This window comes from Schistocerca cancellata, chromosome 9, assembly GCF_023864275.1.
Source record: "Schistocerca cancellata isolate TAMUIC-IGC-003103 chromosome 9, iqSchCanc2.1, whole genome shotgun sequence".
In the NCBI taxonomy this organism is placed as follows: Eukaryota; Metazoa; Arthropoda; class Insecta; order Orthoptera; family Acrididae; genus Schistocerca; species Schistocerca cancellata.
Window position 1 is genome coordinate 371,138,968 of NC_064634.1, and position 144,179 is coordinate 371,283,146.

Below are 144,179 nucleotides of genomic sequence, written 5' to 3' on the forward strand. Positions count from 1 at the left end.
AACTGTAAATTTCTAAATGGTACGACCTGCCATGCCTGCACAGGGTGGACAGGTTGCCGAGGACAGAACTTGCCTAAACAACTGCCAGAGCGAAATTTGTCATACACACGTGTCTGTGAGATCCATTACTGTTTATCTACACTATTGCAGATACGCCATGGGAAACGTTGACCGTCGTAAAATTTCTTGGATTATCAGGCCGAAGCAAACTAGAATAGGTGCACGGAATACGCAAAATGTGATTCATCTACAGATGAAGCTGTTTACATAACACGCGTGCGACATATTCTCGAGGTTTGCTCATTTACCTGGGACGCTTACTAGGTTGGAGATTTCTAGAAGTATTGAGAAAACTCAAGGAAGCACGAAACATTTCACTAGGGAATTAATTACAGCAACGTACAACTCACTAAGTTTAAAAAATTAAAAGAATAATAGACTGTCGTTAGTTCTTATGATACCGTGACCACGAGCCTGAATAAAAAAGAAATAGAAGAGATTCCAAGAACAACTCTACGATGTCTCTCGGGTCTGTTTAGACAAACGGAGAGCGTCATTGCAATGCTCAGTGAACAGCAAACAGACAATATAATAAATACGTTGGCAAACGTCGGAACTTTACTTTCAAAATTCCAAGAGCCCAGTCCAGAAAAAAAAGAAATACTCCCTTCGACATACACTTTGCAAGTGACCACGATGCTAAAATTAGACTCTCGTTCTCATGCAGATGAGTTCCAAAATTCTTCGTTCCCGTACGAATGGAATAGTAAGGAGGAAAAACTATACCGGTCTATGTACCAGCCAACATATACATTATCGTGGCTTACGGAGTACTGATATACATGAAAATTCTGGGAGGAACGATTCAGTTACTTGCCAGTGTTCAAAAGAGAAGCGCTGCTCAGCAAGAGTAATTGACACCTCTCACTGTTCTCGATTCTAGGAAGTGAGAAGATTAATTCATAATGCTAATATTAAATGAGAAGACTACGGTCTATTCTAGAGTATTCTACAGTGTCCTGGTTTCTGAAGGAGAGACAGCATTGGTCGTATTTTTTATTAACCGCAAAATCAAATTTCGGTCACTTAGTGACCATCCTCAGTGCTGTAATATATAATTTAAGTTGGTAGGCACTGGTGTCAACAAGCTTAGAGCGAGTTTATGTGATCGCTCTAAGCTTGTTGACACCAGTGCCTACCAATTTAAATTGTATATTACAGCACTGAGGATGGTCACTAAGTGACCGAAAATCGATTTTGCGGTTAATAAAACAAAACAATACGACCAATGCTGTCTCTCCTTCCAAGTATATCCATTATCTGGTCGTGGTGCACAGGACACTCCATGGAGTCGCCAATCAATAAGTATCCTGGTTTATTATCACCCACCCTGCAAGTGATGGGTACATCTCAGAGCGTTTACTGTACAATAAACATCTGCTTAAAACAAACTAATTAATTTTCCTAATGTCTTACACCTTCATCCCTGTAATATTACACTTGTCGCCATGACCTAGACCAATCGGACGTGACCGTTTGCAAAGCATTAGGCGATGATCTCAGGCAAGACAGCGTCTGCGAAAGACGACCTGTTCTGCTCATGCAAGTGACCGGTTTTTGTGGTTACCCAAGTCTTAATTTTCAACATATTCAAGTGCAGAAGACTAACCGCTACTTACTACGTATGACAAAGCACAGACAATAAACAAAAGCAAGAGAATTTTCGTGGAGCGACCTTTCACATTACCCTATTAGAACATCTCAGCAGGAATATGACAACTATTACAAGGTTATCCTGCGCAGCCCAATCCCTTAACACGCTGCGATTACAGTACTCAGAAACTCTTACAGCCAAACCATTGTCTACAACGTAATCTACATCAGTTCGCGAAGTGGCTGAACAGTGAAAGAAGTAGCTGTTTTATATCAATGAGCTGTGTGTCGCCATTGAGAGGGTCGTACCAAGGTCTACATCGATTTTCAAGTGCTTTATCTCAGCAGATAAAGAATCCGACTCAGAGGTTTTTTTCAAGTACAGGGATTACCCGAGACTGAGATAGAGCACTCGTCCTTGGGTCTCTTACAGTATATATAGGCCGGGGTCCGAGGGGGCTGCACCACCGCTTCCACCATGCAGCGCCTCGCCCTCTTGTTGGTGTGCCTCTTGGGTTCCGCCCTTGCCGCGCCCTCGCCGGCCAGGCTGTGGAGCCGGGGTAACGGCCGCATCATTGGAGGCTCCAACGCCAACATTGCCGACTACCCGTGGCAGCTGTCCTTCCAGTATGGCGGTTCCCACATATGCGGAGCGTCCATCATCAGCTCCAGCTGGGCGCTGACGGCCTCTCACTGCGTTGACGGTATGAGCCTCCTTCTGATGACTTTCCGAGCGGGGTCTTCAATTCGTGGGAGCGGTGGCACCGTCCTGAGGGCCTCCTCTGGCTACATGCACGCGTCGTACGACAGCAGCACTATAGACTACGATATCGCAGTCATACAGGTGAGTCCCAGTGGCTGAAAGTGTGGATCACCAAATCAGTTCACAGTTTTTAGTCTGTTCTCATCAAACATATGTCTCATTTACTTGTGGATGTTTCTAAAATGTATAAATGAACTGTCCGTGTCTTGAGCTGAATTCATAGCTGTGCAATACTGAATAACACAACAAACATGAATGTTCTATGTGGCCTCGAAATTAATGAAGCATTTTCCACAGTGTGTGCCTCTATTAAGCATTGACGTAGAAATTTTCGTCACTTAAGTTACTCCTGGACTTAGATTTATGCTTTACCAATGTGTCTGACCGGTTTTATGTAAGTCACATAGGGGATTACACTGAGAGCAGAGTACGAATTTCTGTAATGTTCTGCCAATTTTATTATTAATGATAAAAATCACAAAACAATAAATACCTCTGGCAAATGTACGTATAATCAGATTCGATGTCGATTAGGACAGTTTGTTTGTGCACGAGACATGAACAGTTATAGGTGCTTCTATGTTCTACTAGCTGTGGTATGTCAGGTATGACCAAATTTACGAGTTGAACATACATGGTACATACCAACCGGCCAAAGGGTCATACAAATTGTCTTGCTTTACTGAATATATGAACTTTTCCAGGTTCCTATATAAAAAATGAGTTTTATGCAATTTTTTCTCAATTGCCGAAGATACAAAAACGCCACATGCAATTGGAGAAAGAGGATGATCTTCGAGCTGTAAAGGAACAGGGGAGAAAGTATTGGCCCAACCCAAATATAAAGAACAGAGAGAGAGGAATAAATATTCCCTAAAGGACAATATGAAATGCTAATAATGTAATGCAATTAAAACACATTTCATAACCTAAGATGATACTCGAAATCTACTGGAAAAGATTTGGTTTTTTAGGACTTCTCCCACCGAGAGGCGCGATTAATTAATTTAAAGTGGGCTATTGAACCCCGACCAGTATCGCGATGTTAAAATCCAATCTTGTGTAGTACAAAATTATTTTATTTGATACATTGTCAAAATTTTAGGTGCTAAGACATATTTCAAGTATTTTTTTGAGAAAAGGAAATATTTAAGTAAAGGATTTATTCCGCATGAGAAACAGCGGTTTTGTAGAGACCTTCCCGCCTAGAGCTCGAATCGATAAATAAGCAGGCGGAGACGTGACAAGGGAATTTAACTCCGCGTACTGCGAAGTCAAAAACTTACACACGCCAATTTTAAGCACTTAAACTTTACCAACAAGATCAAAAATCATCCATTTTTGAATAAGCTGCGGTTTCTATTGGCAGCTAAACTGTTGTAGGTAGAATCGTATCAAAACTGACCAGAAAACTAGAAAAATCAAGGCAGTGTTCATATGGTTCAAATGTGTCTGAGCACTATGGGACTTAACATCTGAGGTCATCATTCCCCAAGAACTTAGAACTACTTAAATCTAACTAACCTAAGGACATCACACACATCCACGCCCGGGGCAGTATTCGAACCTGCGACCGTAGTGCTCCCGAGGTTCCATACTGAAGAGCCTGGCCGGCGGCAGTGTATGATGTTACCTTACAGACAACATGAATCAATTGAGACTTTAATTCGAAGACCCCCTGTAGCACATTTTTAGTTAATTTTTGGATAATTTGTATTTTAGTAACAATGAAACAGGACGTTTTTCTTCCCTGTAGTCGTCATAAAAATGAGGTTTCTGTAGGATGACGAAAACAACCATTTCTCCTACACCTGGTAAAAATGAAACTAATGCATTCAGGCACATCACAGTAATTACTAGTTTCATTTGGTCAGTACTCAGAGGGATTAAGAAATTGCCGTGGCCGTTGTTCCGCAGTTAAGCTGCGTTCAGACTAATTCATAAAACAGGGTAACGCAAACAACAATTTACAAATTAATGAAGTTTGATAATACTACTCCAATGATAAAACTGGAAAGTTATATATTCCGAGGATTTCCTAAAAATATTTTACATTGTTGAAGACATTCTTTGTAGAGAGGGCTGAGGCACCGTTAGTTTGGTTGGAATCCGCATCTCATGAACAGCCTTTTCTTCATGCTCTGAAATACAGTGGGGCCGTTAAAGTTCAGATCAAGAGATCAAGAGTAAAATAAAAGCAAATAATAATTTTCCGCAGCTGGTAAGAGACATTTCAGATGTAACATTGAACATTATTCTTTCCCAATTTTCGAGATCGATTACAAGATTTTGGCAGTTAAATTGTCCTTCTAAACTTTTGGTCCTAATTTTGCCTTGAGTATCCTTAAGACAGATATAAATGCGCGGAAACAGTATTGCTATTGTGGTATACGAATTTGTTAACCTGTTCATCGATTGCACAATCGACTTTCTCACACGCATTGATTAAACACAGTTCGCATACAATTCTTGCACGAAACCTTAATAGCTTAATACACAGCGTTTTAGGGGTAACAAGAAGCTTCACGTCAGCTAAGAATTTCTCTTTAGTATTATCTACTAATCACATCTCCTCTACACATTTACCTGAAGTAAACTTCGTAATTTTGTGACTTCCTCTCCCGTATAATTTCCTGAAACTGTTTAACCAGGTCAAAATAGCCTGGAAATCAATACTGCCATCTCACTTGCAATTCAGCGAGCTCAGTCTCATACATTACCCTCAGTAACGGAGTACTGACTCTTTCGGATTGTTCTAAGTCATCCGAATTGTATACCTTTCACACTTTCGCGATTTTCATCGTCGCATATTTCTACTTCGTCTAAATCTTTCTTCTGTTGATACAATTCACGTTCAGATTCTACGAAATGAATCGTACTCAGCACACTGCTTAAATTTAAGCGTATTCTCCATTCATTGTTTTCCAAAAAAAAAGTTACAGCTTTCGTTTTTCACTGAAAGGTAACATTCCGTAAATTTTCTTTGGCCTAGGAAGGTACTGTTTCTTGTTCTGGACTTTGATTAACACAGTAATCGTCGTTCGAACTGCAGTTCACGAAATCGTCGGAGTTATTTCCTATTTCTTCTAATGTTTCCAGAATTTGCAGAGAAATGTTGGCAACATTCGAATGAATGTCTAAGAAATTAACTGATAAATAACACGTACGTGGATTTTCAGGAGAATTAGATGACTTCGACTGCATACCACGTTCTTATTTCTCGTTTGAGTCCGCAACTGTTAAACCCTGAAACCTGTCAGCAGGCGTAGACAAACAAAACACAATGGAAATCAGTCGCTTTATCTCCCTTTTTAATACTCAGTGATAACACAAAAGCAACTCCCAAATATTATGGATATTAAATATGTTCAAAATTAAAGCGAACAGCAGCAATTGTGTCAGAGAAACTCTCGATGGAAACTGCAATCCGCTTAACAAATTACAATCGTGTTGCACCGTGTTATCTGTTTACTGAAGTGCCATCAACCAATGGCGTATGCCAGCCGTATTTCACATGCATAGTCTGCTGCACTTTCGCTAGAGGCGTACATTTCCCAAACTACCTGGAGAGCTACAATTTTTTGCAGTTTTCAGTTTTTTTTAAAGTACTGCCGGTTTTAGCAGCTAAACATTTTGAAACTGTGATTCGTTTGATGAATTCTTCCTGTATAAAATATTTCACAGCAAGTTTTGACGTGAGCAGTTGCCTTGTTAGGTGGAAACTCCGCCGCTGAGTGGCGCACGCTATGAAAGCCAACCACAAATGATGTGGAACCCTTTCACTGATTGGTCCGACCAAGTATTACACATGACCATTACTCTCTGGCAGGCCCTTAAATGTTATTTTCAGAGTATCCATGTAGATGTAGAAATCGACACACATTCGGAAATAGACAGCACAATACTTATTCCATTCTCAATTTTCTAATCAGACGGCAACATAAACAGCATCGAATATTGCACAAGATACTTGTATTACGTTCATAAAGAAGTGCCAGAATGGTTTAAAAACGCGAAGGTGAGAAGAAAAAACACATATTAGTTCACAGCAGAGTGCTAATGTCGAACCCACTTCCTTCAGGAACGTAATCTACGATGTTAACCATTACGCTACGTAAAAGTCACATGATTTCCGTCTTTTGTCTTGGCTTGATGGCTTGATGGCTTATTCGTTGACGCGTCGTTAACTGACATTTTACTACAAGGGTGAGTGCGTCGTTACCTTGAGACGACATACTACAACTTACACAGCAAAACAGTTAAATAAGCCAAAATAAATATGGTGTTGCAGCACCGAATCACTTCTGTTTGGAGTAGATGCATATTGCTAGTTTAACGTCTTCAGTGGCGTAGAGCTACAAACTTTGTTTCTAGTGGCTACCAACCTTTCCAATCGAACCAATAATTGTTGCAGTACTATTACTATAACCACTGAAAAATTAACGTTTGAACAGTCGGTATCTTTGTAGTGAATTGAATGAAAGCAACTCTAGATTCATCAAGTGTACTGTCTAGCTCTCTTTGAAGGGAAGATTCAACGCATAGGCTAGAAATGTCCTCGTGGAGGCTCAGAAGGAAGCACAAACCATTGGAAAAGCACCTGCACTGTGAAAGGGAGGCGGAGCTGCGAATGTTCCTCTACACCGCTCCTCTAGCTGCCGCAGGTGCGAGTTACAGCACGACTCCTCCGCTCTCCTCAGTTAATAAGCGACACACCAGAGTAGTTTTATGTCTCACACGTTGGAAACGTTTCCTCTATAATAGCACGATCGTCCTTCCTTTCGAAGCCCACACAATTCCACCGTAGTATATATATTAGAGGTGAGTTGGGAGTAACTGTTAGCAAAATTTTCTTTCGTATTTTGCAGGTGTCTGGATCCCTCCTCGGCACGAACGCTCAGGCCGTCAGCCTGCCCTCCGACGGCTACGACCCGCCAGGTGGTCTCGCAGTGACGGTGACTGGTTGGGGAACCACGTACACGGACGGGCCAGCAGCCAGCACCCTGCAGAAGGTCGACATCGGCATCGTGGACCGCAACACCTGCAAGAGCATCTTCGCCAACATCAACACTGTGACCGCCCGCATGGTGTGCGCCGGCCAGGCCGGCTTGAGCGTCTGCAACGGAGACTCCGGCGGTCCCCTGGTCAACGGAAACACCCAGGTGGGCATCGTCTCCTGGGGAAATTCACAGTGCGAGGCCGCCCCCGGTGTCTACGCAAACGTCGGCAACCTGCGCTCCTGGATCCGATCTGCAGCAGGTGTCTAAACTCTCCTGGCTTTCAGCTGTTCTCGGTTCAGTGAACGTTTCGACAATATCATTCCAGTTGTTCTAAGGACTGTATATTTTATAATAAAGAATTGTGCTGAAATTGCAGCATTCATACTTGTAGCATTTTCTTTCAATATTTACCTCGTTGTCAATGATAATGAATACCACTCATTTCCTTAAGGGAGGGGCGTATTTGAAGTTGTAATACTTTGAAAAAAAGCCTTACAAAGTCCAAATTATTCAAGGAAATATAACTACGTTTCGCAAATTTCTTGAGGAATGTTATAAGGATACACACTAACGTGTGTCATGCTTACTGGAGTTATAAGTTTCTAATTATAAACAACTGAATTATTTTCAACAACGTGAGTCCAAATCCTCCTTTTCCGAAAAATCAGTCAGAACGAAGCTAATATAGTTTCTTACAAAGTTTTATATACCATTACTACAAATTTGTGTAAACATACACTACTGGCCATTATAATTGCTACACCGAGAAGATGACGTGCTACAGACACGAAATTTAACCGATAGCAAGAAGATGATGTGATATGCAAATGATTAGCTTTTCAAAGCATTCACACAAGGTTGGCGCCGGTGGCGACACCTACAACGTGCTGACGTGAGGAAAGTTTCTAACCAATTTCTCATACACAAACAGCAGTTGACCGGCGTTGCCTGGTGGAACGTTGTTGTGATGCCTGGAGTGACGAGGAGAAATGCGTACCATGACAAAACATCAGTTTTTTGGGATGAATCCTGGTTCTGTTTACAGCATCATGATGGTCGCATCCGTGTTTGGCGACATCGCGGTGTACGCACATTGGAAGCGTGTATTCGTCATCGCCATACTGGCGTATCACCCGGCGTGAAGGTATGGGGTGGCATTGGTTACACGTCTCGGTCACCTCTTGTTCGCATTGACGGCACATTGAACAATGGACGTTACATTTCAGATGTGTTACGACCCGTGGCTCTACCCTTCATTCGAGACGTGGTTTTTCTGGGTACTGATTTCTCAGGATATATGCACCCACATTGCGTGAAAACGTAATCAAATGTCAGTTCTAGTATAATATATTTTACCAATGAATACCCGTTTATTATCTGTATTTCTTCTTGGTGTAGCAATTTTAATGGCCAGTAGTGTAATATTGATATCTCCTTGTGTAAGATTTTTACAGATCTTCAAATTTCTATGAGAAATCTACTAATTATTAGGGCTTTCCTCTTACATAAATGCCAGACTATTGTAGTAAAATAAATTTCCTTCCACAGAATGTTTCACTATAGTACTGAATAATGGCATTCCATATTTAAGTAATATTATGTCTGTGGTTTGTGAGAATAAGATACATACAGTAGCAAAAACGTAAGTTACAGGAAACCCAAACCAGAGATTTGACAGTCTGCATTAGTCCTTAACTTATCTGGGTGTACTAGAGCAAGACATACCCTTTCTCCTCTTCATTATGAAGCAATCTTTTCTTTGCTTGCCCTCTTAGGTTTACCTGAGTTTCAAAATGAGTAATAATAATATCAGCTGCATCAATTCTGCTGTTACCAAACTCTTTCAGTATCGACCATGTGAAAGTATCTTAATTAAATCCTGGCCTCTGTAGAGACCTTAGTCTGCCAGGGTTAGCACACTTACGGAGTAAAGAAGCATCATACGCCGCAACTTCGCCAGGAGTTGTGGAAACAAATGTAGCCTTCGGACATGGCTTTCCTGTCAGTGAGCTGTAACTTTCACAAGGATTTTGAATTTTTCCATACACACACATTAGTAGAAGTTCTGGTGCGCCTAAGCACCGAAATATTGCTCAAATTGTGACTGCATGAAGCTGGAAGACACACCACTGGAATAAATACTATGATGAAACACAGAGTAGCGAAGGGATCTGGCTTTGTGCCAGCCTTTGTTAATTATAATTTTTTGTCTTACCTCCGAGTTGAATTGGAACGTAATAAGCAGGAATTGAGATCCGCTCACCACATAGTAGATGGAAGTACAATAAAAAAAATTTTCACAATTTTGGTCGCTTTCGCGTGTTTCCTTTCAATATCTTCACCTCGTTATCAGAGCTTGCTTCGGTGTTGACGGGAACATAATATTGGAAATACCACCTTCAAAACAAGTAATCTGATACGCGAAAATAAAATTGCATCTGCACATCTGCTTTTTAAACTCAGATATCCACATACAAATTGCCATGACAGCGTACTGCGTAATACTCTCACTTCTCGACATTCCTTTTGGAGTCGCGAATAATTCGTGGAATGAACGATTAGCGGTATGCTTCCGTATGGCCTGATATCTCTGTAACTTTATCTTCTTGGTATTTTTGGGAGATGAACGAGTGAGTAAGATATGAGGAAGCAATACACACGGACGGAAAAAAAAAATCGCCAGACCTAGAAGGAGTTGTGCGACATAAACGAAAGTTGGTAGGTGGGTTTCTGCATCTGAAATATGATGCCTGTTCAGATTTCGCGCCAGCAGCATAAGAGTGGCGATAGTAGCGCCTCTATGAGGATACAAATCAGATTTGCTTTAAAATACACATCGTGAGTTGATGTTAGTCAAGAATGCCTTTAAATTGACACAGACGCCATTACCAACAACTCAGTGTGCTTGAACTAGGACGTGTGACAGGGCTGCTAGAAGCCGGACGCCCCTTCTGCGATATTACAAAAAGACTAGGAAGGTATGTAGCCATTGTACATGATTGTTGGCAGAGGTGTTCACGAGAATGTACTATCGCAAGAAGACCAGATTCCGACAGCCACGTGGCCCTACCGAGAGGGAAGACCATTGTGTTCGGCGTGTGACTCTGGCGCATTGTACGGCGTCTGAAGCACTATTTGAGAAACAGTTGGCACCACAGTAACACAACGAACTGTTACATATCGGTTACTTCAAGGACAGCTCCGTGCCAAACGCCCTGTAGCGTGCATTTCACCGTAAACAGCCGCCATTTGCGACTTCACTGATGTCAAGCGATAGCTCAGTGGAGAGCTCCGATGAGAGCTGGTTCTGCCTCGGTGCCGGTGATGGCTGTGTGTTGGTTACGAGGAGGGCAGTTGAGGGCCTGCAACCGACGTGTCTGCAATGCTAGACACTTTGAGTTATTGTCTGGGGTACGATTTCGTATGAGAGCAGGAGGACACTCGTGGTTATCCTTCACTGCAAATTTGTTCGTCAGTCTGGTGATTCGATCTATTGTGCTGCTATTCATTAACAGGGGAATTCTTGCCCATGTACCGCTTCTGTAACCCAACATGCCCTATTGAGTGCCAGCAAATTACCTTGGCCTACTCGCTCACCAGATCTGTCTCCAGTACAACACAAATGGGACACCTTGGACAACAACCAACATTAACTATCCCTATATTGACTGACCATGTGCGACAAGCTTGGAATTACGTCCCACATCTGGCATCTGTATCACACAATGCAAGCACATCTGCACGCTTGCATGCAACATTCTGGTGGTTACGGTGGTTTTTAATGTTCCACCATTTCACATTCGCAATGGCTTATTTCGGGCCGGCATTAATATGTAATTCTGCAACGTTAATTATTTATTACGCTAGCTAGACAAATGTATGCCAGATATATCACTGCTCTACATTAATAATTTTTGCAGTCTGGATGACTGACTGGCCCGGCCTTGTAACATCAATAGAAACGGCTCTGCTGGAACAATGAACGGCTGAAAGCAAGGAGAAACTTCAGCCGCAATTTTAATCGAGGGCATGCAGCTCTACTGTATGGTTAAACGACGATGGCATGCTATTAGATAAAATATTCCGGAGGTAGAATAGTCCCCAACTCGGGTCTCCAGGGGGGGGAGGGGTGAAGGGACTACTCAGGAGGACGTCGTTATCAGGAGAAAAATAATGGCGTTCTACGGATCGGAGCGTGGAATGTCAGATGCTTTAATCGAAGAAAATTTAAAAAGGGAACTGGATAGGTTGCAGTTAGATATAATGGGAATTAGTGAAGTTTGGTGACAAGAGGAACAAGAACTCTGGTCAGGTCAATACAGGTTTATAAATACTAAATCAAATAGGGATAATGCAGGAATAGGTTTACTAATGAATACAAAAATAGAAACACGGGTAGGCTACTATGAACAGCATAGTGAAATCATTGTTGTAGCCAAGGTAGGCAAGAAATCTACATCCATCACAGTAGTACACGTTTACATGCCAACTAACTACGCAGATGCGGAGGAGGTTGAGGAAATGTATGATAGAAACGTCCCCTTAGAAAAATTATACATGACTGTGCTTAAACTGGCACACAATATTTTTTTAGCGCAACGCAATCTGACTTTCTATAATCCCTACAAAAGAATGGCCCTGAATAACATTAAACTATACCTTTCACAAACCACTTACCTCACAAAAATCTTCGTTACTCGAACTACTGCAATACAGCGAGAGCCACTACTGCCTGCTAAATAAAAGATTCAAACTACGGAAGGCAGTAACTACTGATAGGCATAGTCAGCAAATGAAAGATTTTAATGGAGAACAAACAATGTATTTACCTTAATGTCATAATATATACAGCAGTTCATGACATCCATTCTTACAAATGTACTGTTTCTGATGGACACACCTCCAGATTATCCATTCTCAAAAATCCGCCATCTCACTTCCACACATCCGCCACTGCTGGCGGCTCACCTCCAACTGCGCAACGCTACGCGCTGTTAACATCCAGCTGCCCAACACTACAATAGCAGACAACAATGCAAACTAGCCACAGACTGCACACAGCACAACCAGTGATTTTCAAACAGAGCGCTACGTGGCGTTACCAATAAGAAAACCTAAACAGCCTACTTACATAGCCCCCATGCTCCCCAAAAAAAAATTTACAAATGTTTTTGGGCAGTGGCCAATACAGATTTGAAAAAATTTTTCATAATCATAATTGCAATAACAAAGACATCAAATATACATCCTTATTGATACAATGTTGGTTGAAAGCTAAAATTTTCTCACAGTCCATAAACACAGTCCTGATCATTCATCATAGTAAAATTGCAGTGTTTTTCTCAAAGTCTGAGCAGTAAAAGAAAATGCTCATGGAAGTAGTGAATTTCCATGCAGTCCTGAAGAAGTAGTGTTGTCCTTCCAACGGAAAGACAGTGCTGACTCTTGACACGCAGACAGCTAATGGGCCACAACAGAGCAAACCCACAGCAGAGTCAGTCGAAGTTTTGAAGAATATTGGTAGGTAGGTCGTCACAGAGCAGCCCCACTGTATTCCTGGTAGAGGTTACGGTATTGGTGGGCAACCAGAGGTGCAGACCCACTGTAGTCCTTGCAGAAATAATGGTATTGGTGAGTCATCAAAGGTGCAGACCCACTGAAGTCCTTGTAGAGACGGCCAGCAGCCATCTGTTGCGACTGTGCAGGTGCACAATCACCATCGAAGAGTCTTGCGGAGAATATAGCAAGTCCATCAACCACCATTTGTGCACACACAAAGTTTTAGGAATTGTCCTTAGAACCAGCATTGCTGTTAACCAGTCCGTTGCTGAATTATCAACACACGTGCAAACACTAACAGTCCCTACTTCTCACATATTGTCCATATACTATGACCAACAGAAACGTGTGAAGTGAAATGTAACGTACAAGTTACTTAATTTGATGAACTGGTGTCAATTAAAATTTTATAACATAAGAATATAATAACAAAGGTACAAAATACATCATTAAAGAACATAACAATACAAATATCATTTGTAGTAATACGGGCTTTACAAAAGAATCGAAATAAACATGCACATCAGTGTTACAAAAATTATGACATAAGTACATACATAAAGATCAGAATAACTTTTGAAACATCAACTTCACATATGAGCAACAAAACAGAACAGATAAATAATGTCTAAACATCCTTACAAAGTAAATAAGATTGTATTAGAAAAATTCTACAACATAACTCTCAGCAGCTAAACACATAAAGACAGGAAAAACGCAAATACACAAGCGTACACAAACACATAGCTGAATAACACAAGAGGAGAGGGCAGGGTTTGTTTTCAGTGTAGTATGTGGTACTGCAGTCCAGCCCAAAACTTCATTCTGTCGATCTTTTCTCTTATTTCAACATTTGTTTCTACCAAAAAAATCCTATCCAAGCATGCTTTCTGTATTCTGTTCACATCCTCTTTCAAAAATAGTTTTTCTCCAATGTACACTACTTTTTTGTCCAAACCATTTTCTTATAACTTCTCAACGCATTTCTTCCAATTCATCACAACTCGTTCTCTTATATAGCCTACCCCATCTTAAGCTAACTTAAATCTACTGAGCTCAGATGCTAAACTAAGGGACGGGGCAATGCAGCAGCACAAAACAGTTAACACAAACAGCAATGACAAAAAAATTCAAATTGGCAAAGCAATACAGGGTGAGTCACCTAACATTACCGCTGGATATATTTCGTAAACCACAACAAATACTGACGAATCGATTCCACGGACCGAACGTGAGGAGAGGGGCTAGTGTAATTGGTTAATACAAACCATAAAAAAAATGCACGGAAGTATGTTTTTTAACACAAACCTACGTTTTTTTAAATGGAACCCCGTTAGTTTTGTTAGCACATCTGAACATATAAACAAATACGTAATCAGTGCCATTTGTCGCATTGTAAAATGTTAATTACATCCGGAGATATTGTAACCTAAAGTTGACGCTTGAGCACCACTTCTCCGCTGTTCGATCGTGTGTATCGGAGAGCACCGAATTACGTAGGGATCCAAAGGGAACGGTGATGGACATTAGGTACAGACGAGACTGGAACAGCACATTACGTCCACATGCTAACACCTTTTTATTGGTCTTTTTCACTGACGCACATGTACATTACCATGAGGGGTGAGGTACACGTACACATGTGGTTTCCGTTTTCAATTACAGAATGGAATAGTGTGTGTCCCGACATGTCAGGTCAATAGATGTTCAATGTGGTGGCCATCATTTGCTGCACACAATTGCAATCTCTGGCGTAATGAATGTCGTACACGTCACAGTACATCTGGTGTAATGTCGCCGCAGGCTGCCACAATACGTTGTTTCATATCCTCTGGGGTTATAGGCACATCATGGTACACATTCTCCTTTAACGTACCCCACAGAAAGAAGTCCAGAGGTGTAAGATCAGGAGAACGGGCTGGCCAATTTATGCGTCCTCCACGTCCTATGAAACGCACGTCGAACATCCTGTCAAGGGTCAGCCTAGTGTTAATTGCGGAATGTGCAGGTGCACCATCATGCTGATACCACATACGTCGACGCGTTTCCAGTGGGACACAGTCTATTCCACTCTGTAATTGAAAACGGAAACCACGTGTGTACGTTTACCTCATCCCTCATGATAATGTACATGTGCGTCATTGAAAAAGACCAATAAAAAGGTGTTAGCATGTGGACGTAATGTGCTGTTCCAGTCTCTTCTGTACCTAAGGTGCATCACCGTTCCCTTTGGATCCCAACGTAATTCGGTGCTCTCCGATACACACGGCGAACAGCGGAGGAGTGGTAGTCAAGCGTCAACTTTAGGTTACAATATCTCCGGATGTAATTAACATTTTACAATGCAACAAACGGCACTGATTACGTATTTGTTTATATGTTCAGATCTGCTAACAAAACTAACGGAGTTCCATTTAAAAAAACGTAGGTTTGTGTTAAAAAACATACTTCAGTGCATTTTTTTATGGTTTGTATTAACCAATTACACTAGCCCCTCTTCTCATGTTCGGTCTGTGGAATCGATTCGTCAGTATTTAATGTGGTTTACGAAATATATCCAGCGGTAACGTTAGGTGACTCGCCATGTATATACATACAGGGTGTTACAAAAAGGTACGGCCAAACTTTCGGGAAACATTCCTCACACACAAAGAAAGAAAAAGTGTTATGTGGACGTGTGTCTGGAAACGCTTACTTTCCATGTTAGAGCTCATTTTATTACTTCTCTTCAAGTCACATTAATCATGGAATGAAAACACACAGCAACAGAACGTACCAGCGTGACTTCAAAAATGTCCTCTGTTAGCGAGGATACATGCATCCACCCTCCGTCGCATGGAATCCCTGATGCGCTGATGCAGCCCTGGAGAAAGGGGTATTGTATCACAGCCGTCCACAATATGAGCACGAAGAGTCTCTACATTTGGTACCGGGGTTGCGTAGACAAGAGCTTTCAGATGCCCCCATAAATGAAAGACAAGAGGGTTGAGGTCACGAGAGCGTGGAGGCCATGGAATTGGTGCGCCTCTACCAATCCATCGGTCACCGAATCTGTTGTTGTGAAGCGTACAAACACTTCGACTGAAATGTGCATGAGCTCCATCGTGCATGAACAACATGTTGTGTCGTACTTGTAAAGGCACATGTCCTAGCAGCACAGGTAGAGTATCCCGTATGGAATCATGATAACGTGCTCCATTGAGCGTAGGTGGAAGAGCATACTGACGAAACTAAAATCAGCTCTAACATGGAAATTAAGTGTTTCCGGACACATGTCCACATAACATCTTTTCTTTATTTGTGTGTGAGGAATGTTTCCTGAAAGGTTGGCTGTACCTTTTTGTAACACCCTGTGTGTGTATATATATATATATATATATATATATATATATATATATATATATATATATATTAGCAAAGCAAATGCAACATTATCACTAATATGAGCCAATCTACAGCAAAAAGGGAAATAAATCAGTAGTAAATCTGGCTTAACACAGTAATACAAACTGAAATTTAGTAGCACTATGCCCAGCAAACAGCACTAGCAAATGCAATAACTTATACCTGAACATGAAAAAGCTCAAGCAGAAAAAATATTACAGTAAAAATGGCCATGTTTAATACCTATGTCACATCTTAACACTAGAGTGATGCATCATGATGACTTACTCTACCAAAAAATTACCAATTACTTGAAAAGAAAATTATGTATGCAGTTACTGTTATTAACCCCTTCTTATTGTTCTTTCCATTCCAAGTGCTCCTTTTTCGAAGAATGTGGATCATAAAATTATTATTTAATAGATCTGTTGGCAGAAAGTGTTCACATTAGCAAATGCAACTAAAAAGCAAGAATGTACACACACAATAACACTGTGTCGTCTGTTCACTGTTACACTGCATTCGTAATTACTGTCTAAATATGTTACCTAGGTTCTAGACTGGATAGTTAATTTTAAAACATAGTTGGCATGTTAACAGTTTCTGAGTGTGACAACACATACTAGAAATGTGAAGTGAAAAGTTCTATGGAAAAGACAAAGTTAAAAAGCAGATTATCTTTCAATAAACGGTTTTACATGTGAAATGTATAATCCTTTACCTTTCCTCAGTACGCAGCAAATCAACTGGAACTCAATTGTCATGCTGTATATGTCGGTAAAGAATGCTAAAATTTTTCTCAAGGTTAGCGTCTATGTTATTTTTCTCTGAGCCAACCGGCGCACGCGGCTGCCTGCAGTGCAAGTCATTGTCTGTCTCTTTGTTGGCACGCATCGTTATTAGGATTAGGAGACCTAATTTCTACAAATTCACTTTGCTGAGAGGGCCCTGCCCTGTTTGAATCCCTCCAGTTCTGATGCAATTCAGGTCTGTCGTTATGATTATGTCGTCTATCGTCATGTCGGTAGTTCCTGTAGTTTCTTTCTTCTCTGTTAAGTGGTGGAGAATTTCTCCCTGAATTATCACTGCACAGTGGACCGTTGCGTCTGAAATTATTCTGTCTCCCGTGATAAGAATAGTTCTGGTTGCCATATTGTCTGTTTCTCTGATTGACTCTGTGATAGTCACTACTGTGGAGAGGTGACCTTTCCCTGTAATTATTACTACTCTGCCAACGGTTGTCATACGGGTGGTGTCTGTTTTGGTCATGATTTGTGTTGTGAGAATAGCCTTGCCGTGTCCAGTTATTATTTCTGTCGTCACGGAATTGTGTCTGATGTGACCTGTAATTGTTGTGCTCCTGTTTTCGCGTTCTGCGATTGTCAGTCTCAATTTCCAATTCTTGTAACAGTCCCTGAAAAGCTTCAATGTCGTCTTTGCAGAGTCCTGCCAAAATAATATGTTGTAAATTTTCAGGTGGTGTGATTAAGCAAATGCGGATGAGTTCGGAGGGGCTGTATGGGTTTGACAGGTACAGGTACTGATTCTTGTGCAACATGTCTTCAAAATATTTAACAAGACAGGAAAATTCAGATTGTTCGAAATGTTTCATCATTATGATGCTATGATTTACTCGGTCTTGTGTAGCTTGAGACCAATATGCTGAGAGGAAGGCGTTATAAAATTCTCCTTCACTGTGGCAATCGTGAATGACCGATCGCATTCTTACAGCTGGTTCATTCTCTAAATAGCCACACATAAATTCTAATCTGTGCTCTGATGACCAGTTAGGAGGAAAACAATGAGAGAATTGATGAAGCCACGCTTGTGGATGAATGTCTTTGCCAGGATTCTTAAATGTTTTGAATTTACGTGTAGTAATAAACAGCTTATAGTCAAAATCATCATGTCGGCGAGTCGCATATCGGTCATTGTTACTTCGCTTTGGCGGTTCCATTTCAAAATTCGGTGTACCTTGCCAATTTCTTGCATAATTTCCGAAGTACCCCATGTTATTATTTTGCGGCTGTTCCGTATTTCTATGTCCCTCTTCCCGTATTGGAGCGCGAGTGTCCTCTGAAATACGTAATTCTTGTATTACCTGTGTCAGCTGATCTTCTACTTCCCAGATTTCTCTTTGGTGTTGTGTATTAATTTGATTCTGATTTTGTTTGAATTTCCTAATTTGTTCGCACTCTTCTGTGTCATTAAAGACTACTGGTTTAGTGTCATTCAGATTATCATCTACCTTCGTAGATAAATTATTTAGCTTATCCGAAAGTTCAACTACTTTCTCTGATAATGAACTAATTTCCTCCATGTGTCTTTCTGAACCAATTTTCAGAGTATCTACTGTGTCCTTTAAGTTTTCCTGAGTTTTTGCAAGTTGCGTAACCAAATTGGTAGATGCGACTGAGTCAATTTTAGCTTGCTAGGTCTCATGATTTTCATGAACAACAGTTTGCAGTTCTTTTATGGCTGCTTCGCGATTCTGTAATGCATTTTTATGCCGCGAAAAAATAGGTTGAAAATGCTCACAAATTTGTGTTTTTATGTCATTACAGACTTTTTGACATTTCGATTCAATGTTATGTAACTCAGTAGTTATATCTTCACGTGTTTGTTCAAGCATGGTTTCTAACTTTTGAAGCTTTTGCTGTGTTTGTCTCTGATTTTGTTCCATTGTGTCTAACTTTTGAAGCTTTTGCTGTGTTTGTCTCTGATTTTGTTCCATTGCGTCTAACATTTGAAGCTTTTGCTGTGTTTGTCTCTGATTTAGTTCCATTTGTTGCATTAATTGCAATAATAATGTATTAGTGTCTGGAATCTGTTTTGCTATGCTTTTTGGCAGTGCATTTTCACCGGCAACATTCACATTTTGACAAGGAGAAAATGTGTCTTGACTCATTTGAGAAAAAGGTGAGGACCCAAAACCTGAGTCTACAGTATTTGCAATATTGTGTTCTGTCATTTCGGATTCCTGAGGCGAGCTGTTGCCGACCAATCGATCGATAATGCTTCCCTGTTCACTAATTGTTTCACTGTCTACACCATTATTTTCAGCCCGCTCCATTTCCCTATGCACAATTACCAAATTACTACTTCGAATGCCTGTTAATTCATTACACAGTGGTGCTGATAAGCTACGCTCGTCGTCACTATTATTTCTCAGTTTACTTTTGAGCCTAGTGTTACGTTTTTCACACGCCATTTTTGTCACAATATTTCACACGACAACACAGAACACTACAATTTGAACAGCAAAATAAGAAAACACATTAACATAGCATTGAAAATAATATCTCGTTAATTGCAAGCGCAACTGCGAAATACTTGGTGCAAATCTACATGCATGCCACAACTGTTTTACTGTACAACAATGAAAGACTGTAACTATAGAGGAGATTCTCTTTACAATTACGCGCTAGCAATAAACAAAAGCCACACTTATTACAAAAACTACAAGAAAAAATCAGAAGATTCCAGTGAGGTATCCTCGGCTAAGGGTCGACATATGAAACGTTCCCTTAGAAAAATTATACATAACACTGCTTAAACTGACAGACAATATTTTTTTTAGCGCAACGCAATCTGACTTTCAATAACCCCTACAAAAGAATAGCCCTGACTAACATTATACCTTTCACAAATGACTTACCTCACAAAAATCTACGTTACTCGAACTACTGCAATACAGCGAGAGCCACTACTGCCAGCTAAATAAAGGATTCAAACTACGGAAGGCACTAACTACTGATAGGCATAGTTAGCAAATGAAAGATTTTAATAGAGAACAAACAATGTATTTACCTTAATAGTCATAATATATATAGCAGTTCATGACATCCATTGTTACAAATGTACTGTTTCTGATGGACACACCTCCAGATTATCCGTTCACAAAAATCCGTCATCTCACTTCCCCACATCCACCACTGATGGCGGCTCACCTCCAACTGCCCAGCGCTACGCGCTGTTCACATCCAGCTGCCGTTGCCCAATACTACAATGGCAGACAACAACGCAAACTAGCCACAGACTGCACACAGCACAGCCAGTGATTTTCATAAAGAGCGATACGTGGCGTTACCAGTAAGAAAACCTAAACAGCCTACTTACATGATAAGATCAAAAAAGATAACGATAATTAAGGGAGGCAAAAATTATTAATCATGGAGGATTAGGATTCAATAGCAGCACAAGGAAGAGAGGGAAATGTAGTAGGTCAATATGGAATGTGGGAAAGAATTAAAAGAGGAAGCCGCCTAGTAGAATTTTCCACACAGCATAATTTAATCATAGCGAACACTTCGTTTAAGAATCACGAAAGAAGGTTTTATACTTGGATGAGACCTGGAGACACTAGAGATTTCGGATTGATTATACAACGGTGACACAGAGATTTCAGAATCAAGTTTATAATTGTAAGATATTTCCGGTGGCAGATGCGGATTCTGTCCCCAGTTCAATGGTTATGAATTGCAGATTAAAACCAAAAGGGAGGGAATTTAAGAATATGGGACCGGGATAAACTAAAAGAACCTGAGACTGTAGAGAGTTTCAAATGGGTTATTAGGGGATGATTGACAAGAACAGGGGAGAGGAACACAGTAGAAGAAGAAGGAGTAGCTTTGAGAGATGAAATAGTGAAGGCAGCAGTGGACCTAGTAGGTAAAGAGATGAGGGCTAGTAGAAATCCTTGGGTAACATAATCAATTTAATCAATGAAAGGTGAAAACATAAAAATCCAATAAATTAGGCAGATGAAAGGGAACACAAACTACTGAAAAGTGAGATCGACAGGAAGTGCAAAATCGCTAAGCAGGAATGCAGGAGGACAAATGTAAGGATGTAGAAGCATGTATCACTAGTGGTAAGGCAGATGCTGCATACGGAAAAGTTAAGGAGAACTCAGATGGAAAACCAGTCCTAAGCAAAGAAGGGAAAGCCGAAAGGTGGAAGGAGCATATAGAGGGTCTACACAAAGTAAATGCAATTTAGGGCTATATTATGGAAGAGGATGTAGATATAGATGAGAAAGGATGTATGATATTGCTTGAACAATTAGGCAAAGCAGTGAAAGCCGTAAGCCGAAATAAGACCCAGGGAGTAGACAACATTCCGTACGAGCTACTGATAGCCCTGGGAGAGCCAGCCCCGACAAAAATATTCCATCCAGTGAGCAAGATGTGTGAGACAGGTGAAATACCCATACATATCAAGAAGAATATAGTAATTCCAATTCCAAAGAGAATAGGCGCTGACAGAGGTGAAAACTGTCGAACTATTTATCTAATGTTACAGCTGCAAAATCCTAACACCAATCTTTTACAGAAGAATGGACGATGTCGTAGAAGCCGACCTCGGAAAGATCAGCTTGGATTCCGGAGAAATATAGGACCGACCCTATGACTACTCATAGCATTTGTAGACTTGGAGAAAGCTGCTAACAATGTTGACTGGAATACTCTCTTTCAAATTGTAAAGATGGCAGGAGTAAAATACAAGAAGCGAAAGGCTACTTACAATTTGTAGAGAAACACGATGGTTGTTATAAGATTCGAGAGGTACGAAGGGTTGGGAAGGGAGTGAGCCACGGCTGTGCCTATCCCCGATGTTATTTAATCTGTATATTGAGGAAGAGTAAAGGAAACAAAAGAAAAATTAGGAGCAGGAATTAAAGCCCGACGAGAAGAAATAAGAACTTTAAGGTTTTCCGACGACGTTTTAATTTTATAAGTGACAGCAAACGACTTGAAAGAGCAGTTTAACGGAAAGGAGATTATCTAGAATTGAGGATATAAGATGAACATCAAGAGAAGCAAAACGAGGATAATGGAATGGAATCGAATTAAATCAGGTGCAGCTAAATGAATTGGATCAAGATGTGAGACACATAAAGCAGCAGATGAGGTTTTCTGTTTGGGAAGCAAAATAACTGATGATAGTCGAAGCAGGAACGATATAAAACGGCAACGGCTAGAAAAGCGGTTCTGAAGAAGAGAAATTTGTTAACATCGAGTATAGATTTGAGAGCCAGGAACACCTTTCTGAAAGTATTTGTATGGAGTGTAGGCATGTACGGAAGTGAAACATGGACGATAAATAACTTAGGAAAGAAGAGAATACAAGCTTTTGAGCTGTGGTGCTACAGAAGAATGCTGAAGATTAGATGGGCATGTCACATAACCAATAAGGAGGTAACAAACATAATTGGGGAGAAGAGAAATTTCTGGTACAACATGGCTAGAAGTGATTTGTTGGTAGGAGACATTCTGAGGTATCAAGAGGTCACCAATTTTGTACTGCAGGGAAGCATGAGGCGCAAAAATTGAGCGACCAATAGATGAATACAGCAAGCAGATTCAGAGGGATGTAGGTGAAACGTCCCCTTAGAACAATTTATACAAGACTGTGCTTAACCTGACACACAATATTTTTAGCGCAACGCAATCTGACTATCAAAGATCCCTGCAAAAGAATGGCCCTGAGTAACATTAAACTATACCTTTCAGAAATCACTTACCTCACAAAAATCTTCGTTACTCGAACTACTGCAATACAGCGAGCGCCACTACTGCCAGCTAAATAAAAGATTCAAACTACTGAATGCTCTAACTACTGATAGGGATAGTTAGCAAATGAAAGATATTAATAGAGAGCAAACAATGTATTTACCTTAATAGTCATAATATATATAGCAGTTCATCACAAATTACAAAACTCCGCCATCTCTCTCCCCACATCCACCACTGCTGGCGGCTCACCTCCAACTGCCCAGCGCTACGCGCTGTTCACATCCAGCTGCCGTTGCCCAACACTACAATGGCAGACAACAACGCAAACTAGCCACAGACTGCACACAGCACAGCCAGTGATTTTCATAAAGAGCGATACGTGGCGTTACCAGTAAGAAAACCTAAACAGCCTACTTACATGATAAGATCAAAAAAGATAACGATAATTAAGGGAGGCAAAAATTATTAATCATGGAGGATTAGGATTCAATAGCAGCACAAGGAAGAGAGGGAAATGTAGTAGGTCAATATGGAATGTGGGAAAGAATTAAAAGAGGAAGCCGCCTAGTAGAATTTTCCACACAGCATAATTTAATCATAGCGAACACTTCGTTTAAGAATCACGAAAGAAGGTTTTATACTTGGATGAGACCTGGAGACACTAGAGATTTCGGATTGATTATACAACGGTGACACAGAGATATCAGAATCAAGTTTATAATTGTAAGATATTTCCGGTGGCAGATGCGGATTCTGTCCCCAGTTCAATGGTTATGAATTGCAGATTAAAACCAAAAGGGAGGGAATTTAAGAATATGGGACCGGGATAAACTAAAAGAACCTGAGACTGTAGAGAGTTTCAAATGGGTTATTAGGGGATGATTGACAAGAACAGGGGAGAGGAACACAGTAGAAGAAGAAGGAGTAGCTTTGAGAGATGAAATAGTGAAGGCAGCAGTGGACCAAGTAGGTAAAGAGATGAAGGCTAGTAGAAATCCTTGGGTAACATAATCAATTTAATCAATGAAAGGTGAAAACATAAAAATCCAATAAATTAGGCAGATGAAAGGGAACACAAACTACTGAAAAGTGAGATCGACAGGAAGTGCAAAATCGCTAAGCAGGAATGCAGGAGGACAAATGTAAGGATGTAGAAGCATGTATCACTAGTGGTAAGGCAGATGCTGCATACGGAAAAATTAAGGAGAACTCAGATGGAAAACCAGTCCTAAGCAAAGAAGGGAAAGCCGAAAGGTGGAAGGAGCATATAGAGGGTCTACACAAAGTAAATGCAATTTAGGGCTATATTATGGAAGAGGATGTAGATATAGATGAGAAAGGATGTATGATATTGCTTGAACAATTAGGCAAAGCAGTGAAAGCCGTAAGCCGAAATAAGACCCAGGGAGTAGACAACATTCCGTACGAGCTACTGATAGCCCTGGGAGAGCCAGCCCCGACAAAAATATTCCATCCAGTGAGCAAGATGTGTGAGACAGGTGAAATACCCATACATATCAAGAAGAATATAGTAATTCCAATTCCAAAGAGAATAGGCGCTGACAGAGGTGAAAACTGTCGAACTATTTATCTAATGTTACAGCTGCAAAATCCTAACACCAATCTTTTACAGAAGAATGGACGATGTCGTAGAAGCCGACCTCGGAAAGATCAGCTTGGATTCCGGAGAAATATAGGACCGACCCTATGACTACTCATAGCATTTGTAGACTTGGAGAAAGCTGCTAACAATGTTGACTGGAATACTCTCTTTCAAATTGTAAAGATGGCAGGAGTAAAATACAAGAAGCGAAAGGCTACTTACAATTTGTAGAGAAACACGATGGTTGTTATAAGATTCGAGAGGTACGGAGGGTTGGGAAGGGAGTGAGCCACGGCTGTGCCTATCCCCGATGTTATTTAATCTGTATATTGAGGAAGAGTAAAGGAAACAAAAGAAAAATTAGGAGCAGGAATTAAAGCCCGACGAGAAGAAATAAGAACTTTAAGGTTTTCCGACGACGTTTTAATTTTATAAGTGACAGCAAACGACTTGAAAGAGCAGTTTAACGGAAAGGAGATTATCTAGAATTGAGGATATAAGATGAACATCAAGAGAAGCAAAACGAGGATAATGGAATGGAATCGAATTAAATCAGGTGCAGCTAAATGAATTGGATCAAGATGTGAGACACATAAAGCAGCAGATGAGGTTTTCTGTTTGGGAAGCAAAATAACTGATGATAGTCGAAGCAGGAACGATATAAAACGGCAACGGCTAGAAAAGCGGTTCTGAAGAAGAGAAATTTGTTAACATCGAGTATAGATTTGAGAGCCAGGAACACCTTTCTGAAAGTATTTGTATGGAGTGTAGGCATGTACGGAAGTGAAACATGGACGATAAATAACTTAGGAAAGAAGAGAATACAAGCTTTTGAGCTGTGGTGCTACAGAAGAATGCTGAAGATTAGATGGGCATGTCACATAACCAATAAGGAGGTAACAAACATAATTGGGGAGAAGAGAAATTTCTGGTACAACATGGCTAGAAGTGATTTGTTGGTAGGAGACATTCTGAGGTATCAAGAGGTCACCAATTTTGTACTGCAGGGAAGCATGAGGCGCAAAAATTGAGCGACCAATAGATGAATACAGCAAGCAGATTCAGAGGGATGTAGGTGAAACGTCCCCTTAGAACAATTTATACAAGACTGTGCTTAACCTGACACACAATATTTTTAGCGCAACGCAATCTGACTATCAAAGATCCCTGCAAAAGAATGGCCCTGAGTAACATTAAACTATACCTTTCAGAAATCACTTACCTCACAAAAATCTTCGTTACTCGAACTACTGCAATACAGCGAGCGCCACTACTGCCAGCTAAATAAAAGATTCAAACTACTGAATGCTCTAACTACTGATAGGGATAGTTAGCAAATGAAAGATATTAATAGAGAGCAAACAATGTATTTACCTTAATAGTCATAATATATATAGCAGTTCATCACAAATTACAAAACTCCGCCATCTCTCTCCCCACATCCACCACTGCTGGCGGCTCACCTCCAACTGCCCAGCGCTACGCGCTGTTCACATCCAGCTGCCGTTGCCCAACACTACAATGGCAGACAACAACGCAAACTAGCCACAGACTGCACACAGCACAGCCAGTGATTTTCATAAAGAGCGATACGTGGCGTTACCAGTAAGAAAACCTAAACAGCCTACTTACATGATAAGATCAAAAAAGATAACGATAATTAAGGGAGGCAAAAATTATTAATCATGGAGGATTAGGATTCAATAGCAGCACAAGGAAGAGAGGGAAATGTAGTAGGTCAATATGGAATGTGGGAAAGAATTAAAAGAGGAAGCCGCCTAGTAGAATTTTCCACACAGCATAATTTAATCATAGCGAACACTTCGTTTAAGAATCACGAAAGAAGGTTTTATACTTGGATGAGACCTGGAGACACTAGAGATTTCGGATTGATTATACAACGGTGACACAGAGATTTCAGAATCAAGTTTATAATTGTAAGATATTTCCGGTGGCAGATGCGGATTCTGTCCCCAGTTCAATGGTTATGAATTGCAGATTAAAACCAAAAGGGAGGGAATTTAAGAATATGGGACCGGGATAAACTAAAAGAACCTGAGACTGTAGAGAGTTTCAAATGGGTTATTAGGGGATGATTGACAAGAACAGGGGAGAGGAACACAGTAGAAGAAGAAGGAGTAGCTTTGAGAGATGAAATAGTGAAGGCAGCAGTGGACCAAGTAGGTAAAGAGATGAGGGCTAGTAGAAATCCTTGGGTAACATAATCAATTTAATCAATGAAAGGTGAAAACATAAAAATCCAATAAATTAGGCAGATGAAAGGGAACACAAACTACTGAAAAGTGAGATCGACAGGAAGTGCAAAATCGCTAAGCAGGAATGCAGGAGGACAAATGTAAGGATGTAGAAGCATGTATCACTAGTGGTAAGGCAGATGCTGCATACGGAAAAATTAAGGAGAACTCAGATGGAAAACCAGTCCTAAGCAAAGAAGGGAAAGCCGAAAGGTGGAAGGAGCATATAGAGGGTCTACACAAAGTAAATGCAATTTAGGGCTATATTATGGAAGAGGATGTAGATATAGATGAGAAAGGATGTATGATATTGCTTGAACAATTAGGCAAAGCAGTGAAAGCCGTAAGCCGAAATAAGACCCAGGGAGTAGACAACATTCCGTACGAGCTACTGATAGCCCTGGGAGAGCCAGCCCCGACAAAAATATTCCATCCAGTGAGCAAGATGTGTGAGACAGGTGAAATACCCATACATATCAAGAAGAATATAGTAATTCCAATTCCAAAGAGAATAGGCGCTGACAGAGGTGAAAACTGTCGAACTATTTATCTAATGTTACAGCTGCAAAATCCTAACACCAATCTTTTACAGAAGAATGGACGATGTCGTAGAAGCCGACCTCGGAAAGATCAGCTTGGATTCCGGAGAAATATAGGACCGACCCTATGACTACTCATAGCATTTGTAGACTTGGAGAAAGCTGCTAACAATGTTGACTGGAATACTCTCTTTCAAATTGTAAAGATGGCAGGAGTAAAATACAAGAAGCGAAAGGCTACTTACAATTTGTAGAGAAACACGATGGTTGTTATAAGATTCGAGAGGTACGGAGGGTTGGGAAGGGAGTGAGCCACGGCTGTGCCTATCCCCGATGTTATTTAATCTGTATATTGAGGAAGAGTAAAGGAAACAAAAGAAAAATTAGGAGCAGGAATTAAAGCCCGACGAGAAGAAATAAGAACTTTAAGGTTTTCCGACGACGTTTTAATTTTATAAGTGACAGCAAACGACTTGAAAGAGCAGTTTAACGGAAAGGAGATTATCTAGAATTGAGGATATAAGATGAACATCAAGAGAAGCAAAACGAGGATAATGGAATGGAATCGAATTAAATCAGGTGCAGCTAAATGAATTGGATCAAGATGTGAGACACATAAAGCAGCAGATGAGGTTTTCTGTTTGGGAAGCAAAATAACTGATGATAGTCGAAGCAGGAACGATATAAAACGGCAACGGCTAGAAAAGCGGTTCTGAAGAAGAGAAATTTGTTAACATCGAGTATAGATTTGAGAGCCAGGACCACCTTTCTGAAAGTATTTGTATGGAGTGTAGGCATGTACGGAAGTGAAACATGGACGATAAATAACTTAGGAAAGAAGAGAATACAAGCTTTTGAGCTGTGGTGCTACAGAAGAATGCTGAAGATTAGATGGGCATGTCACATAACCAATAAGGAGGTAACAAACATAATTGGGGAGAACAGAAATTTCTGGTACAACATGGCTAGAAGTGATTTGTTGGTAGGAGACATTCTGAGGTATCAAGAGGTCACCAATTTTGTACTGCAGGGAAGCATGAGGCGCAAAAATTGAGCGACCAATAGATGAATACAGCAAGCAGATTCAGAGGGATGTAGGTGAAACGTCCCCTTAGAACAATTTATACAAGACTGTGCTTAACCTGACACACAATATTTTTAGCGCAACGCAATCTGACTATCAAAGATCCCTGCAAAAGAATGGCCCTGAGTAACATTAAACTATACCTTTCAGAAATCACTTACCTCACAAAAATCTTCGTTACTCGAACTACTGCAATACAGCGAGCGCCACTACTGCCAGCTAAATAAAAGATTCAAACTACTGAATGCTCTAACTACTGATAGGGATAGTTAGCAAATGAAAGATATTAATAGAGAGCAAACAATGTATTTACCTTAATAGTCATAATATATATAGCAGTTCATCACAAATTACAAAACTCCGCCATCTCTCTCCCCACATCCACCACTGCTGGCGGCTCACCTCCAACTGCCCAGCGCTACGCGCTGTTCACATCCAGCTGCCGTTGCCCAACACTACAATGGCAGACAACAACGCAAACTAGCCACAGACTGCACACAGCACAGCCAGTGATTTTCATAAAGAGCGATACGTGGCGTTACCAGTAAGAAAACCTAAACAGCCTACTTACATGATAAGATCAAAAAAGATAACGATAATTAAGGGAGGCAAAAATTATTAATCATGGAGGATTAGGATTCAATAGCAGCACAAGGAAGAGAGGGAAATGTAGTAGGTCAATATGGAATGTGGGAAAGAATTAAAAGAGGAAGCCGCCTAGTAGAATTTTCCACACAGCATAATTTAATCATAGCGAACACTTCGTTTAAGAATCACGAAAGAAGGTTTTATACTTGGATGAGACCTGGAGACACTAGAGATTTCGGATTGATTATACAACGGTGACACAGAGATATCAGAATCAAGTTTATAATTGTAAGATATTTCCGGTGGCAGATGCGGATTCTGTCCCCAGTTCAATGGTTATGAATTGCAGATTAAAACCAAAAGGGAGGGAATTTAAGAATATGGGACCGGGATAAACTAAAAGAACCTGAGACTGTAGAGAGTTTCAAATGGGTTATTAGGGGATGATTGACAAGAACAGGGGAGAGGAACACAGTAGAAGAAGAAGGAGTAGCTTTGAGAGATGAAATAGTGAAGGCAGCAGTGGACCAAGTAGGTAAAGAGATGAAGGCTAGTAGAAATCCTTGGGTAACATAATCAATTTAATCAATGAAAGGTGAAAACATAAAAATCCAATAAATTAGGCAGATGAAAGGGAACACAAACTACTGAAAAGTGAGATCGACAGGAAGTGCAAAATCGCTAAGCAGGAATGCAGGAGGACAAATGTAAGGATGTAGAAGCATGTATCACTAGTGGTAAGGCAGATGCTGCATACGGAAAAATTAAGGAGAACTCAGATGGAAAACCAGTCCTAAGCAAAGAAGGGAAAGCCGAAAGGTGGAAGGAGCATATAGAGGGTCTACACAAAGTAAATGCAATTTAGGGCTATATTATGGAAGAGGATGTAGATATAGATGAGAAAGGATGTATGATATTGCTTGAACAATTAGGCAAAGCAGTGAAAGCCGTAAGCCGAAATAAGACCCAGGGAGTAGACAACATTCCGTACGAGCTACTGATAGCCCTGGGAGAGCCAGCCCCGACAAAAATATTCCATCCAGTGAGCAAGATGTGTGAGACAGGTGAAATACCCATACATATCAAGAAGAATATAGTAATTCCAATTCCAAAGAGAATAGGCGCTGACAGAGGTGAAAACTGTCGAACTATTTATCTAATGTTACAGCTGCAAAATCCTAACACCAATCTTTTACAGAAGAATGGACGATGTCGTAGAAGCCGACCTCGGAAAGATCAGCTTGGATTCCGGAGAAATATAGGACCGACCCTATGACTACTCATAGCTTTTGTAGACTTGGAGAAAGCTGCTAACAATGTTGACTGGAATACTCTCTTTCAAATTGTAAAGATGGCAGGAGTAAAATACAAGAAGCGAAAGGCTACTTACAATTTGTAGAGAAACACGATGGTTGTTATAAGATTCGAGAGGTACGAAGGGTTGGGAAGGGAGTGAGCCACGGCTGTGCCTATGCCCGATGTTATTTAATCTGTATATTGAGGAAGAGTAAAGGAAACAAAAGAAAAATTAGGAGCAGGAATTAAAGCCCGACGAGAAGAAATAAGAACTTTAAGGTTTTCCGACGACGTTTTAATTTTATAAGTGACAGCAAACGACTTGAAAGAGCAGTTTAACGGAAAGGAGATTATCTAGAATTGAGGATATAAGATGAACATCAAGAGAAGCAAAACGAGGATAATGGAATGGAATCGAATTAAATCAGGTGCAGCTAAATGAATTGGATCAAGATGTGAGACACATAAAGCAGCAGATGAGGTTTTCTGTTTGGGAAGCAAAATAACTGATGATAGTCGAAGCAGGAACGATATAAAACGGCAACGGCTAGAAAAGCGGTTCTGAAGAAGAGAAATTTGTTAACATCGAGTATAGATTTGAGAGCCAGGAACACCTTTCTGAAAGTATTTGTATGGAGTGTAGGCATGTACGGAAGTGAAACATGGACGATAAATAACTTAGGAAAGAAGAGAATACAAGCTTTTGAGCTGTGGTGCTACAGAAGAATGCTGAAGATTAGATGGGCATGTCACATAACCAATAAGGAGGTAACAAACAGAATTGGGGAGAAGAGAAATTTCTGGTACAACATGGCTAGAAGTGATTTGTTGGTAGGAGACATTCTGAGGTATCAAGAGGTCACCAATTTTGTACTGCAGGGAAGCATGAGGCGCAAAAATTGAGCGACCAATAGATGAATACAGCAAGCAGATTCAGAGGGATGTAGGTGAAACGTCCCCTTAGAACAATTTATACAAGACTGTGCTTAACCTGACACACAATATTTTTAGCGCAACGCAATCTGACTATCAAAGATCCCTGCAAAAGAATGGTCCTGAGTAACATTAAACTATACCTTTCAGAAATCACTTACCTCACAAAAATCTTCGTTACTCGAACTACTGCAATACAGCGAGCGCCACTACTGCCAGCTAAATAAAAGATTCAAACTACTGAAGGCTCTAACTACTGATAGGGATAGTTAGCAAATGAAAGATATTAATAGAGAGCAAACAATGTATTTACCTTAATAGTCATAATATATATAGCAGTTCATCACAAATTACAAAACTCCGCCATCTCTCTCCCCACATCCACCACTGCTGGCGGCTCACCTCCAACTGCCCAGCGCTACGCGCTGTTCACATCCAGCTGCCGTTGCCCAACACTACAATGGCAGACAACAACGCAAACTAGCCACAGACTGCACACAGCACAGCCAGTGATTTTCATAAAGAGCGATACGTGGCGTTACCAGTAAGAAAACCTAAACAGCCTACTTACATGATAAGATCAAAAAAGATAACGATAATTAAGGGAGGCAAAAATTATTAATCATGGAGGATTAGGATTCAATAGCAGCACAAGGAAGAGAGGGAAATGTAGTAGGTCAATATGGAATGTGGGAAAGAATTAAAAGAGGAAGCCGCCTAGTAGAATTTTCCACACAGCATAATTTAATCATAGCGAACACTTCGTTTAAGAATCACGAAAGAAGGTTTTATACTTGGATGAGACCTGGAGACACTAGAGATTTCGGATTGATTATACAACGGTGACACAGAGATTTCAGAATCAAGTTTATAATTGTAAGATATTTCCGGTGGCAGATGCGGATTCTGTCCCCAGTTCAATGGTTATGAATTGCAGATTAAAACCAAAAAGGAGGGAATTTAAGAATATGGGACCGGGATAAACTAAAAGAACCTGAGACTGTAGAGAGATTCAAATGGGTTATTAGGGGATGATTGACAAGAACAGGGGAGAGGAACACAGTAGAAGAAGAAGGAGTAGCTTTGAGAGATGAAATAGTGAAGGCAGCAGTGGACCAAGTAGGTAAAGAGATGAGGGCTAGTAGAAATCCTTGGGTAACATAATCAATTTAATCAATGAAAGGTGAAAACATAAAAATCCAATAAATTAGGCAGATGAAAGGGAACACAAACTACTGAAAAGTGAGATCGACAGGAAGTGCAAAATCGCTAAGCAGGAATGCAGGAGGACAAATGTAAGGATGTAGAAGCATGTATCACTAGTGGTAAGGCAGATGCTGCATACGGAAAAGTTAAGGAGAACTCAGATGGAAAACCAGTCCTAAGCAAAGAAGGGAAAGCCGAAAGGTGGAAGGAGCATATAGAGGGTCTACACAAAGTAAATGCAATTTAGGGCTATATTATGGAAGAGGATGTAGATATAGATGAGAAAGGATGTATGATATTGCTTGAACAATTAGGCAAAGCAGTGAAAGCCGTAAGCCGAAATAAGACCCAGGGAGAAGACAACATTCCGTACGAGCTACTGATAGCCCTGGGAGAGCCAGCCCCGACAAAAATATTCCATCCAGTGAGCAAGATGTGTGAGACAGGTGAAATACCCATACATATCAAGAAGAATATAGTAATTCCAATTCCAAAGAGAATAGGCGCTGACAGAGGTGAAAACTGTCGAACTATTTATCTAATGTTACAGCTGCAAAATCCTAACACCAATCTTTTACAGAAGAATGGACGATGTCGTAGAAGCCGACCTCGGAAAGATCAGCTTGGATTCCGGAGAAATATAGGACCGACCCTATGACTACTCATAGCATTTGTAGACTTGGAGAAAGCTGCTATCAATGTTGACTGGAATACTCTCTTTCAAATTGTAAAGATGGCAGGAGTAAAATACAAGAAGCGAAAGGCTACTTACAATTTGTAGAGAAACACGATGGTTGTTATAAGATTCGAGAGGTACGAAGGGTTGGGAAGGGAGTGAGCCACGGCTGTGCCTATCCCCGATGTTATTTAATCTGTATATTGAGGAAGAGTAAAGGAAACAAAAGAAAAATTAGGAGCAGGAATTAAAGCCCGACGAGAAGAAATAAGAACTTTAAGGTTTTCCGACGACGTTTTAATTTTATAAGTGACAGCAAACGACTTGAAAGAGCAGTTTAACGGAAAGGAGATTATCTAGAATTGAGGATATAAGATGAACATCAAGAGAAACAAAACGAGGATAATGGAATGGAATCGAATTAAATCAGGTGCAGCTAAATGAATTGGATCAAGATGTGAGACACATAAAGCAGCAGATGAGGTTTTCTGTTTGGGAAGCAAAATAACTGATGATAGTCGAAGCAGGAACGATATAAAACGGCAACGGCTAGAAAAGCGGTTCTGAAGAAGAGAAATTTGTTAACATCGAGTATAGATTTGAGAGCCAGGACCACCTTTCTGAAAGTATTTGTATGGAGTGTAGGCATGTACGGAAGTGAAACATAGACGATAAATAACTTAGGAAAGAAGAGAATACAAGCTTTTGAGCTGTGGTGTTACAGAAGAATGCTGAAGATTAGATGGGCATGTCACATAACCAATAAGGAGGTAACAAACAGAATTGGGGAGAAGAGAAATTTCTGGTACAACATGGCTAGAAGTGATTTGTTGGTAGGAGACATTCTGAGGTATCAAGAGGTCACCAATTTTGTACTGCAGGGAAGCATGAGGCGCAAAAATTGAGCGACCAATAGATGAATACAGCAAGCAGATTCAGAGGGATGTAGGTGAAACGTCCCCTTAGAACAATTTATACAAGACTGTGCTTAACCTGACACACAATATTTTTAGCGCAACGCAATCTGACTATCAAAGATCCCTGCAAAAGAATGGCCCTGAGTAACATTAAACTATACCTTTCAGAAATCACTTACCTCACAAAAATCTTCGTTACTCGAACTACTGCAATACAGCGAGCGCCACTACTGCCAGCTAAATAAAAGATTCAAACTACTGAAGGCTCTAACTACTGATAGGGATAGTTAGCAAATGAAAGATATTAATAGAGAACAAACAATGTATTTACCTTAATAGTCATAATATATATAGCAGTTCATCACAAATTACAAAACTCCGCCATCTCTCTCCCCACATCCACCACTGCTGGCGGCTCACCTCCAACTGCCCAGCGCTACGCGCTGTTCACATCCAGCTGCCGTTGCCCAACACTACAATGGCAGACCACAATGCAAACTAGCCACAGGCTGCACACAGCACAGCCAGTGATTTTCATACAGAGCCTACTTACATAGCCCCCATGCTTCCCACAAAAAATTTTACAAAATATTTTTGGGCAGTGGCCAATAATGATTTGAAAAAAATTTTCATAATTACAATAAAAAAGATATCAAATGCACACACTCACTTACCTCACAAAAATCTTCGTTACTCGAACTACTGCAATACAGCGAGCGCCACTACTGCCAGCTAAATAAAAGATTCAAACTACTGAAGGCACTAACTACTGATAGGGATAGTTAGCAAATGAAAGATATTAATAGAGAACAAACAATGTATTTACCTTAATAGTCATAATATATATAGCAGTTCATCACAAATTACAAAACTCCGCCATCTCTCTCCCCACATCCACCACTGCTGGCGGCTCACCTCCAACTGCCCAACGCTACGCGCTGTTCACATCCAGTTGCCGCTGCCCAACACTACAATGGCAGACAACAATGCAAACTAGCCACAGGCTGCACACAGCACAGTCAGTGATTTTCATACAGAGCCTACTTACATAGGTTGCTGTAGGTACTCAGAGATGACAAGGCTTGCACAGGATAGAGTAGCATGGAGAGCTGCGTCAACCAGTCTTTGGACTGAAGACCACAACAACGCAACAAAGACAGCTAGAAAAATGCATTCCCGATGTATCATTACTCCACATACATTTTCTTTGTGTCAGCTAATTTTTCATGTCAGTATTTCTGTAGCCACGTGCTCTCTCGGAACTTTAATAGTAACCCACACTGTCATAGAGGACACATCCCTTTGAGCCTTTGAGCGTCTGCTACTGCAGCTTGCTGATAATCTCCATGATCATTTCGTGCTTACTAACTGCACCCGTAGCGAAACGCTACCCCTTCTTAAAATCTCTCTAATTCCTCTGTCAGTGATATCTGATACTGCGCCCATACTGACGAGCAATGTTCAAGTATTGGATAGCGTTCTTTCAGCTAGTTCCTTTGCTGATTGACTACAATTCCCAAGAACTTTCCAATGAATACCAATCTGGCCTTGCCTTGTGATTAATTCCATTCCATTTCATTTCAGAACACTTCGTCCACACATTCATAGTTACCTTTTTTAAGTAATTGGTTCCAATTTCTTTATTCGCACGAAGTAATGGCCGCTATCGACAGGGGATCTCAAGTTGATTCCGTATTTCTAGATTTCCGGAAAGCTTTTGACACCGTTCCTCACAAGTGACTTCTAATCAAGCTGCGGGCCTATGGGGTATCGTCTCAGTTGTGCGACTGGATTCGTGATTTCCTGTCAGGAAGGTCGCAGTTCGTAGTAATAGACGGCAAATCATCGAATAAAACTGAAGTGATATCAGGTGTTCTCCAGGGAAACGTCCTGGGACCTCTGCTGTTCCTGATCTATATAAATGACCTGGGTGACATTCTGAGCAGTTCTCTTAGGTTGTTCGTAGATGATGCTGTAATTTACCGTCTAGTAAGGTCATCCGAAGACCAGTATCAGTTGCAAAGCGATTTAGAAAAGATTGCTGCATGGTGTGGGAGGTGGCAGTTGACGCTAAATAACGATAAGTGTGAGGTGATCCACATGAGTCCCAAAAGAAATCCGTTGGAATTCGATTACTCGATAAATAGTACAATTCTCAAGGCTGTCAATTCAACTAAGTACCTGGGTGTAAAAATTACGAACAATTTCAGTTGGAAAGACCACATAGATAATATTGTGTGGAAGGTGAGCCAAAGGTTGCGTTTCATTGGCAGGACACTTAGAAGATGCAACAAGTCCACTAAAGAGACGGCTTACACTACACTCGTTCGTCCTCTGTTAGAATACTGCTGCGCGGTGTGGGATCCTTACAAGGTGGGATTGACCGAGGACATCGAAAGGGTGCAAAAAAGGGCAGCTCGTTTTGTATTATCGCGTAGTAGGGGAGAGAGTGTGGCAGATATGATATGCGAGTCGGGATGGAAGTCATTAAAGCAAAGACGTTTTTCGCCGCGGCGAGATCTATTTACGAAATTTCAGTCACCAACTTTCTCTTCCGAATGCGAAAATATTTTGTCCTACATAGGTAGGAATCATCATCAAAATAAAATAAGAGAAATCAGAGCTCGAACAGAAAGGTTTAAGTGTTCTTTTTTCCCACGCGCTGTTCGGGAGTGGAATGGTAGGGAGATAGTATGATTGTGGTTCGATGAACCCTCTACCAAGCACTTAAATGAGAATTGCAGAGTAATCATGTAGATGTAGATGTAGATGCAATGCAGATTCTTTCTATGTATGTATTTGTAATACGTTACATTTTTGTATGTCGAGGGCCAACTGCCAGCCCTGCACCAAGTGTCAAACGTCTGTAGGGCTTTCTGCATTTCGCTACAATTTTCTAGGCTTTCGATTTCTCTATATAAAACCATATCATCCGTGAAAAGGCCCATCCACTGAGTCGTTTATATATATTGTGAAAACTAATATTTCCCTAACACTCACCCAGGGCACGCCCGAACGTAGTATCACGCCTGAAAGCTCCTTTCTGTTCAGCATAACGTGCTGTTTTATATTTTCTAAAAACTCGTCAGCCCGATAACAAAACTAGTATGATATTTTACAACGGAAGTGTTTATCGTTTTCGGTGTAATAAGCATAATACGTAGTCACAGAACTTCAAACAACAGGTTCTTCACTAGTCTCTTACGCCCACATAACAAACTGAACACACTGACACACGTAGACCTAAATGTACAAAAGTAAAAGGTGATGACAAACAGGGCATGCTCAGAAAAATACGTGCCATAGCAACATGTGCTAAAGCGACGTATAAAAACGGCCCATTAAACAGATTCTTATAGGAAACAAGGTTACCAAAGATCTTTTTGAATTACAGTATACAGCAGAGAAGGAGTATTTAGAAATGTCAAATATTCAACAAGATGGCTATGCAGAAAGACTGCCTGTATCTCTAATAAAACCAAACTTAGTAAATGAAAAACCGAAACTGTGACATTTAAGTAAAAAGAATGGTACAAATGTTTATGCTTTGGAGGTATTCTAGTGTGACAGTGGAAACAGTGGTAATACTGAAAAAACTAGTATCTCTAAAACGCAGAACAGTTCGTAAGAGCAAGCTACGTCTTGGGTGTAGATTTTTTATCTAATTCGTTTAGATACTTTGCACAAAACTTAAGAAACACCGCTAGAGAGATTACAAAACTGAAAATCTCTGTGATTTTTTCAACATTCTGTATTCCTTCTTTTAGCGCCAGTGATCTTTCTAAAAGCATTTATAACATACAGAAAATGCTCAAATTATAGTATCTGTTTCACTATTAAAATCGAGATGGATGCTGCTTTCTTCTAACAGATTACAGTATTCATGGTGTTCGGAAATTCCCGATTAGAAGATTTGGGACATGTAGAGGGGAGTGAATACATAGCATTTTAAATAGGAACCCATGTCCGGAAACGTATCGTTTCCGTTCTAGGACGGTTTCTGTTCAGATGTTTGTTTTGTTTCTGACTTAGCACAATTAAAAGGTAAATGTGCGGAAGGAAACAACGAAACATCCATTTATCGCTTAAGTACATTTGTTTGTATTAACTTTAAACACTGAGTGTTTACATTATACCTGAACAAAAAAGACGGCAGCGTACAGTACGCACAGAACAGTGCTGATGCAATACAATATCGTCTTGATGTGGTGACCACCATCGCTGTTACAGACGTTGCACTGCGAAACATGTTCTGGTAGACACTCTCCATCCCAACTGGTGTCTCCTTAGTGTAGTTTCTAGTGCAGCGACCACAAGTCGTGCCAGCACATCTTCCTCTGTGTCTACAGGAGTCTCGTAAATTCAAGTTTGCTTACAACCCGACAAGAAGTCGATAGGAGTTCAGTCCGGCGATCGCGGACTACCTCGGCCGTCCATATTTCACCCAACTGTCAGGTCTCTGAATCGGATGTGAGCAGTGAGATGGTGCACCGTCACGCTGAAACCACAGACATTCAGTGGCACAGCGTCCAAGAACGTATACAATACGTTTTGTGGGAAGATGAAGTATATAGGACCAGTTATCTTGAGTGGAAGGAGGTATGACCCAACGACATAACCCTCCAGAAACCCAGCCCACACGATGATACCAAACCGATGCTGAAATCCCTGCATGGCACGAAGGCCTGGCCAGACATGGCTCTTTCACGAATTCAGAACACAGTCCCTAGTGAACTTACGTTCATACGTGAGCAGAACTCGACTTGAAGCGAGGTTATATCGATGCAGCATGCAGGAATCACATCCAACAGGCAACACGTTGTGGAAAATTGGCTGGAGTCATAGTGTGTACCCTTTGTTGAGTGGTATGGATGTAATTGTTGCTCAAGCAGAACGTGCTGACGATACTGTGGCTACTACCCACTACTAGTCGACGGGTCCTGTTCAGCGCAATGCAGTACATCATCTTCAAATTCGGGCATGCGGTGTTGCCGTGGAGCACTACAGTCCTTCCTCGCGGCGAAGGTACCTGTTTCCCAGAGCCCTTGCGTAACTTGGACACAAAGTTTGTGTGATGGCTGGTACGTTGCCGAAAACGTTTGTGACATAGCCGACTAGCAGCTCTATATTTACCTCGGACATCGCCATACACGGGGGTTCCTTACACATCTCAATTGAAACTATTGTTCCTATTTAAAATATTATACACTCACTCACCTCACTGAGCTCTAGATATTTGTAACGGAGATTTCCGAACATCCTATATACCTAACACATCTGCAGCCATTGTCTTTGGCCAAACACGTTGGAGGTTATTATACTGAAATTACGTCGTAGATGGACTGAAACGCCACAGTTACTTTGCTCCAGTTAGAAAGTACAAAAAAACGATAGTGGACTGAAATGCTGAAAAGTATGGAAAAATACTAGTATTAGTGTATTTTCGAAAATACGGTATTGTAATAGATGTTGAGATATGCACTCCTGATTTGTCGACATTCTCGATCGTGTCGTGTGTAGAGTCAGATTTAAGCGCGCCAATTTTTTGTCTCTCGCAGCTCAAAGTGCTAACAATAGATATAAATAATTTCATGGCATCTGGCTGGCCGTGAATTTGATGACGCAATTAAGAAACATTTTAGTGGAAATACATTGATGTGTAAAATTGTTAACTTGCATTTTATTGATTGTTGTCATAATCCACATACACTGACTGCTTGCCTATAAAGTCGTCTCAGCTGCCATCAATGAATTCGAGTTTATTACAAATTCAATAGGTATTCTGTACGAAAAACAAACTGATACTACCATGTTTAGTGTATTCTATATGTGAGGAAATACGTTAACGGGTTCTCTTGAGATCAATGCAGTAGGCCTTCATCTTCAAATTCGGGGTTGTAGTGTTTCCGAGGATCACTTCAGTCCTCCTTCCTCGCTGCGATGGTACCTGTTTCCCAGAGCCGTTGCACAACTTGGACAAAACGTTTGTGCAATGGCTGGTACGTTGCCGAAAACGTTCGTGACACAGCCCTTGTAAGGCCTGGCCAGACAGAATGCGGCCTGGCCGTCCGGCCTGTGGCCTTGAACCGCAGCCGGCAGGCCGCACTGTTGAATCGCTCGTTACTGAATGGCGGTGGTCACACAGAGTGCGGCTTTGACGCACCGGCATACGGCCTGCCGCACCGGCCGCCGCCGGGTTGTCACAGATTACAGATTCGCCGCTAGCCGGAGTGGCTGCTCGCCTCTGCTCTGTGGCCACACTGGAAGCAGCGGCGTGAGGCGGTTCTTGTCTTGCAGCTCGTAGTGCATGCATCATGACAAGGAAAGACTTATAGAGGAGGTGAAACAATACAACTTCTTGTATGATGCACGCGAACCTGATTTGGAGGTAAAATACTTTTGCCCTCGATATACTCTTGATAGAAAGCTGAATTCCCAGAAATAGTGTTGTCACTGTGACGTCCATAATTTCCAATATCAACTACTGTAAACTCGTACTATGGATCAACGATCGCCAGGAGAACCAGCGAAAAGAATTGTTTGTAACAGAAGAACTGGGATCCACTATCCTTCGGGGATTTTAACCAGGTATGCTTTCCGTCTATGCTTCCAAGGCAGTTCGGAAACCCCCAAAGTTCTAGGAATCCTTCTTCCGATTTCTTCCACATCTCTGTTTTAGGAGTATGTAAATACTTGGTTTATAGAACAGTCCATATTGCCTGGCACACTTGTTTCACAATTTCTGAGACTGTTGAACGTCCTAACTGTAAAGAAAAAGCTATGGTCTGGTGACTGTCGCCTGTAGTCAAGTATGTGGAAAAGATTAAAATAAATTATTCCGATAGAACGAATGGATAGGTTAACGACCAAAGATATGTTTACTTAAATTCAATGACAATGTTATGAATACAATGAAACAAAACAATCTATTAAGTAGAAGCCGGCCGGTGTGGCCGTGCGGTTCTAGGCGCTTCAGTCTGGAACCGCGTGACCGCTACGGTCGCAGGTTCGAATGCTGCCTCGGGGATGGATGTGTGTCATGTCCTTCAGTTAGTTAGGTTTAATTAGTTCTAAGTTCTAGGCGACTGATGACCTAAGAAGTTAAGTCGCATAGTTCTCAGAGCCATTTGAACCATTTTTTCTGTTTGAAGCACAAAGAGGCCACAAATGGTAAAACTTAGTCAAACAAATGGCTAGTCTGTGCCTTGAATCAATTGGCTTTCTCCAGTTCGTTGTGCACTTCTCGGTGCTACATTTTATCAGGCAATGCAGTTCCTCGAAACATTCTCGCGACATACGAAAATATTTGAAGAACCTATCATCGTCAGACTCTAGATCAATACACAGACGATGGTATTCTCCTAAGCCTTCTCTCTTGCTATTAATGTCGTGCACCCAACATCTCGTCTTGGTGCCATTTCGCATCGCTAGTGCTCGCACAAAGATAACGGGTCCCACGTGGAGCTTCCAAATCGTCTAACGCCAAGACAATCGCGCTACGCATGCAAGCATAATAATGGGGTTCGGCCCCTTCCACAGTGTAACAGCTGACACATCAAAGAGTCGCAGCGGCCGGCCGTCGCCTGTGTGGCGCCCCTGGCCGCTGACTGGCCCGGCCTCCCGCTGCGCCGTCCGTCTCAGCGACCGGCCGGATTCTGTCTGGCCAGGCCTTAACAGCTCTTTCTTGACTTCGAACTTCGCCATACACGTGGGCGCACTACACATATGAATTGAAACTGTCGCTCCTATTCAAAATATTACATATTCACTCACCTCTGCGAGTTCTGTATACTCGTAACGCGAATTTCCGAACATCCTGTATACCTAAAACATGTTTTTGGCCATGGAATGACGTGCAGTGTCGTTCAAATCATATAGTGTGGTAATAATACGTTCACCCGCTTCGGGGAAGAGTTTATTAGCTCCCTGCCAAGACCGAATTAATAATTTTGACGTCCAATAAGATTGGTGTATGAATGACTGCATGTGTTGTCCGCAGCAAGTAGAGTGACTGCTACGGTAGTTGAGCTATAGTACTGCTAACATCAAGAGCTCAGATGGAAAAACAGTCCTAAGCAAAGAAGTGAAAGCAGAAATGTGGAAGGACTATATGAGGGTCTATACAACGGCGATGTAGTTGAGAGAAATATTATGAAAATGGATGTAGAGGAAGAAAAGAACGGAGATATGAGACTCCGTGAAGAATCTGACAAAGCAGTGAAAGACTTAAATCGAAACAAGGCCCCAGGAGTAGACAACGTTCCATTGGAGCTACTGATAGCCCTGGAAGAGCCGACCACGACAAAACTCTTCCGTCTGGTGAGCAAAATATATGAGACAGGCGAAATACTCTCAGTCTTGAAGAAGAATATAATAATCTCAATTCCAAGGAAAGCAGGTGCTGACAGCTGTGAAAATTACCCCATTATCAGTTTAATAAGTCACGGTTACAAAACACTAACACAAATCCCTTACAGAAGTACGGAAAAACTGGTAGAAGCCGACCATGGGGAAGATCAGTTTGGGTTCCCCAGAAATGGGGGCACACGCGATGGCAACACTGGCAGTACGAGTTCTCATAAAGATAGGTTAAGGAACGGAAAACCTACGTTTATAGCATTTGTAGGATGATAAAAAGCTTTTGACAATGTTGACTGGAATACTTTCTTCCAAATTCTAAAGTGGCAATGCGAAAATACATGGAGCGAAATGCTGTTTACAATTTGTAGAGAAACACGATGGCAGTTATAAGACTCGAGAGACACGAAACCAAAGGAGTGGTTGAGCAGGGAGTGAGACACGCCTGTAGCCTATCTTCGATGTTCTTCAGTCTACGAAGCGCAGTTTAACGAATTGGAACTGTCTTGAAAGGAGGATATAAGATGAACATTAACAAAAGAAATACAAGTATAATGTAATGTAGTCGAATTAAAATGTGTGATTCTGAGGGCATTAGATTGGGAAAAGGAGGATAAAAGATGAACATCAACAAAGGCAAAACGAGGATAATGGAATGTAGTCGAATTACATTAGGTGCTGCTAAATGAATTAGATCAAGATGTGAGACACATAAAGCAGTAAATGAGTTTTGCTATTTGGGAAGCAAAATAACTGATCATGGTCGAAGTATGAAGGATATAAAATGTAGACTGGCAATAGCTAGAAAAGCGGTTCTGAAGAAGATGAATTTATTAACATCGAGTATAGATTTAAGTGTCAGGGAATTGTTTCTGAAAGTATTTGTATGGAGTGTAGCCATGTATGGAAGTGAACTATGGACGATAAATAGCTTAGGCAGGAATACAATAGAAGCTTCTCTGATGTGGTACTTCAGAAGAATGCTGAAGACTGGATGGGTAGATCACATACCTAATGAGGAGATACTGAATAGAATTGGGGAGAAGAGAAATTTGCGGTACAACCTGACCAAAAGAAAGATCGCTTGGTAGGCTGGTAGGACGAATTCTAAGGCATCAAGGGATCACCAATTTAGTACTGGAGAGAAGCGTGTGGGGGGGGGGGCTAAAAATGGTGACTGAGAGATGAATACAGTAAGCAGATTTATAGGGATGTAGGTTGCAGTGGTTACCCGAAGATGAGGAGGCTTGCACGGGAAAGAGTAGCATGGGGAACTGCATCAAACTAGTCTTTGGACTGAAGACCACAACAACAACATTAGCACATTTAAACTACTATAAAGAGTACAAGCAGAAAGATTACCTTCAGCAGTCCAAATCACATACTTTCTCCCTGTCGTACGGTTTCAGATCTATGATGTATCTCTGACGTAATTGCTGCTTAGCTTTCGGGTATACCAGCAAATATGCGTTTTCATGGGGCCTATGAAATAAGTGACGATAACAGTGGTTTAAAAACCGAGTAACGTCTCCAGTGATACTGTTACAACAGTCTAGCAAATATTACGAAGCCTCTAGACCTGACAGACGTTAGCAGGAGTCGTAAATATAATCTGACACTGGAAAATCATCATGATTGGCGCGATGTAATATTACGTCCGCAGCACATTCTCATTTCCCGATAGCGCCGTAACATTACGTCAGCCGCACGCTAAGTGTAAAATTTCTTTCAGTTAACAACTTTCTCCAATAAAAAATACGATTTTCTTTTTAAATAATGTACTAGACAGTTGACCGTGACATCCACGAATATAAAAAGGTTAGACGAAAATTCAGTTACTGTAATCTACTGAAATGACAATGTTACTAGCCAAAAACAAATCGAGAAGGCGAGCAATTCACACAGGCATTACTCGTTCAAAGAGACATAAAGTCAAATAACTGAGAAATGAGTAATGCTTCGGTAATTGCCGTAGGTTTGCTTGCTTGAACGTTCGACAGTAGATGCCTTACTGTTTTCTTGCTTGTTAGGCATTGTGGTAGGCATTAAATAAAGTTATGAATATAACCAATTTGTCTGAAGAAAATCGAACAATGAGTAGTTTTCTTAGAGTAAATGTTCAGGAGAACGTAGGCAATGCTGCGACTGATAAAAATGAATTAGGAACGAATTAGTAACTGAACATGGAAATACACTGTAGCCTACCATGCCTACCTCACATGCAAGTGTAGAGCCAAATTTGGCACAAGAGCGTACGGAAACGAGTGTAATGACGGAAAATCCTTTCCCCCTTGACGGTGACGTATCACTACATCCACAAGATGGCGCCCCATTTTTACAAACCGATTTAGACATTGAAATGGCAGTAGACTTGGATTTTCCGCTGAGCCAAATCCAGGGAAGCCTTGTGACCTGGAACAGAAATATTGCGTTACCAGGTACAGGTGATGTGGCCTTAAACGATGCAGGTGACTTAATTTAATAATGCAGTACGTGAAATCAACGTTTACACAAATGAATAACTTGATGGCTAGCAAATGTTTCCAGGAACAAAAAGCCAAAAGTCAATTAGAAGATCTTGCGGCCAAACAAAGTTCCTAGCAAGTAACGCATTGCAAGTTAGAAAAAAATGTATCAACTGTTCAAACACAAGTATAACTACAATTGATTTAGAATGAACTTCCACGTAGAGCGCAGAATCTATCCGAGAAAGTATGTTTCCTTAAATTTGGACCAAACAGGAGTGAATGTTTACCTTAAAATACTAAATGATCGTGTAGAGGTAGGTGTATTGGACAGCGACTCTATCCCCGCACAAAAGATGGTACACGAGCATCAAAGCTATCTACAGGAAATTGAAATAATGATATCTGAAAGAATCTGAGGTCATAATAAAAGCAGGAGTATCAAGCCTGTTTCGCAGCATTTGCGATCTTAAGTAGCGCCACGTAAGGGGCAGTTTACCAGAATCCGTTATAACCGAAATCGGTATTTCATACACAAATTTTCCGCACAATCAAGCAAGTATGTACTCCGCATTTCCGACACACAATGTCATTCAAGTTCTGCCAAGCAAGAGGCGATGTCAGCAACTAATCAAGTAAATCACCAGGTAACATCACCTATGCCAATGACAGAAACAGAGGAGTGTGGGCTGAGACGAAACTTTATGGCAGATTAAAAGCGTGTGCCAGAAACTTTCATGTCAGCGAACACTCCGCTGCAGGGTGAAAATCTCATTCTAGAAATGTCCCCAAGGCTGCAGCTATGCCATGTCTCCCTAATATCCTTTCTTCTGGGAGTGACAGTTGTGCAATGTTCGCAGGAGAGTTTCTGTGAAGTTTGGAAGGTGGGAGACGAGGTACTGGCAGAAGTAAAGCTGTGACGACGGGGCGTGAGTCGTGCTAGCGAAGCTCAGATGGTAGAGCACCTGCCCGCGAAAGGCAAAGGTCCCCATTTCGAGTTTCGGTGCGGCACACAGTTTTAATCTGCCAGAAACTTTCATATCAGCGCACACTCCGCTGCGGAATGAAAATCTCATTCTAGATTCTGAATGTATTCACTTTAATGTATCACTGTCAATCACTAAAACTGTCCACACGATCGTTCTTGAGACAGTGTTGACCTCAGGTATGTCTTTATTAAATTTAGTTTTGGAAAACTCCTTTCACCACTTGCTGCAGACACCGGTAAAATCAGGAAAGTAACTGGGAAAATATCAATGAAACCGCTTTTTGCTATATAAGATAATGAGATTTATGGAATTCTTGCAGCAGAGAGAATTGGTACTCAGATCCAATCTTCATCATACAGTTCCTTCCCATTGATGTCACATTCAATAGCATCACTTAACACACTCTCAAGAGCCATATATGGAGCTTTTAGTTTTGCACCATCCAACGTCTGCAGATCATGAATATTGTACAGAAAGCTGAACTTCTTATTAAGCTTATTCATAAGCTCAAATTTAACTTTTAATGAGCAGATAGCTATGTCGAATACAAGGTCAAAATATTTACTTTAAAAGAGCATTCTGCTTCACCTTCATCAAAAAGTACATCGTTAGACTCATGAGTAATTTGCTTCTTCACTCTCCTGTAACGAAATTTCTTTACTCATTGTAAGGCTGGATAAGAACCAAATTTGTCAGAAACCACTTTTGCATCCGTTATCATACTGTTAAAGCACTCGCCGCGCGGGATTAACCGAGCGGTCTCAGACGCTGCAGCCATGGACTGTGTGGCTGGTCCCGGCGGAGGATCGAGTCCTCCCTCGGGCATGAGTGTGTGTGGTTGTCCTTAGGATGATCTAGGTTAAGTAGTGTGTAAGCGTAGGGACTGATTACCTCAGCAGTTAAGTCCCATAAGATTTCACACTCATTTGTACATTTGAAGCACTCTTCCGCTCTCGTCTACTTCAAAAGCTGACAACACTTCCAACTAGATAGACAGCATTCAATAGATTACTAATAATCCTTTGGAGAGCTTTTCTGACCCTATTGACGTTAAATATAATCTCATACCAGACCACATTACAAAAAATTAATCTAAATTCCTGCAGCTTTCTTGCAATAAGAGGAGCGCCGTTTATTACCAAAGCACTTAGTTCACAGTCTTCACTAATTCATAAATAACATCATGCACTTATTCAATGTAGTATGTAAGAGGCTCCGAGGTATCTACTCGGCTTTCGCAATGGTAGCGCCTAGAAGTTTTCTTCGAAATTCCGATCGATAAGTAGATTCAGAAAAGAGACTGAAAAATTCTTGAACAGCACTGATAAAATTGACAGCGACAGGATATAACAACTTAGCATCATTCACGACAAGGTTTAACGAATGAGCCATACAAGGAACAAAAAATGCTCGGAGGTTTCCCTTTCCTATTGCAACCGTTATCTATCCTTGGCCTCGAATATTTTTAATAGGTTTCTGCCGTCTTAGTCAACTCGCTTAGGAGAACACCGATTAGAGATTCACCAGTAGGGCCTGTAATTGGAATAAAGTCCAGAAAATGTTCTTTGATAATTATTTCTTTACCAGGCACTGCTTGAACAAGGCGAACGACCGTTGACATTTGTTCCGTGTGACTCGCTTTAGGAGTGCGATCCAAAGTAACTGAGTAGTATGCTGCCCTTTTAAGCTCATTCAAAATGTGTTGATAACAGATTAATGAATTCCTTATCTATTATTTTACTGATATAGTGAACATTGGTTTTATGAGAACTTACTATTTATAAATGCTCTTTCAACACTACATAAAAAGCCGCGATGTGCTCAGTCAGTTTCAAGAAATTACCGTTATTTTGTTTACAGAAAATATCCAGGAACTGTCGCTAGGAACAGTGTAACGCAATGCTATCTTGTTATTACCTCATACCAACTTCAGCGTCAGCCTGAAAGTGTGTCTGATTTTTGTCGTCAAGCATGTTGCCTAGACAGAAACGCAAGTGTAATTCTCGCCATGAGTGGTATGTTTATACGTGGATTGATGATTTTTCTTGTTGGGCTAAGAATTCAAACGCTGACGTACTAGCAAGCGAGATAGTTTCAGCACTAAAATATTTGTAACAAAAATAGAAAAATAGAATTTTTTGGAACAGAATAAATAAGCCACCCTCTGCAGATATTTTCAGCTTCAGAAAATTTTATTTTGCAATTTTCTGGAGATCTCCTTCTACTCTTATCAGGAATAAAGTTAACGTCACTTACTTGAAAAGGGCCTCTTCTACAAGAGTTTGTCGTACGTCATCACTTATTTTTATCTGACCATTGCCCACAGTCAGCCGATAAGTCAACAAAGTGTGAGGCAGATGGTGATTCCTGCAGTATAAAGTGCAATGTTTAGTAAACTAAGAAGCACCTAGTACCCCATCCCCCCCCCCCCAAAAAAAAAAACAGAAAAGTAATTAAATTAACAATAAACTCAAAACTGAGAAGTGTGTGCACAAGAAAACCAAGAAATGCACAGATGTCCCACGAGGCATGAAAAGGAATAGATTTTCGTATAAATGTGTCTTTTTACGAAATAATTCCAACAATCCACTGAAAGTTTGTTTGTCCATTCGAAGAACGTTAATATTCCCACAGTATGAAGACAACTATTCTGTCAGAGGTCAAGTTTCACAAACACAGGTTGCATTGTATGAAAGCGTGCACGTTATTTTGTAGACCCCAGAACAAGTAACCGAAATATTGACAAACAAGGCTGACTATTTCCAGGGAACTTATTGCCGACAAAGGGTACGTGCTGGCGTCTATAAATGCTTGTAGATTACAAAATTCTTCACAGAATTAGTTAGTTCGCTTAAGTACAACGTACAGGATAATTCAAGTTTCGAAAGGGAAAACAAAACTAAGAGACAATATGTCGAAAATTTTATATTAATTTGATATGAGAAATGACGGGCTTTGTCACCATCTTAGTTTTTGCTAATATTAGCTGCGTGCTCCAGTTCTTCCTTCGTTAATGCATACTGATGACGTTTGCCACTCCTCTCAGATGACAGACACCGGTGACGAAAGATAGTCATTGGCATTGGGTGACACTTCCAACTGGAATCGGACGATTGGGTGCCGTCTATGTACGGCTCCGTGACCACTGAGACATCATAGCGCAGTATAGTCAACGGCGTGACAATATCATGCTAGCATGCTTGTCTGTCATAGCAATTTGAATCTGCTTCTCCACATAATGGGGATATAACCTCTCAGAACGATGATGATGAAGTCCCACACTCAGAGGAGTGTAGGGAACAATGTGGGAGACCCGCACCGCCGACTAGGCAAGTTCATAGCGAATATGGTTTCCCACTGCCTTCCTCCGACCATAATGGGGATGAATGATGATGATGAAGACAACGTAACAACACCCAGTCATCTCGAGGTAGGGAATAATCCCTGACCCCGCCGGGAATCGAACCCGGACTCCGCGTGCGGGACGCGAGAACGCTCCCGCTAGACCACGAGCTGCACCCTCACAGAACAGTCTACAGTATAGGGACTATCTTTGTCAAGACCGAAGAAAGAATTAAGCATTTTCCTGTAAAGATTATCTGCGTCCGTTGCGTGAGATGCTAATGTCGCTCACGATCTCCAGATGTTACACCCGATATGACTCTACAATACTGCTCAGCCAAAGAGTTTCGTGGAGAAGCCTGCTGCATTGTTTCGAATAACAGGCATGGTCACAGATCAACGAGCGATCACAGTAACAAAAATTGTATATTGCCATCTAACTTTGCCATGTTTTTCACACGAAACTCAAGTTTATAACACCATAAACTGTTCTCTGGTAATAACAAATAATACCTTTTGAGAAAAATATTTTTATGACCCAGAAGTATGCTTTGGAAAATATCTATCACGACTGATGTTGAGTAGGACATCAGACGGGCTGGCTTGGGATAGGAGAGGCACCACAGGACATTTTAATTTCCACTGCCTATACTTTTACAAATAAATTTATAATACTTTGTCAGCAAAACCAGGAAGGATTTAGAATTCAAACTCATAGCAGTGGAAATTCAAAAACATAACAAAATAATTTTTTAAATGTGAAATTTCATCATTTTTCACTTTGTTGGCTGCATTTGTTGCTATACACTTTGCTTTATAAGTAAGACAGGTTCTTCGATAAACTTTGCACAGAATACAGCCCATACTTGCAGGTGTATGAAACTCTAGAATTTCTTCATGAAAAAATGAATGAACTGTTGAATTTTGAACATCCTGTTTAGAAAAAACTCAAATTTTATAGTTAATTATCTCAGTTTTTACCACAGTTTTTAATAAATTTGGAAAATTCTACAGTTTCATACATCTGTAGGTATGGTTTGTATGCTGTGCAAAATTCATCGAAGAATCTGTTTCACGAAAAAAGTATAGCAGCCAATAGCTAGTGAAAAACTGAAGAAGTCTCACGTGTAAAAAAAATATATATTGTTATGTTTTTGAACTCCCGCTGCTATGAGTGTGAATCCTGAATCCCGGCCATGCAGACAAAGTTTTATGAATTTATTTGTAAAAGCGTAGACAGTGAAAATTAAAATGGCCTATGGTGCCTCTCCTGCTCCAAGTCGACACCGTTTGACGTCCTACCCCCCCCCCCCCCCACCCCTCCTAGGAAAATGAGTGGAATGGTAACATATGGCGGATAATACTTTACTGGGGCGCCAACGGGCTATGGAAATTATTGTCGGCATAGAATGGACTATCGACAAATGGAATAACATAGCGAAAGGGCGGGCTGCATAACAAAAGTTCCAATAAGCTAAAATTCTGTAATAGGTCATTACCTGGACCATATGAACCAATGAAAACATATCTTACTTATTTAAAGCCGGCCGTTGTGGCCGAGCGGTTCTAGGCGCTTCAGTCCGGAACCGCGCTGCTGCTACGGTCGCAGGTTCGAATCCTGCCTCGGACATGGATGTGTGTGATGTCCTTAGATTATTTAGGTTTAAGTAGTTCTAAGTTCTAGGGGACTGATGACCTCAGATGTTAAGTCCCATAGTGCTCAGAGCCATCGGAACTTATTTAAAAACATTCATTGTTTCTTGGCAGTATATATTTTCCCACATGTTCATTTCTTAGTAACTGGCTATCGTCGACAGTTTCCTGGCGTTTCGCTGACATTTAAAAGGTCATCACTGTCAAAAGTGTGAAGAGAAACATAGCTGAAAATGTCACCACTATCAAAGACGTGAAGGGAAATTCTTTAAATAAGGTGAAACAAAGATGTGAGTGAAGTGATGGAAAGAAAACGAAGCTACAATCGACGACGGCCCATGCACCCAAAAAACGAAACTTGGTGTGATTCTATACGTGTTTATTCAAAAAATCAACTCAAATTCATGCTTTTTAACCTCTTAGTACAATCTGATACCTGTTTAAATAAACTACACAGTAAGTTTTAAAACTGATTACAGAAAAGCTAATCAAAGGGCAAATGGTACACATTTTAAAATCAAAGTCATAATATTTTATTGGATTTCACAAAGCGTGATACGATGGACATGATTCAAAGGAAATTTACTCTTTTCATTACGCAACAGCTACACAAAAGGAACTTTAGGGGATGAAGCAGGAGCGTCCACTTTCAATGCATTTAAAGATTATTGCTTTTTTGTGAAGGATGAAGCCTCCATGTTACACAGATTTCGATAGTGCTAGGGAAGAAGTGATGAGGTTAAGGAGGGGGGGGGGGGGGGAAGAGGTGAAGACAGGTGGGAAATTGTAGCAAAGCATATGGACAGCAAAAGAGAACCGTATTTGACAATCCCATAATGCTAGGGAGGAAGTGATGAGGTTAAGGACTGGAGGGTAGCAAAGCATAGAGACCACAGAAAGAGAACAGCATTTGACAGTTTCTTCACAAACAATAGATTTGCCTCGATACCTTTGAACATGCTCAGATAGATGGTAGTGTAATTAATACTCAACAGACTTTCATCAGGAAACCAACTGTTTCGAATAAAGTACGAGGAAAGTTCTACTGTAAGGTAGTAGCCAGGGACGAGGTGTGGGGCAGATCTAGCAGGAAAAACCAAGTGACAAGTTTTTTAAGCCCAGTGCACGTCTTACCCAAATGATAGAGGATCTAGAATCACTGAAAAAGGGTTTTACAAAGCTGTACCATGTTGTAATAGCGGTAGGAGCAGGAAACAGTCTTGACAGGGAATAGGGCTACAATATTGTGCGTGACCTGGGTAACGAACCATATAAATATTCATGCTTTCATGCAGTATGATCGGCCCCAATTGAGCAGCTCTGTCAGCGGTGTCAATGTGGAGATATATCAACTGTTTCAGGTGAACTTCATTGTCAGGCATAGGTTTGGTTCGTGTTGATGCTATTGGTAGGTGGGACTTCACAAGGCATGGCCGGCATCTCAGTGGGAAAGGTAAGGGTAAAGTGACTCACATGATGGGGCACTAGAACTCCTGAGAGTACCTCTTTTTGCCGGCCGGAGTGGCCGAGCGGTTCTAGGCGCTACAGGCTGGAACCGCGCGACCGCTACGGTCGCAGGTTCGAATCCTGCCTCGTGCATGGATGTGTGTGATGGCCTTAGGTTAGTTAGGTTCAAGTAGTTCTAAGTCCTAGGGGACTGATGACCTCAGAAGTTAAGTCCCATAGTGCTCAGAGCCATTCGAACCATTTTTAGTACCTCTTTTTCAGGCTAAGAACAGTGTCCAATGATTCGTCACTGAATGAAATTAAGCGCAATAAGAAGCTCAGACGGGCCACTACTAAACATGTTACAATGTCACAAGATTAAAACAGAAGTACAGTGAAAAATAATGTTAGTATCTCCCAAGATCCTCCTAAAAATACATTGCTTCAGGATATTAGGGTGTTACAAAAAAGTAGATGAGGTTCTTGTTTGGTACTATACTTGTCCGAATATCATACAGACCCAGATACAGAAGGGATAAATAAAGGTAAACAAAAGCTTTCAGCACATGTAAGTACAGACACTACGGAGAGAGGAGGAGTTGCCATATACACTGAAGAGCAAAAGAAACTGATACACCTGTCTAATATCGTGTAGGACCCCTGCGAACACGCAGAAATCCCGCAACACGACTAATGTCTGTAGTAGTCCTGGAGGGAACTGACGCCATGAACCCTGCAGGGCTGTCCATAAATCCGTAAGAGGGCAGACCTCTTCCAAACGGCACGCTGCAAGGCGTCCCAGATATGCTCAATAATGTTCATGTCTGGGGAGTCTGGTCACCAGCTGAAGTGTTTAAACTCTGAAGAGTGTTCCTGGAGCCACTCTGTAGTGATTCTAGACGTGTGGGGTGTCGCGCTTTCCTGATGGAATTGCCCCAGTGCATCGGAATGCACAATGGATATGATTGGATGCAGGCGATCAAACAAGATGCTTACGGGTGCCACCTGTCAGAGTAGTATCTAGACGTATCAGGGGTCACATATCACTAACTTCATACGCCCCACACCATTACAGAGCCTCCGCCAGGTTGAACAGTCCCTGCTGACATGCAGGGTTCATGAAATCATGAGGTTGTCTCCATAACCGTACACGTCCATCCGCTCTATACAATTTGAAACGAGATTCGTCCGGAGAGGCAACATGTTTCCAATCATCAACAGTTCAATGTAAATGTTGACGGGCCTAAGCAAGGCGTAAAGCTTTGTGTCGTGCAGTTATCAAAGCTACATGAGTGAGCCATCGGCTCCGAAACCCCATATCGATGATGTTTCGTTGAATGGTTCGTACACTGACACTTGTTGATTGCCCAGCATGGAAATCTGCAGCAATTTTCGGTAGGGTTGCACTTCTGTCACGCTGAACGATTCCCTTCAGTCGTCGTTGGTGCCGTTCTTGCAGGATCTGTTTCCGGAGGGAGCGATGTCGGAGATTACATTTTCTGTTGGACTCCTGATATTCACGGTATAATCGTGAAATGATCGTACGGGAAAATCATAGATAAGTCAGAGATTTGTCCCATCACTCGTGCGCCGATTATACCACCACGTTCAAACTCACTTAAATCCTGATATCCTGCCATTGTAGCAGCAGTAACCGACACAACAGCTGCTTGTTGCCGACCGCAGCACAGTATTCTGCCTGTTTGCATATCTCTATATTCGAATACGTATTGCCTATACCAGTATCTTTGGCGCTTCATACTATGTTACAATTTATCAAAGTGCGAAAAATTTAGAAAGTACAAAATTTTATGTACAGAAACATACAGAAGCATGTGTCTATGAGCTTAAACTAAAGAATGATGCTTTTATAACTGTAACTGTATATAGGTCCCCACTGGGAAATTTTCAGCTATTTATGAAAATCTTGGATTTTTCATTTTGCTATATGGCAGACAAAGGGATTTCAGAGTAGATTTTTTCAAAGAGTCCGATAGAAAGCACGATCTTGAAGCATTACTTGGTTCTTTCGGTTTGACATCAATTATTGATTTTCCTGCTTGGGTAGTACAGGAAAGTGACACACTGATAGGTAATGCTATTTAGACCAAGATCAATTTAATCAAATATCTAGTTGCAGTCTATAAGTACCTCAATACATTAATGTAAAACAGTCCTCCAAAATAGTGCGTTCAATTGACTATGTAAGGGGAAGCTTGCTACAGTTAGAGTGGGATGAGGTGTAGGGAACCTGATGGTAATTTAAAATTCAATCTGTTTCATGATGCCTTTGTGAGTATATCTGAAAACACTTTCCCTAAGAAAACAGTGAAACACAACTGAAAAAAAGAAACCATGTCTTACTAAAGTAATAAATGTGCCTTGTAAAGAAAAAGGGAAATGCATCTTATAGTTAGAAGGAGTAATGATGCAGAGACAATCAAACATTATAAAAACTACTGTGCTGTAGTGAGGAAAGTCATTAAAAAGTCAGAAGCATGTACATTATGTCAGAGATTAGCATCTTTCATAGAAAAATGAAAACAATCAGGAATATTGTTAAAAGGGAAACATGGTAGCCGAGAGCACAGGAAGAGTGTATTCCTGTCAAACTCAATGAAATATTTGTTAATAACAAGTCATAAATAGAATACATGTTTATAACCATTTCTAAGTGTTGGAGACTAAATAGGATCCAGCATTCAATAGAAAATGCAAGGCTGTATATGGAAGAGGCAATGCCTATGCAATTTGATACAACTGAAATTCAATCCACCTCTCCTACCGAAATTAGGAAAAGAATAAATTCACACTAAAGTAAAAACTCACTTAGATATGATGGCATTTATAGCAGAGTACTAAAAGGTTATTCCTAACAGATCAATAGGATTCTCAGCCCTTTATGTAGTAGCTCACAGAAACAGGGAATTTCTCCAGATATAACGAAATATGGTGTTGTTTAACCATTGCATAGAAAAGCAGAAGGATTTGATGTTAACAGCTACCAGTCAGTCTCTCTTCTGAGAGCTTCATCCAAAATCCTGGGAAAAAATTCTGGGTAATCGTTATATTGTACAAAAGGCTTTGTAAGGAGGAAAATCTCAATAAATAAAGTTAAAAAAACAGTATATTCAAGAGTTGCTTTACACATTTGTAAAAAAGAAATAAAAAAAGTGCTTATTTGGCTTTCAGAAAGGCTTTTCAACAGAAAATGCTCTCACTGATCAAATATTAAATGCTCTGAATGACTGACCATCACCCTTTGGGATTTTTGTGATCTCTCAAAGGCTTTTGACTGTGTGAATCCCGGAATTCTTATTGTTAAGATTAAGTACTGTGGTACGAGTGGGACAATGCACAAATGGTTAAATTCATATTTAACTGGAAGGGCGCAGATTGTTGAAATTAATGGAACAGACAGTCTGCAGAAATCAGTAGAGACCTCTAACTGGGCAGGTATCGCAAATGGTGTCCCACTATGTTCAGTATGTGGTCTGTTATTGTTCTTAATATATATTAATGATTTATCATTCTATACTCAGAAGGCGCAAAACTAGTTCTTTTAGCTGATGATATGAGTATAGTAATCACACCAAATAAACAGAAACTAGCTGAGGAAATTGTAAGTAACGTCATACAAAAAATTATTAAGTGATTCCTTGCAAATGGATTCTCATTAAATGTTGAGAAAACACTGTATACACAATTCTGTACAGTAAATGGCGTAACATCACTGATAAATATAGAAATGGAACAGAGATTTGTTGCCCAAGTAGTATATTCAAAATTTCAGGGTACATGCATTGATGATTAATTGAGCAGGAAAAAACTCACTGACGATCTGCTGAAACGTTTAGGTTCATCTGCTTATGATACTAGGGCGATTCCAAATTTCTGTGATAACTATATCAGTGAATTAGTCTACTATTCCTGTTTTCATTAACTGCTTTCATATGGCATTATATTTTTGGGTAATTCAATACTAACAGAAAAAGTATTCCTTGCACAAGAGTGTATAATCAGAATAATAACTGGAACCCACCAAACAACAACTAAAAGACAGTTATTTAAATAACTTTGGATATCACGTACCTTTGCAGAACATATATTTACTTATGAAATTTGTTGGTAATAACGCATCTCAGTTCAAAAATAATAGCAAAGTCAATGGCTACAGCACTAGAACTAGGGATGATCATCATTATTGTGGGTAAAATCTGACTCTGACGCAGAAAGAGTGAATTATGCTGCCACAAAAATCTTTGCTCATTACATTACATTAACACTTGTTCTGTACATCATGAATACGACGTTTCGTAATGATGTGGAACATGTAGGTTTAATGTATTTTCTTTACATAATTAACTTTTTTATAACTTTGTATAGTTATTATTTCATAAGTAAAAATGAAGCAGGCAAAAAGGAATACAAAAGTCTCAAAAGTGAGATCGACAGAAAGTGCAAAATGGCTGAGCAGGGATGGCTAGAGGACAAATGTAAGTCTGTAGGGGCTTATCTCACTAGGGGTAAGATAGATACTGCCTACAGGAAAATTAAAGAGACTTTGCAGAAAAGGGAACCACTTGTATGAATATCAAGAGCTTGGATGGAAACCAAGTTCTAAGCAAAGAAGGGAAAGCAGAAAGGTGGAAGTAGTATGTAGAGGGTCTATACAAGGGCGATGTATTTGAGGACAATATTAAGGAAAAGGAAGAAGATGTAGATGAAAATGAAATGGCAGATATGTTACTGTGTGAAGAGTTTGACAGAGCACTGAAAGACCTGAGTCGAAACAAAGCCCCAAGAGTAGATAACATTCCATTAGAACTACTGACAGCTTTGGGAGAGCCAGTCCTGACAAAACTCTACCATCTGGTGAGCAAGATGTATGAGACAGGAGAGATACACTCAGACTTCAAGAAGAATATAATAATTCCAATCCAAAAGAAAGCAGGTGACAGATGGGAAAATTACCGAACTATCAGTTTAATAAGTCACAGCTGCAAAATACTAACGCGAATTCTTTACACACGAATGGAAAAACATGTAGAGGCCGACGTCGGGGAAGATCAGTTTGGGTTCCATAGAAATATAGGAACACGTGAGGCAATACTGACTATACGATTTATCTTAGAGGAAAGATTAAGGAAAGGCAAACCTACATTTCTAGCATTTGTAGACTTAGAGAAAGCTTTCGACAATGTTGACTGGAATACTCTCTTTCAAATTCTAAAGGTGGCAAGGGTAAAATACAGGGAGCGAAAGGCTATTTACAATTTGTACAGAACCCAGACGGCAGTTATGAGAGTCGAGGGGCATGAAAGGGAAGGAGAGGTTGGGAAGGGAGTGAGACAAGGTTGTAGCCTCTCCCCGATGTTATTCAATCTGTATGTTGAGCAAGCAGTATAGGAAACGAAAGAAAAAGTCGGAGTAGCTATCAAAATCCATGGAGACGAATTAAAAACTTGGAGGTTCGCCGATAACATTGTAATTCCATCAGAGTCAGCAAATGACTTGGAAAAGCAGTTGAAAATTACACTACCTGGCTTGATAACAACGTATTTCCAAAAATGAATTACCCTAAACTTTGACGTTCCATAAGTGTGGTAGCAAGTTGCCATACAAGACGCAGGTTCCTGTGAATAATAACAGAAACACACGTGCCTCAGCTCCAAGCCTTAAAGGCATAGGCTGCCGCCGCCATCGCTACTCAGCCCAGTTCAGTACAACAGGCCAGCAGTGCTACTCGGCACCCAGCCAGCTCACCCCCAGATCTGTAAACAACGTTTTTCCACACAGCTTGCGCAGGCCCTTCCAGCTTTTTTCATCGCCACCGGCGCGACCTCTAGCCGTTCGTCCGCCCCCAGACACGCTTGCTACGGCGGTTGTATCGAAAGAGGCGAGTAAATAATCGATATACCAGCCGCACGGGCAACGTGTTAGCCAAAGCAAACCTTGACAGGAACCGAAGACCGAGTAAAACTAACTAGACTTCCCGGGGGCGTAGTAGATGCGGGATAACTTCAACCTTCAGATGGATGCCACAGTTATGGTAAAAGCCTTTTAAACTGACGTGTATAGTGCCTTGTAGTTGCGCAGATCCCACATTATACGTTTATTAATGCAAACATACTTCATAACTGTACTGTCTACACATTCGAGAGTACGTCAAGAAAAATGATGAAGAGCTGAGCACCCTTTTTTCCGGTAGATGCTATTTTCGGCAGTAGGTGTTTTCTTGACTACTGGTGGACATGACTCCTCAGTACTTCCTATTTAGTGGTGCTGTAAAATAGCTCAGATTTGAATGAGAATACAACGGTCAGGTGTCAGAATTCATCCGTGTACTGTATGTGGCACGAGAGGGTAATAATGAGATATATGATAAACTGGAAAAATCCTGTGATGCTAAATGCATTCACTTAAAGATTTGGAGCTCTAAACAGCGAGATGTGACAATTCACAGTCGTGCTAAAATAGTAAGTTGCATTAAGTTTCGAACGAACAATTATGGAAAATTTCTTGCTGTACATAAAAAATGTCGGTAAACAGTGACTGGTTGCTGTATGTTCATAAATTAAGGTTGAAAAATGGTTCAAATGGCTCTGAGCACTATGGGACTCAACATCTATGATCATCAGTCCCCTAGAACTTAGAACTACGTAAACCTAACTAACCTAAGGACATCACACAACACCCAGTCATCACGAGGCAGAGAAAATCCCTGACCCCGCCAAGAATCGAACCCGGGAACCCGGGCGTGGGAAGCGAGAACGCTACCGCACGACCACGAGCTGCGGACCATAAATTAAGGCGCTGCCTTGTAGTTACATACTTAAATGAGACGTTGTATTGTGTTATAACTGAAAGACAGATATAAAACTTCCCGGCAGATTAAAACTGTTCGCCGGACCGATACTCGAACTCGGGACCTTTGCCTTTCGCGAGCAAGTGCTCTACCAACTGAGTTACCCAAGAACGACTCACGACCCGTCCTCACAGCTTTAATTCTTGCAGTACCTCGTCTCCTAATCTTTCAAACTTCACAGAAGCTCTTCCTGTGAGACGGGGCGTGAGTGGTGCTTGGGTAGCTCAGTTGGTAGAGCACTTGCCCCCGAAAGGCAAAGATCCCGAGTTCGAGTCTCGGTCCCTCACACAGTTTTAATCTATTAGGAAGTTTCGTATCAGCGCACACTCCACTGCAGAGTGAAAATCTCGTTCTGAAAGAAACATGTGTCACAAAGAACATGTGTAATTTTACCATGGTAATGATGCCTTCCAAATTGTCCGCTGTTTATAGCAGACCAAGTACGGGATTTTGGGATCTCAGTAGGAACAGGTGTAAAAGGAACATGTTTGAGTCTTTGACAGTGGCAGTGCTTGACGAACAGCTAAATATCGTTGAGTTGGTAGTTGTTTACTCTAGTCACTTCCACCAAAAAGAAAAAAAAGTTTTGTCAATTAGTTGTCGGAGTTCACTCTATTTATGGCATACTAACTCGGCGACCTGCACAGTGAACTTGACGGATAATTACATTTATGATGCAGTACAAAGTTTCAAAGACAGTGTTTACTCCATTATCCGTTATTCCACTACACTTCCTTAATTTGTGAGTACTGTAACAAGAGCAACTTAGAACTTCATAAGATAGTTGTTAGTCGCCTTTTTTCTTTGTTGCCTTCACTAAGGACATTGATTTTGCGTTAGTTTTACGGTACTAATGATTAAAGGGCTTATGATTGACGACGGGAAAGGAGGAGAGATTAAGTATAACATTCCGCCGATGACAAGGACATCAGACTTGAAAATAAAATCGAACTATGCTAGAATGTGGAAGAAAATGGGCTTCCTCTCTTTTCAAACGAAGGACCAGAAACGTAATTGTAGGTGGCTGGGCGGAGATTTGATTACTGTAGATTCTGATCGGCAAGAATGATTTCAAAGTGAAGTAATATTACGCAGTGATATCTCGGGAAATTTTTAAGTGCTACGTTGTGACATTGTTAGAAAAATGCATGTGGCACTGATCGTTAATGGACATGGCGTGTGGTGATACCATCATTCAGTGTGATATCTAGCACGTAGATGAGATTACATTCATTTAATGTTCAGGACCCAACGTCCAACAGCGCATGATCCACTGTCGGATGAAAGATTCATTTTAGATTAGACACATCGTTTTCTCCAGATTACAGCCACTCTATAAAGTGTTCGAATAAAAATATTGTGACAAATACGCTGGATATGATTTTTATTTCCATTTAAAATTGAAACACTTATAAAAACAAATACACATATCAATAAGAAGTAAATTAAATAATTTCGAGGCTATTGTAAATGGGTATTTTCAAAGGAAAGAAGCTTTCATTGTTCTCATTTACTGGTTATATTACTTCATTCAATACGTACAAAATTCTATTTCTAGTCGAAATTGTATCTTGTGATATTATTAATATAATACACATAATTTAGTCATGCTAAGGAATTTGTCACTGGAGTAGATGTAACTGACTACACCATCCAGCTTCTCCTACACGTCAATTTGTATTAACTGCTAGTACTATAGTCGTTTGTGAAGTATTAAAATTCTTGTGTTACTGTAACATGTTTGTTTAGTAGTCATGTTTATCGGTCAGATTCCAGTATTGAGATCTGTGCTGTCATATGGAATAAGGAAATTATTTACAATAAACTTTTAATGGCTAATAAAACGAGAAGCAAAAGCTTGTCTGCCTAGGTCTATGAACTGTCTTGTGTAGTACGAGTCTATTATGGAATAATTGTGGCCAACAGTCTTGACTCTGAGAATGGTGAGCAGGTCAATACAGTACAAATATGTACCCGAAGACCTGTGGCAAATATTATACGCTCGGAAGATTTTATATTCTCGAAAGGAATAACCATGAAAATTTTTCAGCATTTGTGCTGTGCAATGAATGTGTGTCTTCTTCCTTTTTTTTAAAAAAAAAGAGAGAAAAGAAAGAAAAAGACTCAACACTGGAGATATGAATTGAAAAATGCCTTTAGTCACAACTCATCAAGTTTTATGAAGTACAACGATGCATTTCGGACCCTGAGGGTCCATCGTCAGTTGTAATTTGTCTTAATACATGCTTTACTTTTTTTCTCTTGAATGGGGTTAAATGTGTATTCCAAATTATCCAAAGAACAGCGTTTTGAGCGTTACCTCACCAGCATACGTTCTTTTCTCCATCGTTTTCGTACATATCACTTCATTCAGGAGATTCGCATTCATATATTTGTAAACATCTGTGATGTGTTTAAAAAAAACACGAAAAGTTGTTACTGAAGGGGTTTTTTGTTCATGAGTCCAGTGTATTGAATACTGTCACGTTTGAAGCTGCGAAATATGAATAAAAAAAAGACCTAAGTGTAGCTATTCTTCAAGAATTAAGTTTGTCAAGACCGTTAGCAATTCTTTTTGTTATCATGACCGGTTTCGTTAGATCCACTCTGTCGTCATCTGATCTTTTAACATGATTAGATGTACTTGCTTGTTACAATACTAAAATTCACTTAGCTATGTTGTGTCGAGTAAAACGCGGCAGCGAATAACAGCATCTCACAAATAAAATAACACTCAGTTAAAACATAATAAATGTAGTGCCGATGCCCCAGTATACACTAATGGAATTAATCAACGTTACGTGCCCGTACTAGACATCAAGAGAGGTAGGGGATAACCGCAGAGAGCTGGTCGCCTATACTGCCAGAACGGGCTGTTACCCACTGCGGTCGGCGATGGAGTGCTCAATACGTACAGTTCTCCAATTAAGGGTCGAGAGCCGCGTGTTCCACATGTTTATGTTGCCGGAAAGGGGCTAGTGGGCGGACTGCGAAAAGGAGTATGGTGTTCGTTGTGACAGGAATGAAATATGGGAGAGTTAAAGACATATTTAGTTTCAGCATAGACAATATCTTGTATTATTTACACAACACATCGGTACAAACAACCCAACGTTATAGATCTAAATGTAAAATCGTTTCGTCTTACGTATTCATTGACTTTGATGTCGATATTTCATAAATTGCTTTTGCACGTTGTCACTAAACAACATTTTTTTTCCATGCGCTAAATTATTCAACCTGAAAGGCATCGTTAACTCTGTGTAGAATTTTAGCGTTTTACGATATCAAACGATCTCTATGTACGAACATTTGTACATGATGCAGTTACTGTTAGTTTTAGCACCGCATGAAGTTGGTGTAGGACTATATGTACATTTCAGCTCTCTCTTGTACAATTAGGTTGCAAGAGAGTTTGTCAAGGATTTATTCAAACGAGTAATATACCAACAAAACTGACAATAATGGAATTCTGATTGGAAACAAAAAGAAACAGAAATGGGAACAAAAAATTATTACTCCTCCTACGAATTATAAAGAAATCAGTTTCCAACTATCTGACGGCGAGTTTTTAAAAGAAATTCTCTAACGTCTCCTAACAAATGTCCTGCAATGCTCCTTTGCGCAACAGACAACTTACCTCGTCTTACCGCTACAACTGTGTGATCACCAACATACTAAAATATTTCAAAAGCAGTTCTGCGGTCCATGCAGAGTGCAATGCATGGACTAATTGCAGCAACTACTGCCATGTTTTTATAGATAGGACCTGAACGACCAGGAGTGGTTTTGTCAATTGGCCTTAAACAGCGTAAAGAAAAAGAAAGAAACCAATAAAGTTTATCGTCTACTACATTTGCAATATATTATTTAAACGCTAATAAACTTTACACAGACTTTTAATTATCCCAGAATGAATGTACTCAAGAAAGGCATTTCGGGCCCCAGCAAAGATACGAATATTACTCTCATTATATGCACACAAAAATCTGGCGAAATCCCTCCAGTCCACAAACAACCAACAACTGTGTGCAGCGAAAATGCAAATTAGTAAAGACCCCCGGATATCCAAGTCTCCTCCAGCGCTACTAACACTGCCACAGCAGACTGCGACGTTTCATTTCGATCGGCTTCCCTCCACCGCGTGCTGCGTCCCGTAACTTCCGACTCCTTCGACAAGTGCTCGCTCGCTACTACAAGCACTAGTAATAGCTTAGAGTTTGTGTATGCAGACAACAGAATCATGGACGTCCAACTTTCATGACGCCCCACTCTCACTTTTAAGAATTTTGTTGGGTGATTTCTGCTTCACATGTTGGCAGCGATCAAATGCAAATTTTTACATAACATAGACCTGAAAATAGCGCAAACAGAGAGAAAATAAGTATACAAGTATCATTGTGGGGTAAGCGCTCATATCTGCATGGCATGCATGGCACTGGTGGGAGTTTATTTGACAAGATAACAAAATGCTATTTACAGTTCTACAACAAAGTAAAAATCATCTGGCAACAAAAAGTAGATAAAGAAACATACGTTTTAGGTGCAGCAGACTCAGGGACAACTCCCACTATGTCCATTGACACCGACACGAAAATGTTAATAAATTCATTTGGTCACAAAGAAGTCTGAGGAGTAAGCAGTCTCAGGGACTCATTACACACGTTACGTCCACTGATAATCACACCAAATTTGTTAATATATTAATTTGACGACATACAAGTTTGAGGTGTGAGCAGATTCAGGGACGCTATATCCACTGACGACCATACCAAAAATGTTTTATTGCGTCACTCCTTTTCATTTCAGATAACGATATGGTGCAGAATCAGTAGTAATAGAATAAGGCACAAGCATACCTCGTTGAGTGCTAAAGACTTCATGAAGATAACAAAAGCATTGATGTTGTATACCTTTGAGAGAAGAGGTTCTCTTATTTGACATAGGAGATCAGAAGTCTCATATAAGACACAGTAACAGAAACAAATCATAGAGATTAAATGAATAATAGTAGGTTATATGCACTTGAATGAAAAAGTTAACATTATGTGGAAAGACACATAAGCTCAGTGCTCAGTAAATGACTCAAATACGTATGACCACAGATAAATACATAAGTGAGGCAAATTCCTTTGAGTGCAGTTGTAAATACAAAGTTTCGGCCATTTGCTTAGTGGCAGACTTGTTCTAGACAATACATATGTTTTTGGGTGGTGTTCGCCTTTAGCAAAATTTTGTTTTCTAAAGGCAGACCCCATCCAAAAACATATGTATAGTTAAAGCAAACACAGGCAAAATGATTATCTCAATGACCTGCCAGGCATTTCCAAGCAAATTCTGGAAAACCACAGCTAACTTACATTAAACCATTTTAAATATAAAATTCAACGGAATTTATCTTTCACATATGGGATAAAAAACGAAATTGTGTTTTGCTAAAGGCAGATCCCACTCAAAGCAGACACAGATAAAAGGGCTTCAACCTCAAAATGATTATTGTTCTAGACAAATTGATTTTCTGATGGTACAGTACACAGCATATAATAAAGTAAATGTATTGATACAGAACAAACAAAATATGTGATATATAACATCATTGAAGAACTTACGAATTTGTCCAAAGATGTTAATGGTGACATCTCTAAAAAAGGTTACAATTAATCATAGATCCCTGAGATGATATATATATTGTACTTACATGTCATTTAAATTAACATACAATAGAAAATTACCTTTGCTTAAAGATACTTTTACACACACATTAAAATTGCAGGCACACAATCAAAATCGGAGGTTCATACAATTCAAGTCCTATGGTAGATATTTAAGAAAAACATATGTGTGAGTATACATGCAATTCCTTTTAATACAGTATAAGTGACTTGAGCTCCAGTCAACCTAAGGGAGTAAAGAAAGTCATATCTTATGACTGTGTATTCAGTTTAGTTCTCGTAACTTATTACACATTCAGTCATTAAAAAATGGTCTATGATTATCACAAGAATATCCTTTTTTTACAAAACATATATTTCCCTTCTCAAACATCATACAAATCCTTACATTATGATCATCGAATAGAACACAGCAGGTATCAACACAAGGTCAATGTTGTCAGATGTAAAATGTCAACTTGTCCGAGTATGGAGTCATAATTGTACGGCCATATGAAGTTCGTCAAAACAGCAAAATAAATACGGTATTAAAAAGACATATCTTCTAACGCAATTAATAATGACATAATTTACTCTAAGATGCAATACAAAAAGATTTATCCTCGAACTGTTCAGTAGTAGTAGCAGAAAGAGGTGGTTTATTAAACGAAATTGAAGCAAAACCTTATCTTGCACATTAATATTGCTTCATGACAAGGGAAAAGAATCATCATCTTACAATCATTAAATTAATGTGATAGAATCGGCACTGCGTCACTACTGCAGCAGAACCATAAGAGAAAGTCTGAAATAGAATTGTTTAGATAGAAAGTCAATAAGGTATTGAAATAATTCATTTTACACAATTATATACAACATGCTCAAAAATGTAGGTGATCAACTTACACCAAAGCATAAAAATGCAACACTCTGAAAAGAAAAGGTTATCAAAATGCATAACACATTTATATACAAATCATGAATCAATGTTTGTAGGATGGCTGAGTACTTCTGGAATTTCTTGTTCTCCATAACAGACCACTGCAACATATGTATTATTAGAATGTTCACTCGCAATGTACATTACATTCTGACCTGAAAAGCATTCTTTAGTTCCTACAAATGCCTAGAGTTTTGTGTTCTTGTTTATTACCTATGCAACAGAAAAAATTCAACTATGATCAGGTCACACACAAAAAAGTATAGTGAGTGGAAACAGTAAGAAGTAGAAAAACAATGGAAAAAAATTACTCAGACAATTTCATTCCATCTTTTCCCAAAGCCAGGAAATTCATTTCAAAAGTACATGACATATTTCAGCTGTAGAGAAAAAAATCGTTGTAAAACTATCCAGGCTCATTACTCGACTGATACACCCACATGTGTACTCACATCGTCAAATAGGTGGAAACAAAATATGTAATGTGTAGTCTCTGGTGTTTCATACATCTAAATGTTTCGTGTTTTCTAGAGTTTACAGTGTTTATGGCAAGTATGATTGGTATCTCAAACTGTAATTCATGTTCTTTCCGTAATCGATAGATCTTGACATCATAAAACATCTCATTAGTAGCAACAAAATCCTTTCATGACAAAATAAACCTGTTAAAAAAATATCACTGTGACTCTGACTTCGAACAAAGTGTGCATAAACGCAATCTCCATGTATTTAGTATAGCTGTAGGTTGCTTCATTTAAAGAATTATATTCGCTACCTTGTCTTTTTCTGTAAACAGCGGCAAAAAACGCTACCTTACTAAATCACATAGTCATCACTAGTCTTTGAAATTCTGTAATAAGTAGATTGACAGTAAGGCATACATTAACAGATACACAGATTAGTTGAAGAGTCTGAAACAGTGCTGAAAGTTAAAGTAAGAAAATGCACTGCACCAGACGGGGCACCTATGCTCGCCACTGTATATGTTTACCAAAGTACAGTAAACGCCCTAAGGTATTACATTTGTTTCTGGCTCAAACTTACTCGATGGCGTTTAATTCATAGTGGTACGGAGGAAATCTTTTCTTTTTTAGATATTTGATATTCTGATATATCTTGCTTATTGGAATTCATCTTAGGTAGTTACGCTTTCCGATGAGAATGGTACAGCGCGTTACAGTTATTAACTGTATTATCGTAAAGCCTAGGAATAATATCTACAAATCACTTCTCAAACGATTCGGCGCACATGTCTGCATGATAATCTCCACGCTTCTTCGATTTGAACATCCACACATAGCCTTCGACGAAACTACCTTTTCTCCCAATGTGTGTGATAATAGGGCGTTTACTTTTCCTCGGTGGGCACTCGTTACGGTGGATAATCCGGGCATAAATGCTTGTTTAAAGCATTTTGGTGCGTTATCTATCGAGGCGTTACTTCAGGATCGTCCAGCGTTCAGCCCATCTCCTCTACATGGTAAACGAGTCTTACTTACACCAACTCTTCAAGTTGATCCTCCCTAGATAGCACCGTCTCAATAAAATGATGTCATCCGTAGTAGCATGCTATCGAGTTCACATCGAGTATATTTGAAATTAAATTCTGTTAATAATTTATAAAATGTAATTCTCTGAATACTGCCCAGATCTGGATCGCCGTTTACTAGAGCAACCACTTTGTCAGCTTGTAACCTCCCCACACAAAAATAAAAATGAAAATGAGCCAAGTGTAACTTCCCCACAGAATTATAATTAAATGAATTTTTAATATTGTGACCTCTGAACAAAATTGGCTCCCATTTATTTTCTGTGTGCAGAAATGCATTCACATTTAATGTTCCCCCAAATTTCTTTTTCTCATTTAACGTTAAGTTCGAAACAGAAAAATTCATAAACACCAAAAGAATAAAAAAAATTTGTAACCTGATGAATTTTATGAGGACAGCAGCGCTGACCTTCGGCCCTGTATTCTGAATAAAAAAAAAAGCAAAAATTCTTACCTCAATAAAAACTGCAATTATATCTGCTCTTAATTAGATATTTTTCGACACAGCTTCATGCAATGCTGGCGTATATTTTTTTTTATTCTTGGAAGGAACGATAACGCATTGGAAATATTCTTTAAATTGAAATGAATGCTTTTCTGTAAAGGAGTTACTTTATATTATAAAAATTATTATTGGGCCATTTTTTTGGAACAAATTAAATTACAATTAACATACATTGTTAAATATGTGTAAGGCTGCTTCTTTACCTTCTACAACAATACTCATCCTCCAGAGTCCTGACCAGAGCACACAGCTGACACATGCCGACTCCCGCCGACTCACGCAGAGTACACCAGACTACTGTCGACTCGCGCAGACAAGCGCAGACTAGAGACAAGCAACAACTAACGACAAACTACTCTCTGGTCAGAGATTCTGTCATGCCTCGCCCATCGCCAGCAAAGCATACGTCTTACATAACCCTCCACTGGGGGGGCAAAAATTTGGCAGCGATGGTGAGTCAATTGGACTTGCCATGAGCAACAAATTTTTCTTAATTAACTAATTTTACAATCTCAAAATATATACATATATATAGGTGTAGAACATGAAATAAAATATAGTGCACATGCACTGAGTACAGAACAAATCAGGCAATGACAGAATGTATACACAATGAGTAAAAAACATGTTAACAAATGGCAAAAGTGCACACACACTGTAAAACTCTTTAGCATTTTTACAACAAATAAACATAATGAGTACAAATCATATTGACAAATGACAAAAGTGCACACGCACTGTAGTTCAGAACATATCAGCAAATCACAAAAATATATATGCAATGAATACAAATCATGTTAACAAATGGTATAAAGTGCACACGCACTGTAAAACTCACTAGAATTTTTACAACAAATAAACATATCAAGGTGTGAAATAATGTGCACACGCACTGTAGAAGTCTTTAGCATTTTTACATAACATATCATGGAGTGAAATAAAGTGCACACGCACTGTATAAGTCGTTAGCATTTTTACATAACATATCATGGAGTGAAATAAAGTGCACACGCACTGTATAAGTCTTTAGCATTTATACCTAACATATCATGGAGTGAAGTGAAGTGCACAAGCACTGTAAAAGTCTTTAGCATTCTTACAAGAATTTAAACGCATTGTATAAGTGTTTACTATTTTAGAAGAACTAGGAAAGGAATGGGAAGGATTGCGTCATGGTTGTAGCACTTTAGGTTGCACGCAGCTGCACTGAAAGTCCATATCTTTCTATAGAAGCACAACACCAAGTGAAACAATCTGAAGTTCTTTTCCTTGAAGTATTAATCAGTGTAGCCAAGACACTGAAATGTCGTAATAATATTCCATGCTACCATTTTGGTAGTACACTAGGTACACCAATTAGTGGGACCATAATAACATTTCCATCGCTCAAGGTGATGGACACATTGTCGTGTCAACACGACGTTCTTGTAAAGTACACCAACGCAGAATTAGTGCAAAAACCAAATATAGTGCTCCATGATCATGAGCATAGACAGGACAAACGGATATTGCAGTAATTTCTGGTAATTAGGTTAGAAGGTGAAGGACAGTAAGTCACATACTAGTTTTCATTGAGAATTACACTAGTCTAACAACTGATTTGAGTAATTGGTGGCACTCTTCGCCCAGTTACTGAACATTTCTGTACCATGTATGTAGTATTACAGAATAATGTTCATAAATTATCTGTTTACAGAGAACATTGGCACTCATTGCCCAGTTACAAACCATCAGAAGTCATCATTCAAAACAGGAGCTAATGAATGGCATAGTATTAACATAATTCACTTAGTTATAATAATCATTGGCACTCACTGGCCAGTTACAAAGCATTTTTTATGCATTATTCAGAAGTCATCATTCAAAATAAGTTAATTATTGGCATAGCATTTATACATAATTCATCTAATTATAGTAATCATTGGCATCATAGGTCATCTCATTACAGTAATCATTGGCATTCATTGGCCAGTAACAATGCATTTTTTATACATTATTCAGAAGTGATCATTCAAAACAAGAGTTAATTATTGGCATAGCATTTATAGAGTATAACAAAAATTTTATTTACAGAAATTATGCGCATAGTGTTTATGCATTATTACAAAGCATCATTCAGTATTCCTCAGATTTCATCATTCAAATGACATACTATTCAGAGCCGATCAGTATTCTCAGAACTCTCTTAAACTGGTAGCATTATTTGGGACTGGTAATACATTTTTTTGTGCTAGCAATGCATTGCGTTGGGATCGATAATTAATTACTGGAGCATAACGATATTTGCTTTTGAGTTATTGCTGCAAATGAAGATGTGTAACGTCATTCGTCATGAGTCAGATGTAGCATGGTTATGAAACAAGTAGAGTATATGTGATCACATTCATAAATGACATAGGTTTAATGAACAACTACTTACAGCACATTAATTTCATGAATAATTTATCCTGCAAAATATACAAAATGGATTATTAAACTGAAAGAAGAAACGCATATTATGCTGAAAAGTAGTGAACTTCGAATTAACAGGTAGTGAAATGTGTATAAAAAATATATGTTCTCTAGCTGTCCTTTCCAAGACCTTGGCCAGCCGGTGTGGCCGTGCGGTTCTAAGCGCGTCAGTTTGGAACCGCGTGACCGCTACGGTCGCAGGTTCGAATCCTGCCTCGGGCATGGATGTGTGTCATGTCCTTAGGCTACTTAGGTTTAAGTAGTTCTAAGTTCTAGGCGACTGATGACCTCAGTAGTTAGGTCCCATAGTGCTCAGAGCCATTTGAACCCTCCAAGACCTTCAGTCATCATACCATGCAACATAAGACATACTGTCAAAACGAATTGCAACAAGTACTTAAATAACTACATAGCATAAATACATAAACTTCAACATTATCCTCATCTGTAAAGAAAAAACTTCATTATCCATATTATCATAATTCCATTATTATCATCACCTGTAAAGAAAAACTTCATTATCCATTGTAGCATATTCTTCATCATTATTCATCACCATTCATTATCATATGCAAAAAAGTCACTTCATTATTCATTATACAACTATTCCTTATTTCTAGCATATTTCTTCACTAAAACTAAGATGTGTTGTTCTGTCTGACAGCCTGCACCAATCGCCTCGTATTCTGAAAGAAAAAAATTAGTTAAGACTGCTATTCTACGATGTGTATAGTATATTCTTGTTAATGCTTGTTAATTCTGATCCATTTACTCTTCGTCACGAGGTATTGCATCTTCTTTCATTCATTCCGAAGGTGAAATTCCCATTTCTGTTTAATTTATTTCTTTTACACGTTATTTCTTTCCGAAAATGATGAACAAAGATTAATGTTTTGCATTTAATTCATATACCCATTAAATAAAAACTGGTTTATAGTAACATAATTGAGCATACAGCATAGCATGACAGAAAACGTAATATGTCAAAAACATAGACAGTGTTCAGAGGCAAAAATGTACACAGTGTATCACAACGTAGCAGCAAAAATAAATAAATAAATAAATAAATAAATACAAAAAAATAAAGTGAAGTAGTCACGATGTTGAGATGTCATAAGGCAAAATGTTAAATTCAACTGGTGTTTGTTATATCTTAAATATTTCATAGTGCATACAAACAAAACAGGAAAACAATCATACATACATGAAAAATGGAAAATATGCACGGTCTGATGTAACGACAAGAAGAGCGACCTGCTAACCTTACCTTGCTGGGCACTTGCCAAGGAAAAATACGATAATTATCAGTAAGTGTTCATGTGAATATAATTGCATAAGTGGTCATAAAAAAGTTAGGAAATGGCATTACAGTGTGATAAATCATAAAGTATCTTCATTCAATAAAAGGTTTGATGTTGGATACGTGGTGGTTCCGTTTGGTTTTTCTGGTTCTCAAAGTTTCGACGTGTACAACATTCGGGTGAGGAATGCTGCGGATCCGATATGGACCTGCGTATAGAAGCTCAAATTTACTGCATCTACTCTTTCCTCTGTTGGATAAATAGTGTGTACGTACTAATATCTTTTGTCCAATGTGAAAGTCACGGCGTGTACAAACCTGTTTTTGCTATCTTCTCGGGGGCTCTGTGGCACGTTTGATGTTGTTCAGCGCAATGTCAATTACTTCAAGGTGTCGTAGTCGACGAGATGTAGGAAAGGTTACTAATTCTTTAATTTTGTTAGGTGGTTCAACATTTTTCAGTATAACAGACGAAGATAGCATAGTAGATTCATTTGGTATGGAATTAATTACATCCTGGAATGAGCGTATGCGTGTGTCCCAATCAATATGTTCTTTATGGAAGTATATTCTACACAGTTTACCATTTTCTTTCATAAATCGTTCACAAGGGTTCGAAGAAGCATGGTACCTGGATATATAGATCGGAGAAATGTTTCTAGCTCTAACATATGTGTCCATATAGCAGATCGAAACTGTGATACATTGTCGGAAATTACTTTCAACACATGCCCTACATGAAATAGAGAATGTTTTACAAATGCTTTCGAAACAGTTTTAGCAGTAGCTTTGCGTAACGGAGTGAAGGTAACAAATTTTGAAGTGAGTTTAACAGCGACAAAGATGTAGCAAAAACCTCTATTAGTTCTGGGAATCGGACAAAAATGTCTATAGCTGCCATGTGTCTCAATTTAATGGGTACAATGGGATGTAATGGACGAACATGTGAAGTCGTGTCTGATTTAGCTTTTTGGCAGATTTTACATGACGCTAAAAGTCGTCGTATACGTTTCTCCATGTTGGTAAAATAGCAGTTCTGTCTCAGTATAAGAAAACATTTTCTGGCTCCGGAATGTGCGTAACTTAAATGAGTATAGCAGATTAATTTGTTAACAAGTTCGTCAGGAATGCATAATAACCTATTGTTGCTGTCAGGGTGACAGCGGCGAAACAGAATATTATTGCGTACAGTGTAATGGTTTCTAATGGTAACATTATTCCTATCATGCCAAAGGTGTTTAATTTCTTTTCTTACGTTGTCTTTACTCTGCTCTTGTGCTATGTCTTGTAATGACGACGAAATGAAATTTTCAAATGCAACTTGTTGAATGTACATGACGCTGAAATTTGCTTTTTAGAAGTTGGTTGCGATGTCTTGCTGATTGTTGTTAAGAGAACGGGATAGTGCGTCTGCTACAATATTTTTTGTACCGGGAATGTGAACAATTGTAAAATTAAATTCCTGCAAATAAAGTTTCCATCTACTTAATCTGTCGTGTGTAAATTTAGCCGAAAGTAAAAATTGTATCGCTCTATGATCTGCGTAAACAGTAGTGTGTCTTCCATAAAGAAAATGCCTAAATCTGGTAAATGCCCATACAACACATAGTGTTTCAAGTTCTGTAACAGATTCATTTCGTTCAGCACGTGACAGAATCCGACTTGCAAAAGCGATGTTTTTAATTACTATACAACCATCTTCAATTTCCTGAAAAATGTGTACGCCTAAAGCGGTGTTAGAACTGTCGGTGTTAATGGAAAAACCTTTAGTAAGATCCGGGTATGATAAAAGTGGTGCATTCAACAAAGCATGTTTCAAATAATATTCTCGTGAACAAGATTCTGTGTGTCAAAAGTATTGCTTGCGCTACTGGAAGATGCAACCTGTACTGTATCTAGTTAAATTCTATCTGACGTGTTGTTATTTTCAAGAGGATGCTGTGGCTTTTCCACTATTTGAACTGTTCTGTTATTTCTTCCTGACGTCTTACGTTCTGGATGATACCTACTGTCTGGTTCATTCATGATAATATGTTGTTGCTGATCTTCTTGCTGCTGATATGATCGACTGTTATTAAATGTACGCTGAAAATTGTGCTCATTATTTTTACGTCTGTCATGATAATCATTTCTATACGCTGCATTGCGATAGGAATTGAAATAGTGTGTTTTCTGTACGTACTGATTTCCTTGTTGCTGTGCGTTACTATTTGTTGGAGCTGATGCTATACGTGCACGTGGCCAAACATTAAAGCTTGGTTGACGTTTAAATACATTATATTGTTGGTTAGGTATGCTAACCGATTGGTTTTGTTGCTGTTGTTGCGAAAAATGTCTATTGTTACCAAAATGTGGTTCCTGTTGCTGATAATTTTACACATACTGATGATTACAATTTTATCTGATATCAAAATTACGCTGGTAGTTCTGGAGTGCCTAATGAAAATTGTCACTTTCGGTAAAACTTGTCATATCTGGTTTTCTTTATTCATTCTTAATCCTAGATAGAGCGATAGTTGAAGAGCTGTTCTAATAGATATAAAGGATAGTAGAATAGAAGGCAGCAGTGCAGAAAACAAAGATGTGAATAGCACTACTACAGCTCGGGGCCCTGTGCACGCTACGGCACATATTCATCGAAGCGTAATGAATCCCCTGAGGTCTATTACACGCTGCAAACAAATTTTACTTTCTGCGTTACAGGCAATGCCGGTGAAAATACAAAAGCAAATTGCTGTATCCATGCTAATTCTAGTTTCTGCATTACAGGTAATGGAGGTGAAAGTACAAAAATAAATTGCCGTATCCAGTCCAAAGCGTGTACCTGTGCTCTGTCATTTTTAAATACCTTAAATTTTTTTACGGATAAAAATTGCTCGTAACCAACGTTATCGTCACTGAATGTGTGAACAGGTTCACGATTACATAAGAATCTGTTTGTCTGTATCTTTTCGGATTTTAACTCGCGTAGTCTCTGCAAATTACCTAAGTTACACTGGCTGTGTGAATGTGACAAATGTTCAGAATGTGCCGTATGCTGTGACGTGTTAGTGACTGAAACATTTTTCATTTCTGTCACTTTAATACGTTCGTCAATTTGCTTGTTCTGATGTTCACATTTCTTATCGACTTCCGTATCAAGAGTGTGTGAAAGTTCTGGTGACTTTAAATTAAACCCGTCGCGTACCTGTGTTGCGTTTTCTGAACGTTGTCCAGTGACTGCATTAATTTCATCTCTAAGTGATTCTGTTGTGGCTGCATGTGTATTACTTAATTCTTGTGCAACAGATCTAATTTCTTCACTACTGTTACTAGCACAAGCCTTAATTTCCTCACATAATTGTTTTTTAGTATCACGGCGTTACACGGTAACTGCTATAATCTGTTCACTAAGTTGTTTATTCTGTTCATTAAGGTTGACGTGTTTTTCATTTGACTGTTTGAAACTTTCATTAATTAGTTTGATCGAACTGTCATATTTTTCATTGAGTTGTTTGTACGATTCACTAAGTTGTTTGAAACTGATGTTTAGTTCTTCACTGAATTATTTGAATTTTTCATTGCGTTGTTTGTACGATTCATTAATTTGTAACAATAATGCCATAATTGATCCAACCCAATATTACCTACTCTATTCTCTGTGCTCTTTGATGGCATACCTGCAATTGTCACGTTTTGTGTAACCATTTGGTCATTCTGTGATTCTCGAACAGGTTTCCCAATAGGATGTGTACTGTTAGTCATTACCTCGGAATCTAATAAATCTGACGTATTCTGATTACACTGTTAATTTTCGTTACAAAAATTTGTCTGCTCATTACGTAAATTTTGCAAACCGGGTGTGTCAAGCTGGACAGCGTTCACTGTAACAGAACGTCCCGCGTCATCAGTTGTCGTCAAATTAACAGAGGACACAATTGAATTGATTTGTTCATCATTAGGATCAAAATCGTTACTAGCGGTCGGTACGCACTGATTGTCTGTAAATGGAGGATTGTCATCATTACACTGAGTGTCGCAAATACTATCGGTCAAATTATTAGACTCAGCTATTTCACTCATTACACATCGCGATGTACTGTTAACAGTTTTTCGCGGCATTTTTCACAAATCAGAATTAAGCACAAATGAAACAAGGACAATGCAAAATGCAACAAACACAATTACAACAAAGAGCAACAAATTGCCGATGATCTGTGAAAGAAAGAGTGACAAATTAGTAAATGCATTGCGCCAGATGCAAACTACATTTAAGTAAATAAGAGCAGATATATGACTACTTATCAGAAGATTCACAAGGAAATACGTTCCTGGCCGGATGTCGCCAAGTGTAACCTCCCCACAGAAAATGAAAATGAGCCAAGTGTAACCTCGCTACAAAAAATTATAATTAAATGAATTTTTCTAATATTGTAACCTCTGAACAAAATTGGCTCCGATTTACAGTCTGTGTGCAGAAATGCATTCACATTTAATGTTACCACAAAATTCTTTTCTCATTTAATGTCAAGTTCGAAACAGAGAAGTTCCTAAACACCAAAGTTTTGTAACCTGATGAATTTTATGGGGACAGCAGCGCTGCCCTACGGCCCTGTATTCTGAATTAAAAAGGCAAAAATTCTTATTTCAATAAAACCTGCATTTATATCTGCTCTTAATTAGACATTTTTCGACACAGCTTCGTGCAATTCTGGCGTATATATTTTTTTCGTTCTTGGAAGGAATGATAACGCATTGGAAATATTCTTCAAATTGAAATGAATGCTTTTCTTTAAAGGAGTTACTTTATATTATAAAAATTGTTATTGGGGAACTTTTTTGGAACAAATTAAATTACAATTAACATACATTGCTAAATATGCGTAAGGCTGCTTCTTTACCTTCTACAACAATACTCATCCTCCAGAGTCCTGACCAGAGCACACAGCTGACACATGCCGACTCCCGCCGACTCACGCAGAGTACACCAGACTACTGTCGACTCGCGCAGACAAGCGCAGACTAGAGACAAGCAACAACTAACGACAAACTACTCTCTGGTCAGAGATTCTGTCATGCCTCGCCCATCGCCGGCAAAGCATACGTCTTACAAGCTGTTGGCAATTCGTTACCAGCAAAATAAATATATGTGGCGCACATATATGCACTGTAAAGAAGTCATGAAAACCTTTTTTAGCTTTGCAAGTAGTGGTGCTCATTCGCACATAAATTAATTAGCAAAAAGATTTGTACATTCGTGCTCAGGTGCACTCCAAGAAAGATACAAATGTTGCTTACATTGGTGCTCAGGTGGACTCAGAGTATGTTACATTTCGTTTAAGAGAAGTGTGCATAAGTTAAGGAAAACTGTCCATTAAATTAGTGGGTACTAGTTATAAATTCATCAGTTCTGGGAAAAATGACATCCATGAAGTTAAAATTTCTCCAATTATTTGGCACAAAAGCTCGTGAGACTGACTATGATTACACTGTCATTTAGTCGTAGAAAATATGTATCGATGCGAAGTCTTTTTGTGGTTATTATAGACGAAGGTGTTGACGTGAGTGAACACAGTACATTACCTAGTACACGTGAATTGTCTTTTAGCACTTACAACGTTGTAATAACCGATCGAGTGTACCATGATTGTTTGTGAGGCGCCTAAGACCAGACCCACTGGGTGCAGTACCTATCCGTATTAAATCCAGTAACAATTCAGAGTCAGACCACTCACAAGGCAAACTACCATATCATTTTCACCAAATGTCTTTGAAGTAATCTAAAATCCTGATAATAGATATGGTATGTCATGGTAAAGAAAACGTTCGTAATACGTGAAACTATGTACTCTGAGCACATATGTGTGGTGCTTTTACCAAGTGTACACGTTCTGTTTTAATACAGTGAAAGAAACTAAAGCTAAGACAGTTATCTAAAACTATGTACATTAAACTCTCAAATTACGTGACAAAGAATAACGACCATTTCTTACGAACATCGAAATCACATTTTATGCAGATGTGTCGGTAGTGACATCTCAAAGAGAATAATCATAACCGATATCTGTTTTATCCTTTGAGAGGAAAGAAACATTGAAGTGTAGTAATCATTACATGTCCAATGCTTTGTGAAAATAGCCATAGGGAAACATTGTTATCAGTCTTCTTACTTTTTACGTATGAGTGGACTACCTGTGTTGTTACACGAGAGTACAATCGTAATTTCTACAGAATGTATTTTTTGTATACGGTACTCGAGTAACTGCGCTTAAGATGATCGGACAAAGGGAAGGAAAAGATAGGAACGCGCAAAAATGTTTTGCTGCTGTCTAAACAAAGTAAATTATCACATCTGTCTGTCGTCCGTCAGTCACAAAACATATAGCAAATGAAAATGTGATCATAAAACCTTAACCCATGCACGTGCCAATTACTTATAATTACCTGCCCACACAGAAAAAAATGCGTGCCATTGAAACACAAAGTGTTTATCTTCCATTAAATTATACACTTTTATTATCGTTTAGCAACACCTAATCGCAAACCATTAGAAATAGTACTCATTAGAGAAACACGCCATGACACAATCAAAAAAACATGCACCAAGGGTAAAATCATCACGTAATCACTAATAACAGTATTCCATACTTCCTGTCATAAATATAAAAGTCTGCATAATAATCACAAAAAGTTTGCCATCCTCACTTCATGTTATCTCTTCACATCCTCACTAAAAAAAAAAAAAAAACAGCCATAAATCATCGCTGCACGTACTTCATCAATAACAAATCCCTAAGTCATCGCTAACATATACGGTACGTATGGTAAAAGTTTTACAGTGCAGGACGCTGAAACTAAATATCTCCTCCGATTATTGACAGTACACCTGTGCAAATATATGTACCAACTGCTTTATTATTACTATCTGGAATCCATTATTCCATACCTGTACGTTAGTCTAAAAGACAAAATGTGTTATGACGGGCTAAATTCGACGATATTGTTTCTCATGATGCTTTTATCCTCCGTGACGCCTTTGTCTGTAACGAACCAAATCATTCCTGTCTTCTTTTAGGTAACGTTTGCTTGCGAAACGATGGACTGTAAAGATCTGGATCTGTTGTCTTAGAACATGACGTAGTATATGTTCGGCAAAAATCATTCTATCTATTACATAAAAGTCATGACACAGTTAAAATAACATACGAATTGGCTTATACTTAAACTACTGTATGAGACAAAAAAATTATTATTGTTGGTTACACATACAAGTGAACGGAAGAAAGCCTCTACAAGCAGCTTATTTTCTAACTATGTACAAACTGTTGATGTCAAAAGAAAATGAAACTCTTGTTGTTACAACGTGACTATTACGTATCAATGCGTTGACCTCATCTTCAAGGAAAAGGAAGTTAAATACTGTAGTTCTTCAACGAACGGTTTTATATTGGTGACGTCATGAAGACCTCTCGAAGCTTACCTTCTGAGTGTTTCTTTGTACTACGTTGGGATGTGGAGTTCATCGAATCCCAAATGGTCTGCTATAAAGTAATGCAAATTTCGGAAGTAGTTCTTTGCTTTAGAAGAGAACGGATGAGCGCGAATTAAAGCTTATTGTCCAACTTCGAATTACCTAGTGTGAATTACCCTCTTTTCTAGCATTTTCCTCTTGTCAGCTACCTTTTTTTTTGTATTAGTAATTGCAATGTCAATCAGTTCACGATGAGTTAAACACTGTGACTTGGGGAAAGAAACAAGTTCTTTTATCTACTTTGTCTGTCGGATTTCTATTCTTGAGAACTAATTGTGGTGAGAGCAAAGTTGAATCATTAGGAATTCAATCAATGGGGTTCTGAAAAATCTGAACGTATCTGTCCCATTCACTGTGTTGTTTGTGGCAACAAAGTCTACATAATATTCCTATCTCTTTCATAATTCTTTCACAAGGGTTGGAGGGCGCGTGGTACCTGGAAATAAAAAAAGTGTTTAGTCTTTCTGTTGTGCAATATATACTTCATAGTTATGGAACGAAATTGTACTCCATTGTCAGATATACCTTTTCCACGTGTCCTACGTATGGCAAAACATTCTTAGTGAATGCAGCTGAAGCAGTTTTTTCTGTATCCCTGCGAAGTAGCGAAGAGGACGCAAACTTATATGTTACCTCAACTGCAAAAAATATGCAGAAAAAAACTTTGTTCTACTCTTTGGAAAAGGCCGGAGGAGGTTGCTCCTGACTAAATAGCTTAATTTACTGGGGATAATGGAAAAAAGTTGGGTCATTTTTGCTTCCTGGCAGAGTTTGCAATTCGCAGAAAGCGCCGAATTCTTTTTTCAATGGTCATGAAATAGGATGTTTGACGCAGTATGAGGAAACTTTTTCTTGGACCGTAATGAGCACATCTCAGATGCATATACCTTATCGGTTTGTTGATGAGATCATCAGCAATACACAGAAGCCGAGTATTACTGAAGGCTATACACATTTGAAAATAATGTGATTTCGTACCACGTAATGATGTCTGATTATACAATTTTGGTAGCTGTGCCATAATGTTTGATATTCTTCCATATGGGTCCTTATCTTGTTCTTTGATGATATTTTTTAACGCAGAAGACACACAGTTTTCAAACGCAACTTGCTGGACGAAAAGAAGACTGAAGTTTGAGTGACGAAATTGTGTGAAAAGACTCGCTTGAGAACCAGTAAGAGGTCTTGATAAAGAGTCAGCGACTACATTTCGTGGGCCTGGACTATGGATGACTGAAATTGAATTCCTGTAGATAAAGTTTCCATCGTCCCAGACGATCAAGAAAAAATCTAGCGGACATGACGAACTGAACTGCATAGTAGCCTGTATATACTTCCGTATGTTTGCCATGCAAGGAACAACGAAATTTTTGTAAACGCCCAGGCAAATGATAATGTTTCGAGTTGTGTAATGGAATAATTTCTTTCTGCTGGAAAAAATACAACACTGGTGGCAAAATTCATACTTTTCATGACTGTCAATACATTTTCTTCTATTTCCTGGAAGAAATGAACTCCAAGCGCCGTTTTGGAGCTGTTTGTTGCGATACAAAAATCTCTGGAAAGATATGGGCGTGATAATACAGGGAAGGAAATTCAATAAAGAATGTTTCAAATACAAAATTTTGTTAGTGCCTGATCATCCCAGAACAAATTTCAGTTTTTACCACTTATCTGACAAAATCTTGGTATATCCAAAGCTGTAAAATGAATGAAACGCCTAAAAAAACTGATGAGGCCAAGGAAACGTCGTAGTTATTTTCTAGTTGTGGGAATAGTAAGGTCTTGGATAGCTTGCGGTTTGTCTGGGCTAGAGTCTATTCCGTCAGCAGAGCTGATGTGGCATAAAAACTTAACAGATGATTTTCCATACTCTGATTTACGTAGATTGATCGTAATACTCGGCGTGAGAATGTAGACAGTAATGTATTCAACATATTGTTAGGTTTATGCCAAGTTACTTCCGTAATAAATATGTAATCAACATACGTCGAGACCCTTCCTTTTAAATCAAATGGGAGAACAGTATTCATGCAACGAATGAAAGCTGCTGGTAATATGGTAAGGCCGAAAGACAATTAACAGAATTGATAACAATTACCGAAGCAGAAGAAGGCAGTGCACGTAAGACAACTGGGGTGCAGTTCTGTTTTCCAACATCCAGAATTGAAATCTAACATCGAAAATACTGTTACTTCATGAAAAATTTGTAGAAATTCATCAAGTGTCCGTGGTCTGTCTGTTTCTGTAACTGTCCGTCCTTTTTTGGCTGCTATATGGACTTGCTGCAGGTTCAATAACGCCTTTTGCGTGCATGCATTATAATTTTTGTTTCACTTTGTCTCTATAAGTAAAAGGTACTGAGTAATGCTTTGAAACAAAAGTCTTCTGACACTTTACTTCGAATTCATACAAATATCCTCACTTAGTACCATGTACATTGTCAAAAACGTCTGAGTGTAATTGTAAAACTTTGTGTCACTGTTATCTGTCTTTATCTGTTGCTGCTACACAATTTTGTACCTTGACTGTAGTAGAAGACGTGTTAGTGGAAAATGATGTATGCCGTCGTGTATTCTTTGCGTATGTAAAAACCTCTAAACACTTAATTCCCTGTTCCTCCACTGAAATACTCTGCTGAAACTGTAATACAACGTGGTCGTTATTGTTGCGTAGTACAATTAGTCCAAAATCGCGTTATGCTGTCAAGAAATTCGTACCTAGCGTAACTTCAGTTGCTGAAGGTGAGACGATGAAAAAATTTGCATTAAATGTGTGGCCGTGAATAATAAGTGTGTCTGTTGTTTTACATCTACTCCTTTTCCAGAAACTGCACCTGTAACTTTAACCTTTTGTAATGGGAATGTAGGGCAAGAGTTGTTCGCATTTCATTTATGAAACGCGACATCACTAATCATTGTAACTGGAGATCCAGAGTCAATTTTTGCCGTGAAATTATATGATTCAAATTGTATGTTGATAATCGGTACACATTCTACTGTGGCTGTTCTTTTTCCTGGATAAAGTGTCTCTTATGTCTTCCAACGTGATAGTACGTTCTGTTACCATGTTCATATTGTCTGTAAATAACGTTTTTCTTGAAGACATTTACAGTATGCTGTCTCTCAGGAGGATGGAAGCGACTATATGGTTAATACGTAGGGTTTTGCTGTCCATAATTACTATTTTTCCTGTTGTCATCGCGATTACTGTGACTGTGGTTCTGTTGGCTGGTGCCGTACTTCCTGTTGTACGGTATGTGACAATTGGAATGTAACTCATTATTGTCTTCCTGATTATTGATATTGTAATTCCGCTGTAATCAGTAATTTTACTAAGACGAACTGTGGCTGCTATTATCTTGCTCCTGAAACTGTTGGTTGTTGCAAGAAAAATTTTGGTTTTGTTGCCGACTGTACTGTGGCTGTCCGTTATAGTTGTTTCGCCTGTTATAATTATTCTGATACTTCTCAGTATTGCCAGACCGTGTGTTGTGTCTGTTATCAAATGAAATCTTCTAACCTCAATTTTTATTGCCATTTTAAACTCTGTTGTTTTGAGAGAAACTTTTCATAACGAAATAATAGTCAGATTGCTGAATTCAAATTATTTCAAGTATATCGCGAAATGCATTAAAACTTCCTTTTAGTTGACTTCGTGACCAAAGCAGGTCTGAAGCGAGAGGTTGAGAGGAGCGATGTGCCTGCCAGCCACAGGCTATGATTTATAAGAGATTATAAACGGATCTACAGATACAGCGGCTAACTATTATCATAAGAGGAACAAATATTATTGAATAATTTTTTTTTGAGAGACTCAAGACTACTGAAGGTATGTCTGCGCAGTGCTAGTTGTAAGATTATTGTAAAAAGTAAGTCCCATTTGAACGTTTGTAAACTCATTTCATTCAGAATATAATTAATTTTTGTCGGCAATATTGCATTTCTGATTATAATCCATCCCAAAAACCATCAACGTAAAACTTTGCAAAATTTTATGGTTGTCAAGAAAAAGTTTAACTATGAATTACGCAACTTCAGTCAAATTAATTAAAGAATAACGTCAGCTTGGCTATTAAAGAATAACGTCAGTTTTGATAATAAATACAGCCATTTATTATGAAAGCACACCAGCAGCTAATATAGTAAAACAGAGTAAGTATATTCACGTCGCAATTCGATGTAGCAGTCAGATGGCGATCCAGTAACAGTGAAAAAGGTAAGGAACAGTTTTGGGTTTTTGCAGGTAACGACTGAGGGCCACGACGACGACACATTTAATGTTTCATCTAAATAATCAGAAAATAACTTTTAATAAGCAGCATTTGAATTTGTATGCGAAGATTGAGAAAGAGAATTAATTTCAAAGGGAAGATTTCCTTTGTTATTATTAAGCAAGAGGTAGAAATCCAAAGGGAGAGTTTCATATGTTATTGTATAAGGGTAGGTTGCGTGACAAAAGGCTAGTGTTAAGTGGCGCAACGCTTATACTAAACATTATACCTTTAATTCATAGCCTATCGGCAATTCTGTTTGCTCTATTGATTCTGCGTTGAAAAGTGTTTGTTCAGTGTTGAATCCGCTTTGAACAGTGATATATTTTGTTGAGTGTGTTAATTATAGACAATGTCCCATAGAATTATTACTCGTTCTCAAAGCGATAAAAGTGTAGAAAATACTGACGAGAAATTGTTTTCAGAATAGACAGAAATAATACGAGAAAAAAAAACGCGATAGTGAAAGGTTAGGTGAACAAACATTCGAGAGTAGTAATAATATGGAATCTTTTGACGAACAATCAACTTCAGAAATGCCAACTGATAATGAGACATTAGTGCAAAATAATTTGTTTTTAAATACAACACACACTACACAGCCATAAATTACGCTTAGCAGACATAATAGTTTCAGTAACGAAACCACTATAATGCAGTCAACCAGTGTCAATCTATTACGTGCCGAAACAGATTCAAACGGTACACAGCTACACAATCTGCGTAGCAGATACCACAGTTTTATTGACAAAAATTCCGAAACCACAGAAGAGGTGACACGATTACAATCGACTGAGGATGTTCAAATGAACACAGACGTACAACGTTGAACAACGAAACGGATCCAATAATGGCATTTTTGCTACACATGGGACAAGACATGAATCAAAACCTAAAGAGAAGGGCACAAGAATCACCAGAACGAAACAACGAAATCAAGGTAGAAATGCAAGCAGACGCTGGAAAATGTTCACAATCGAACCAAGAATTACACGCCAAGATTCAAGAAACAACAGATAAACAAGAAGCATTGGCCGTTAGAATAAGAGAAACAATGACAGAGAACTTTTCTAAACAAACGCTCACATTAATGAACATTTTAACAATCATACAGAAAACTGTTTGATACGTCACTGCAAACTGGTGCGATCGCCAGGATAAAGAACGAAAAGAACTATTACAAACAATTACTAAACAGCGACAGGACGACAAAAGGAAAGTGTATGCTCAAGGAAAAACTTACGTGGACAATCACATACACCCGATTCGGAAGAAATCGAAACGGTTAAGGAGACAAATATTCAAATAGAAGAGAGGTTCAAGGAAATCCAATCACACACAATTGAGGCGAAAATTTCTACAGACACTGAAATCCAGAATATTAGGGATAAATTAACAGAAGAAGTTCTGACACTAACCGACAAAATAAAACACATAGAAATCAATCAAGACTCAGAAAATTGAAAACAGATTTTAAGAAAGTAACCAAAATTAATCGTAAATTACGAAACGAATTGACAGAAAAGATTAACGAACTCACTACAAGAATAGACCTGTTAGATACTAACAATGACACTACACCAGTCTCAGTTCAACAGATTTCTAATAGTAAAGACACTCAAATTACAAATGTGCAAGAAACAATCACGGACCTAGAATCACGTAACAATTTGTTACATCCGAAAATCAATTCATTACAGCAAAGGATAGCTCACACACAAGAAACAATTGCAAACAATCAATTCCAACAGAACACACACCATTATGACATTCCTCAGATGCACATTACATGTAATGTCGGTAGACTTCAGAGAGTAAGAGATCATAATCAGGCCGAAATGCACATAAATTCATATGCACAACATTACGAAAATAATTACACACAAAGACATGACGGTTTCGACTACAAGCATTTCCTTTCAGTGAGAAAGTTTAAGACACTTCAAAACGGCAGGACGCAAATACATCCACTGGACTGGATCCTACAGTTCAATGCGGCACTCCCACCATCACGGCCAGTTCAACATAAGCTAGAATTTATTATTAGTTTTCTTGAAGGGGAACCAGCGAGAAGAATGCGACCAACTGCTAGACAGTGTTTTTCAGTAGAAGCATTCCAGGAAGAATTCCTAGCAGCATATGGGTTAGATACCACACAGAGTAGCATTAAAGATCGGCTAATTAGTCTGCCAAATCTCGAGAATTCTACTTTCCCAACAATCACACAATTTTTCGAGTATGTGGTTGAACATAACGAATACCTCAATGAGCCATTCAGTCAATCCGCACTAATACAGCTGTGTGTTTCAAAACTCCCCAGATCATTAAAAGTGTCATTATTAACAGGCCAGCAAAATGACAGCGTGTATGCAATTAGAGATATCCTGCAATTACTAGAGGTACACCAGGCAGAATATGCATTTGTTAATAAGAACTTTTCACAACATAACGCAAACCAGACAAACAATGCTAATTTTGAGCAAACACGATTTGGCAATAACAATTGTAATAAACGCTTTCGCAGTGAAAATGAAAATTTTAATCGAGAATACGCACAGGGATTTAATGAACAGCAGTATAATAACATTGTACATTACAATTCAAGACAGCCGAACCGGTCAAATTTTCACGTAACTCATCGCCCAGAAAATGCGTCAGGTGCAACTCATTACACGGGTCAGCCGCAAAATACACAACACGAACAAAGACAGCCTTTCCAGAGAAACACGCGTGCCTCGCCGTAAAACCACAGTTATAACGACAGATGGAGAGAAATCTAACACCGACCGCAAATGATAATTTTCATAGAAATTCAAACAGTGCACAGCAACCAAGTCATCATATGAATGTACCAGACACAAGTTTTCATCCACGACCTAACGCTAATAATCAAAACGGTAGAACAGTACAGCTCATAGAAAACACACTACACTCCCCGACAGAAACTGAAATGTCACAACATTAATAACTAGAGATAGCCTGTGATGAATCTCTAAATGACGACACTATCGATAAGGACAGAGAAAAGATAACGATAGAGAATGCCGTTACAGTCGACGACGTGTGAGACACATTGTTACAAGAAAAACCGATCATTCAGAAAACTATGTGCCACCCAATAATCCAGATAAATTTAAAGTCACAAAATATTTTAGCAATAATTGATTCAGGCTCACCAATGTCCGTAATTAACGAAGACACATTTAACAGATGCAATAGCAATAATGATTGCCCAGTATTCCCGATACACAAAACTAAAGTTAAAGGAGCATTTCCAGGAAAAAGCATTGAAGTCAAATGACAGAGGGAATTAACGATTGTTTTTGCAGGGGAAACTTTTCACAGCAATTGTAGGATAGTTCCACATTTAACAACTGATATAATATCAAGAATGAATTTTCTTGTACAGTATGACGCAAAGATTGACTTTAAATCTTCCTACCTAACATTACAGAAGGAAGTTAGTGAAGTGGTAGTGAGATTTCAAAACATAGTACCCTCAGAAGATCAAAATATGCACAGGATCGAGATTATTGAAGATTCTAAAGATAACGATTGTTATCTCACACTATACACGAATACACATAATAACGACATGCCAGAGGAACAGGAGTATAATTTATTAGAGACAATTGCATGCAAGGTTGGAGAGAGTATAGCAAAAGACGACACAGAACGCACAGAATTAGAAAATATTCTTGTGCGACATAAAACAGTTTTTAACAATGTTCCAGGAACGATGACAGGATTTTTGTACGAATTTCAGGTGAAATTACACGATACTTTCAAAGCAAAACACTATCCAATCCCACATATACACACAGAAGCAGTTAAGAAAGACTTATGAGCAATGATTGATCAGGGTTTAACTGAACCAGCAGTAAGCCAATATATAAATCCATTACACATCGTTGAAAAGAAGGATGGATCACTCCGTTTAGTTTTAGATTCACGTCAGATTAATAAAATAATCAGTACCGAAACTGACCCACCACAGACGTTAGAAGAGTTACTGCAAAAGTTTCATGGCACCTCTATATATACCAACCTCAATCTCAAATCAGGATTTAGGGAAGTCCAGTTGCATCCAAATTGCCGAAAGTATACGGCATTCCTTTGCTTTGGTGAATGTTACCAATTTTGTAAACTTCCTTTGTGACTATTGATTTCGTCTGCAGCCTTTATACGAGGCATGAATACAATTCTCCCACAGGATTTTAAAAACAAACTTATTACATATGTAGATGACATTCTAACTGCAGCAGAAAATTGGGAACAGCACAACCACACTCTTCAACAATTACTGAATACATTTGAGCAGAACGGTGTACCTATAAACCTACGTAAATCTGAATTTGGAAAAGCCTTAATAAAATTTCAAGGTCATATCATTTCACAAACTGGTATTGCACCAGACTCCGACAAACTGCATGCATTGAAAGATATCGACGTGCCAACAAATAAGAAGGAACAATTGAGCTTTTTAGGCCTTATTAGTTATTTTAGAAATTTCATTCATTATAAAGCAGTAGACACACCCTTGCTATACCAGCTCACAAGTAAAACGTTTGGTCATGGAATGAAGACGCTGAATCTGATTTCGGTAATTTGAAAGAAGCGTTACTAAGGTCACCTTTGTTATCACATATTGACCCAACACAAAACTTTTCCATTGCACCAGACAGTTCAACTACAGCACTAGGAGTACATAGTTTCCAGGAAGTAGACGAGGAAGGTAAGACAATAGTTAAACATACTGCGTTTGAAAGTAGGATACTTTCTCCAGCAGAGTGCAATTATTCTGTAACAGAAGTACAGACACTATGTGTAGTATGGGCATCTAAGAGATTCCGTCATTATCTGTATGGAAGACACACCACAGTATATACCGATCACCGAGCAATCCAGTTTTTATTATCAGCAAAGCTTATGCATGACAGATTCAGCCGTTGGAAATTATATCTACAAGAGTTCGACTTTACTATTGTACACATTCAAAGCACGCAGAATATTGTTGGCGACGCACTATCGAGATCTATACACCATAAACGACTAGAGAAAGAAAATACCTTCTGACACAACAACCGTAGTATTATGTATATCAGACATGTAGCTTTGGAAAAGGAAACATCCCCCAGGCTGTGGCTAAGCCATGTCTCCACAATATCCTTTCTTTCAGGAGTGTTAGTTCTACAAGGTTCGCAGGAGAGCTTCTGTAAAGTTTGGAAGGTAGGAGACGAGATACTGGCAGAAGTAAAGCTGTGAGGACGGGGCGTGAGTCATGCTTGGGTAGCTCAATTAGTAGAGCGCTTGCCCGCGAAAGGCAAAGGTCCCGAGTTCGAGTCTCGGTCTGGCACACAGTTTTAATCTGCCAGGAAGTTTCATATCAGCTTTCGAAAACTTTATATCATCAGCATTACAGTACATAGAGAGAGAACAGAAGAAAGATGAAGCACTAAAAGAGACTGTAACGTTTTCACGAGACAAGAGCAACGCAAAAATCAGACATAATTACAATATACATCAAAATATCCTGTTTATTCGCTCATACCCAGACGGCAACAATTGGCTTTTATGCATTCCAGAAGGGATCAAAAACAAATTGATATGGTATACGCACCTAAGCTATGCACATTACGGAGCTAGGAAATGCTTTCTAATTCTTCGACAAAATCGTCACTTCAACAATATGGAAAAACACATTCGCAAAGTTATAGCATCCTGCAAGATGTGTCAGAAAGCTAAATCATCAACAGTATCACATATTCCACTACTGTATCCCAGCATACCGGTTAAGTTAAGAAACATGGCAGCAGTAGATCTATCGGTCAAATCCCCAGAACAATTAAAGGTTATAGTTAAATTCTAGTAGTCGTAGAACTAACATCCAAATTTGTATCATTTTCTCCACTAAGGAAACCAACAGCTACACCAGTATCAAGAGCATTTGTAAGAGATTTTCTGTCAATAGTAGGACATGTACAGAAGGTTTTTTCAGATAACGGACCGCAGTTTAGGTCAGACATATGGAAACAAATGTTAGAGAGTAAGAACATAACACCAATATACATATCAAGATATCACAGTACTTCTAACCTGTTAGAAAGAATAATGAAACAGATCGTAAAACAATGTAGACTTTATTGCCACAGAAAGCATACAGCATGGGACGAATACATTTCACAATTTCAGGAAGTAATAAATGCAGTACCTAATGAGTCAACGATGCTATCACCAACTGTAATACTGTCGAATAAAGACCCACCGAATAAACTTACTGAAATGATTACTTTTCCAAAGAAGCGTAGACTTCGTCATTGTGAGATAACAGACGTGGCACTAGCGAACATTAAACGAGCTGCAGATCGTTGGAAGAGACAGCAGAAGCAGGTAAGTAGATTATGCAAGTAGGAGATTGGCGATAAGGTACTAGTCCGTAGCCATTATCTGTCACATAAAGGGAACAACCGATGCAAAAAATTTTAACTGCTATATGCAGGACCGTACAGAATTCGAAATATTCTGAATGCTAATATAGCACACATTGAGGAACCCAGAACAAAAAAATCGAGAGGAAACCATCATATGTCAAACATTAAGAAATTCTTAAAATAGAAAAACCTTCTTACAGGTATACATATAGACAGAGTATAACAATGAGCTTTTTGACACATTCCATCAGGCCCGAACACAGTGAGCTACTAATGGGTTATTTACGTGCGCAGCAGGTCACCTCGACTCGACCGTAGGTAAATAAAGTAAACATTAATAGCAATCTTAGAAGCATTCTTGCAGGACATTTATTTCACATTATGTAAGGTAAGTGAAGCAATTAACAGGACTACTTTCAATGTATATGTATAACACGTACAAATGATTTTCACACAGTAGTAACAATTAGATGTATTCTATAACCGGTGCATGCAGCGTTGTTGTCGTAGTTGACAAATTAACGAAGTTTTCATTATAATATAAGTACTGAATATGGAGAAATATGGATAAATGTTTACAGGTCATGCCGAGAGCTGAAGTGATTTTCCAGATGCAGACAGATGTTGAAGTCATGCTGTGCAATGACAATTATTAACCATGAATATTATATTATAGGTAATGCAGAGAGATATTGAAGTCATGTCGTGCGCTGACAATTATTAACACTGAATATTTTATTATAGGCTATAAAGAGAAATGACTTGTGGTACAAAGGAGAGAGGAGAATGAAGATGTAAGTATGTAAGGAATATAATTTAGCAATGGTTTATTTTGATAACAGGTGACACAACGCAGCGCAGCACTTCGGATAGAGATACCACATTAAATTGCTTATTATATGTACTTAGCTATTCGAAAAATTTTTTTCTCCATAGAACATGATATCTTTTACATCAGATACATGTTGTTGTTGTGGTCTTCAGTTCTGAGACTACTACTCGACCCTGTGCAAGCCTCTTCATCTCCCAGTACCTACTGCAGCCTACATCCTTCTGAATCTGCTTAGTGTATTCATCTCTTGGTCTCCCTCTACGATTTTTACCCTCCATGCTGCCCTCCAGTACTAAATTGGTGATCCCTTGATGCCTCAGAACATGTCCTAAAAACCGATTCCTTCTTCTAGTGAGTTGTGCCACAAACCTCTCTTCTCCCCAATTCTATTCAATACCTCCACATTAGTTATGTGATCTACCCACCTAATCTTCAGCATTCTTCTGTAGCACCACATTTCGAAAGCTTCTATTCTCTTCTTGTCTAAACTATTTATCGTCCATGTTTCACTTCCATACATGGCTACACTCCATACAAATACTTTCAGAAACGACTTCCTGACGCTTAAACCAATACTCGATGTTAACAACTTTCTGTTCTTCAGAAACGCTTTCCTTGCCATTGCCAGTCTACATTTTATATCCTGTCTACTTCGACCATCATCAGTTATTTTGCTCCCCAAACAGGAAAACTCCTTTACTAATTTAAGTGTCTCACTTCCTAGTCTAATTCCCTCAGCATCAACCGACTTAATTCGACTACATTCCATTATCCTCATTCTGCTTTTGTTGATGTTCAACTGGGTTTCCAACTGAGCTCTTGATATTCATACAAGTGGTTCTCTTTTCTCCAAAGGTCTCTTTAATTTTCCTGTAGGCAGTATCTATCTTACCCCTAGTAAGATAAGCCTCTACATCCTTACATTTATCCTCTAGCCATCCCTGCTTAGCCATTTTGCACTTCCTGTCGATCTCATTTTTGAGACGTTTGTATTCCTCTTTGCCTGCTTCACTTACTGCAATTTTGTATTTTCTCCTTTCATCAATTAAATTGAGTATCTCTTCTGTTACCCAAGGATTTCTACTAGCCCTCGTCTTTTTACCTACTTGTTCCTCTGCTGCCTTTACTATTTCATCCCTCAAAGCTATCCATTCTTCTTCTACTGCGTTTCTTCCCCCCATTCATGTCAATTGTTCCCTTATGCTCTTCCTGAAAATCTGTACAACCTCTGGTTCTTTCCGTTTATGTAGGTCCCATCTCCTTAAATTCCCACCTTTTTGCAGTTTCTTCAGTTTTCATCTGCAGTTCATAACCAATAGATTGTGGTCAGAGTCGACATCTGCCCCTGGAAATGTGGTACAATTTAAAACCTGGTTTCTAAATCTCTGTCTTACCATTATATAACCTACCTGAAACCTCTTAGTATCTCCAGCGTTCTTCCATGTATACAACCTTCTTTCATAATTCCTGAACCAAGTGTTAGCTATGATTAAGTTATGCTCTGTGCAAAATTTTACCAGGCGGCTTCCTCTTTCATTTATTAGCCCTAATCCATATTCTCCTACTACGTTTCCTTCTCTTCCTTTTCCTACTCTCGAATTCGTGTCACCCATGACTATTAAATTTTCGTCTCGCTTCGCTACCTGAATAATTTCGTTTATCTCATAATACATTTCATCAATTTCTTCATCATCTGCAGAGCTAGTTGGCATATGAACCTGTACTACCGTAGTAGGCGTGGGCTTCGTGTCCATCTTGGCCACAATAATGCGTTCAGTATGCTGTTCGTAGTAGCTTACCCGCTATCCTATTTTTGTATTCATTATTAAACCTACTCCTGCATTACCCCTATTTGATTTTGTATTTATAACCCTGTATTCACCTGACCAAAAGTCCTGTTCCTCCTGCCACCGAACTTTATTAATTCCCACTAAATCTAACTTTAACCTATCTATTTACCTTTTTAAATGTTCTAACCTACCTGCCCGATTAAGGGATCTGACATTCCACGCTCCGATCCGTAGAACGCCAGTTTTCTTTCTCCTGATAAGACGTCCTCTTGAGTAGTCCCTGCCCGGAGATCCGAATGGGGGACCATTTTACCTCCGGAATATTTTACCCAAGAGGACGCCATCATCAATAACCATACAGTAGAGCTGCATGCCCTCGGGAAAAATTACGGCTGTAGTTTCCCCTTGCTTTCAGCCGTTCGCAGTACCACAACAGCAAGGCCGTTTTGGTTAGTGATACAAGGCCAGATCAGTCGATCTTCTGCAACTACTGAAAAGGCTGCTGTACCTCTTCAGGAACCACACGTTTGTCTGGCCTCTCAACAGACATCCCTCCGTTGTGGTTCCACCTACGCTACAGCTATATGTATCGTTGAGGCACGCAAGCCTCCCCACCAACGGCAAGGTCCATGGTTCATGCGACAAATCCGAGTGGATTAAATTTTATTTCCATTTAAAAGTAAGAAACATTTATAATAGTATATAATCATGCAAATACAAACGATAGTCATATAATTTCGAGGTTATTTCCAAAGGAAAACAGCTTTAAATATATCTGTTTACTGATATTATTTCATTCAAGACGTAGAGGAGTCTAATTCCAGCAGATTTCGTATCTTTGTGCTATTAACTACATTAAATGCAGCTGATAATATAAATATGTCCAAAGAATATCGAGCAATGAACAATTTTCTTAGCGTAAATGTTCAGAGAAGTAGAATACTTTCGCAATGCTACGACTGGGAAAACGAGTTACCAACTGAAAATGGAAATACATTGTACCACTGCGATAGTACCAAACATGCAAATGTAGAACTGTATTAGGCACAAGAATGCAATGAAACACTTGTAATAATGGGATGTTATTTCAGCCTTATCGGTTACATGCCATTGTAACCACAACGTGACATCCTATTTTTACAAACCGATTTAGAGAAAGAAATGGCAATAGACTTGGACATTCCAATGAATCCCATCCCGGGAAGCCATGAAAAGAGGAACAGAATTTTGATGTTACCGATTATAGACGACTAGGTTTTGAACGGCGCAGGGGAGGTGAATTTAATAATACAACACATGCAAGCGATATTTACACAAATCAGTAGTAAGAGGAACAGAAAATTTGCCCACATGCTTCTGGATGAACAAAAAAAGTACAAGTGAATTATACGATATTTGCGGTAAATAAGATTACTTCCAAGTAGTGCATACGAGTTAGAAGAAAATTCATCCACTGTTCAAAAATAAGTATGTAAATTACAATCGATATGAGGTGAACTAGCAAACAGAGTGCAGAATATATCAGAAGAAGCTGGTTGAGCCGTGCGTGGCTCGTGTTCTCGCCATCATGTATTTTACACCCTGTTATTAATGTACTTCCCCCTCACAGCGTTAATTTAAATTACTACCGTCACTGAGTTGCTGCTTTGCCTGACGGTGACCGGCGTTAGCAGCGCCTATCGATATATCCCCTCTCGTAGTATCTTTGGTCGACTGCTCTGACTTCCCGGTCGTTGTCTGTCGTAAGGGAGTTCGGGTTGCGAGCTGGGGCCGCCAGTCAGTTGGAAAGTGTCTGGACAGCAGTCCGGACCTGCCAGTCGGGGAGTAGCAATGCGGCACTAGTGCAGTCGGCTTGGAGCAGTGAGGTCTGTGTCGACATGGCTCGCCCGACCATTGCCGCCACGCATCACTTGAGCCGGGCCACGGTTTTGTTGGAGCGTCGATCGGTCGTCCTACCGGACGATGCGTTTTGACTCGCCGATCGTTCATGAGTCGGCTGTGTGTGTGTGCATCGAATCCCGATTTGTTTACGTGCTTCATTAGTTACGATTGGTTATCGTTCAGATCTTCATGCTAGTGTTTGTCAGGTTGTGTGTGTGGTTTGCGTTATTTCCACTGACGACTATCTTAGATGTTGTCGGCATTCTGCGGGCAGTCGGTCGGTTGGTGCGGACCTGGGAGAATCTCCGTGCGGTGCAGTTGGCTGGGTCTCCCTTACATCCTATCTCTCTTGCGCTTTAGTGCTACCATGTATTGCTAAACTTAATGCCACTTCTGTATGCAGCGACATCAGCACAACATTCTATGTCGTTTTATTTCTGGTAAGCTCGTATTCCTTGCCACGTTCTATTTGACGAAACATCACTATCTGGCTTTCAGTATTATAACAAGAACGTACCTTTAATAATGTTACAAGATCTAATGATGAGAGCATAGACCTATTGAAAATGGTCACAGTAATAAAAAGAATTACAAAGAATTGAACATACAACACGTCAGCCACAGTTGCAATTCTTCAATAATAACTAACTTGAGTTCAGTACTTAGACCAGCTAGCTCAACAGTATATAAAACTGACACACATTCGTTCTGCAGTGCAAATATTTTCTGGGTAACTCTTTGCGTGAATATAAAATCCTTCGAGCCAATAATATTTGCTACATGTGTTCAGGAACATACGAGTACTGAATTGTCAGTGTCAGAACTTTTGTCACAATTATTCCACAATACACTCATACTGCAGATGAATGGTCCAAGGCACACTAACTACTGATTCCCGTTTTATTAGCGATTAATAATATTTGTTGTATATAAATGACTTGCACCATCTGTCATCACAAATCACGATATTGGAATGTCAACGGCGGCCAGAACTGCGGGCTCGCATCAACGATGCTTTCGAACTCATTGATGGGGACATGCTGCGCCGAGTGTGGGAGGAACTTGATTATCGGCTTGATGTCTGCCGAATCAGTAAAGGGGCACATATCAAACATTTGTGAATGCCTAAAAAACTTTTTGAGTTTTTGTATGTGTGTGCAAAGCATTGTGAAAATATCTCAAATAATAAAGTTATTGTAGAGCTGTGAAATCGCTTCAATCATTTGTAATAACCCTGTATTTCTAAACTTGATGCCACTTGTGCATGCTGCGACAACAGCACCACATTCTATGTCGTTTTATTTGTGGCAAGCTGGCGTTCCCTATCCGACTTTCAGTACTGTAACAAGAACATGCATTTCATAATGTTACAAGATCTAATGATGAGAGCATATACCTGTTGAAAATGATCAGAGTAATAAAAAGAAATAAAAAGTAATAAAATTATAAACAGCCGACCAGTTGCAATGGCTAAAGAAATCTTTACCTAGGTTTCAACAAAATTAATTTTGTCTTCTTCAGAAGGTTGCAATTTTATATTAGTATGGACTGATGTATCATCGTCATTTTTACAAATATCTGCATAGATCCATTTGTCAAAATTAAAATATAGCCCGGAAAATAGGGTTTGTCATGTAAGTGTAAATTAGTACATGGATGTTGCAAAGCTCGCTAATTTACACTTACATGACAAACCCTATTTTCAGGGCTATATCTTAATTTGGACAAATGGATCTATGCAGATATTTGTAAAAATGACGATGATACATCAGTCCATACTAATGTAAAATTGCAACTTTCTGAAGAAGACAAAATTAATTTTGTTGAAACCTAGGTAAAGATTTCTTTATCCATTGCAACTGGTCGGCTGTTTATAATTTTATTACGTGGAACCGTTGCTGTTGTGCAGCTATGTTTAAAATACTGGAATAAAAAGTATTGGATACATAACACGTCAGCTTCAGCTGCAATTCTTCAAGAATAACTATCTTCAGTACTTAACACCAGCTAGCCCAACAGTATACAAAACTGACACACATTCATTCTGCAGTGCAAATGCTGATATATTTTCTGGGTAACTCTTTGCGTGAATATAAAATCCTTCGAACCAATAATATTTGCTACATGCGTTCGGGAACATACCAGTACTGAATTGTCAGTGTCAGAACTTTTTGTCATAATTATTCCACAATACACTCATACTGCAGATGAATGTTCCAAGGCACACCAGCTACTGATTCCCGTTTTATTAGCCATTAATAATATTTGTTGTATATAAATCACTTGTACCATCTGTCATCACAAATCACAATATTGGAATGTCAACGGTGGGCATGACGACTAACGTTTTTGCGGTGTAAAATGTTGGCATTTTTCAGGAACACGAGACATTAAATGCTTCACAGACAACTTTAATAGCAGCAGTTAAAACAATTCAATGTGTAGGAGAAGCCAAAAGATTTACTTGTAGTCAGATACTTCTAGTCTAGTGACGAATTTCTTAGGAAGACTAAGTTATGCCTATTGTATCAATAATATTACAAGATACGAATTCGGCAAGAATCAGACTTTTTCAGTCTTTAATGAAGTTGTGTCATCAGTAACGGAAAATATTGAAAATTATTTTCTTTTGAAAGTGCGCTGTTACAATAGCGCCGCAATTATTTACCTCTCATTCTTATTTAAAGGTGTACGTGTTATTATAAGTGTTTCAGTTTCGAATGGACACATAAATTTAATGCAACCGTATTTGCACAGTAGTTTTATTAAAACAGCTTACAGATTGGCTACAATCTGGAGAAATCGATGAGTGTAATCTTAATTAGTTTTTCATCCGACAGTGGACCGTGCGCCGTTGATAACAGTACATTTAATGAATTTAATCTTATCTTTAAGCGAGTTCTCATGCTGAATGATGCTATCACCTCACGCCACGTCCGTTGAGCAACTGTGTCACGTGCATTCACGCAGTATCACATCCAATACATTTCCAACTGTCAGTGTGTACTGTTACTAAAGCTGTTAATCACTCATGCAAACCGAATCTGCAGAAATCGCGTCTCCGTCCAGCTACAAAGATTTAGGTTTCTGTGCTTTCTTTGAAAATTAGACAGGCCATTTTATTCCTGATTCTTCTATAATCCGCTGTAACGTTTCAAGTTTTATATCCTCGTCGTCGAGAGGGTGGTACAATTAACCTGTCCTCCTATACCGTCTTTAGTCAGAAGACCGTTCCGTGCTGCAAATAATGTTGTGCATTTTGTATGCACTGCAATTTCTAAAACCACATATGTCGGCTATTTTTCCTGCGTTTCATTTTCATCGCAACAAATAATATACTCGCTGCCATCGCTCGTCCCATCCCGTCGACCTAAATTTTTAGAACATCCGGCACTCAACCTTTCATTGGAGATCTACAAATGTTCTGACGACCCCCGCCGACAGCAGAGGTAAACAGGCCGTTCTGTCTGTGAAAGCGGCCATCTTCCTTCAGTTACAGCCAATCTCTCCAGCGCTCTAGTACTACCAAGTAATGCTACACTTAATGCCACTTGTGTATGCTGCGACATCAGCACAACATTCTACGATGCTTTATTTCTTTTTTTTTTCGCCGGCCGGTGTGGCCAAGCGGTTAAAGGCGCTACAGTCTGGAACCGCGTGACCGCAACGGTCGCAGGTTCGAATCCTGCCTCGGGCATGGATGTGTGTGATGTCCTTAGGTTAGTTAGGTTTAAGTAGTTCTAAGTTCTCGGGGACTGATGACCTTAGAAGTTAAGTCCCATAGTGCTCAGAGCCATTTTTGGATGCTTTATTTCTGACAAGTTGGTATTCCCTGCCACGTTTTATTTGACGAAACATCGCTACCTAACTTTAATTATGTTACAAGATGTAATGATGAGAGCATAGACATGTCGAAAATGGTCACAGTAATAAAAAGAATTGCTAGCGGTCTGGTCATATTTCATGTGTGGTTATAACGCGCACGCGTGAGTGAGCAGACGATCTTGTGTCATCACGCGACGTCGTGGTGGCGTCCTCTGGTGTTGACGATATGAACTAAAGCACTTGAGCTCTCGAGCTCGTAGTGTATACACTGGGTGCAACCATCTTGAATAACTGTACTTGCGTCATGATCTGACGTCAGGAGAGCGCCCTCTATAGGCATGGATATGAAGTAAGCCAGTTGTAGTCCAGCTGCAGTGGAGAACACACCTCCCTGAAATTCGTTAAATAATAAAGACAAGTCCTTTTTTCGCACCATTATCGTAGGTGTGCCGCACTATAATGTTGGAATTTGAAGTTCACTCGATTTTTATTGGGGAGGGGGTTAGGTTAGTGGAGGTAGCCCAATTGACCTTCTTCCCGCCAAAATTCAAACTTCCTGCCAAAATGCGCCACCTTGGATGACGTCATCGTCGCCACCTTGGATAACGTCATCGCCGCATTCTTGGATAACGGTACTTTGGGGTAGAATTGGTGTTGTTCCAATACTTTCGTGCAGCCACTGTGCGTAATAGGCTGCATGATTCGCAACAACACTCCAGGCGTCTATGTCGAGATCCATCTTTGCAACCACGACACGATGCAGCGCGGTACAGATGGGCCCAGCAACTTGCCAAATGGATTGGCATCACGTTCGCTTCACCGATGAGTGTCGTATATGCCTCCAACCAGACAATCGTCGGAGACGTAATTGGTAACAACCTGGTTGGGCTGAATGCCTTAGATACACTTTCCAGCGAGTGCAGCAAGGTTGAGGTTTCCTGCAGTTTTGGCGTGGCATTATGTGGGGCCGACGTACGACGCTGGTGGTCATGGAAGGAAACGTAACGGCTGAACGATACTTGAATGCCATGCTCCGACCGATAGTACAAGCATATCGGCAGCATAATGGTGAATTAGTCGTCTTCATGGACGACAATTCGCACCGCCATTGTGCACATCTTGTAAATGACTTCCTTCAGAATAAAGATATCGGTCGCTTTGAGTGACCAGCATGTTTTCCACACATGTACCATTTCGAACATGCCAGAGATAGATAGAAAAGTGCTGTTTGCGGACGACGTGACATACTAAACTCTCTGATTGGTCTACGTCGAATCGCCGTCGCGGAACGGGATAATCTAGATCGACAGTGCCTTGATGAACTTGTGAGTACTATACAACGACGAATGCAGGCATTCATCAATGCAAGAGGACCTGCTACTGGGTATTAAAGGTACTGGTGTGTACAGCACTCTGGACTACCATCTTTGAAGGTCTCACTGTATGGTGGTACAACGTGCAAGGGAAGTGTCCAGGCGTCTCGGAGCAATGAAAAGAGTGGAAACGATGTTTATGTAGATCTCCATTCCTATTTTCTGTACAGGTTCCGGAACTCACACAACATAGGTGATGAAAAACTTATTAAGATGTGTGCAAAAATTGCTATTTTCTTTTAAAAATTACGATACAAAGCCTGATAACTACGTATATCCAAAAGCTACCTTATCGTATACCTTGAAATGCGTTATTTAGTAACCAGACGTGCCACGTGACCTGAACAGAAACACACGTGCCGTACAACCATCGGCTGCCGCCGCCAGTATTCGTCAGGACTGATCACTAGAACAGCTCAGCAGAACTGCTCCGTACACACCCAGCTCAGTCCACCAACCCGTAAATGCTGCCTCCCCACGCTGCTCGCGCCAGCCTCTGCCACGTCCGTAACATCTATGAAGGCACTCTTCTTAATGAATGATGATAATAAAACAGAGACTACTTAGTAGTCTCTACAGCCCAGATTTAGCTCCGACTATTTGTTAAGTGAATCGTTATATTTTAATCCTAAGTAGGTACATCCTGTTCAGTCGTAACATGAATTTAAATTCTTCAGGATTAGCGTGAGCATTCGTCTGTTCCGACAAATCTCAAATACTCTGTGTCTCCTCCCCCCACTCCCACGGTCTCCAAACATTGCACGCATACCTAACGCTGGTTCCATGTAGACTGTACAGCATTGTGACACGCAGGTATTGTTAGTTCAAGAGCCAATTACCAATATGTCCCCAGTGAAGGTGAAGGTCCCAACAGGCTCAAAGTTAGCAAAGCACTTTTCATCATTTGGATATGTGAACATATTTTTGTATTATAGAACTCTAGGTTACCGAAGATAGTTTCAGGAAAGGAGAACGGTTGGAATACTGTCGTACAGGAACACTCCCACGCAACTGGCAAGCCGCACAGTGTTATTCAGCTTAGTAAACTGTTCCAGGAGATACTTCGGTTGGTGTCAAGCGCGTATCAGATGCTGATGTGTACGATGATAGTTCTTGGCTTTTAACTTATTTTCTTTATTGTCCTCACTCGCGGCAACGCTGTTGCGTTAATTTTATGGTACTGATGATGTAAGGTCTTCTGACTGAAGACGGTAAAGGAGGACAGATCACGTGTGCCACCATGTCGACGACGGGATTATCATATTTGAAACGTAACGGCGGATTATGGAAGAATGGGGAAAAAATCGGGCTGTCTAATGTTCTAAAAAAGCTCAGCAACCTAAATCTTTGTAGCTGGACGGAGACATGATTTCAGCAGTTTCGGTTTGCAGGAGTGATTAAAAACTTTAGTAACAACACGCACTGACACCGAGGAGCTTTATTAGATGTGATATTGCGTGAATGCACGTGACACTGTTGTTTAACTGACGTGATGTGAGGACGGAGATATCTCATGGGGTTAAGTCGGGAGAGCGTGGAGGCCATGACATGAATTGCTGATCATGATCTCCACAACGACCGATCCATCGGTTTTCCAATCTCCTGTTTAAGAAATGCCGAACATCATGATGGAAGTGCGGTGGAGCACCATCCTGTTGAAAGATGAAGTCGGCGCTGTCGCTCTCCAGTTGTGGCATGAGCCAATTTTCCAGCATGTCCAGATAAACGTGTCCTTCGTTTTTTTCGCAGAAGAAAAAGGGGCCGTAAACTTTAAACCGTGAGATTGCACAAAACACGTCAACTTTTGGTGAATTGCGAATTTGCTGCACGAATGCGTGTGGATTCTCTACCGCCCAGATTCGCACATTGTGTCTGTTCACTTCACCATTAAGAATAAATATTGCTTCATCACTGAAAACAAGTTTCGCACTGAACGCATCCTCTTCCATGAGCTGGTTGCAACCGCACCGAAAATTCAAAGCGTTTGACTTTGTCATCGGGTCTCAGGGCTTGTAGCAATTGTAAACGGTAAGGCTTCTGCTTTAGCCTTTTCCGTAAGATTTTCCAAACCGTCGGCTGTGATACGTTTAGCTCCCTGCTTGGTTTATTCGTCGACTTCCGCGGGCTACGCGTGAAACTTGCCCGCACGCGTTCAACCGTTTCTTCGCTCACTGCAGGCCGACCCGTTGATTTCCTCTTACAGAGGCATCCAGAAGCTTTAAACTGCGCATACCATCGCCGAATGGAGTTAGCAGTTGGTGGATCTTTGTTGAACTTCGTCCTGAAGTGTCGTTGCACTGTTATGACTGACTGATGTGAGTGCATTTCAAGCACGACATACGCTTTCTCGGCTCCTGTCGCCATTTTGTCTCACTGCGCTCTCGAGCGCTCTGGCGGCAGGAACCTGAAGTGTGGCTTCAGCCGAACAAAACTTTATGAGTTTTTCTACGTATCTGTAGTGTGTCGTGAACATATGTCAATGAATGGAGCTACAGTGAATTTATGAAATCGCTTCAATCATTCGTAATAGCCCTGTACATGGTAGCACTAGAGCGCAACAGAGATAGGCTGTAACCGAAGGGAGACGGCCGCCTATACAGACTCAACGGCCTGTTTACTCAGTGCTGTCGGCGGGGACCGTCAAAACATTTACGAGTGTTCAATGAAAGGTCGAGTGCCAGATGTTCTACAAATTTAGCTCGACGGAAAACAACAAACGGCGACAATGAGTATATTGTTCGCTGTGATAAAAATGAAACGCAGGAAAATAGTAGACATATGTAGTTTTACAAACTGCAGAGCATACAAAATGGACACATTTATTTGCAGCACGGAACAGTCCAAACAGGCTCAAATTATGTATGTAAATCTACATCCTTTCGCCTTATCTTTTCAATGACTCTCATGTTGGCATTTTTATAAATCACTGTAACATACTGTCAGTAAAGATATTATTTTTCACGAGGTAAATTACCAAGCCTGGAGAGTCTTAAGTTTGGGAAGGCTTTTACCAATTTAGTGTCAAATGATATCTATGTACAAACATTTCTACACATCGAAAAAGGTTTTGCATCACTCAGGTTCGCAGAACTCCTGAAGGAGTTGGTCGGACAGCCGATCAGTTCCAGTCATTCCTGCAGGAAGGTGGTGCACGACTCTGGAGGTCTGTAGTTCAGCAATGCCGCGTCCGCACAGTTCCTTTGTGCCACGATCGACTCTCAACAAGTGAAGTGTCCAGGCGTGAACCAAAGCGATGATGTTTGGACATGGAGGAGATACACAGACACAGGCGCTGTCGATGACATGCCTCGTTCAGGCCGCCCTAGACCTGCTACTACTTTAGATGACCGCTACTTACGGATAGTAGCTCGGAGGAATCTTGAAAGTAACCCAACCATGTTGAACAATGCTTTTCGTGGAGCCACAGGACTTCGTGATATGACGCAAACTGTGCGCAATAGCCTGCTGATGTGCTACTTGACAGAGGCAGCTACTAACGTACGGTAGATTGACAGGGAGATTACCGAACAACCGCAGGTTGCTCTAACCCGCCCTTACTCCACAAGGGAAAAACGGAGCACTTAATTTATAAACAACCACCTTCCTTTGGGTGGGCAAACGGAGAAGAATGGTGGGACGACCCCAAAGCAAAACGGCTGGTGACCTCACCAAGAAAACAAGTAGAATTTAACAAGAGTAAATCAAACAAGGTATCACCAATCACTTAACTTCTAATAAACTGCGATTTCTCGAGAATACCTGGCGCAGCACCCGCAAATCGCTCTCCCCAACCGTCCGCTGCCAGCCGCATCATCGGACGCAGGTAGGCGCGCCGATCTCCCGTCTCACGGCGTCGCAGCTCGCACCGGCCAGACTGATGTCGTGGGTTGACTCCTGTTGCCCTCGTGTCGACCGCAAAGGCACTACCCCTCGGTATATGCCGCTGCCCACTGGACTCACGTGGCGACCTCACATGCGCCGACGCTCAAGACGGACAAGTCATCTTGTGTCTCAGTGTGCGACCGACCAACAGACCGATCCAACCAGCAATGACCATTGCCTGACCAAACTCGAGCAGACTCGCGGCCTAACGCGCAGACTCAGATGCAGGAACTAAGCCCCGACTGGGCGACCAATCGCTGAGTTCTCTTACTGGCGGAGGGGAAAGACCCTCATTTTGCCGGCTATTAAAGGTTGACCCTAACGACAGACATACTAGTACTCCGAACGACAGACCGACACTAACTGCCTAACAAATGCGGACGAGAGACAGACTAGGAAGCTGGTGATGTGAGGCTGACCCAGACAGACCGACTCCCTGGCTCATAGCGCCCCTTAAATGCACGTGAACAGACAAACTTTCCCCTTTCCCACCAGAGGGAGACACCAAAGCTGCGATTGCAACCGCGGCACCACCACCAGAAACGAAGGGCGACTACTTCACACTACGCGCTGTGGCGCACTCTTCAAAACAGCAATTTTTACCACGGCTCAGGAAGGAACGTCACGATGTTGAATAAAAATTTTCGTACAGCCACAGGACGTCCTGTTACAACTCAAACTGTGCGCAATATGCTGCATGATGAGCAACTTCACTCCCGACGTCCATGCCGATTTCCGTCTTTGCAACCGCGACACTTTTCAGTGCGGTACAGATGGGCCTAACAGGTTGCGGAATGGACCGCTCAGGTTTGACATCACGTTCGCCTCACCGATGAATGTCGTATATGCCTTAAACCAGACAATCATCGGAGTCGTATTTTGTGGCAACCCTATCAGGCCGAACGCCTTAGACACACTGTCCAGCGAGTGCAGCAAGGTTGAGGTTTCCTGCAGTTTTGGCGTGGCATTATCTGAAGCCGACATACGAAGACGGTGGTCATGGAAGGCCTCGTAACGGCTGTACTATACGTGAATGTCATCCTTCGGCCGATAGTCCAAGCATATCGGCAGCATATTGGCGGGGCATTCGTTCTCGTGTACGACAATTCGCGCCCACATCGCGCATATCTTGGGAATAACTTCCTTCAGGATAACGACATCGGTCTACTGGAGTGACCAGCATCTTCTGCAGATATGAACGCTATCGAACATCCCTGGCACAGATAGAAAATCATTTTTTGTGGACGACGTGACCCACCAACCACCCTGAAAAATCTACGCCGAATGGGGAATGGGACAATCTGGACAAACAGTGTCTTGATGAACTTGTGACTTCTATACAACGACGAATGCTGGCATGCATCAATGCAAGAGCACGTGCTACTGGGTATTAGAGGTATCAGTGTGTACAGCAATCTGGACCACCACCTGTGAAGGTGCCGCTGTGTGGTGGTACAACATGCAAGGGATATGTCCAAGCGTCACGGAGCAACGAAAAGAGAGAAAACGATGATTATTTTGATCTCTATTCCTATTTTCTGTACAGGCTCCAAATTCTTCGAAACGGGTGATGCAAAAAGTTTTCTGATGTGACCAGAAATTGGTATTTTCTTTTTAAAAATTACTGTACAAGGCCTGATAACTACGTATATCCTAATGCTTCCTTATCGTATGCCTTGAAATGCATTAATTAGTAGCCAGACGTGACACCTGTCCTCTGAACAACACAAAGACACCTGCCTCACCTCCATTGCGTACAAACATCTGCAGCGCACGCCAGCGTTAATCAGCACTGGTCACTAAAACTGCTCAGCAGAACTGCTCCATACACACCCAATTCACTCCTCCCAACCGTAAATGGCGTCTCCCCACGCTGCTCGCGCAGACCTTTCTTGTCTACGTCCGTAAAATCTCGGAAAGCACTATTCTTAATGAATGATGTGAATAAAACATAGAGACTACGTAGATGTCTCTAACGCCTAGATTTAGCGCCGACTGTTTGTTAAGTGAATCACTAGATTTAATCATAAGTAGGTACATCCTGTTCAGTCGGAAAATGAATGTAAATTCTGCAGGGTTAGGTACAACCTAAACGTAAAACACACCCTGTTTTTTAGTTTCAGTGAGGGTCACCTGTTCCGACAAATCACAGATAATCGGTTTCTGCTCCCCCCACTCCCACCCTCTGGAAAAATTGCACTCATACGAAACGCTGGCAGCATGTAGACTGTACAGTATCGTGACGGGCAGTTTTTGTTACTTTAAGAGCCAATTACCAATATATCTCCCAGTGATAGTGAAGATTCCAACAAGATCACAGTTAAGAAAGCACTTTCCGTCATTTGGATAGCTCAGCATATTTCTGTGATATAAAACGCTACACTACCGAAGGTAGTTTCAGGAAAGGAGAATGGTTGGAATAATATCGTACAGGAACACTGCCACACAACTGGGAAGCCGTACAGTGTTGCTCAGCTTAGCAAAGTGATCACTAATATGAAGAATCAAAAAAAGGAAACTGATCTGAAGGAAACTCGAAGTTAACCAAGTAACCTTAGAGATTCGAAAGATTGGTACAGTGTTGTTGTCCGAGAAAGATAATCCTGTTTTGAGAGAGATTCCAAGAGATTCTTCGGTTGGTGTCGAGTGCGTATCAGATACTCCTGTGTGCGGTGATTGTGATTGGCTTTTAACTTATTTTCCTTGTTGTCTTAACTGGCGGCGACACTGTTGCGTTACTTTCATGGTACTGATGATGGAAGGTCTTCTGACTATCAAGTGTACCACCCTGTCGAGGACGAGGATATCAAATTTGAAACGTAGTAGGGGATTATAGAAGAATCAGGAATAAAACGGGATGTCTAATTTTCAAAGGAAGCACAGAAACCTAAACCTTTGTAGCTGGACGGAGACGCGATTTCTGCAGATTCGGTTTGCAGGAATGATTAAAAGCTTTAGTAACAGTACACATTGCCACGATGGAAATTTATTACCTGTGATATTGCGTGAATGCACGTGACACTGTTGCTCAACGGACGTGGGATGAGGTGATAGCATCATTCAGCGTGAGAACTCGCTTATAGATAAGATTAAATTCATTAAATGTACTGTTATTTACGGCGCACAGTCCACTGTCAGATAAAAATTACATTTAGATTTCACACATTGATTTCTCCAGATTAGAGCCAATCTGTAAGCTGTTCGAATAAAACTATTGTGAAATACAGTTCCATTAAGTGTTGCTTACTCAATGTAGAGAAGTGTAATGTGCAGCGAACACATAGAAACAAAGATCCCTTATCATTTAGCTACAATATAGCAGGTCAGCAACTGGAAGCAGTTAACTCCATAAATTATCTGGGAGTATGCATTAGGAGTGATTTAAAATGGAATGACCATATAAAGCTGATCGTCGGTAAAGCAGATGCCAGACTGAGATTCACTGGAAGAAACCTAAGGAAATGCAATCCGAAAACAAAGGAAGTAGGTTACAGTACGCTTGTTCGCCCACTGCTTGAATACTGCTCAGCAGTGTGGGATCCATACCAGATAGGGTTGATAGAAGAGATAGAAAAGATCCAACGAAGAGAAGCGCGCTTCGTTACAGGATCATTTAGTAATCGCGAAAGCGTTACGGAGATGATAGATAAAGTGGAAGACTCTGCAGGAGAGACCCTCAGTAGCTTGGTACGGGCTTTTGTTGAAGTTTCGAGAATATACCTCCACCGAGGAGTCAAGCCGTATATTGATCCCTCCTACGTATATCTCGCGAAGAGACCATGAGGATAAAATCAGAGAGATTAGAGACCACACAGAGGCATACCGAGAATCCTTCTTTTCACGAACAATACAAGACTGGAATAGAAGGGAGAAGCGATAGAGGTACTCAAGGTACCCTCTACCACACACCGTCAGGTAGCTTGCGGAGTATGGATGTAGATGTAGATGTAGAGTTGTCGCCTGTATCAAAGGTTGTCAAGAAAGTACTCCTGCCGGTCGTAGTGCTGCTGTCTGCCATTTTAGTCCGCGATATGTGTGGGAAACTACGCCAAAAGGAAAAGGTGTGGATGCATTGACGCGCTTTATGGCACCTCCTGCTGCGTTTACGTGCCTATTGTGGGTGGTGGTGTGTCTGGGATGTTTACCTCGGCCGTGTCTGTGGAAACCGCGTAATTTCTACGCTGGGCGTCGCGGTCGTGACCTCCAGCGCAGAGTCGTGAAAAGAAGAGGAGATATCTGGCTAAGATCTTCCCGACAAGTGACACGTCCTCTGCGGCGATGAACCGAATTGTGGTGCCAATGTGACACCACTAACCCATGTTACACCTCTCAAACTTCTGAGCACTGGCCTTCTTCCACATGTGTCGTCACCTTGGCGCTTGCAGCGTCGTGAAGCCCGAGCGTGACCCCAAGGTTATGCACCATTACAGAGGAAGTTTGAAGATGCGTTTGTGCAAACTTTAGAACATATACGTTGCTATGGGAGACTATTAAGGGGTTTAGAAAAAGTAATCCTTTAGTGTTGTTGAGCAGTGTGTAACCTCCCAACAGTAAAATGAAATAAATAATTATATCATTTGCATTCAGTGTAACCTCCCCACAATAAAATAATATAAATAATATTCACAGTTAGTGTAACTACCCAACAGATACACTCCAAAACCTCCCCACAGTAAAATTTCGTAACCTACCAATAATACAATGTGACTAACTTCTCAATAAAATTGTCGCTCACTTATAACCTTTCAATAATGACTGTGAATTTGAACTGGTGAATTTTGGACGTCAGCAGCGTTGCGTCATGGCCGTGAAAGATCATTCTGAATAAACTGAAAATTCTTACCTCAATAAGGTCACCGGATAACGCGTATATATTTGCTCCGATAAGAAATTTTTCTGGCACAGCCCTGTGCAATGCTGGTCGATAGATTTGTCATGTATAAAAAGAAACAACTGATTTTTCTTTACAATAATCGGGATGACCATGGATTGGAGATATTAGTAAGTTCTTTAAATTGAGATGAATGATTATCAAAAGTTAATTTTTTATAAGAAAGATTATTATTAAGAGATTTAAAAAAAAAAAAAAACATTTACCTGGGGCTTGACATAACAATAGTACATATGCGCGAGGCTGCTTTTACCTTATATTATATCGCTCAGGCTCCGCCATCGCTCCCCACGACCGGCCCAGCCAACTCCATACACCAGACTGCTAGCAACTACTACTACAACTAACACACAGTTCCTACTACTGACAACACTGCTCTCTGGTCTGAGATTCTCTTATACCTTACATATCGCAGGCAGCGCGTGAGCAATCCATCGAAATTACATCTGCTCGAGTGCGCTAGCAACAAATTCCTTAATCATGGACCTCTCACAAGTATAGTTCAGCACTATCGTCCAATAAACGAAATATCATAATACATATCAAAAGAGAACCAAACACATGTTTTGCAGTTAAGAAACATCAGAAGAAGTGTTCGGCTTATATGATGGCAGGACCGTTCCCGTTCGACATGACTGAGGAAAATAACGGCTGCAGCACTCTGACGTTGTTAGTAGACGACGCAGTTGAGTGCTACTACAACTTTATTCTCGGCGTACTACATGCGAATGGAAAAAGCGTGGTATAAATGAACGTGGTGCCATATATGACCACAAACCCCACGGTGGCTTCTGTAGTGCATGTACACATGTAGCTTTGTAGAAGCATGATTTTCAAATATTTCATTGTATAGAATTCTCTTTATTTGTGAATATAAATGTTCATCTTACATTTATCACAACTGTAAATTTGCGAACTGTAGCACTGACGGGTAGCACGCCTCGACAGCACATGCAACTGTGAGATCCATTAATCTTCATTTACTTTACTGTTGGCAAAGCATGCGGGACTGTGACAATCGTATAATTTCTTGGAGCAACCTTCCGGTGCGACCAAAAAAGTTACAGGAAAAATAGGTGCCAGGTTGAGTATAAATTCAAGGACGTTAGACAGCAATCCATCAACAGAAGAAGTAGCTTACATGCAACTCGTTCGACAGAACCTCAAGCTTCGCACGACAACCTTGGACGCTTAGCAGGATGGTTTAATAGAAGGGGTGAAAAGATGCAAGGAAGCGCGAAACATTTCCCTAGACAATCCGAAAGAAGTACGAATCACAAAAAAAAGAATGAAAAAATTCTACCCTGATCGAATGTTTAAATGAAGGAAATAGAAGCTATTAGAAGAACCACACAACGATTTCTCACGGGTATATCGAGACACTGAGTGTCACTAAAACGATCAGTGGCACTACTGGACAAGAAGAAGGGACCGGCTGGTAGGATATTGTTCTGAGGCATCAAGGGATCACAAATTTAGCATTGGAGGGCAGCGTGGAGGGTAAATGTCATAGAGGGAGACCAAGAGATGAATACACTAAGCAGATTCAGAAGGATGTAGGCTGCTGTAGGTATTGGGAGATGTAGAAGCTTGCACAGGATAGAGTATCATGGAGAGCTGCATCAAACCAGTCTCAGGACTGAAGACCACAACCACAACAACAACAACAACAACAACTGCAGTCGGAGATATTATTGTAAAGACGTCGTGAATCATGAAAGATTTTCTCATAAAGGTAAGTGTCAAGAAAGAAAAATACTCCTTTCAACATACAGCTCGCACAATAAGAGCGATGCTACAATTAGAATCTCTGATTCATGCAGATGTGAACGAACAATCTTCGTTCACGTCGTGTGCGAATATAATTGGAACGAGGAAAAGCTGTACTGGTAGAGTATGAATTTTCCGTGATACACCGTGTAGTAACTGGCAGATACAGATACATATGAAAACTGTGGGAGGTAGGTTTCAATTACTTGGCAGCACTAACGATCAAGATGCTGTCTGCGCTTGTTTCGAGAGCTGAAGACACTAACTTCATGATATTAATATTAAACGAGAAGACTGCAGTACATTCCACGGTATTTTGGTGTGTTGTGACCTACTGCAACTAATACATACATCTGATAGCATCATCGTGCAATCAACTTTTGAGATAAAGCATAGTTAATTTCCCTAATGTTCTACACTGCCGGCCATTGTGGCCGTTCGGTTCTAGGCGCTTCAGTCTGGAACCGCGTGACCGCTACGGTCGCAGGTTCGAATCCTGCCTCGGGCATGAATGTGTGTGATGTCCTTAGGTTAGTTTGGTTTAAGTAGTTATTAGTTCTAGGGGACTGATGACCACAGATGTTAAGTCCCATAGTGCTCAGAGCCATTATTGTTCTACACTTGTGCACGGGAGTTGTGACGAAAATGCAGAAACACTCCAATTATGAAAAGACCTCGATCTATCGGACATGGCCCTTTGCACAGCGTTTCACAAAGATCACATTCAAGACAACGTCAGTGAGAAACAATCTTCTCCTCCCACGCAAGCAGCTCGTTTCTTGGTTATCCAAGTCTTCATTTTTGCACATACGCGAGTAGAAAAGTGTAACCCCTACTTACTAGGTATGGTGTAGCACACAAAAGGCAACACATCAAAGGGATTTCCGTGAAGCGGCGTTTAACATTACATTACACCTCTGCACAAATATGACGCCTAACTGTTACCACCCGTTACGGCACAGCCCAATCCCTTAGCGCGCTGCGGTTACAGTACACAAAAACTCTTACAGCCAAACCATTGTCTTCAGCACAAGATCGGGAAAAGGCTAGCTGTATTATATCAAATATCTTGTAGCCATTGAGAAGGTCGTATCAAGGTCTACATCGATTTTTAAGTGCCTTATCTCAGCAGATAAAGAATCCGACGCAGAGGTTTTTTTCAAGTACAGTGATTACCCCCGACTGAGATAGAGCACTCGTCCTTGGGTCTCTCACTGTATATATAGGCCGGGGTCCGAGGGGGCTGCACCACCGCTTCCACCATGCAGCGCCTCGCCCTCTTCTTGGTGTGCCTCTTGGGTTCCGCCCTTGCCGCGCCCTCGCCGGCCAGGCTGTGGAGCCGGGGTAACGGCCGCATCATTGGAGGCTCCAACGCCAACATCGCCGACTACCCGTGGCAGCTGTCCTTCCAGTATGGCGGTTCGCACATTTGCGGAGCGTCCATCATCAGCTCCAGCTGGGCTCTGACGGCCTCTCACTGCGTTGACGGTATGAGCCTCCTTCTGATGACTTTCCGAGCGGGGTCTTCAATTCGTGGAAGCGGTGGCACCGTCCTGAGGGCCTCCTCTGGCTACATGCACGCGTCGTACGACAGCAGCACTATAGACTACGATATCGCAGTCATACAGGTGAGTCCCAGTGGCTGAAAGTGTGGATCACCAAATTAGTTCACTGATTTTTAGAGTATTCTCAAACAGAAGTTCGATGTAATTGTTGTATCTCCAAAATGGACTAATGAATTATCAATATCTTGTAGCTGAATTCATAGCCGTGCAATACTGAATAACTAACAAACATGAATGTTCTATGTGGCCTCTAAATTCCTGAAGTATTTCCCACAGTAGTGTGTGGCTCTAATCGCATTGATGTTGAAATTTTCCTCACTAAAGTTACTCCTGAACTTAGATTTATCCGTCCCAAATAGGTCTGACCAGTTTTATGTAAGTAAGATTACCCAGAGAGCAGATGCACGAATTTCTTTAATGTTCTGCCATTTTTATTATTATTGATAAAAATCGCAAAAAAAATTGTTCAAAAGGTTCTGAGAACTTAGAACTACTTAAACCTAACTAACCTAAGGACATCACACACACACCCGTGCCCGAGGCAGGATTCGAACCAGCGACCGTAGCAGTCGCGCGGTTACGGACTGAAGCGCCTAGAACCACTCGGCCACCACGACCGGCAAAATCGCAAAACAATAAATTTTATGTGGCCTCTGCGTTTCTGAAATCTTTGACACAGTAGTGTGTGTCTCTAATAGTATTAATGTTGAAATTTTCGTCACTAAAGTTACTCTTGAATTTAAGAGTTATTCTTTAGCAGTGTCTCGGATTGGCTGTATGAAAGCCATGTAGGGAATTACACAGACAGTAGATGTATGAATTTCTTTAACGATTGCCTGTTTTATTATTAAATGTAACAGTCACAAAATAATATATAAATAGCTTCGACATCACTCGATGTCAATAAAGAAAATTCTGTCTCATGTTCGAAACACATGAAGTTAAAGAAATTTTAGCTACGTTCTAGCTTTGTTGTGTCAGGTGTGAACAAATTTAAAAGTTGAACGTACTTACCATCCATCCACTGAGACGTTCACAGGGATTTGCAATACTGAAAATAAGAATTTTTGCAAGCTCCTAATTCAAACATGCATTTTATCCTATTTTCTTCTCAAGAGCTGATACTACAAAAACATACATACAGTTGGAGAATTAGGATGACTTTTGAAGTAGGTAAGGAACAGGTGGAACAATTTTACTCCAACACAATAAATTAACAAGAGAGAGAGAGAAAGAAATGTTTCCCAAACAACAATATGGAATGCAAATGCTGTAATACAATACACATAGCGTTTGTAACCTAAGATGATACTGGAGAGCTACTGGAAAAGATTTGGTATGTAGGACTTCTGCCACAGAGAAGCGTGATTAATTGAAAAAGATTTGTTCAGTCCACGACCGGCTTCGCGATGTTAAAATCAGTCGAAAGTGTACAAACTTATTGTATTTGACCACCCATAATGTGTGGTAGGTCCAGACACTGCCTGATCACTGCATCTCAGAACGTCAAGGCCCAATCCGACATGTCGAAACCTATCCCAAAATTTTCCACGTAGGGAGAATACACCGAAACAAATACGTGGTCAAAATTTCAGCTGCTAAGGCATATTACTTAAAAAAATGCTAATGTTGCTTATTTTGCCACATGAAGGACGGCCATTTTCTTTCTTGCCTAGCGCGCAAATCGCTAAGCAAGCAGACACTGACCTGAAAAGAGAATTTCACTGCGTAATCCAAAGCGCACACAGGTGAATATTATGCACTTAAACCATACCAAAAAGTCATTAATTTCTTGACTAACTTGCAGATCCTGTCGCCAACTAAACTGCAACAGATGCAGTTGTTCCACAAGTGACTTATCAGAGGAAAGAAAGTCAAGGCAGTGTATGATGTTACATTACAGACGACAGCCATCAACCGATACTTAAATTTGCTAACAAGACATACTTCAAACAATTCCTGTAGCAAAGATCTAACGACAATTTTTGAACAATGTATATTTTACTAACGACGAAAAAGTACCTTTTTTCCATGTAGTTGTCACAAAAACGCGAAGTGACTACTGTATAAAAGAAACAATCATTTTTCTTACACCAGATACACCTGATAAATCTTAAATTAATGCATTCAGACACATCGCAGTGATTACTACTTTCGACGGTCGGAACTGGGAGACAGTAAGAAGGCCTTGGCCGTTGTTCTGCATATTGTGCTGCGTATAAGACATACGTGATCAAATTCGTGAAACGTTGTGATGCAAACTGACAGTTCGCAAATGACTGAAGTTTAATAGTTGCGTTCCGCAAATAAACCTGAAATGAGAAGGAATACCGAAAATTATATAGTCAAACAATTTTCTGAAATTTTTTTTATCTTATTGAAAACTTTCTTTATCGAGAAACTAAATCACACCACTACTTTGGGTGGAACCTGGATTGTATTAACAGTCTTTGCGTCATGTTCCTAAATACAGATGTGTCGTTATGTACAGTACAAGATTGGAATAAAAGAAACTAACAATGTTCCGCAGCTGGTAAGAAAACGTTTCGGATGTAATACTAAAAATTATTCTCTCCCATTTTTCCACATTTTACTACACCAGTAACAAGATTTTTGTAACAAAACTGTCCATCTCTTAATTTTTGGCCCTTACAAGCCTTAATCTTTGTGAAGGCAGATAAAAGCCGCGGAAGTAGAATTCCGCTGATACCTTACTCTCATTGTGATATACGAATGTATCATCGCATTCATCATCTGCACAAGCAACTTCACTTTTTTGTGGCTCGCAGTGATAAAGTGCAGTTCACACGCAGTTCTTGCACGAAACCTGACTGGTTTTTTACACAGCGTTTTAGGGGGTATGAAGAAACTTCGTCTTCACCTCAGCTACGAATTTATCTGTAGTATTATATACTAATCACATCTCCTCTACCAATTTACCGGAAGTAAACTTCGGAAATTTGTGACTGCCTTTCTCGTATGTGTTCAAAATATAAGAATATAAGAAGCCTCAAAATCCACACTGTACATCCCACTTGCAATCTGAAGAGCCCAGCCTCGTAGATCACCCTCGGTACTGGTACATTGACTTTCTCGAAGAGTTCTAAATCTTTTAAACAGTTTTTAATTCACACTTTTGCGAGTCACGCGGTTCCAGACTGTAGCGCCTAGAACCTCTCGGCCACTTCGGCCGGCGGGGTGGGACACTGCTAATGTAGTGTGTGGACATACAAGGTGAGAATGTGGGTCTCGCGAGAGGCGTACACGAGATAGTCCCTGTAGTCGCGCTATACTTTGTGTCCTCGGTGGCTGAGATGGATAGAGCGTCTGCCATGTAAGCAGGCGATCCCGGGTTTGAGTCCCGGTCGGGGCACACATTTTCACCTGTCCCCATTGATGTATATCAACGCATGTTAACAGCTGAAGGTATTAATACAATTCTAATTTAGAAACAATAATTAGTGCAGTACCATTATAACTGTCATTGGCGAAAGATGTTCTGAATAGTCTGTTCCCTTGCAGTGAAACGAAGGAAACCAGCTCTATTTATCAGGTGCACTGCCTAGTTCTCTTAGAGTTCTGATTCAGCAAACAGGGCAGAAACTTCCTCGTGAAAGATCAGTATGGAGCAAAAGTGGCTGCACAGCACAAGGGAGGTGGAGATGCGTATCTTTCTCTGGACCACTCTTCTAGGGGAAACAGGTGCGAGTTACAGCACGATTGCTTCACTCGCATGACTTAATAAGCAGTGTACTCACAATGGAAGTTTAAAGCGCCGTCCGCAGCTCGAGGCCGTGCGGTAGCGTTCTCGCTTCCCACGCCCGGGTTCCCGGGTTCGATTCCCGGCGGGGTCAGGAATTTTCTCTGCCTCGTGATACTGGGTGTTGTGTGATGTCCGTAGGTTAGTTAGGTTTAAGTATTCTAAGTTCTAGGGGACTGATGACCATAGATGTTTAGTCCCATAGTGCTCAGAGCCATTTTTTTTTTTTTTGAAGTGCCGATCACTGAAAACATATCCTCTATAAGGCCACCTTCGATCTTCCTTTCGAAGCCTGGGCGACTCCTCTCTAGAACACGTTTGCTCATGACGTAGTTGTTACCAGACTTTGCTTCCATGTTCTCCAGGTGTCTGGATCCCTCCTCGGCACGAACGCTCAGGCCGTCAGCCTGCCCTCTGACGGCTACGACCCGCCAGGTGGTCTCGCAGTGACGGTGACTGGTTGGGGAACCACCTACACGGACGGGCCAGCAGCCAGCACCCTGCAGAAGGTCGACATCGGCATCGTGGATCGCAACACCTGCAGGAGCATCTTCGCCAACATCAACACTGTGACCGCCCGCATGGTGTGCGCCGGCCAGGCCGGCTTGAGCGTCTGCAACGGAGACTCCGGCGGTCCCCTGGTCAACGGAAACACCCAGGTGGGCATCGTCTCCTGGGGAAATTCACAGTGCGAGGCCGCCCCCGGCGTCTACGCCAACGTCGGAAACCTGCGCTCCTGGATCCGATCTGCAGCAGGCGTCTAAACTCTCCTGGCTCTCAACTGTTCTCGGCTCAGTGAATGTCTCGAGAAAGACATTCCAGTTGTTCTAAAGACTGTATTTTTTATAATAATGAATTGTGCTAAAATTACAGTATTCAGACTTGTAACACTTTGTTTCATTATTTACTTCATTGTCAATACCAAGTGTAATTAAGAGAGTGTGATTTCCTCAGCACAGTAGCTTAACATTTGATCTGAGTATGTCTCAGTGTTGACGGGATACACATACTGGGAATACTTCCTTCAAGACAGATAATCAGCCCGCAGCTCGTGGTCGTGCGGTAACGTTCTCGCTTCCCACGCCCGGGTTCCCGGGTTCGATTCCCGGCGGGGTCAGGGATTTTCTCTGCCTCTTGATGGCTTGGTGTTGTGTGATGTCCTTAGGTTAGTTAGGTTTAAGTAGTTCTAAGTTCTAGGGGACTGATGACCATAGATGTTATGTCCCATAGTGCTCAGAGCCATTTGAACCATTTAGACAGATAATCTGATGGACGAAGAACATAAAATTACTTCTGCACATCTGGTTCCTCAGCGAAGGTATTCACAAGCAAATTGCCATGACTGCGTATTGCCCACCTTGACAGCCTCATATTAACATCAAAGGTATAGGTTTCTTTAAATTATTCATGGTACACGTTATGAAGAACAGTGCCAGTAAATAGCATCATTGACGTACTCAGTATGTGAGTTAAAGGCATAGCTACGAAACGATCAACATTCCACACAACAGCAATTTTAACTACCAAAACATGAAATAACAAATTTGAGGAATGCTATGGACTCACTGGAACTCATGCAGAAGAAGAAACATCTCGAACTACATCTATACTTCGCAAGTCAACTTGCAGAGTACTTCGCGTACCGCTACCACATCCCACCTTTCCTGTTCTAGTCGCGAATAGTTAATGGTCAGAACGAATGACAGTCAGCTTCCGTGTGGGCTCTAGTCTCTCTAATTTTATGTTCTTGGTTGTTTCGCGAGATAATCTTAAGGTCTCTTAGGAACGTGCACCCTCGGAACGTTAACAATAACCAAACCGTGATACAGAACAACTCTCCCGCTGCGTGCTACAGGAATTTGTTGTTCATCTCCGTGACGATTTCGCGATAACTAAATGAGTCTGTAACGAAGCGCTGTGCGACTATACAGAAACAGATGTACGTTACGATCCACCATGTATTCCAGTGAAAGCCTTCGAACACGCTGTGCCGTTTGCCGCCGGACTGACGTCACAACGAAGTGTGTGCACTTGTGAGGAAACATGTATCGTGATCTTACAGTACAACGTAAAGAAAAGAAGCGGAAATACCTGACGGGTGGCATAGAAAATCCAAACACAAGCGGTTTTAGTAACAGTATCATCACAATAAAGTTGTAGGTGGAATAAAACAATGTTCATTCTGTCAAACCTTAGGTTTACAACAAAACTGTCTTTTCTATCCTCTATAATGCAGTCTAATTTCCATTTCATGTTTTTGCACCACGTGGGGAGCACATTTGTTCCTATCTTCTGAAGTCACTGTTGTTATTCCTTGTTCTAATACAATGAAAGAAAAAAATCGTAGTACCAAGCAGGAGTTCTGTGACACAAACGAAATTTGTGTGACAATCTGGCCGGCCGGTGTGGCCGTGCGGTTCTAAGCGCGTCAGTTTGGAACCGCGTGACCGCTACGGTCGCAAGTTCGAATCCTGCCTCGGGCATGGATGTGTGTGATGTCCTTAGGTTAGTTAGGTTTAAGTAGTTCTAAGTTCTAGGGGACTGATGACCTCAGTAGTTAAGTCCCATAGTGCTAAGAGGCATTTGAACCATTTTTGACACAATCTGAAAGACGTCTATTCAGATTTCGCGCCAGTCCCCTAAGAGTGGCGTAAGTATTGCCTCAAGAGAATGCTTATCTGATTTAATTTGAAAAAAAAGTAAATAAAATAAAATTATCTCTGTAACTTTCGTGAGCGATTGGACGTGGTGAGGTGTTGGTCAAGAATGCCTGTAAGGCGGCAATGGCAGCATTGTCAACACCTCATTGATCTTTTACGAGGTCGTGTAATGGAGCTACGAGAAGCTGGATATTCCTCCTGCGATAATGGAGAAAGACTTGGCAGGAAGCCGGCCGCGGTGGCCGAGTGGTTCTAAGCGCTTCAGTCCGAAACCGCGCGACTGCTATGGTCGCAGGTTCGAATCCTGCCTCGGGCGTGGATGTGTGTGATGCCCTTAGGTTAGTTAGGGGAATGATGACCTCAGATGTTAAGTCCCATAGTGCTCAGAGCCATCTCAATCATTTTGAATTTGGCAGGAATGCAGCCACTGCACATGACTGCTAGTAATCTTAGTCACGAAAAGGTACGGTTGCGTGAAGACCGGGCTCTGGACAGCTAAGTGGCACTACCGAGAGAGAAGACCTTGGGTTTCGGAGTATGGCTCTGGCACATCGTACTGCTACAGCAATTTGAGCAACAGTTGACACAAAAGTGACACATTAAACTGTCACAAATTGGTTGCTTTAAGGACAGCTACTTCAGTTCATTGGAGGGAAGGTCGGAGGTCTCTTGTGTTTCCTGATTAAAACTGGTTCTGCCTTTGTGCCAGTGATAGCAGTATGTTGGTTACAATGAGGTCAACTAACATGTCTGCGTGTTAAGACACGTGGAGGTAAGGTCTGGGGTGCGTTTCCGTATGACAGTAGAAGCACTCTAGTGGTTCTCTCACACACACTGACTGCAAATTTGTATGTCAGTCTGGTGATTCGACCTTTTCTGGTGCAGCATTACAGGGGTTGTTTTCCAACATACCGCTGTTGTAACTCAACCTACTGAGTGCCGACATGTCGAGTTGGCCTCTTAGATCACCATTTCTGACTACAATGGAGCACATGTGGGACATCACCGGACGGTATGCCCAGCGTTGTCCACAGCCATTATTAACCGTCCCTGTACTGACCGACAAAGCGCAGCAGGCACGAAACGTCACCTCACAATCTGACGTCCAGCACCCGTACGACACAAGGCACACACGTTTGTATGCCTGTATTCCATATTCTGGCGATTACAGCGGTTTTTAGTATACCTGCAATTTGCATTTGCAAAGGGCGTATTTCCAGATTACATTAACCTGCAAGCTTGCAATATTGATGTCTGAAGTATGTTACCTACACAAATGTATTCCAGAAATTTCATTACTCTGCATTATTTACTTTTTGGTGTTGCAATTTTTGCCGTCAATTTAGGTCTTTAACTTGCTATATTTGGTATGTTCTGTGTTTTGTTGCAACACCACATCCGATTTTGGTCCAAACTGACTTGGCGGCGTTTAATTCGCAGTGGTACGGAGAAATTCTTTCTTCAAAAGCGATTTTTTTTTGTAGATTTTTCTGATGTATCTTGCATGTTGGATTCCGTATTAAGAACTCATTTTCGATGACAATGGTACAGCGCGTTACCAGGACTAAAGATTGTGTTAGCCTGAAGCCGAGGAAGAACATCTTCAGACGGTTCTCCTACGTTTCGGCGCGCATCTCCTCGTGATAATATCCATAATTCTTCGATTCGAAAATCCACACGCTGCCTGTGACGAAACATCGTTTGCTCACATTCTTTAGAGGGTTTTAAGGTATTATCTACCCAGGATGGTCCTGCGTTCAACCATGTCCCGCCCATATACTAAATCAGTCTTCATTCAACAATTTAGTGCTTCCTAGAAAACGCTGCCTCTCTAAAATGATGTCATTCCTAATAGAATACTATCGAGTTCACATCGACTATATTTGAAATTCTTTTCCTTTAAATATTTATAAAACGTTGTTCTCTGAAATTTGCCCAAATTTGATCTGCGTTAACGGCAGCGAGCTCTTTGTCAGTTTTTGGCAATTCGTTACGAACAAAAAATAAATAAATAAATAGAAACAAAAAATAAGAAAAAATTGAAAATTCGTATACTTCCATTTCTATCGCATTTCTCTCAACACTTTGTGAAAGCTTATGTGGTGATTTATCTTCATTGTGGGACTTCAAAGGGAGTGTGGCACTCTCTACTCACTTATCGCACGATTAGCTGAGGAACGACCAGTACCTGCTGATGCGATATCGATCTTTGATTACTCTGGGTACAACAGCTCTGTTTTAAACACTTTGAAAACCATATATTCCTCTGCAGAATGTGGTGATATGTGCTTTGATTTTTTCTTTGGTGACTCAAAACTGACATGTCGACCGTGCCCGCATTTGTGGAGAATAATATAATGAGTTTACTCGCACATCAAACTATTGAAAATAAGAATAGATGTTGGTGGGTGCAGAAACAGCGAGTGCTGAACGTGACTACAAACACTGACACTTATGCTGATTATGCAAAACTAGTTTTTCACGAGATGAACTTTACAGATTCTATGATCACACTCTAACATTTACTGGGACGCAGTCACACTCACGGCAGCACTGTGATCACGCGGCTTGGTGTGTTTACAGACCGTCTCTCACTTCGGTGAATGGAGTTTGGATATAATATTTAATTAACAGCGTCCAGTGATAGTATTCACTTAAATAATCATATAATAAAGGGTCCTCATGCGTCACATTTATTCATGTCGGCCGGCCGGTGTGCCCGAGCGGTTGTAGGCGCTGCCGTCTGGAACCGCGCGACCGCTACGATCGCTGGTTCGAGTCCTGCCTTTGCCATGGATGTGTGTGATGACCTTAGGTTAGTTAGGTTTAAGTAGTTCTAAGTTCTAGGGGACTGATGACTTCAGATTTTAAGTCCTCAGTGCTCAGAGCCATTTGAACCATATTCATGTCGAGAGTCAATTGCTACTCCCTGCAGAAAGCGTCGATCCTTAGCAAGTCTTTCTTCAGTTCACAGCAATTTTCTAGCCTTGCGACATCATCCGCGATTAGTCCCATGGAACTTCCGACGTTATCTACTAGGTCATTTTTTATATGTTTTGAAAGGTAATGGTCCCATAGTACTCCTGTGGGACAGGTATGAACTTACTTTTACACCTGAAGACTCCTTGCTAGAAACTCTCCAACCCAATCACACAGTTGGTCAGATTTTCTGCAACGGAAGTAACTGTCGCTGTCGATGTCCAGAGCATAATACACTCCTGGAAATTGAAATAAGAACACCGTGAATTCATTGTCCCAGGAAGGGGAAACTTTATTGACACATTCCTGGGGTCAGACACATCACATGATCACACTGACAGAACCACAGGCACATAGACACAGGCAACAGAGCATGCACAATGTCGGCACTAGTACAGTGTATATCCACCTTTCGCAGCAATGCAGGCTGCTATTCTCCCATGGAGACGATCGCAGAGATGCTGGATGTAGTCCTGTGGAACGGCTTGCCATGCCATTTCCACCTGGCGCCTCAGTTGGACCAGCGTTCGTGCTGGACGTGCAGACCGCGTGAGACGACGCTTCATCCAGTCCCAAACATGCTCAATGGGGGACAGATCCGGAGATCTTGCTGGCCAGGGTAGTTGACTTACACCTTCTAGAGCACGTTGGGTGGCACGGGATACATGCGGACGTGCATTGTCCTGTTGGAACAGCAAGTTCCCTTGCCGGTCTAGGAATGGTAGAACGATGGGTTCGATGACGGTTTGGATGTACCGTGCACTATTCAGTGTCCCCTCGACGATCACCAGTGGTGTACGGCCAGTGTAGGAGATCGCTCCCCACACCATGATGCCGGGTGTTGGCCCTGTGTGCCTCGGTCGTATGCAGTCCTGATTGTGGCGCTCACCGGCACGGCGCCAAACACGCATACGACCATCATTGGCACCAAGGCAGAAGCGACTCCCATCGCTGAAGACGACACGTCTCCATTCGTCCCTCCATTCACGCCTTTCGCGACACCACTGGAGGCGGGCTGCACGATGTTGGGGCGTGAACGGAAGACGGCCTAACGGTGTGCGGGACCGTAGCCCAGCTTCATGGAGACGGTTGCGAATGGTCCTCGCCGATACCCCAGGAGCAACAGTGTCCCTAATTTGCTGGGAAGTGGCGGTGCGGTCCCCTACGGCACTGCGTATGATCCTACGGTCTTGGCCGTCATCCGTGCGTCGCTGCGGTCCGGTCCCAGGTCGACGGGCACGTGCACCTTCCGCCGACCACTGGCGACAACATCGATGTACTGTGGAGACCTCACGCCCCACGTGTTGAGCAATTCGGCGGTACGTCCACCCGGCCTCCCGCATGCCCACTATACGCCCTCGCTCAAAGTCCGTCAACTGCACATACGGTTCACGTCCACGCTGTCGCGGCATGCTACCAGTGTTAAAGACTGCGATGGAGCTCCGTATGCCACGGCAAACTGGCTGGCACTGACGGCGGCGGTGCACAAACGCTGCGCAGCTAGCGCCATTCGACGGCCAACACCGCGGTTCCTGGTGTGTCCGCTGTGCCGTGCGTGTGATCATTGCTTGTACAGCCCTCTCGCAGTGTCCGGAGCAAGTATGGTGGGTCTGACACACCGGTGTCAATGTGTTCTTTTTTCCATTTCCAGGAGTGTATGTACATTTAGAACTTCAACAGTACAGATTTTTCATAGGTTGCTTACCATCGCATAAAGGACTCAGAACATAAACATACAGACGTAAATGTACAAAAAACAAGACTGATGAATTACATAATATGTCCAGAAAAATATCCCTCCAGAGCAACGTGTGTTATATGAACACACAAAAATGGCCCAAGAAACAGATATTTAAGGGAAATAAATTTCTAAGACGGAGGGGAAAATATGCTCTTAAGGCGAGTTTACGGATGATTACTTTTGCATTCCACTACTCAACTGACAAGAAGTCCTTAGAAATGTCAGCTTTCAACAAGGTGGCTATGAGGAGTGCCTGCGCATATGCTTAACAAAACCAAACTTCCGAACTGAAAAACAGAAATAGTAGCGTTTAAATGAAAAGAAAGATAGCAATACTTACTCAATGGGGGCAGTGCATACGGGGTAGTTTAGTGTGGAAATAGAAGCAATAGTAGCTCTATGGGAGGACTAACATCTCTAAACGGCAGAAGAGTGTGTAAGAGCAAGCTAAGTCTTGTGTGCGAATTTTTTAAATTAATACATTTAGTTTCTCTGCACCGCATTAGGAAACAGTGCTCGAGAGATTATCCCACTTAAAACCTTTGTGAGCTGTTCAACATTCTGTATTCCATCTACTGTTAACAGTAATCTTTCTCAAACCGTTTACAACATACAAGAACGTAATTCTGCTAGAAGATGATGAAATTATGATATCTGTTTCAATATTAAAATCAAGATGGATGCTGCTGCCTACTATCAGGGTATATACACTGAAACGAAAAAGAAACTGGTACAGGCATGCGTATTCAAATACGGTGATTTGTAAACAGGCAGAACACGGCGCTGCGGCCGGCAACACTTATACAGGGTGGTGCATTGATAGTGACCGGGCCAAATATCTCACGAAATAAGCATCAAACCAAAAAAACTACAAGGAACGAAAATGGTCTAGCTTGACGGGTGAAACCAGATGGCGCTATGGTTGGCCCGCTAGATGGCGTTGCCATAGGTCAAATGGATATCAACACAAAGCTTTACGCCTCTTCTGGGACCGTCCACACCGACTGGCCAGATGTTTTGTTTAAAACTGTGTCGAGCGGATGGACGTGTACGGTTATGGAGACAACCTCATGACATCAACTGCGATATCCGTTTGACCTATGGCAGCGCCATCTAGCGGGCCAACCATAGCGCCATATGGTTTCCCCCTTCAAGCTAGACGAGTTTCGTTCTTTGTTTTCTCGTTTGACGCTTATTTCGTGATATATCTGGCCTGGTCACGATCAATGAACCACCATATCTATATAAGACAAGTCTCTTGTGCAGTTGGTAGACCGGTTACTGCTGGTACAATGGCAGGTTATTAAGCCTTAAGTGAGTTTGTACTTGTTGTTATAGACGGCGCACGAGCGATGGGACACATTATTTCCGAGGTAGCGATGAAGTGAGAATTTTTTTTAGTACGAATATTTCACGAGTGTGCCGTGAATATCAGGAATCCGGTATAACACCAAATCTCCGACATCGCTGCTGCCGGAAAAAGATACAGCATGAACAGGACCAACGGTGACTGAAGGGATCGCTCGATCTGACAGAAGTGCAGCACTGCTGCAGATTTGATGGGCCAGCAACAAGTGGGAGCGTGCGAACCATTCAACGAAACATCATCGAAATGGGCTTTTGGAACCGAGTCCCACTCGTATACCCTTTATCACTGCACGACACAAAGCTTTACGCCTCGTCTGGGACCGTCCACACCGACTGGCTGGATGTTTTGTTTAAAACTGTGTCGAGCGGATGGACGTGTACGGTTATGGAGACAACCTCATGAATCCATGAATCCAGCATGTCACCAGGTGACTGTTCAAGCTGGTGGAGGCTCTGTAATGGTGTGGGGGCGTGTGCCGTTGGAGTGATGTGGGGCGCCTGATACTTCTAAATACGACTCTGACAGGTGATACGTAAGAAAGCATCCTGTCTGATCTACCTGCATCCATTTATGTCCTTTGTCCATACCGACGGACTTGGGCAGTTCCAGCAGGCCAATGCGACACCTCACACGTCCAGAATTGCTACAGAGTGGCTCCAGGAACGCTCTTACGAGATTAAACGCTTACGCCGGCCACCAAACTCTCCAGAGATGAACAATATTGAGCATAACTGGGATGGCTTGCAGCGTGCTGTTCACAAGATATCTCCATCCCTTCATACTGCTACGCATTTATGGACAACCCTGCAGGATTCATGGTGTCAATTACCCCAGCAGTACTTCAAACAATAGTCGAGTCCTTGCCACGTAGTGTTGCGGCACTTCTGCGTGCTCGTGGGGCCCTATATGACATCAGGAGGGTGTACCTTTTTTTTGGGCTTCAGTGTATGTGGCGACTGCAGCAGGCTGCCTTTGGTCAAATATTTGGGAGATTAATCATACTGAAATTACGTCGCAGAATGGACTGTAGCGACATAATTACTCTGCTGCCACTAAGAAATGTACAAGAAATATAATGCAGTGAAATACTGAAAAGCACGGGAAAGTAATAACAAATTATTTAACAAAAATGCGGTAGCGTAGATAAAGTTAAAAGATACGCACATTTAATTTGTCGACATTTTCGATCATGCCTTATGTTAAGTCGTATTTAAGAGCGCCAATCTGTGGTCTCGCGCAGTTAAAAGTGCAAGGAACGTCTATAAATAACTACATGGGTTATTAATTGACATTGTATCACGCACTACATTATTTATTATTTAATTTATTTTCTTTTACTTAATATCGTCTTAATCTGATTATTAATACAGTTCTGCTCAGGTGCCGTTAATTAAACCCATTATTTTACAAATTTAATAGATATTGCGTAGAATTACGATATTTATATTTCTGTATCCATGTGTATACTGTATGTTAGAGACTAGACCAAGGACGTGGAATGCGTTCCCATGGTGTGGTTACAGTGTATTTGCCTACTTCGGGGAGAGAGGGAAATGGAAATTATTTATTATTTAATTTATTTTCTTTTACTTAATATCGTCTTAATCTGATTATTAATACAGTTCTGCTCAGGTGCCGTTAATGAAACCCATTATTTTACAAATTTAATAGATATTGCGTAGAATTACGATATTTATATTTCCGTATCCATGTGTATACTGTATGTTAGAGACTAGACCAAGGACGTGGAATGCGTTCCCATGGTGTGGTTACAGTGTATTTGCCTACTTCGGGGAGAGAGGGAAATGGAAATGTTCAAGTAGCAATCCTTTTCTTATTATTTAACATGCCTAACGTTTGTTAGCTTCCTAACAAGACTATATTAATAATTTTGACATGCAATAAGACTTGTGCACTAATATTTGCGTGTGTTGTTTGTAGCTGTCGTTTTGGCGGCAAGGGTAATGGAGCTACAAACAGCGTAAATTACAGTCGACGACTCCTTACCAAACGGAGGAAGTCAAATTACACAGTCTGCTACAAATCCCATCTTACCACACCAGTCTTGTCAGTTTCCATGGCACTCATACTTGAGTACTCGTATTGGTGCGGTTACTCTCCCGATCTCGCAGAATCGCTGCGGGAGAGACATTCACGAACCCGTAGCAAGCATCTGCGTTTCTGTGTACAGTAGTTACAACGATACGAAGAATCAAATAGTGCACATACAGTTTTGGGAGAGAACACCTACTCCGTAAGTTCATCTGAGTAACAAATGGACCTCGGACAGAAGAAAAGTAATGCAGACACCGCAAAGTACTGGTGCAGTATTTGCACATAGACCCGCTCTAGTATTGACGAAACAAATCTCGTAGCGTTTGAATCGTTGCAACCAAGGTCACTTATTTGTTACCTCTGCCACACCTCCCTGCTGTGGTTTCTGAGTAGTCTGAAGGTTAAAAAATTGGTTCAAATGGCTCTGAGCACTATGGGACTCAACATCTTTGGTCATCAGTCCCCTAGAACTTAGAACTACTTAAACCAAACTAACCTAAGGATATCACACACATTCATGCCCGAGGCAGGATTCGCACCTGCGACCGTAGCGGTCACGCGGTTCCAAACTGAAGCGCCTAGAACCGCACGGCCACACAGGCCGGCAGTAGTCGGAAGGAGATATTTAAGAGCGAACCTGGTTAAGTTTGCACAGAGACATCAACGCAGCCTCTCTGACGTAAGTGACTCCTATAACATGTGTGGACCGACATCAGACTGCTTACCATACAATTAGAGCAAATGAACTTCACTGGAGGAGAGTTCTCTTCATAGATGACTCACCGTTTAGATCGCAAACTAACCAGTCATATGTAGTGAGAAGAAAAAATTCATTTTATCCATGAAAAATCCGTCTTACGTTAGTTTTTAAATGACACATTGTTAACTTTAGGCCTGAAGGTGCAACCATTGGCCTCCACCCTTTTTCCGACAGAACTGCGCGAATTTATAGTGATTACATTCTTAACGTTATCTACAACACTATAGGATTACATCCTACAGTACAACCGCGTCAGTAACAGGTGGACCGTAAAGTCAAGTATATTTGGTGGCAAGTGAGATAGTTAATGGTTTTGCCATCTGCAACTCCTAACTAGAGAGTCATAGTGCACAGCTCTGACACAGTCGAGCGGCATGTTTGTGTTAACATCCTCGTTTGTCAGCCCAAGACTTGAACGCGGGCCCTTTGCTTTCACCAGCAAACACTCTACTGACAGCTCTCCAAGCACGATTCACGATCCGCCTTTACGGCCTTACTTCTGCCAATAGGGAAGACGGGGGAATCTTTCCGCAAGGCGCTTGTTACCCCAGAGCACTTCTCTCAGCAACTACATATTGTTGCTAGAGGGCTGCCGACAACGAAAGATTAGTACTGCCGTCTACTGAGGGCTCTCTCAAACTTCATTCGCCAGTGTCTTAGCACGAAGAACGTGCTTGTGGTATTGTGCAATAAATATCGAGGGTCGTAGTGAGCTTACCTTTTAGAGATGAGAAAAGAAAAAAAATACATGCTCGTTTAAAAGAGATTACGCTTGTATAATCTGAAATCCTGAAAGTTACTTTCATGGTTTCGAAACTAATTCAAACATGGCGATGGCGCACTTTGATGAAGTTCTGTTTGGGGTATGTTTATGCACTATTTTGCGTTGCCATCTTTTTTAAGTGATACACCAGTCAAGGAAACTTTAAAACAACAGTAATAGGAAATGTATGATGGAGGCACATGAGAATAAGTGACAGGAATTACTAAAGAGAAATTTGATCCTAATGAATCTTAAGTACATCTGCCTCTACGTGGATTCTCGGCAAATCACACTTAAGTGCCTGGCAGAGGGTTCGTCGAACTATGTTCACAACAATTCTGTTATTCCACTCTCGCACAGCGCGCGGAAAAGAAAAAACGAACGACGATATCTTTCCGAGCGAGGTTTCATTTACCTTATTTTATTTTGATAATCGTTTCTACCTATGTAAGTCGGCGTCAACAAAATATTTTCGCATTCTGCGGTGAAAGTTGGTGATTGAAATTACGTGAGAAGATTCCAGCGCAATGGAAAACGCCTTTGCTTTAATTATTCCTGAGTGAAAAATGTAGTTTAGGGTTATTAAAAAGTGCGAAAATGCTGTGATCGGCTGCCATTGTGAAGGCAATCATGGAATAAAAACACAAATCTCATTTATAAATGGTCCGTTCTGCAAAGAAACTGTCCGCATTTGTTACTTTAATGATTAATGAAACTGAACTTACTTTCTTTCTTCCCTTTACGTGGCGCACCATAAGCGTGGTCATAGTTGTCCATAGCAGTGTAATTTCACGATTGTGACAGTAGGAACAGAGTCCACATACTTGCCAAAATTGAAATATCTTTTTCTCAAAAAATTCGGTTATAAAAAGTATTATTTTATTTTTAAAAATTATCTTACATGGCCTGCTAACTAAGTATTGTCGGAAGTGACCCTCTCGTAAACCTTTGAGTGCAGTAGTAAGCAGCCAGACGTGCCATAGGTCCTATCAAAATTAACAGAAGTACATGTGCCTTAGGTCCATGCCGTACAAAGACTACCACCGCCAGCACAAGCCAACCAAGTTCACTACAACAGACGAGCATCGCAGCTCGGCACGCATCCAGTTCACTCCTCAAACCCGTAAATACCATCTCTCAATGCTGCTCGCGCAGCCCCTTCATACCTACGCCCGTAAGATCTTGGAATTTTCTCTATTTAATGAGTGATGTGAATAAATCATCGCGTCCACTTCTTTTTGAGTCATTAGTCTTATGACTGGTTTGAAGCGGCCCTCCACGAGGTCCTCACCTGTGCCACTCCCTTCATCTCAGAGTAGCACCTGCAGTCTACATTCTCAATTATTTGCTGAACGTATTCCAATCTCTGCCTTCCTCTACAGTTTCTGCCCTCTATAGCTGCCTCTAGTACTAAGCGAAGTCCATGAATTCCTAAAGGATCATTCTAAAAAATTGCTTGCTGAAATTAAGGTGTGTGTTTGATACTAGTAGGCTTCTATGGCCCAGGAATGTCCTTTATGGCAGCGCTAGACTGCTTCTGATGCTCTCCTTGCTCCGTCCGTCATTGGTTAACCGAATTCCTTAACTTCATCTGCTTCGCGAACTTCAACCCTGATGTTCAAGTTTCTTGCTGTTCTCATCACTTTCGTCTTTCTTCGATTTACTCTCAATTCATATTCTGTGTTACGACCCGTGGCTCTGCCCTTCATTCGATCCCTGCGAAACCCTACATATCAGCAGGATAATGCACTAGTAGCCATTAAAATTGTTGCACCACGAAGATGACGTGCTACAGACGCGAAATTTAACCGACAGGAAGAAGATGCTGTTATATGCAAATGATTACCTTTTCACAACATTCACACAAGGTTGGCGCCGGTGGCGACACCTACAACGTGCTGACATGATGAAAGTTTCGACCTGATTTCTCATACACAAAGAGCAGTTGACCGGCGTTGCCTGGTGAAACGTTGTTGTGATGCCTCGTGTAAGGAGGATAAATGCGTACCATGACGTATCCGACTTTGATAAAGATCGTAGCCTATCGCGATTGCGATTTATCGTATCGCGACATTGCTGCTCGCGTTGGTCGCCGTCCAATGACTGTTAGCAGAATATGGAAACAGTGGGTTCCCGTGGTCTAGGGGAGCCGGCACGATAGCTCAGCGTGTTCGGTCAGAGGGTTAGCTGCCCTCTGTAATAAAAAAAACTGAGTTAATCGATCAACAACGAACTTAAATGGATGTCTTACGACGTCCGCCCTGAGCAGATGCAACGAACGAAACCGAACAAAAATGAGATTTAAAAAAAAAAAAAGGGGGGTAGCGTCTTTGATTCATAATCAAAATGTCTTCGGTCCCGGGTTCGATCCCCGCGACTGCCTAAATTTTGGTAAATAATCAGCATTGGCGGCCGAAGACTTCCGGAATAAGAAGTCAGCCTCATTCTGCCAACGGCCTTTTCAAAGAGGGTGGAGGAGCGGATAGAGGTTCAGGGCACTCTCTTGTCCTAGGGGTGGGAAATCGCCCCTAAAGGCGGAAGAATCAGCAATGATCAACGACATGAGGATGCACAAGGCAATGGAAACCAATGCATTAAAGACACGTAACGTGTATCCTCAGGACATGTGGCCTGTAATTGAAGAAGTGTCATGATGATCTCTCCATTGGCAAAACATAGCGGAATAGTCCCCCATTGGGATCTCCGGGAGGGGACTGCCAATGGGGAGAAGGCGGAAGAATCAGCAATGATCAACGACATGAGGATGCACAAGGCAATGGAAACCAATGCATTAAAGACACGTAACGTGTATCCTCAGGACATGTGGCCTGTAATTGAAGAAGTGTCATGATGATCTCTCCATTGGCAAAACATAGCGGAATAGTCCCCCATTGGGATCTCCGGGAGGGGACTGCCAATGGGGAGGTTACCATGAGAAAAAGATTGAATTATCAACGAAAGGATAACGTTCTACGAGTCGGGGCGTGGAATGTCAGAAGCTTGAACGTGGTAGGGAAACTAGAAAATTTGAAAAGTGAAATGCAAAGGCTCAATCTAGATATAGTAGGGGTCAGTGAAGTGAAGTGGAAGGAAGACAAGGATTTTTGGTCAGATGAGTATCGGGTAATATCAACAGCAGCAGAAAATGATATAACAGGTGTAGGATTCGTTATGAATAGGAAGGTAGGGCAGAGGGTGTGTTACTGTGAACAATTCAGTGACCGGGTTGTTCTAATCAGAATCGACAGCAAACCAACACCGACAACGATAGTTCAGGTATACATGCCGACGTCGCGAGCTGAAGATGAACAGATAGAGAAAGTGTATGAGGATATTGAAAGGGTAATGCAGTATGTAAAGGGGGACGAAAATCTAATAGTCATGGGCGACTGGAATGCAGTTGTAGGGGAAGGAGTAGAAGAAAAGGTTACAGGAGAATATGGGCTTGGGACAAGGATTGAAAGAGGAGAATGATTAATTGAGTTCTGTAACAAGTTTCAGCTAATAATAGCGAATACCCTGTTCAAGAACCACAAGAGGGTGTATACTTGGAAAACGCCGGGAGATACGGGAAGATTTCAGTTAGATTACATCATGGTCAGACAGAGATTCCGAAGTCAGATACTGGATTGTAAGGCGTACCCAGGAGCAGATATAGACTCAGATCACAATATAGTAGTGATGAAGAGTAGGCTGAAGTTCAAGCCATTTGTCAGGAAGAATCAATACGCAAAGAAGTGGATACGGAAGTACTAAGGAATGACGAGATACGTTTGAAATTCTCTAACGCTATAGATACAGCAATAAGAATGTAACCTCCCCACACGTAATAATTTTAAATATTATTTGGTTAATGATTCTAATTTTTGTGTAATCTCACAAAAAAACTTAATAATAATAATAATAATATGATTCTATTTTTTGTGTAAACTCTGAACAAAATTAGCTCCCATTTATTTTACCCACAAAATTCTTTTCTCATTTAATATAAGCTCGAAACAGAAAAATTCCTAAACCTCGTAATAAAAAATAAATTCAGTAACCTGGTAAAATTTGGACGACAGCAGTGCTGCGTCATGGCCCTGTAAGATCATTCTGAATAAAAAGCAAAAATTCTCACCTCGATAAAGTCGGCAACTTTCTGCTCTTACAATAGCTCTTTTCCGGCTCAGCTCTGTGCAATGCTGGCCTATATATTTGTTATTTATGAAAGGAAGCAAATGATTTTTCTTTCGCAACGGTCGGAATGATGATGCATTAAAAAAAATTAAATTCTTTAAATTTAAATGAATGCTTGTTAGAAATTAGACAAAGATTATTATTAGGGCATTTTTAAAAGATTTACATGTGAGTTTACATAATATTACTAGATATGCGCGAGGCTGCTTTTTTAACTTATACAATAATACTCAGGCTCCGGCATCGCTGCACCGCGACCGGCCCAGCCAACATGATACACCAGACAGGACTGACAAGCGCAGACAGGCGACTGCTCGCAAGCAACAACTTACTGCTACTGCTACACAGTTCGTACTGCAGTCAACACTGCTCTTTGGTCTCAGATTCTCTTATAGCTTACATATCGCTGGCAGCACACACCTCTTACAAGGAATAGCGCAGTAGGCAGTACAGTTGAAGAGGAATGGACATCTCTAAAAGGGCCATCACAGAAGTTGGGAAGGAAAATCTAGGTACAAAGAAGATACCTGCGAAGAAACCATGGGTAACAGAAGAAATACTTCAGTTGATTGATGAAAGGAGGAAGTACAAACAAGTTCCGGGAAAATCAGGAACACAGAAATACAAGTCGCTGAGGAATGAAATAAATAGGAAGTGCAGGGAAGCTAAGACGAAATGGCTGCAGGAAAAATGTGAAGACATCGAAAAAGATATGATTGTCGGAAGGACAGTCTCAGCATACAGGAAAGTCAAAACAAACTTTGGTGACATTAAAAGCAACGGTGGTAACATTAAGAGTGCAACGGGAATTCCACTGCAGAGGAGAAAGCGGATAGGTGGAAAGAATACATTGAAAGCCTCTATGAGGGTGAAGATTTGTCTGATATGATAGAAGAAGATACAAGAGCCGATTTAGAAGAGATAGGGGATCCAGTATTAGAATCGGAATTTAAAAGAGCTTTGGAGGACTTACGGTCAATTAAGGCAGAAGGGATAGATAACATTCCATTAGAATTTCTAAAATCATTGGGGGAAGTGGCAACAAAACGACTATTCACGTTGGTGTGTAGAATATATGAGTCTGGCGATATACCATTTGACTTTCGGAAAAGAAGCATCCACACAATTCCGAAGACGGCAAGAGCTGACAAGTGCGAGAATTATTGCTCAATCATCTTAACAGGTCATACATCGAAGCTGCTTACAAGAATAATATACAGAAGAATGGAAAAGAAAATTGAGATTGCGCTAGGTGACGATCAGTTTGGCTTTAGGAAAAGTAAAAGGGACGAGAGAGGCCATTCTGACACTACGGCTAATAATGGAAGCAAGGCTAAAGAAAAATCAAGACACTTTCATAGGATTTGTCGACCTGGAAAAAGAGTTCGACAATATAAAAGGGTGCAAGCTGTTCGAGATTCTGAAAAAAGTAGGAGTAAGCTATAGGGAGAGACGGGTCATATACAGTATGTTCAACAACCAAGAGGGAATAATAAGAGTGGACGATCAAGAACGAAGTGCTCGTATTAAGAAGGGTGTAAGCCAAGGCTGTAGCCTTTAGCCCCTACTCTTCAATCTGTACATCGAGGAAGCAATGATGGGAATAAAAGAAAGATTCAGGAGTGGAATTAAAATACAAGGTGAAAGGATATCAATGATACGATTCGCTGATGACATTGCTATCCTGAGTGAAAGTGAAGAAGAATTAAATGATCTGCTGAACGGAATGGTCTAATGAGTACACAGGATGGTTTGAGAGTAAATCGGAGGAAGACGAAGGTAATGAGAAGTAGTGGAAATGAGAACAGCGAGAAACTTAACATTAGGATTGATGGTCACGAAGTCAATGAAGTTAAGGAATTCTGCTACCTAGGCAGTAAAATAACCAATGATGGACGGAGCAAGGAGGACATCAAAAGCAGACTCGCTATGGCAAAAAAGGCATTTCTGGCCAAGAGAAGTCTACTAATATGAAATACCGGCCTTAATTTGAGGAAGAAATCTCTGAGGATGTACGTCTGGAGTACGGCATTGTATGGTAGTGAAACATGGACTATGGGAAAACCGGAACAGAAGAGAATCGAAGCATTTGAGATGTGGTGCTATAGACGAATGTTGAAAATTAGGTGGACTGACAAGGTAAGGAATGAGGAGGTTCTACGCAAAATCGGAGAGGAAAAGAATATGTGGAAAACATTGATAAGGAGAAGGGACAGGATGATAGGACATCTGCTAAGACATGAGGGAATGACTTCCATGGTGCTAGAGGGAGCTGTAGAGGGCAAAAACTGTAGAGGAAGACAGAGATTGGAATACGTCAAGCAAATAATTGAGGACGTAGGTTGCAAGTGCTACTCTGAGATGAAGAGGTTAGCACAGAAAAGGAATTCGTGGCGTGCCGCATCAAACCAGTCAGTAGACCGATTAAAAAAAAAAAAATTAGGGGAGTAATACGGAACGCCGTGCTGGATCCCAACGGCTTCTTATCACTAGCAGTCGAGATGACAGGTATCTTATCCGCACGGCTGTAACGGATAGTGCAGCCGCGTCTCGATCCCTGAGTCAACAGATGGGGACGTTTGCAAGACGACAACCATCTGCGCGAACAATTCGACGACGTTTGCAGCAGTATGGACTATCAGCTCGGAGACCATGGCTGCGGTTACCCTTGACGCTGCATCACAGACAGGAGCGCCTGCGATGGTGAACTCAACGACGAACCTGGGTGCACGAAAAGCAAAACGTCATTTTTTCGGATGAATCCAGGGTCTGTTTCCAGCATGATGATGGTCGCATCATTGTTTGGCGACATAGCGGTGAACGCACGTTGGAAGCGTGTATTCGTCATCGTCATACTGCCGTATCACCCGGCATGATGGTATGGTGTGCCATTGGTTATATGTCTCGGTCCCCTCTTGTTCGCATTGACGGTACTTTGAACAGTGGACGTTACATTTCAGATGTGTTACGACACGTGGTTCTACCCTTCATTCAATCCCTGTGAATCCCTGCATTTCAGCAGGATAATGCATGACCGCATGTTGCAGGTCCTGTACGGGCCTATAGGGATACCGAAAATATTCGACTGCTGCCCTGGCCAACACATTCCCCGGATCTCTCACCAATTGAAAACGTCTGGCGTATTGGCGTATTGTGAGGAACCAGTTGCTACTGGTTCCTCACAATACGCCAGTCACAACTCTTGATGAACTGTGGTATCGTGTTGAAGCTGCATGGGCAGCTGTACCTGTACACGCCATCCAAGCTCTGTCTGACTCAATGCCCAGGTGTATCAAGGCCGTTATTATGGCCAGAGGCGGTTGTTCTGGGTACTGATGTCTCAGGATCTATGTACCCAAATTGCGTGAAATGTAATCACATGTCAGTTATAGTATAATATATTTGTCCAATGAATACCCGTTTATCATTTGCATTGGTGTAGCAATTTTAATGGCCAATAGTGTAAGAACGTACGGTGAATAATTTCGAGGCTACTGTACATGAGCACCTTCAAAAGCAAATAGCTTGCAGTATTTTCATTTACTGTTTATATTACTGATGTGTCGACAGAAGTGCCGACACAGTGTTATTTTTAGGGGGCCGTTATGCACGCTATAAGCTCACCCAGAATATCGTGAAGTCTGAAACAGGATGCTGAATGAATGCTAATAAGAAAAGTACGTTGCTTTGGGAATACTTAACTTTAATCCATCCTTTTGGTATACATCGTTCTTGTTGAGACATACTTTAGATGATAATTATCAATTGCTATGTAAGGCTAATGGCGCCTTGCTAGGTCGTAGTCATGGACTTAGCTGAAGGCTATTCTAACTATCTCTCGGCAAATGAGAGGAAGGCTTCGTACGTCTAGTCGCTAGCAATGTCGTCCATACAACTGGGGCGAGTGCTAGTCCGTCTTTCTAGACCTGCCATGTGGTGGCGCTAGGTCTGCAAGTACTGACAGTGGCGACACGCGGGTCCAACATGTACTAATGGACCGCGGCCGATTTAAGCTACCACCTAGCAAGTGTGGTGTCTGGCGGTGACACCACATTTACTTCATTTAAGACGTACAAAAGTCTGATCTTGCAGAATTCGTATCTTCTAATACTATCGATAAAATACGAATAACTTAGCTGTATTAGGAAATTCGTCACTAGACAAGAAGTAGTCGTGTAGACGAAAACCTTCTGGCTTGTCCTAAACCTTAAGGTGTTTTAACTACTGCTATTATGGTTGTTTGAGGATTAATGAAAGTCCTGCGTTCCTGAACATTGCTAATGTTTTGCGCCGCAAGAAATTTAATTGTTTGTCACGTTTGGTGTTCACTTTCGAATACTGTGATTTGTGCTGTAGCGGAACAGGGGATATATGTACAACAAATGTTATTAACGGCTAATAAAACGGGAAGCAGTAACTAGCGTGCATGGAATTATTAACAGTCCTCTGCAGTACGATTATATTATGCAATAAGTGTGGCAAATTATTTTGAATCTGAGAGTGGTGATGAGATCTTCGCAGTACACATTTGCTCCCGAATACGAGTGGGAAATGTCATTGGCCCGGAAGATTTTATATTCTCGCAAGGAGTTACCCTGAAAATATTTCAGGATTTACACAGCGGTACAAATGCGGTTACTGTTGGAAGGGCTGTTGTAAGCACTAAGAGTTAAGTTTACTTATTCTTGAAGAATGAAGTACAAGAAGGCTGCTAGCTATTCTTATTACTATTATGACCCGTTTCGACAGATCTACAGTCATCATAGGATCTTTCAATGTTATTGGATATACACGCTTGTTATAATAAAGTTACATAGTGATGTTCCGTAAAATATAACTTGGCAGGAAATATTAGCATGTCACAAAAACAAGCCTCTCGGGATTAGCCGAGCGGTCTAAGGAATGCAGTCATGGACTGTGCGGCAGGTCCCGACGGAGGTTCGAGTACTCCCTCGGGCATGGGCGTGTGTGTTTGTCCTTAGGATAATTTAGGTTAAGTAGTGTGTAAGCTTAGGGACTGATGACCTTAGTAGTTAAGTCCCAAAAGAGTTGATACACATTTGAACAAACAAAAAAATAACACACAAACAGAACATCTAACATGCCGTGCTGGTGTCCCAACATACACTAATCTCATTAATTTCAGCATTATGCGGTAGTTCTAGGCATCAAGACAGGGAGATTGTAACCAAAGAGATCTGGCCGCCTACGTAGGCAGAACGGGTGTCACCCAATGAAGTCGGTGATGGGGGACACAGTATGCACAGGTCTCCAACGAAAGGTCCAGCGCCGCGTGTTCCACAAATTTCGGTTGACCGGAAAGGATGAGTAAGGTGGACGGCGACAGTGAGTATACTGTTCGTTTGCGATTAAAATGAAGTGCAGTAGATTTGTAGACATGTGTAGTTTTAGATATTGCAGTGCATATAAAACATATTTTATTATTGACAGTGTTAAACGCTACAAACAAAATGAAATTATGTATCTGAATGTGCGTCTTTTTTCTTGCGTATTGAATGAGTTTGATGTTGGCACATTTATAAATCACTATTCCACACTTTCACTAAGGAACACTATTTTCCATGGGCTAAATTACCAATCCTGACTCTTATTCTTAGGTTAGCGCACCATTTTACCAGTTTTGAGGTACCATCTCTACGAAGAACGTTTGCAGATGTTGGACGTACTATTAGTTGTACCCACATATAAACTTCGTGTAGAGCTATGTCTACATTTCAGCTTTCTCTTGAGCAACTAGGTTACAAGAGAGTTTGGTTGGTTGGTTGGTTGATTTGGGGAAGGAACCAAACAGATAGGTCATTGGTCCCATCGGATTAAGGAAGGATGGGAAAGGAAGACGGCCCTGTCAAAGGAACCATCCACGCATTTGCCTGAAGCCATGTAGGGAAATCACGGAAAACCTAAATCTGGATGCTGGAACGCGGATATGAACCGTTGTCCTGTCGAATACTAGTGCAGTGTGCTAACCACTGCACCACCTCGCTCGATTAAGAGAGTTTATCTGTGATTTATCCAAATGAGTAATGCATCAACATAATTGGTTTGATTTATTTGTACCGGACTGCGGTGGATATAATAGACAATTGAAAGATATATGGGAGACGAATATTCTCTTTTCTGTAGATTGAACTATTTGTTACACCGTACCAACTCCACTCGTTGAATAACAACAAAATACTTCCGGCAGATCTTCGATATACACTACATAACACAATTAAAGGATTACTATTTCGTAAACCCGTGATTGTGCCCCATTGCGACGTTTAAGTTTGCAGTTTCACTCAAAGGTTGCCACAACTCATCTCTGTAATGGTGCAAAATCATGGCACACATTAACGTCACCCTTGGGCTTGACGACAGTTCAAACAGCAAGATGTCGAGACACGCGAAAGAAATATCTAGAGTTCAGAAGTTCATGTGACTTCTGAACAGGTATTGATAATGTGCCTCTGTAGAGAAAAGCTTCAAAAGTAGAGCTAGGCGCCTGCCAGTAGGCAACCACTTGACATTGCATCCCGTGCCAGTTGTCTTCCTGCAGGCGCCTACCACTACTTCGATGGTTTTCTCAGTAAAGGCATATTTTTGAGATTCTGATTAAATGTGGCAGGTGTCACTGGGGTTTTTGCCGAACTGGGGAGGGGGGATCATTTGACACTTTATTCACGCATCTGCTTTACACCTCCGTGATCACTCAGCAGTAGCACGTGAAAGAGGAATACTGAAAAAGCCTAAGAAGAGCAAAAAATACAGTCACACTGCACTTCAAAGATGTAAGATGATATTCAATGGGGTTGGTAGCCCACAATGTCTTTAGAGAAGGGTTGAAAGGTCTGGGAGATGTCAGCAGCATCAAACATTGTCAATAACGTCTTCCTGTCGGTCATAGCACTGATCACTGTCATTTTAGGCCGCTAAATGTGTGGGGATCAGCGTGCCAAGGAAAGTGGGTGGTTTCATTGACGCCCTTGTGCCACCTTCTGAGCGGCGTTGTGTGGTGTGTCTGGGACGTTTTCGTCGGCCACTCATAACAACCACGTGACTTCGACGCTGGACGTCGCGGTTCTGACCTTCATCGTAGAGTCGTGAATAGAAGGGATGAAATTTGGGTAAGACGGGGTGTGAGGACACTCCCATAATATGACACGTCCACGGTGACGTTGGGCAGAACTGTGGTCAAATTTGGTGCCAATAAGAAGCCTTTAATACACTTTTCGCTCTCACATTAACTTCTGAATTCTGGCCTTTTTCTAGCACGTGTCGACACCATACTGCCTAAAGCTTCGTCGAACCCAAGGTTATTGCACTGTTACGGAGGAAGGCTAAAGATCGTTTGTGCTAAATTTCGAGAAGTGATCCCTTAATTCTGTTGCACAGTGTAGTTCAGCACTGTTGCCCAGAACACGAAATGTCAGAACATATCGAAAGAGACCCAAGTACACTATTTGCAATGATAAGACATTGCAAGAAGTGTTCGCCTTATGTGATGGTAGGATCGTTTCCGTCACGACATATGTGAAGCAAATAACGGCTGCAACTCTATGAGACAGTTAGCAGAAGACGCCGTTAAGGACTTCGGCCACTTTATTATCCACATACCACACGCCAATGGAATGAAAAGCTGGAAATGAATGCGGCAAAAGTGATACCTTTGATCACAAACCGCACCGTGGCTTGTGCGGTTCATATGTAGATGTAGTAATATGAATTACAAATATTTGATCACAAAGAGTTCTCTTTGTTTGTAAATGTAAGTATTCACCTACAACTTATCAATGCTGAATTGTAGAATTGACAGGGTGCACGCACTGGCGAGGACAGAGGTCGTCTAAACATCTACCAGTCCGAAATTTGTCACACACACGTGCGTGTGAGATCCATTATCGTTTAGTTACATTATTTCCGATAAAGTATGGGGAACAGTGAAAATCGTAAAATATCTAGAAATAACCGTCCAGTCAGAATTAAAATAGTTGTATGAAATACACGAAATGTAATTCATCTACACAGGAAGTGGCTTACATAAAACGCGTTCGACTTAATCCGTAGGTCTGCTTGTAATCATGGAACACTTACCAGTTTGGAGTAATAGAAGAGTTGACCAGATTCAGCGAAGCGCGGAACATTATACTATAAAATCCCTCCCCCCGCCCCTACCATAAAAAATAAATAAATAAAATTAAAAAAGACATTGGAATGTTGTTCGTCGCTATACTACACTGACTACGAATTGGAATAAAGAATATGGAAGTAGGAGATATTCAAAGAACGGCTGAACGATTTCTCACGGTTTTGCTCAGACAAGCGACCTGGAGAGTGTCACTGAAACGCTGAGCTAGCTCCATTAGGAGGCACTACAATAAAGACGTTTGAATCGTCAAAACTTTACTCACAACATTCCATACTCTGTACAATATGAGCCAGAGAAAAAAGTACTCCCTGCAACATACATCTCACACAATGTGCGCATTTACACTCTCGGTGTCACGCAAATGTGCACCAATAGTCTCCGTTCTCACGGTGTACGGATGAGATAGGAAGGACCAAGAAGAAGTGCAACCTCTGCCTGACGAGTCGTTGAAGACACTTACTTCATGATATTACTATTAAACGAGAAGGCTTTAGTGACTGACAATTCGCTACTTTTCGCAAAATGCAACTTTTATTTAGGTACGTTTACAAGGTTGAAGACTGAACAACAGAAAAAGGTAACAATAACGCTGCCAGTAAAAGTCTCCTAACTGAGGCAAACAAAAGTTCACTTCCAATTTTCCACAAATGTTCGTGGTAACACACACACACACACACACACACTAGTAAATGTACAGTTCAGTGACGAAGAAGTAATCTTTAGCGGTCGAAGTCCACGAGGTCGGCATTCGGAGTGAATTGAGCTTTGGGGCTGGTTCTAGCCCTTAAATATCTGTCACCAGCCAATCAGGTTTTGGCGAAGTGATACTTCCTGTAGGTCGTGGCTCAAGCTCCTCCTGCAGGAAGTAGTGTTCGGAATGCCTGTTTTCATTATCTCGTATGTAAATAGCCGGTGTTTACCATGGTGCTTTTGGTACACCTTGGACATAGACAACCCCGTCCTCTGCGGTGTAATATGGGTTGCCAGCCCTCAGGGGCTACCTTGGCTCCGTCATGACAAAGGCTATTCTGGTATGTTACCACCTATCTTACAACTAATACGTACATCTCATAGCGTTCATTGTACAATAAAGGTTTGCAGGAAACAATTCCATTAATTTCCCAAACGTTCTACACCTGTATACGGGAATTATTAGTGTTATTCAAGGACACTGCGCCGATCACCTCTACGCAGACCTACCGGACGTGGCCACTAGCAAAGCGATAGCCCAAACTTTTAGGCAATACAGCGTCAATGAAACACGATCTGCTCTGCCCACACAAGCGACCCGTCATCTGGTTACCCAAGTCTTCACTTGTAAGACATACGCAAGTACAGTAGTGTAACCACCACTTACTATGTGTGGCAGCCGGCCGTTGTGGCCGAGCCGTTCTAGGGGCTTCATTCCGGAACCGCGCGACCGCTACGGTCGCAGGTTCGAATCCTGCCTCGGGCATGGATGTCCTTAGGTTAGTTAGGTTCATGTAGTTCTAAGTTCGAGGGGACTGATGACCTGAGATGTAAAGTCCCATAGTGCTCAGAGACATTTGAACTATTTTTGAACTACGTGTGGCGTGGCTCAGACATGAAAACACAGCAATGGGAATGGCGTGATTCGACGTTTGACATTACCGTAGTAGAAGGGCTTAGCACAATTATAATCTGTATTACTAACCTGTACTGTGCCGCCCAATCACTTTACATGGCGCCGTTGCAGTGCTAAATACTTTTACAACCTAGCCACTACCCACAGCATAATCTGTATCTGTTCAGGAGTGACTGAACTGTGAAAGAAATACCTAGCTGTTTTATGTAAATGAGCTGTGTGTCACCATTGAGAAGGTAGTACCAAAGTCTACATCGATTTTTAAGTACCCCATCACAGTGGATAAAGAACCTGACAAAGAAGTTTTTTTGAAGTACCAGGATTGCCAAAGACTGAGATAGGACCCTCGTCCCTGAGCCTACGGCATATAAAGGCCGTGATCTGAATGGGCTGCACCATCGCTTGCACTATGCAATACCTCTTCCTCTTCTTGGCATACCACTTGGCCTGGCCGTTCCCTCGTCAGACAAGCTATGGAGCCAGCGTAACGGCAGTTATCATCGGAGGCTCCAACCCGTGGCATTATGGCGGTTCGCATATCTGCGGAACATCTATCATCAGATCCAACTGGGCGCTGACTGCCTCTTACTGTGTTGATGAGTTTCCGAGCGTCGAAGCGGTGGTACCGTCCTGACGGCCTCCTCTAGCCACATGCACGCATCATACGACACCACCATACCGCAGTTGTCGAAGTGTGTCCCAGGGGCTGAAATTACGAGTGACCAAGAATAGATAAATGATTTTATCCTATTCTGGAACATTCGTTGGATACACTTGTCGTTTCTACAGAGTGCTACAATTAAATATCCACGCCTTGAACCAGAATCTCATAACTGTGCAATATTGATTAACATAGTACACTTGAATATTTTATGTGGCTACTACATTCCTTAGACCTTCTCAACATCACTAATCGCATTGATGTTGAAATTTATTCTTCGATAATGTCTCCTACTGCTTGTATGGAAGCTGTGCGGGGAATTACACTGACAGAAGACGCACCAGTTTCTTTAATGTTCTGCCAGTTATACTTATTTATTTATTTTTTGAGTCATCAGTCTTCTGGCTGGATTGATGAGACCCAATACGAATTTCTTTTGTTATAAAAGGTAATAAACACAAAATAATAAATAAAGAGCTTCAACTTCAGTCGATATCGATAACGACAGTCAGGGTCATGTTCGAAACACGTGAAGTTAAAGATATTCCTACATTCTAGCTGTGGTATGTCAGATGTCAACTAATTTACAAGTTTAACAAGTTTAACTTACCATTAAGCCACTGACTCACAAGAAGTGTCTTGCATTACTGAAAATACGAACTTTCCAGGCTTCTACATTAAATATGCATTTTATCGTATTTTTTCTCAAATATTAATGATACAAAAACATCACGTGCAATTGGAGGAAGAGTGTGATGTTGGAAGCTGGAAAGGTACTGGGGAAAAATACTAGTTGAGCACAATAAGTAAACATGAGAGATAGGTGAATTATTCCCTACAGAACCGTATGGAATGCAAATAACGTAGTGCAGGACACACATAGTTCATAGCCTAAGAAGGTACTGGAAAACTATTATAAAAGATTTGGTACGTAGGACATCTGCAACTGATAGGCATTGTTAATTAGTTTAAAGAATTCCACTTCAGTTGTACTAATGATTTATTCAATCCCCGGCCGGTTCCGAGATATTAAAATATCATCTTCAGTTGTAAAAAATTATTGTATTTGGTCGTCCATTATGTGCGATCGGACCAGTGAGTGCAAGGGCTCAGAATCATAAAGGAGTGGGCCATTCACATATGTGGAAAATATCCTGAAATTTTTCAGGCAGGAAGAGTACATCGACAGAAATGCATTGTCAAAATTTTCGCTGCTAAGGACACTGCTACCATTTTTCCAAAAATGCTTAAGTTACTAAATCTTTCTGCCCGAAGAAACGCTTGTTCACAGCGATTTGTACTGCCCTTCCTGCCCAGCGCTCAAATTCGTGAATGAGAACACTTAGACGTGAAATGAGAATGTGGTGCCACGTAGCGCCAAGTCAGAAGTGGAAATACGCGAATTTTAAGCATTTAAACTATATCAAAATGTCTCGAATCACTAATTTTAGAGTAACTTGCAGTTCCCGTCGATAGCGAAACTGCTGCAGATGTAGTTGTTCCAAAACTGACTGGCAAAGGAAAGGAAAACATGGCAGTACATCACGTTACGTTAAATATGACTTCCATCAATCTGGACTTTAACCTGCTGACTTGACATATTTTACAATAATTCCTGTAGTACAGTTATTACGATAATTTTTGAACAATGTGTATTTTACTAACAATGACAAAATTCCATATACTATTCCCGGCAGCGATCACAAATATTCGAAGTGTCTACTGGATGACGAAACAAGCATTTTCCTTACAGCAGGTGCACCTGATGAAAGTGAAAGTAATGGATTCAGGCACTTCACAGTAATTGATAGTTTCATTTGATCAGACCTGGGCCGGAGTAAGAAATGGTCGTAGCCGTTTTCTGCATATTGTGTTGTGTACCTAGTTTTGACATCATCACCTTCTTGTCCTGACATCTCGACAAGACCTAATGTGGTCCAGATTTTGCAGAATAATGTTACAGACTTCGCTCAAGTACTGAAG

General features: G+C 40.8%; 1 protein-coding gene across 3 annotated transcripts; it reads left to right on the forward strand.

Moving 5' to 3' along the window:
• Positions 1-2,102: 2,102 nt before the first annotated feature.
• LOC126101038 (trypsin delta-like) lies at positions 2,103-116,162 on the forward strand. Of its 3 annotated transcripts, XM_049911702.1 has the most exons (3): positions 2,103-2,497; positions 7,285-7,428; positions 115,784-116,162. In XM_049911702.1, exons 1-3 carry the CDS (start codon positions 2,132-2,134, stop codon positions 116,036-116,038), a joined length of 765 nt encoding a protein of 254 aa, XP_049767659.1. In that variant the 5' UTR covers positions 2,103-2,131; the 3' UTR covers positions 116,039-116,162. The 3 variants fall into 3 exon arrangements, with proteins under 3 accessions (XP_049767659.1, XP_049767660.1, XP_049767658.1); XM_049911703.1 differs by lacking the exon at positions 115,784-116,162 and having other exon boundaries at positions 7,285-7,800; XM_049911701.1 differs by lacking the exons at positions 2,103-2,497; positions 7,285-7,428 and adding an exon at positions 111,188-111,577 and having other exon boundaries at positions 115,640-116,162.
• Positions 116,163-144,179: the final 28,017 nt, after the last annotated feature.

What these genes read in the sequence shown, in the direction of transcription:
- LOC126101038 (XM_049911702.1), top strand. Translation starts at nt 2,132, where the DNA reads ATGCAGCGCCTCGCCCTCTTGTTGGTGTGCCTCTTGGGTTCCGCCCTT. An exon ending in ACGATATCGCAGTCATACAG is followed by an intron (nt 2,498 to 7,284) that starts GTGAGTCCCAGT and finishes CGTATTTTGCAG; the next exon opens with GTGTCTGGATCCCTCCTCGG. An exon ending in CAGCCAGCACCCTGCAGAAG is followed by an intron (nt 7,429 to 115,783) that starts GTCGACATCGGC and finishes ACCCTGCAGAAG; the next exon opens with GTCGACATCGGCATCGTGGA.